This window comes from Astatotilapia calliptera, chromosome 23 (genome assembly GCF_900246225.1).
Source record: "Astatotilapia calliptera chromosome 23, fAstCal1.2, whole genome shotgun sequence".
Taxonomy (NCBI): Eukaryota; Metazoa; Chordata; class Actinopteri; order Cichliformes; family Cichlidae; genus Astatotilapia; species Astatotilapia calliptera.
Window position 1 is genome coordinate 2,525,948 of NC_039323.1, and position 120,619 is coordinate 2,646,566.

General features: G+C 40.6%; 5 protein-coding genes, 1 long non-coding RNA gene and 1 pseudogene across 17 annotated transcripts; 2 read left to right on the forward strand and 5 right to left on the reverse strand.

Moving 5' to 3' along the window:
- Nucleotides 1-2,439: 2,439 nt before the first annotated feature.
- Nucleotides 2,440-12,919, reverse strand: LOC113016804 (vitamin D3 hydroxylase-associated protein-like). 2 transcript variants are annotated; one of them, XM_026159943.1, is made up of 15 exons: nucleotides 12,431-12,919; nucleotides 10,256-10,369; nucleotides 9,947-10,087; nucleotides 9,639-9,772; nucleotides 9,025-9,231; nucleotides 8,900-8,940; nucleotides 6,917-7,041; nucleotides 6,664-6,789; nucleotides 6,461-6,558; nucleotides 6,189-6,288; nucleotides 6,025-6,068; nucleotides 5,890-5,929; nucleotides 5,706-5,814; nucleotides 5,268-5,413; nucleotides 2,440-2,677 (listed from the first exon to the last, which is right to left on the reverse strand). In XM_026159943.1, the coding sequence occupies exons 1-15, from the start codon at nucleotides 12,677-12,679 to the stop codon at nucleotides 2,555-2,557; spliced, it is 1,797 nt and encodes a 598-aa protein (XP_026015728.1). In that variant the 5' UTR covers nucleotides 12,680-12,919; the 3' UTR covers nucleotides 2,440-2,554. The 2 variants fall into 2 exon arrangements, with proteins under 2 accessions (XP_026015728.1, XP_026015727.1); XM_026159942.1 differs by having other exon boundaries at nucleotides 8,900-9,231.
- Nucleotides 12,920-17,513: 4,594 nt separating this feature from the next.
- LOC113016817 (uncharacterized) lies at nucleotides 17,514-22,826 on the forward strand. The gene is made up of 3 exons (XR_003271310.1): nucleotides 17,514-18,035; nucleotides 21,573-21,618; nucleotides 22,699-22,826. It is a non-coding gene; the product is annotated as an uncharacterized LOC113016817 (long non-coding RNA).
- Nucleotides 22,827-28,217: 5,391 nt separating this feature from the next.
- Nucleotides 28,218-30,920, reverse strand: LOC113016813 (cytochrome b-c1 complex subunit 6, mitochondrial-like). The gene is made up of 4 exons (XM_026159954.1): nucleotides 30,657-30,920; nucleotides 30,328-30,354; nucleotides 29,827-29,988; nucleotides 28,218-28,445 (listed from the first exon to the last, which is right to left on the reverse strand). Exons 1-4 carry the CDS (start codon nucleotides 30,696-30,698, stop codon nucleotides 28,413-28,415), a joined length of 264 nt encoding a protein of 87 aa, XP_026015739.1. The 5' UTR covers nucleotides 30,699-30,920; the 3' UTR covers nucleotides 28,218-28,412.
- A 971-nt stretch (nucleotides 30,921-31,891) lies between these two features.
- Nucleotides 31,892-53,345, forward strand: LOC113016814 (cytochrome P450 2J6-like; annotated as a pseudogene).
- Nucleotides 53,346-60,280: 6,935 nt separating this feature from the next.
- On the reverse strand, nucleotides 60,281-76,602 carry LOC113016801 (latent-transforming growth factor beta-binding protein 4). 3 transcript variants are annotated; one of them, XM_026159939.1, is made up of 23 exons: nucleotides 76,185-76,602; nucleotides 75,867-75,976; nucleotides 75,624-75,749; nucleotides 75,465-75,531; nucleotides 75,162-75,338; nucleotides 74,596-74,721; nucleotides 74,314-74,454; nucleotides 74,011-74,136; nucleotides 73,159-73,281; nucleotides 72,861-72,983; nucleotides 72,643-72,765; nucleotides 70,992-71,114; nucleotides 70,556-70,678; nucleotides 70,053-70,178; nucleotides 68,241-68,369; nucleotides 68,042-68,134; nucleotides 67,774-67,869; nucleotides 67,411-67,506; nucleotides 67,134-67,229; nucleotides 65,230-65,331; nucleotides 65,047-65,152; nucleotides 61,946-62,062; nucleotides 60,281-61,607 (listed from the first exon to the last, which is right to left on the reverse strand). In XM_026159939.1, the coding sequence occupies exons 3-23, from the start codon at nucleotides 75,744-75,746 to the stop codon at nucleotides 61,529-61,531; spliced, it is 2,415 nt and encodes an 804-aa protein (XP_026015724.1). In that variant the 5' UTR covers nucleotides 75,747-75,749; nucleotides 75,867-75,976; nucleotides 76,185-76,602; the 3' UTR covers nucleotides 60,281-61,528. The 3 variants fall into 3 exon arrangements, with proteins under 3 accessions (XP_026015724.1, XP_026015725.1, XP_026015723.1); XM_026159940.1 differs by lacking the exon at nucleotides 75,867-75,976 and having other exon boundaries at nucleotides 75,162-75,335; XM_026159938.1 differs by lacking the exon at nucleotides 75,867-75,976.
- A 1,321-nt stretch (nucleotides 76,603-77,923) lies between these two features.
- ghrhrl (growth hormone releasing hormone receptor, like) lies at nucleotides 77,924-100,372 on the reverse strand. 2 transcript variants are annotated; one of them, XM_026159950.1, is made up of 13 exons: nucleotides 100,238-100,372; nucleotides 91,311-91,416; nucleotides 90,653-90,760; nucleotides 89,156-89,247; nucleotides 88,234-88,337; nucleotides 87,219-87,351; nucleotides 86,884-87,037; nucleotides 85,414-85,474; nucleotides 85,049-85,118; nucleotides 84,618-84,709; nucleotides 83,771-83,900; nucleotides 83,430-83,471; nucleotides 77,924-79,330 (listed from the first exon to the last, which is right to left on the reverse strand). In XM_026159950.1, exons 1-13 carry the CDS (start codon nucleotides 100,283-100,285, stop codon nucleotides 79,229-79,231), a joined length of 1,242 nt encoding a protein of 413 aa, XP_026015735.1. In that variant the 5' UTR covers nucleotides 100,286-100,372; the 3' UTR covers nucleotides 77,924-79,228. The 2 variants fall into 2 exon arrangements, with proteins under 2 accessions (XP_026015735.1, XP_026015736.1); XM_026159951.1 differs by lacking the exons at nucleotides 86,884-87,037; nucleotides 89,156-89,247.
- Nucleotides 100,373-102,164: 1,792 nt separating this feature from the next.
- fyco1a (FYVE and coiled-coil domain autophagy adaptor 1a) lies at nucleotides 102,165-119,949 on the reverse strand. Of its 8 annotated transcripts, none has more exons than XM_026159931.1 (19): nucleotides 119,843-119,949; nucleotides 119,077-119,124; nucleotides 118,043-118,154; nucleotides 117,166-117,272; nucleotides 115,046-115,171; nucleotides 113,862-113,968; nucleotides 113,094-113,237; nucleotides 112,860-112,953; nucleotides 110,293-112,746; nucleotides 109,692-109,784; nucleotides 108,952-109,070; nucleotides 108,703-108,870; nucleotides 107,917-108,069; nucleotides 107,506-107,735; nucleotides 106,988-107,135; nucleotides 105,366-105,452; nucleotides 104,935-105,145; nucleotides 104,193-104,302; nucleotides 102,165-104,045 (listed from the first exon to the last, which is right to left on the reverse strand). In XM_026159931.1, the coding sequence occupies exons 3-19, from the start codon at nucleotides 118,101-118,103 to the stop codon at nucleotides 103,970-103,972; spliced, it is 4,488 nt and encodes a 1,495-aa protein (XP_026015716.1). In that variant the 5' UTR covers nucleotides 118,104-118,154; nucleotides 119,077-119,124; nucleotides 119,843-119,949; the 3' UTR covers nucleotides 102,165-103,969. The 8 variants fall into 8 exon arrangements, with proteins under 8 accessions (XP_026015716.1, XP_026015719.1, XP_026015713.1 ...); XM_026159934.1 differs by having other exon boundaries at nucleotides 118,043-118,157; nucleotides 119,843-119,853; XM_026159928.1 differs by lacking the exon at nucleotides 119,843-119,949 and adding an exon at nucleotides 119,240-119,801.
- Between the last annotated feature and the right edge of the window lie 670 nt (nucleotides 119,950-120,619).

A 120,619-nucleotide genomic window follows, 5' to 3' on the forward strand; every position in this document is an offset into this window, starting at 1 on the left:
TCCTGGTTTTGGCATAATAACTAGTTACCGTGCTCGTTACCACAATAATAACGTAGTTACTGTAACGCGTTACTTAATAACGCATTAGTCCCAACACTGCTCACCACATATCCAAACCAACATCATGACCAGCAGCTTTACAGCTGTGGCTCCAGCAAACATCAGCTGATACTAGAAATTAATATTAAATAAATTCTAACAACAGCTGATCAAGCTTAAACGTGCTGCTGTTGTTTAGTGCGACCTCTTTCTGGTGCAAAGTGGGCCAGCCTGGTTCTGCCGGAGGTTTCTTCCTGTTAAAAGGGAGTTTTCCTTCCCACTGTCGCCAAAGTGCTTGCTCACAGGGGGTCATATGATTGTTGGGTTTTTCTCTGTATCTACTGTACAATATAAAGCACCTCGAGGTGACTGTTGTTGTGATTTGGAGCTATATAAATAAAATTGAATTGAAAATTGAATTGAATTGAAAAATGTTTATAGAGGTCATACTTTTATCAAGGGGTATACATTTGTCATGACTGACTTGAGTAGCTGAGTAAGTTAAAGGGTTGCTAGATCAAGACTAGCAACCCTAAAACGGAGAAACCTTTATTATCTAGCGTGCATCAAGACTTAAAACATGGAGCAGTTGAGTCAGTTTTAATTCTCACATGTTTAAACTGCCTTGCTCACTACTGCTCAGGTTACCTGTTGGGAAGTTTTGAACAAAAAGCCTGTCTTCTAAAAGCTATATGGAAGTTCTGGAAGTTTTTTTTTCAATAATATCAATAATACATGAGTTCAAAATACAGTCGTGGAATGTGGAAGCTGCTCTCTTCTGTTGTTTTTTTGGCTACATTATTACATGCTGTAAATTCAATTCCAAAAAATTGAAAAAGTTCTACATTTTGTTTGTACATTTTTTTTTTTACTGAAGCTCACTTGATAATTGTTAGGTATTTTAGTACCATGGGAGCATTTACTGGATATTGTTTTATAGTGACATTATGCAGGAAAACTCTGTCATTCAATAAGGCCCCTTTGTTTCAGTGTTTTTCTCTTTGACCCAAGAATTGATGTGTGAGAATCACAGGCTGGTACAAGGTTGAAATACCACAGAGATCACTCCCTCAGCTACATTAGTTTCTTAATCTTTTAGACGCCTGTTGAAGGCCAAATGGTTTGTTTCAGATTTCACTAATGAAAGAACTCTTCGTTTTGTGCCTTGAAAATATGTCGCTGAGATAATCACAATTGTAGCTGAACTGATACACTACACAAAGGATGCTTCTTCACCCAAGGGCAGGAAGACGCTCCCTTATCTTGGTCTGTACTGGTTTAAACTGATAAATCTGCTGTCTCATGAATTTTACCCTCTATATAAACTGTTGTACTTGTGAATAAAGTTGAGTCACTTTGGGAAGACAATCTAAAGCAGTCTCTGTTTTCTTGTTCTCCCAAGCTGCTCCCGAGCTGCTCGTACTAACACGCTGAATGGCATGCTTGAATATTACTTGAGAATATATTTGACTGTGTTACAGACTAAGGGACATTCTCTGCTGATAGGTGAAGGTACATTCTCTGCTGATAGACGTCCACGCCTCGGAGGAAGCCGATCCACGGAGTAGGCCCTGGAAACAGTTTCCTTCAATAATTACAACAAAGTGACAACAAAGCCCAAAACTCGTGACAACCAATCCTATATAAGGGTTTCAATCATCAACAATGCATGCAAGTGAAACAGTGTGACAACCAACCCCAGTCAACCCTACTGGCAGTGCAGAGGATGCTCAACCCTTTGACACATTTAAATAGCATTTATGGGGAAAACTCAAGTGATAGGTTTGTAGCTTGAACCTATTCGCTGGAACGTTGAGGACAATATAATTACACAGCAAGCAAGACACGAAGTAGGCAAAGTTCTTCATGTTTCTCGTGCATGGGAGAGAACCGGACAAACGCCGTTCCTTCACTTGACCCCAGTTGCTCTCGTCCGTTCTCCCGTAACACTACTCTTTTATTGAGGTTACATGAATATGCATAGGTTCATGAACATATGACGTCTACATACACACAAAGAGTACCTTGCCTTTGTGTGTGTGTGTGTGTGTGTGTGTGTGTGTGTGTGTGTGTGTGTGTGTGTGTGTGTGTGTGTGTGTGTGTGTGTGTGATCTGTGTGAGGTCAAGATGTGACCCTGTGAAGACTCCCCAAAGCTGGTGCCAGGAGTCTAGCGGGTCCATCTGAACAAAAGGCTCTTATACTTAATGAGATATACGTGTGTTTGCCATATATCAACAAGAGAAGATACGACCTCTCCTAGGAGGTGTGTGATCTTATGCCAGAACACTCTGTAGAGGAGTGAACGCACTCCCCTCTTCATGCTACACAGAGTTGTTACAGACCTCCTAGGATGAGACATTCTTTCAATCTACAAATGATTATACACCTCTAAGCATATATGGTTAAATATTTCTAAGCATAATTGGCAATCAACAATACAAAACCTAACATCAAGTTAACGTGTCTCCTCTGAAGTCTGCAGTCTTTCATGTGAGACTCAGAATGAAAGCAGCTTTACTTCTTGCTCTGTTTGACCAGTTGTTCCACTTCCTTCATGAGGCGCAGGCAGAGCTCATCCTGCCACGGCAGAGCAACACACTGGACCGCCACAGGCAGACCCTCGCCTCCAGTCACTGCCTGAACACAAAAAAAACACACCTGTCACTTAACGCTCAGCAGCTGAACATACCACAGTCTTTTGCCTTCACCTACTGACAAACTGTGGAATTTCAGATACAGATTATGTATAAGTGCAAGGCCAGAAGACCTGCAAAAAGACTAAGATGAGACAATAAATGACAGAACCACAAGGAAATGATACAAAACACTGACAAATTTTGGAGTCACAATAGTCTGATCTGGTTCAGTTCTTGGTTCTGTGTAGGATGGATCAAATTGGGCAATGACCTTTCCGAAAGCACTGGAGGGTTGCCCATTATTGGACATTCTTTATGAGATGAGATGAGATGAGATGAGATGAGATGAGATGAGATAGCCTTTATTTGTCAGTTGCAGTTACCCACAACCGAGATTCAGATTCAGAAGACTTTATTTATCCCCAAGGGGAGATTAAGAGACTGACTTTGCCGACCGTACATACAATAGACAAACATCACATTGGGGAGACAGGTCAGGCTGGGTAGCTGGCCGGTCAGCTACACGAGCAGCGACCCGGGACCGAACAATGGAAAAATGCACAACATCAGGAAAGACAAGGAGAAAAAAGAACTCCCCCAAGACTGAGCTCCAACAGGGGGATCAGTTTGAGAACAGAAAAAAAACACCTCAGCGCATAGTACATGAAAAACTCTTAATACACCATAGAAACACATGACAAGCAACAGGGATGGATAAAAGGTGAGAGACAGCCACTGTAGACAGCGCATCCAGGCCTGCAGCATATGCGCTGGTTCCCTGTGATCCACCGTCTGCATTGGGAGGGGATAAGCATTGAAGGCATTTGGAAGGGGAGCGGGGATGAATGTATATCTGTGTATGTCCAGAGTTCAGCTGAGAGAGTATCCTTTGCCCTGCCAGGCTAAGTAAACAGTCTTCCAGCCAACCCAAGTGGCCTTGCGTAGGATAGGGGAGGAAGAGTCTAAACACCGTCCGTTATCCGGGAGAATTTGTTTTGTTCAGCTCCAGCCTTGAGACCACAGCTGTTGCCGAAATGGTAGCTACATGAAATGATGGTGTTTTTTTACTTTAGTGCGAACAACTTACGTGAATTTCAAAGCCGTTCTAGCAGTCCGACACTGGTCTCTCAATCTCCCGTTGGAGAGCCGTGAGCTCAAAGAGCAAATTCTGAGAACTCAAGACCGCCGTGAGCTGTTATTCAATATATATATATATATATATATATATATATATATATATATATATATATATAAAAATTGGCAAAATGGAGAATGGCTGATTTTGAAAAACAAGAACTATTTAGTACTTTATATTCTTTCTTTTATATTTCCAGAGGTCTAAATTGCAGTAACAAACCCTTTTTAATCTTCACAGAGGTGTAATAGGAACATGACTCTGACGGCCGTGTCTACAACAGCACAATTGAAATAATCTGCTAATATTCATTCATTTATCATATTCATATAAATCAGATACAGAGTAAGACTGTCCACTTCAACCTTACTTTCACATTTAAGTTACTTTGCAGCCCTCCTGTAGGCCCCTCACATGCAGGAGGTGGAATGTAATGTATGAAACTTATGGGCAGTGGTTACAGTCTTGCTGCCTGTATGTTAGAGTTCTCACTGACTGGTTGAGACGGTTGGTACCCTCACTTGACTGATGTAGTTAAACAACTCCTGCATGACTCATTTCAATCTCATCTCTGCTTTTGACAGATGATGTGCTCCTGTTGGCTTTATCAGGTTGTGGTATCCAGCTCTAACTGGAGCGGTGGGTATAAGAATTTGCACTTCCAAGTCTGAGACTGTGGTCTTCAGCCAGAAAAGGACGGAGTGCCTACTTTGAGTCAGGGAGGAGTATGGTCATGAGCTTTGGGTTGTGACCGAAAGTTCAAGATCGCAGATCCAAGCCTTCTCCAAAGGATTACTGGACTCTCCCTTAGAAGTAGTGTGAGGTGTTCAGCCATCCGAGAGAAGCCAGAGTAGATCTGTCACTTCTCTACATTGAAAGGAGCCGGTTGAGGTGGTTCGGGCATCTGATTAGGATGCCTTCTGGACACCTTCAGGGTGAGGTATTCCAAGCATGTGCTACATTGGAGACATGATATCTCTCATCTAGCCATAATAAATTATCTATAGTTTAAGCTTTACATCTGTGTCTCCCAGAAGATTATTTCTGCAGGAAAACCTGCTGTCACAGTAGCTTAAACTACACTATGTGTTCAATTAGTCATCCCTCACTGGCATGTGTTACTTTCCTCTTTCTTTTTCTCTTTTTTGAGTAATGACACCAACTTTGATACACCTCAAACAGGCAGAAACATTTGACCTCACACAATGCAATTAATTTGCATGAGTGTAATGTCTTTGATACGCTGCTTAGAAATGGTGGTTCTCAAAGTGGAGCCAATGAGAACCCAATGAGGTCAGAGAACTGATTTGCAATTGGAATCGCTAAATTCTTATCTATTCCCATCCCTACTTGGTAATCTGTATGTTTTTAATCACATCTTTGTGTAGCATTCCAAATAAACTGACGAGTGACTATGTTTTCAATCAGTCTTATCTCACTGGTACATGTTGCCTACCTCTTTGAAGAGTTTGTCCCACATGTCCTGATAACAGCCCTTATAGTGCTTGAGTTCCTCCTCATCCTTTGCGGTCACTGTGGAAACAGTGACTACACCCGCAGGAAAGTTAAGGAGATTGTAGACAACTGTGTAACTAATAGCAGCTGAAATAACAGAAAATATAAATATATTATTATGTAGAATATTTATTAATATTCAATATAATAATTAATATTGAAATTTATTTGTCCAGGCTGTCAGGCTGCTCTTGCCAAAGTAATGTTAAAAAAAGCAGTTACAATCAAAGAGTCAAAGTTGTGCTGTGATTCAATGCAAAATCACAAAAAATAATCCATTCTCTAACAGGGAGTTTATCAGCAAGTGTTTTGTGGCTGAAATTGGACAAACTGTGATAAACAGAACACTATGTTGTCACTTGTACTGAGTGTATCATACTTGGAATTTTGCTACAGTAAAACAAGTTGTAGGCTGGTCCAATCACAGGGCACAGCAGTACATCGATGTTGCAGCTCCTCCAATGTGCTATTGTCTCTTGAATGTAGTCCTAAAGAAAACACAGGAAATCTCAATTTCATCTTCAGATTTTCATACGTGACCATGCATCATCAGCTGACAGTACCTCAACAGCAGCATGTTGCTTCCACAGCTCAGGAACAGATCTAAAAATGAAGCATATCATTCCTAGAACATGTATAATATGAAAATCTAACAAAGGATGAAGTACAAATAAAACATTTCAAGAATACTTTCTCACCGAACTCCACAAAGAGCCCTCATGTTGGCAGAGACACGAGGAGACTGCAGATAGATAGATAGGTATGCATTATTCTGCTAAATCACTCAATCCGGTGATTTAAATAAACAGACCATCTATTTGACTATTTTTGTATGTGTCTGTCACAGAATTGGAGGGCTTACCTTAGATTTGAGCAGAAATGAATGGATTGTCTTATACCACTTAGGAAGACGGTAACGATGAAACTGTCCCTTCAGACAAGGGTCCTCGGGTCCCCCCTTCCTAAAAAGAAAGGGCTCATTAGCACATAAGAAAAAAGCCTATTTTGAGATACTTAACTAATTAATGGAATAGTTTCAAAACCAGTCAACACCATCGTGTGCTCAAGAAGACAATGGCAGCATCTCTAGGTATTAAAAACCTATTAACTAAACTGTTAAAAGAAAAAACTCACAGTTTGGTTAACAGGCTGGTACCTCCATCTGCTAAAAAACCCTTTACCATTAGTTCAGGGAAAATTTCATCCATCTTCAGTGGATGGTAAGGGACCAACTAGAGAAACAAAAGCCAACATTAAAAAACATGACTTGAAAATGATTGTTATATGTTTTTGTTTTTGTGTGTGTGTGTGTGTGTGTGTGTGTGGTGACGTCTTACTGTGTGTCCTGCTTGCTCTAACAGAGCTTTCACCTCTCTAACGCCTCGGGCCATGCTTGGAGATGGATGCATGTAGCCATCGTTTTCCAAACAACCAATCCTTAGAGGTTTGGTGGTTCTGTATCTCTAAGAGGGAATCACTTTTTGTTTTTAATGCTCACATGAAATGAGACCATTTATGCATATATATGCACAGGCAATTACAACAAAGGATTATCAACAAGTGACATGAATCCCACAGTACAAGACACACCTCCATGTTAAAAGGTAATGGTGGAACAGTGGGGTCCAAAGAAAACATGTGGTCACAAAGAAGTGCCTGCATGCACAGAGCCAGGCTGTCCACATCTCTTGCCATGGGTCCAGGTGAAGATAGCACTAGTTTAACATGAAACAAGAAGCAGTAAACAAAATTCCCTGACTGTTTTTTCCCAGGACTGTCTATCAGTATCCCAATTTTGATTCTGTATATATGTAGTAGGGGTGCAACGATATTCGTATCGATATTGAACCGTTCGATACAGTGCTTTCGGTTCGGTACGCATATGTATTGAACAATACAAAATTTGTAATTTATTTTATCAGCTTTCCTTCTGACGATGCTGTCTGTGTTGAGCGCTCAGTGAATCTGCGTTCGACTACTCCGCCTAGGCTGCACTTTTGAGCGCAGATCCACTGAGCGCTCAACACAGACAGCATTGTCAGAAGGAAGAGCGCAGGGCAAGCTAGCGAGACAGAAGTTAAGCTCTCCTTGCAACATGGCAAATTGAACCTCCCCCACCCTCATTCAGATCTGGCCTTTGGAACTATTTTGGTTTTCATGTGACGTATGACCCTGAAGGTAAGCGAGTCATGGACTAAAGTAAAACAGTATGTTGGATGTGCCATGCAATGCTCAATTACATGGCTGGGAACTAGTGCGTTAGCGCAGTTAGCTCGTTAACGTGTTGGCCGTCTAGCCCCATGCACGGGTGATCAGGGGTAGCTCGTTAACGGAGATTTGCAGTGTTGTGGCGTTAAGGTCATTTCAACGAGATTAACCTGACAGCACTAGTGGGAACACAACGAATATGACTGCACATTTACGCCGACATCATCCTAGTACAAAGACAAGTGGAAGCAGACAAAAACAACAAGCGCGTATGCTACAAACTTTAACCGAGTCATTTAGACAGCCGTTAGCACATGATTCTCCTTATGGGGACCTGATATGTTTAATATGCTGCTGAGAATATAGCCCAGAAGAAGCGGATAGTATAGCTTTTACTTTGGAAAGAGCCATTTCTCTGTAATAAACTCTCTTTTCCAAAGATGAGTGATTCCTCAATCAGATACAGGGCTCGCAATATCGCTAGCCCGACGTCCCGGGGCTAGCGATTTTTCCAGTCGGGCTACCAAAATCTATCTCTGCCCTGCCCGTCGGCCTATCGTAGGAAGGAAAAATATATGTCAATGCTTTTGCATTCTTTCAGAAATGTAGCTGGGTAATTATGTCATTGGCATCGGTGAGCCACTGTCAATATGTGACATTGAAATCGCGTTTGAATTTGCACTTGTTTTTTTGCTTTCACTTTGCAATCACGCAAACTGTGTATAGAGAGCGACAGCACTGATTGGTGAGTGACGATAATTTGTGCACCAATTCCTCTGACATCGTCTTATCAATCGTTAGCTTACTACGCAAACATGACAAGTGAAATCTCCCGCAGCAAGCTTAAACATGTGAGTGGTTGATCGCGCAGAGAATCGCTGAGCGTTATGTGAGTGCCTGTGTAAGAGCAGCAGGATATATATTTCAGTTCTGCTGAGCCAAATAAGACAGGTCGGGGTGAAGAAGTGACAGCCAAAGAAAAGCTTACCACAAAACGGAGAAGTTATGACAAATCAGACTATAAGGCAAAAAGAAAGTGCAGCTTTATGGTTTCATGGACAAAAGAATTTCTGTGGCTGTGATATGATGAGCTAAATAACCAGGGCTGCACATAAGTGGTCCGCAGGTGCGCATTCGCTGTCAAAATAAAAAACACGCACAAGGGTTAGGGTTAGGGTTAAATTTAAAAACTGTACTTTTGAGTTAAAATATATATTTATAATTTTAATAAATGACAAATTAAAAAGGCATGAACATTTTTTTTGTATCGAAAAAATATCGAACCGTGACACCAAAGTATCGAACCGAACCGAACCGTGAATTTTGTGTATCGTTGCACCCCTACTAAGTAGATATGTCACTTACCTGACTTTTGCCCTCTATAAGTTGGACAAACTCCCTGTGAACTAATCATTACACAAAAGGTGAGATAAAAGTTTTTCTCAGCAATGTATAATAATTTTCCAGGAAACTGACTGAATGAGACCCACCTGAGCCGACCCGCTGTTGGTTTGAAACCACAGATTCCACAGAAGGATGCAGGAATACGGATACTGCCACCTAGATCAGTGCCTATACCAAGCAGGGAGCCCCCTCCCCCGATGAGAGCCCCCTCCCCACCAGTTGAACCTCCAGAGGTCTTCTGGGGGTTATGAGGGTTCACAGTCTGCCCGTAAATAGGATTACTGCAGTCACAGCTGAATTTGAACAGACAAGAAGGTGAGAAGTCTTTGCATGTTATGCACATGTGGAATAGCAAACACAACTGACTGAGTTTTAACCACATCAGACATAAAAGGCAGATGGGGTATTGTCATCACCCCTCCAGGTGGGCAGAGTGGATACCCAAGTTTGTGAATGTGATAACTCCAGAATTAAGTGAGGTGACATAGGAATTTCGAATTGGTGTATCTTCTAAAAATCTTGGATGACTTTGAATCTCAATGACTTCGCCCTTAAGGTCATAGGTCAGCTTTTCTAAAAATTACCCGGATTTTCAAATTTATGCCATAGGTGCATCTAGGAGGCTGACGGGCAGAAATGGCAGACACCGGTATTTTTAAATTGGCTCTAGATTTATGTCAATCACCGATAAAAGATTTACCTCAAAAGACCTTGAGGCAAGTTGGTTTTCACAAAGGGAATAGCTCCTTGTTTCTTCAGGACTTGAACAAGCACACTGTCCTTTTCAGCGGGCTGGTCCAGGTTAATGATCACACCACAAGAACAGTCATGATTCTTGTGTTGTGAAAAAAAAGAGAAAGAAAGAAGAAAAAAGATGATAATGGTGCTTCAAAGATGTGAATAATAATGCTTGGGAATGCTATAAGTTAGACATAACATAGAAATTAGTTAGAAATACTGACCAGAAGGCCTGCAATTGATATTTGCATTATTTAACCTTTGTAATACCTTAAATGCAAGATTTTCTTTAATGCTAACTGGAACTCCGTACAAGAGACCATCCTTGTTGGAGCCAACAGTTGTCAGCTGGTCCAAACTCTCCAGCAAAATTTCAGTGCAGCAGTTCAGCTTTTGGTTTACAGCCAGAGTCTGTTGGAAAGGAAACAAGCACAGACAGTTTGAGATTAACTTATCTACCTTGAAGGGACCTTGATCTTTGTAATCACTCTGTAAAATATTGAACTCTTGTTGGAAACATTGAACCTTTTGGTGTATTTGAGCTATTATGAAAGATTTGTGTCATGTTGGATACTGAACCTTTTCCATGTAAGAGTAAAGCACATCCTCGGGGGTAAGTGAGCCTTCCTTTAGCTGCTGTGTCAGCTCAGACAGGGAGAGTGTCAGGATGAAAGCAGAGTCGGTTGTCGGATGCTAGAAGACACAGACCCACACAGAATCATTATGTCATTAAAAAAGCTGCAGCAAACAAATAAAAGCATATGAATGTAGAGATTTTCCACTTCTTTACAAACTCTGTCAAACGTGACAATGACAATTCACAGTGCTTAAATGGTGTCAATGGAAAATTGTATTTAGTAGTCAGTATAATCTTTTAGTGATATAAGTTTGCATATGGTAGAATACTGCATGTAGTTATTTGTATTAGGAAATATTTAACCATGTATGCTTAGAGGCATATAATTAATTGTGTAGTGACAGGATGTGTGATCTCTAACAGGCTGCAGGCTTGGTGTGCACTCCAGGAATGCACCCCCACGTCCTGGGAGCATGAGAGTTCGTACCTTGTTTTATTGTTTTACGGTAGGATTAACGTAGCTATGTCTGTTTTAGTTTAAGTGCTTTAACTGCTGGACTTCCTCACCGTGTTATCTAGGGTGAACCATCTAGGGTGGGGGAGACTACCGTCTTTGCGACCAAGGATGTACCTTTTGTGCTTTCATGTTATATGACCCTTTGATCAGCAACACACACACACACACACACACACACACACACACACACACACACACACACACACACACACTGAGACCGGGGCAGTTTCTCAGCGCGAGTCTCAGTTTGGAGGCTGCCCTTGCTAGCAAGAAGTTCTGTGTGTTTCTCTTCTCTGAGTCTTTACTGAAGAAGTGTTTTAGAACATTTTCCCTAACAAATGGTCTCCACAATTACCAGATTTAAATCTGACAGAGCACCCTTAGGATGTGGTGGAACAGGAGATTTACATCACTGATGTGCAATCAACAAATCAACTGCAACTGGTAATGCTATTGTGTCAATATGGACCAAAATCAAACAAACGACCTAGAATAGCTGCATATTATTGGTGTGCTTTTAACTTTTATTTTAATGCTCATGTTTAAAAGCCCTCCTGCCAGCATGGCAGGTAATGGCCCATTGAAGTTGCCCGTATATGACTTACTTTTGTAACGATTTTGAAATGCTCTAAATAGAAAAAATCCTGTTTCCACAGGATAATTTCACCTTAGATCAACAGTATACAACCTCACGATGTTACCATATCAATTTCAATTACTTTGGAAAGTAAAATCAGACTGACTTGATATTGACATGGTATCACTGTGGGGCTTTATACTGTAAATACAGAGTGAAATTATCCTGTGGAAACAAGAATTTTTCTTTTTAGAGCATTTTGAAATCGTTAGAAGAGTAAGTCAAATATGGGCAATTTCAGATTTCTGTGGTTGGATAGTGTTGATATAAAATGCAACTAGTCTTTGTAAATATGACTTTTGCTTTTAACTCATTCACTGCCAGGGTTTTTGAGCATTTTTACTCATTTTTGAAGAGCCACAGAAAACTGTGTGTTATGATCATATAAACACTGAACCTACCAAAATGAAGAACAGACTCTCTTCTTCCATCCAAAAAAAAAAGCTTGTTTCTACCATTTTCCATTCTTTAGTAATCAGCTGTAGAAGAGAGGTGGGTTCCACCAAAAATTCCTGTTTTGACCACAAAAAGGGAGAAAACGAGCTTTTTGTGAAAAATACATTTCAAGCAGTCTGATGTTCACTGACAAGCTGCCCGAAGTTGTATTCTAGCCCCTCCCATTGAAAAACGTAATTGACATCTATAGACGTCAATGGCAGTCAACGTAAGTTTTTCAATTGACATCTATAGACGTCAATGGCAGTGAATGAGTAAAGAGCATTCTGAAGTCATTGAAAGAGAAGTTCAAAAATGAAAATTCACAGGGCTTTTACTTTGAAATCCAAAAGGAGATGGCTTTAATATTGACATGTTATTTTGAAATCAGGTTTCAACATCTTTTGCCATAATACTTTGAATACACAGGGAATGTAAAACAAAGTGGAGGCTGGCTTGACTGCAATGCTTGAATTGGAGGCTGGCTTGACACCAGTGCCAGGTCTGAACTAAAAGCACATAATTTGTTTTGATTTCTATCTAAAGAAAAAGTTAAACATTTCAGTGTTTAAAGCTCTGAACTCTCACCGACTGTTTGTACCGGAGCACCGCCTGCTCTGCCCGCTGCAAGCTCTCATCTCTCCTGTTTCTGGCTCTCTGTATCTTTTCCTCTGCCTGTCGGAGGCTGTTGATCTTTTTCACCCGCACAACCAGGTATCCCACAATGCAGGCAACACCAGTGAGCAGAGCCGCTGTCCAGTTGTCCATCTTCACTCTCTTAATAAATGGTTCAGTGTTCTGCGTGGTTTTCGTCTTTGTCCTGGGGCTGTAAATCATCGGCGGAGCGGGTAGGGAGGCTTACTGGGCTTAAGCCCGGGTTGTTTCAGAAGCCCAGGGTTTTTTGGAATCTAGTTTATTTCACAGTTAGATGCCTGACTGACAACTGTATAAAAAACGACACAATATTTGAGGCACATAGCGCGCAAATTCCCCCTAAATTTGGTATGATCCGAGCTCAGCCGACTGAGCACAGCACTTACGCACGTGAGCGAGGGGGGAGAAGCTGCTGCCTGCGAGTTTTCTGTAGAAGTGCAGACAGAGGAGAGCTTAAGTTTGACCAGGTACCAAAGCAAATCATTCCTACTGTACAAATAATGTAAATATGACGGTGTATCACAAAAGATTGATATCAAACTGATCACTTGACCCATATTACGTTACTTGCTCTTCGAGTGAATCAACAAATGGCGAAATGAAAAGCCGAACAACAACAATGCTGTTTTTTTCAGTCTTAGCTTACATGTATGTTTATTTCATATTTTCAGTTGTTACCCTCCACGGCTAAATAAAGCACTCTAAATCGGTTTCAGTTATGTACTGATGACCACAACAATGGACATAAGGGGCTTCTTTCAAAGAAATAACTCAGGTAGATGTTATTTTATATATTATGCTTTGTATGTTGTTCAGTATATTTCTATGCAAAACAAGAGGAATTTCAATACACAGCAGTATATTCACTGTTTAAACCAGATATTTACACTTTAGGGGGAAAAAAAACATAAAACATTTTTTTTACTGTTGAACATCAATTTAGTAATTTTTTTTGTTTTAGATAAATAAATATTGAAATATTTTTTGAATTAGTTAAATGTCAGAGTAAAGAGAGAGAGAGAGAGATGTCTATTTTTTAGCACTTTCATCAACCTTCCTTTCATATCAAACATCCTTGAAAGAGTAGTTGTCAAACAGCTAACAGATCATCTGCAGAGGAATGGTTTATTTGAAGAGTTTCAGTCAGGTTTCAGAGCTCATCACAGCACAGAAACAGCTTTAGTGAAGGTTACAAATGATCTTCTTATGGCCTCTGACAGTGGACTCATCTCTGTGCTTGTCCTGCTAGACCTCAGTGCAGCGTTTGATACTGTCGACCATAATATCCTATTAGAGCGATTAGAACATGCTGTAGGTATTACAGGTACTGCACTGCAGTGGTTTGTATCATATCTATCTAATAGACTCCAGTTTGTGCATGTAAATGGAGAGTCCTCGTCACACACTGAGGTTAATTATGGAGTTCCACAGGGTTCAGTGCTAGGACCAATTCTGTTTACATTATACATGCTTCCCTTAGGCAGCATCATTAGAAGACATAGCATACATTTACACTGCTATGCAGATGACACCCAGCTCTATCTGTCCATGAAGCCAGATGACACACACCAATTAGTTAAACTGCAGGAATGTCTTAAAGACATAAAGACCTGGATGGCCGCTAACTTTCTGCTTCTTAATTCAGATCAAACTCAGGTTATTGTACTCGGCCATGAAAATCTTAGAAATATGGTATCTAAGCAGATTCTTACTCTGGATGGCATTACCTTGGCCTCCAGTAACACTGTGAGGAACCTTGGAGTCATTTTTGACCAGGATATGTCCTTCAATGCACATATTAAACAAATATGTAAGACTGCTTTCTTCCATTTGCACAACATCTCTAAAGTTAGAAATATCCTGTCTCAGAGTGACGCTGAAAAACTAGTTCATGCATTTATTACTTCCAGGCTGGACGACTGTAATTCATTATTATCAGGATGTCCAAAAAACTCACTGAAAAGCCTTCAGCTAATCCAAAATGCTGCAGCAAGAGTCCTGACAGGGACTAGAAAGAGAGAGCATATTTCTCCTGTTTTGGCTTCCCTTCATTGGCTTCCTGTTAAATCCAGAATTGAAATCAAAATCCTGCTCCTCACATACAAGGTCTTAAATAATCAGGCCCCATCTTATCTTAATGACCTTGTAGTACCATATCACTCTATTAGAGCACTTCGCTCTCACACTGCAGGCCTACTTGTTGTTCCTAGAGTATTTAAAAGTAGAATGGGAGGCAGAGCCTTCAGTTTTCAGGCCCCTCTTCTGTGGAACCAGCTTCCAGTTTGGATTCAGGAGACAGACACTATCTCTACTTTCAAGATTAGGCTTCAAACTTTTCTTTTTGCTAAAGCATATAGTTAGGGCTGGACCAGCTGACCCTGAATCCTCCCTTAGTTATGCTGCAATAGATGTAGGCTGCCGGGGGATTCCCATGATGCATTGAGTTTTTCCTTTCCAGTCACCTTTCTCACTCACTATGTATTAACAGACCTCTCTGCACTGAATCATATCTGTTATTAACCTCTGTCTCTCTTCCACAGCATGTCTTTATCCTGTCTTCCTTCTCTCACCCCAACCGGTCGCAGCAGATGGCCCCGCCCCTCCCTGAGCGTGGTTCTGCCGGAGGTTTCTTCCTGTTAAAAGGGAGCTTTTCCTTCCCACTGTCGCCAAAGTGCTGCTCATAGGGGGTCATATGATTGTTGGGTTTTTTCTCTTTATCTATGAAGCGCCTTGAGGCGACTTTTGTTGTGATTTGGCGCTATATAAATAAAATTGAATTGAGTTGAATTGAATCAAATTTAGGAGTATATATGCACGAAGTTTATTGTGTCTTTAATTAATAAGAAAACTCCAGACGATTCCATTCTGAGCTTAAGAAACTTCTAATAGGTTAGTAGAGTCCACGTGGATGCATATAAGACACCCCAAAACACAGAGCCCGTTTCTTTGACATGGGAAAATCAAGAGATATCAAGCAAGACACCAGGAAAAGAATTGTGGAGCTCCATAAGTGTGGCTCAATTTCTCACCCCAACCAGTCGCAGCAGATGGCCCCGCCCCTCCCTGAGCCTGGTTCTGCTGGAGGTTTCTTCCTGTTAAAAGGGAGTTTTTCCCTCCCACTGTCGCCAAAGTGCTTGCTCATAGGGGGTCATATGATTGTTGGGTTTTTCTCCGTTTCTATGAAGCGCCTTGAGGCAACTTTTGTTGTGATTTGGCGCTATATAAATAAAATTGAATTGAATTGAATACAATTTGGGTTCCATTTGCAATTAAAAAATACAGACAATTTCTCTCTTTACTTTGAAATTTAACAAATATGTTTTTTATATTTATCAATCTAAAATAAATAAACATTTAGTCTGATTTGATGTTTTACAATTAAAAAGTGTTTGTGTTTTTACCTGAAGAGTATGTAAACTGTATATTTGATGATGTTGGTGTTTGGCTTGATTGTCAGCACAAAGAGGGAGAGAGAGGAACAGAGAGGGAACAAGAGCAGGTGAGACAGACATGTTAGTCAAATGGTTGTTTGCCAAAACTCATCAGAACATGTATCCAGTCCCTAGTGTATCTTTTTAGGTTTGTTATTTTTCAAATTCTATATTTATTAAGTTATGCAGGCTTGTTTGCACAACAAGGCTAAATAGTTATGTAAACTTTTCTGAATCTAAATAGTGTACTTTGGTAGAATTAAAAAATAATATGGTACAAATTATGTATTGAAAAGCAATACTTGAATAATATTGACCCTGAAAATGTCATCAATAGGTTCGCAAAACTCAGGCCTCAATGATACAGTCTCATGTTACCACAATAAAGAGGTGTTGTCAGTGTCGTGCAGGTCTATGATGATTTTCAGTGCTACTATCATCTAGTTTTGATTCTGGTTCTGTCTTGGTTAAGCTCTAAAGTAGTCCAGATTTTGAACTGTTGTAGTCCTGTTTTAATTCCGGGTCAGGTCAAAATGCAATTGACTGCCTTCTGTTGTGTGATCGGAAGAGGTCTCTTGAAACGTCATTGGGAGTGTGAGGTGAGATAAGCTCTCTTCTGTGGGAATTTGTAACATGTGTTTTTGTACATTTTAACTTGTGTGACCACAGGTTTTTATGCTGTGTTCAGCCCTCTGGTTCTCCAAATGATACTGTCCCTCAACGATTGTTAAAGGAGATTGCCTAGGACAGGCTGTTCTTACTATTATAAACAGCAGTTTGATATCTGGTGTAATCCCTGCTCATTTTAAGCATGCAGTAGTACAACCCTAGTACAACCCAAGAAACCTGTCTTGCAGGCATTCATGGTACTGCTTTGAATTGGTTTAGGTCTTATCTTTCTGTCAGAACTGTGTTAACTTTTTAGTGTATGAATCCTTTTCTGCTGCTCTTCAGTTTGAGGTTCGCAATTCTAAGGCCTCTGCCCTTTTCATTACATTTACAGCCCTTGGGAACCATTCTTAAAAGGCATGGATTATCCCTCCACTGCCAAAAACTGCCAGATTTATCTGCCTCTGAAGCAGAAAGATGCTTTCTCCATTAAACCGCTTCTGGCATGTCTAGAAGATATTAAAACATGTATGGCCCTAAACTTTTTAAAATGTAATTCAAGCAAAACAGAGGTGATTGTGTTTGGTCCTAGCAGAGCCCTGGCAGGGCTGGCATGGGAAGAAGCAGTTATTTAGTCTATTGGTTTTGAACCTGATGGATCTGAACTTTTTCCAGAGGGCAGGATGTTCAGGGTGTATGATCTCTGGTTGCCAATCTCGACTGATTGTGAACGGTCTGTGAGAAAGTTTTTGGAAGTCCAAGTTGGCTTGGCTATAAGGATGTCTGGGATGATGGTATTGAAGGCCAAGCTGAAGTTAAGGAAGAGCATCCTTACTGATGTCCCAGAAAACATAGGCAAACAGGATCAAACTGCTTTAATTTAATCTAATGTGCTGATTTTATTGTTTTAATTGAATTTTGATTATCATTATTATTATTATTTATTTTAAATTAATTTATAGGGTTTTTTATGTCAAGTGTACAGCACCTTGTTTTCAGCTGGGAGTTGTCTGAAAGTGCTATATGAATAAATTGATTGCTTCCTAAATAAAGCTTGAGCCAAAAAGCGAGTGCTGTCAGGGCACACAGTGACATATCATAAGGTCATAAGGGAGCGACTGTCAGAGTTTTACCCCTGATACTGCTGGATAAACAGAAGCTCACCCAGGAACGAGGTCACACAGAGCTCAAATTTTCACTCGCGAGACGGAAGCAGTTGTCTCCAGCCCACTTCAACTTGCTTTCCCTCTGCAGGCTGTTTTTATTGGTTACACACATGAATATTCATAAAGCTTGTTGCTGTATTACCTATGAGAAATTGCTATAACTGGTTACAAAGTGTGATTGTGCTGTGCCAGGAAAAAAATCTAAGGAGTGAAAGGGTCAGACCCATACGAGCATAGTGGAGCATAGTGGAGTAAGGACGTTAGCGTGCTGCCCAACTTGATGACCAAGATGAAGGAAAAGAAAAACAGAAGGGAATTATTGCACATTGCTGGGTAGAACTTTTATCTTTGTTAACACCTTTTGTGTAATGATTAGTTCATGAGTAGTTCATCCAATTTATAGAGGGTAAAAGTCAGGTAAGTGACATATCTACTTACTGGACCCATGGCAAGAGAATGTTCTACGTGAACAAAGGCGTAAAAAGAACACAGTGTTAGTTGTTTCCTTATTTCTTATTAATGTTCACAGTTTGAGCTGCTCTAAAATGCCTTTTTTTTTTAAAATTTACTCATTAACCAGCAGCCACCAACATCAGAAAATGAATACAATACAGAGTGAGTACACCACTAACAAAAATCACTGCTATGTGATTAACAGCCCAAAACTCTGTTATGAACATATACATTCTATGTTATAAACAACTGAGAAACCTAGTTAAAGAAAAAATAATATGAAATAACTTATTTTCAGTGACTAGCTTTTGTGTGCTAAAGGAAAAAGTTAAAAATTTACCAATTGTACTTTGGTCTACCCAATTCTTGCCACATAGTAAAATCCCAAATGTTGCACGTGGAACAGAAAACTCCAAAATAACCTCCGTTTTAGCTTTGACCACTCAGTTTGGTTTACTGACTTTCATTATTGAAATATACTTTTGTGGCGTTTGAATTTTAACCAGATTAACTGATTGTGAACTCACATATTCGTTAATGTCACTATTTTACTTGTTAGGACAAAAAAGGGGGGATGGAGCAGAGGAAGCAGAGGTCTCACAGATTACACCTATGCTCCTAATTTTCTAAAACAATGAGATGTGCAGGAAAGATAGTGCCGGTCCTAAATCAACTCAATCATTTGATCACTTATTTATGATCAAATAAAAAAAAGATTTCTCTCAAAGAATTTATATGATGAATGGGAAACTAAACAAAGGCAAGTTTATTAATATAGCACAATTCAACAGCAAGGTGACTAAAGCAAATGCACTATGTACTAATTCATATATGCATACAACGTTAATCATTGAGACTTACTACCACATGCAGTAATTGCTCATGAGGAACAAAGTGAACATCATTATCAATGAAAATACATTTTTTTATTATTATTAAAAAATGTATTTATTTTCAAAGTAATTCAGTGAGTGCTGTTAGGACACATGTTACCTATCAGAAGGGAGCTGTCAGCAGGCAATTAGTGTACTTTAAAGTCCAAAAAGAGAAATTTATTGTTTTCGAACACAATTTCATCCAAAATTCTTTGTTGAAACATATACTGTCGGGTAAATATCACAGTATGTTAATGGGCAGCACGGTGGCACGGTGGTTAGCACTGTTGCCGCACAGCAAGAAGGTCCTGAGTTCAATTCCAACATCAGGCCGGGGTCTTTCTGTGTGGAGTTTGCATGTTCTCCCCGTGTTTGCGTGGGTTCCCTCCGGGTACTCCGGCTTCCTCCCACCGTCCAAAGACATGCAGCTTGTGGGGATAGGTTAATTGGATAATCCACATTGTGAATGTGCGAATGAATGTGAGTGCGAATGGTTGTCTGTCCCTGTGTGTTGGCCCTGCGACAGACTGGCGACCTGTCCAGGGTGTACCCCGCCTCTCGCCCTATGACAGCTGGGATAGGCTCCAGCGCCCCCCGTGACCCTGAAAGCGGGAGCGAATGGATGGATGGATGTTAATGATATTTAAAAAATTAAAATAGGTGGCACCAGCTTCCTCAAAACCTTTTTTCAGAAGATTAATATCTGTCTGCAAACGGAGATATTGAAACACAGACGGCTCACTGCCACTGATTAACTAAAATATACACACAAACACTCACGTAGTTTATGTCTGTTTTGATATGTTAGTGACCTTATTTTTTAAATATTGCTTAACTTTCATTTAACCTTTAGCAAATAGACAAAAAACGTGTTTAAATTGAGCTTGTAGTGCTTGTAGTGTACTCCACCATTTATCAGCTGGTTAGCTCATTATTACAGGATATACTCAAGTTAACATGTTTCCTTTGAAGTCTGCAGAAAAGTTTATTTACAATCACCAGGTGAAATATAAACAAAGTGCCGGGTCGAGATTTCCAGGGATCAACGGGAAGGAGGGGGGGAGGTCCGTACACACAGTCACGATCACACGCCACACTCCTCTTCTGCCCAAACACACTCTCGCTCCGCTGGCACCACACCACACTGCCAAACTCAGGAATCCAGGGAAGGTAAACAGGAACAGGCCCAGGGTGTGTACAGGCTGTACAAACCCTGGAGTCTTTGGCGGATCTAGAGGGGTGGTATGGGGGTGCATGTGCCACTCTAAAATGATCTCTTACCTCCTTAGTGCCACCCTCTTTGTGCATATGACAGTGTTGTTCATTAAAATAAGATGGCATTAACACTTTGAGCCTAGCAGCAATTAAAACTGAATATAAATTGTAACACTGAATATAAATTCTAAAACTTTTTGGTAGCAACTGATGCCTGTGACTGTGCCAGAGCACATTTGAATCAGCACCATGGGCATCATAACACAGCCATCATGGGGTGTATCTGGGATGATCAGGAAGAGGAGTACAGGAGCCTGGTGAGGAACTTTGTCGCATGGAGTCACACAAACCACCTGCAACTCAACACCTCAAAGACTAAGGAACTGGTTGTGGACTTCGGGAGGTCTAGAGCAGGTCCACTGCCGGTTCAGATAGAGGGGGAGGAGGTGGAGGTGGTCAACAAGTACAAGTACCTCGGGCTGTGGGTGGACAATAAACTGGACTGGTCATGCAACACAGAGCACCTGTATAAAAAAGCCCAAAGCCGACTGTACTTCCTCAGGAGGCTGAGGTCTTTTAACATCTGCAGGAAGCTCCTGAGGATGTTTTACCAGTCGGTGGTTGCTGGAGTACTTTTCTATGCTGTGGTGTGCTGGGGGAGCAGCACAGCAAAGAAGGACTCATGCAGGCTGGAGAAACTGATCAGGAGGGCTAGCTCTGTGGTCGGCATGAAGCTGGACACTCTGGTGACAGTGGCAGAGAAAAGGACACTAAAAAAGCTGCTGGACATTATGGACAATGCTGGGCATCCTCTGCACACGGCCAACCAGAAGAGTCTGTTCAGTGACAGGTTGCTTCTCCCAAAGACAAGAACTAACAGACTTAAAAATTCCTTTGTCCCACACGCCATCAGACTGTTTAACTCCTCTCTGGAGGGGAGAGGGAGGGGAAACAGGAGGACAAAGGAGGGGGGAACAACTAAGCTGTAGTGCCTCTGCACCTCACTGTACAATACCTTGTGCAATACTTTTTGTAAATAGTCAACAGTGCAATAGACTCAATACTTGAAATGTGCAATTCACTTGTATTTTTATTTTTTATTCCTATTTATTCTATTTATCCCCTTCGTATATTTTATTTATATTTGTCTCTGTATTTATATATGTGTGTGTATGTGTGTGTGTGTATATATATATATAATATTCTGTAACTCTGTAACTTCTGTCGGTGCTGTGCTTTTTGGAAATCGAATTTCCCAGAGGAACCCACCCGAGGGATTAATAAAGTTCTATCTAATCTTATCTTATCTTATCTTATCTTATTTCAGATTTGGCACAGGTGGTTGGTTGTTACACCGTGGAAATGGAATGAAGGTGAGTGTCATTAATCGTCTGGGGTCACAGGATACGCCGCACCTCCAAATCACATGACTGATTTAAGCTGACATAACAACAAGCTGCAGTCACGCTGAGTCTCTATTTCAGCTCGTGTTGAAAGTTCGGATTTCAAAGTATACATCAGTTTCTAAATTTTAATGACAGGCCACAAAATCCAGAGTTATAATAAAAAATAAAATAAAAAAAATTAAAGAAAGGTAAAAAGCCACCTCTTTCCTATTGGTGGAAACGTACTATGTCGACCAATAAAAAAAATTGCAACACATGATTTGGTTGTTTAGGGGAAGTTTTGGGAGTGACAGCAACGAGAGAGAGAGAGAGATTGATAGCGAGTTTTGAGATGTGAGAGATTTGTGACATTTAGCGTGGAGTGTATAGTTAGTGTGTTGTGTTGAACTTAGTGTGTAGTGTATTCCTTGCTCTGTTTTGTGTGTCAGTGAGGGTACTAATGAATGTCACACAGGCAGATTGGTAAACACTGTCTCCAGGTGGAAAATCAGAGGAGTGTTACACCTCCTGGTGTCAGGCCTGCAGGTTTATGCCTGTGGTGTTCGTGGCAGACAAGTAATTTTCTTTTTTACTTGTGGGGCATCTTATTGTGACACTTGATTCTTCTCTCATTTTAGTTATAGTAGTATTTTTAAATGGTTGTACAAATAAATAAAACAATTTGAAGGTGAGATACAAATGTAAAATCAAAAGTAGTCAAAAATGGCCCAATAAATCATGAAAAATTAGGTTTCAATGTTTGTTCATGACAGTGCAGATCTCTGACATTTTGTGTAAATTTAAGCACGTAACAATTTGATCTTTTTCTAACAAAAAACTTTGTTAAAGTTAAGTTAGACTTTTGTTGTGTTTGTAAATGAATGGTTATTAACATTCCAGAGAAAATGGCATTTTATTAAAAATATTTAACAATAATTGTGGCGTGGGTGTGGTCCTTGGCCAGCTGCAGAGGAGGCGTGACGCAGTGAGCTCCCGGGGCGGCGCAGGGGCGGGGTGAACAGGTGTGCTGGGATCTGACAGTGATTGTGTCTCTTTATGTGTTGGCAGTGACAGACGGAGACGGAACGTGACAGCAGAGAAAGAGAGCGCGGAGTATATGTGTCCACTACAACCCGAGCTTAATAAAAAGTTCTGCACTGTCAAAAGTCGCTCCGGCTGGTATTTCTTGGGTCCACCGTTACAATAATACTCATTAACTCAGATTATTTTTGATACACCCTAGTGATTTCTTAAGGGAAAATCAAATATAAGCAGTTGAACGTGACAGGGAATGTGGGGGATGACATGAAGTAAACATGCAGCTGGCTGAGAAAGAAAACTTCTCTGACACCATTGGTGGGTCACCGGCTATTGGACATTCTTTAAATTTTTTTATATTATTGAAACTGAAATGCAGCAGACGAACAGCTATACTGTAGGTTCCCTGGTATCACATGACTATCACATTTCTTAAGAAAATTCAGAAATGACTCCACTTTTTAAGGAAACATAAGAAGGCTGACTTCAACAATATGCACAGAGTAATAGGAAACATCCAACCATGAGATCTACAAAGCCTAGGACAGATGTGCTACTGCAGTGGCTGAAACCACATTAAAGTACACGGATACTTTAATTCTGAAGTAGAATCACCGTGGTGATCACTTACAACAAAGATAGCATGTGCCTTGCCTTGGTCTGCGCCTGCTGGTGTAGTCTTTTGGGTTCCTGCCCTTTAGCCTTCACACCTAATTCTCATCATACCATCAAAGACAGGTTTTTATGGTCCATGTTCTTTGGAAAGGAATTACTAAATATTTACCAGTCATAATCACCTGCCTGTCAAGCCCCCGCTATCTCTGCCTACTTAAGGAACTCTAAACAGTCACACCCGTTGCTGCCTTCCTTCTGGAAAAAATCAAGTAAGAATCTAATCCAATCAGCACATTAAGGCTTCCTCTCTTCAAACCAATCAGATTATTCAAAATATACTTTTGGGTTCAGGTCTTACATTAGTCTTCCACCATAACTGCCTTGGTGGATATGACATTGCTATGGTGTGAGTGGATCAAAGTGACATAAATTTTGTCATCAGCTGGTGAGCATGGGGGTTCATGCAGATGTCCACATGAGTACATGTTTCTTATCTGCTGGATACCAAAAGTTGCTCGGCATCTGCTGGCCCAAGATATGTTTTGCTGCCATTTCAAGCAGCAATGCGCATCTACATTTTTATAAGGTAATATAGAAGCTGAAGACACGAGTGTACAATCATTATTCAATTCAATTTTATTTATATAGCAAGCACTTGGCGACAGTGGGAAAGAAAAACTCCCTTTTAACAGGAAGAAACCTCCGGCAGAACCAGGCTCAGGGAGGGGCGGGGCCAACTGCTGCAACCGGTTGGGGTGAGAGAAGGAAGACAGGATAAAGACATGCTGTGGAAGAGAGACAGAGGTTAATAACAGATATGATTCAATGCAGAGAGGTCTGTTAACACATAGTGAGTGAGAAAGGTGACTGGAAAGGAAAAACTCAATGCATCATGGGAATCCCCGGCAGCCTACGTCTATTGCAGCATAACTAAGGGAGGATTCAGGGTCACCTGGTCCAGCCCTAACTATATGCTTTAGCAAAAAGGAAAGTTTTAAGCCTAATCTTAAAAGTAGAGATAGTGTCTGTCTCCTGAATCCAAACTGGAAGCTGGTTCCACAGAAGAGGGGCCTGAAAACTGAAGGCTCTGCCTCCCATTCTACTTTTAAATACTCTAGGAACAACAAGTAGGCCTGCAGCGTGAGAGCAAAGTGCTCTAATAGGGTGATATGTCACTACAAGGTCATTACACATACATATAGGATCTTGGGGGTGGGCACGATACACGGAGTCCAAAGTACCATCAGGGTGTACACCCCACCCCTGGCATCGTTGCCCACCTCTCAATGTTAAATACACGTAGACATTGAGGGCTAGCAGGAGGGACCATGCGCTTACCTGCTGCTCTCTGGCAGGTAGCTCCAAGCCCTCCTGGGTTTTAAATGCACCTTAGAACACACATGCATCAACATTACAATGAACGGGTGGAGGGAGGTTCGGAGTCTTCTCTCACCCCCGTTCTCTGCGACCTGCTGGAGCAGGGGGGCTAGGACTAGGAGGAGGAGTTGGCCGTCCGACTGCGGTCTGGAGTGTGGAGCCTTCCTGCTGCTGCGGAGTCGGGGCGGTCTGCCTCCCCCCACCGCAGGGAAAAGGGAAACACCACCTGGGTCTGGGTGCAGTTCCCCCCTCCAGGGGCGGGGGCACCTAGACCCGGTTTGTAGAGTACGCTTGGGGAGTGTGATCGTGTGTACAACGTCTCTTTATGTCTGTCTCCACGTTGGTTGAGTGTGGAGTAAGTGCATATGAGAGCATGAGGGTGGGAATGGATGTTTGTATCTGTGTGTGCCTGTATGTCTGTGTCTATATGTCAGGTTGGGTGTCAGGCGCCACCTCTCTGGGGACATCTCAGGCCCTCCAAGGTTTGGAGGCCTATCTCCCCCTACCACCACTTCCCCTGCCAGTGGCGGACCCCCTCAGACATCGGTGCGTTGGTGGTTCTTTGTGTCCAGGGATGGGCGTCCAGGTACACACCGGCTCACTCCTTGGCGGCCGCTTATCGGGGCCTGGAGCCTGGGGCTCGCTCGGGCCACTTCGGAGGTGGGGTGCCCCCGGCCTCTCGGCCTGGGGCTCGGTCACTCAGGCGCAGCTGGCTGCCGGCGGAGCTCACGGGCGCGTCACTGCAACTCCCCCTGGCTTCTGCTCCGCGGCTGCTGAGTGAGCCCTCATCTGGGACTCTCCTCAGCTCTTTCCGGGACAGTGGCGCAGCTGCCCCTCTGTTGGTCTTCCTTGGTCTCTTGTGTTCTGGGGGCCTCTGGATGTCTGGAGTTTTGATCTCCTCCACACCTGCTTCACGCCCTGGAGGACGGGGCTGTGGCCCCCCCACACCCTCTAGCAGATTATTACATGAAGGAACCTTTTAAAAAAACAAAAAACAAGCGCGTCCATGCTCACAGGTGTACACACGGGTGATCACACCCACAAACTACACCCTTTTTGGCTCCTACCTCAAAGCACACTGTGTTCTGTTGATCTTATGTGCTGCACAATAATGTTTAATATTTAGTATTTACTGTCATATTCCCATATATCATTGTGATGTTGTTTATTCTATTACTCTTGTTCTCTTCTGCTTGCTTTCTTTTTTCTTTCTCAGCAGGTGATCCAGGTGATTGATAGATGCATTTTTTTTCTCTGCCCGTTCTGTTGGTTTTTGTCTTTTGCCCTTCTCCCCCGTCCCTCTTCTCAGCTGTTTCTCTTTCCCTCTTTTTTTCTCCCCTTCTTTCCCCCAGTCAAGTCTGTCCCGTATTCAGTAAGTGAAAATAAAATAAACAATAAAAGGTGAATCAAATGGACCATTACGGCAAGGCTGGGATGGTCAGTTTGGTAAAGTAAATCCGTTGGGCATCTTTCTTTGCCTTTAGACAACAATTCTAATGGCAAAAGAGCCAAACGGGACAGGCAAAAAAAAAAAAAAAAAAAAAAGATAAGATAGGGCCTGATTATTTAAGACCTTGTATGTGAGGAGCAGGATTTTGAATTCTGGATTTAACAGGAAGCCAAAACAGGAGAAATCTGCTCTCTTTCTAGTCCCTGTCAGGACTCTTGCTGCAGCATTTTGGATTAGCTGAAGGCTTTCAGGGAGTTTTTTGGACATCCTGATAATAATGAATTACAGTCGTCCAGCCTGGAAGTAATAAATGCATGAACTAGTTTTTCAGCGTCACTCTGAGACAGGATATTTCTAACTTTAGAGATGTTGCGCAAATGGAAGAACGCAGTCTTACATATTTGTTTAATATGTGCGTTGAAGGACATATCCTGGTCAAAAATGACTCCAAGGTTCCTCACAGCGTTACTGGAGGCCAAGGTAATGCCATCCAGAGTAAGAATCTGCTTAGATACCATATTTCTAAGATTTTCATGGCCGAGTACAATAACCTCAGTTTGATCTGAATTAAGAAGCAGAAAGTTAGCGGCCATCCAGGTCTTTATGTCTTTAAGACATTCCTGCAGTTTAACTAATTGGTGTGTGTTATCTGGCTTCATGGACAGATAGAGCTGGGTGTCATCTGCATAGCAGTGTAAATGTATGCTATGTCTTCTAATGATGCTGCCTAAGGGAAGCATGTATAATGTAAACAGAATTGGTCCTAGCACTGAACCCTGTGGAACTCCATAATTAACCTCAGTGTGTGAAGAGGACTCTCCATTTACATGCACAAACTGGAGTCTATTAGATAGATATGATACAAACCACTGCAGTGCAGTACCTGTAATACCTACAGCATGTTCTAATCGCTCTAATCGATTATAGTCAACAGTATCAAACGCTGCACTGAGGTCTAGCAGGACAAGCACAGAGATGAGTCCACTGTCAGAGGCCATAAGAAGATCATTTGTAACCTTCACTAAAGCTGTTTCTGTGCTGTGATGAGCTCTGAAACCTGACTGAAACTCTTCAAATAAACCATTCCTCTGCAGATGATCTGTTAGCTGTTTGACAACTACTCTTTCAAGGATGTTTGATATGAAAGGAAGGTTGGAGATTGGCCTGTAATTAGCTAAGACTGCTGGGTCTAGGGATGCTTTTTAAGTGAAGGTTTAATCATTAACCTTTACTGTACTGTAGATTCATTACATTTTTTACCAGGATTTTGATGATATAACAATACAGAAGCTCAGACATTCAAAGGCAATGCAGATAAAGTTACTGCAATAGTTTGAAAAAAAAAAAAAAAAAAAAAGAGACCTGGAAAGAAAAAAAAAAAAAAAAAAAAAAAGTGATTTCTTTGCTTCTGGGGTTGACTTCTCCTTGATTTTGTCTAACTGGTGGAGAATACAGCAGCAAGTACTTGTGCTCTCAAAAGTGGTATGAATGGCATGGAGCTGCGGCGGTGTTCTGGGAATCCATCCTACCTGACAAACAATCCTACCCGTTGTTTCTACGCATGCGCACAACACGAAATTCAGTGGCGAACCGTCATACCTATGCAAATATAAGCTACTAACGTAAAATTAAGTGCCAAACTGTCCTACCTTTTCAAATGTGACGTACAAGCATACTTTAACAGCTAAAATTAAGTGGCAAACCATCCTACCTTTGTGAATGTGACCTACAAGCATACTTTAACGGCTAAAATTTAGTGGCAACCCGTCCTGGCTTTATAATTATAAGCTACAAGCATACTCTGATGGGCAAAGTTCAGTGGCAAACCGTCATACCTACTGACAGCAGAAATGTGCATAAACTACTTACAGCAGGACGTTTTGCCAAAGTAGGACGTTTTGTCAGAACAGCGGCACCACTGTTTGTGTAAAACAGAACTGATGTGGCCATCATAGTTGGGATATCAGTAGTTGACTTGTTGGCGGAGCTGGCTTGCTGAAAGAACATTTCAGCAAGTATTTACCAGTGACTGTAGAAAAGCAGAGATTTTATCATATTGTAAAAATATATATATTTAAAAAAAAAAAAATCACCATGGGGCAGATGGTAAGATGTTTAAGTCATCATCTTTAATGAAATGTTGACTCAGACATGTTAAATACTTTTTTACATGAGCAGATAATGTATACACTTCAAGTTACAACATACAGTAGATCCACAAATGGATGTATTTTACTCCAAGTTCTTCTTACGATACAATATGTGAAGAAAGCCATTAGCCAGTGGTCAGTTACTGAGAGCTTCATTTGACAGAATGGAACAATTTATGTGCCACCTGTAGAGAAGACATACAACAAATAATTCATCAGTGCAAACAAACAACACAGACATTTCATATCACTTAAGTTACTGCTCTTACATGTAGGCCATACAAATGGATAGTTTCTTGTATATGTTGCTCTTATGTTGGCAACTGCCAGATAAAGGTGTGTCATATTGCCATGGTAAGCTAAAGTTAACTTCATGTATGAGGGACTGCAGCTTTGCTTGCAAATGTTGAGTAAAAATGTAATGATGATTATCTCTATGATTTCTGATAAAAATCTCCCTTCAGTCACATTTATCTAAGCCTTCAGGAGATCAAAAATGTCTTCAAGAGTAAAAGCAGTCCTACTTTACACATCATAATACCACTCACTTTCAGGTTTGCACTCATACAGAGCAAAACATGGAGCTCAGTCATAAAACCGAAGGCCAGGTCTATTTATTAGTTTAGTTTATTATCACAATCCAGATTGCTCAATCAACTACAATTGGTTATAGATCAACTTGAAACTGGAGAACAGCAGTTCTTGAGACAGACAGTGGAGGTGGAAACACTGTCTAAAGATTTAAAAATTCCTCCAAGAGCATTCTTAAAGTAACAACAACTTTGGGGGTTGTTATTTATTTTCTATTAAATAATAAGACAGCCTAAGCAGCTATTAGCATTTATTATGATAAAAGAACAGTTTTTACAATTCTAACAAACTTCAAAGTCAAACTTAGGTATGCCCACCTTTATTATTCAACACAGCCTGAACTCTGTTAGGCAAGGTTTTCTATAATTTCTTTAAGTAACTTTTAATAACTCCCAATACTTACTGAAAGGGCTTTGAGAACTACTGCTCAAAATCACTTGAAAGATTCTGACACCCTCACTTTGATTTTTCAGACTCCTGAACACTCAGTGACTGGACTGACACACACACACACACACACACACACACACACACACACACACACACACACACACACACACACACACACACTCTATATCAAGCACTTATCTGCAAAATCTCATACACACATGCCTTTTTTAAGTTACTGTTTGTAAAATGCTCAGTCTTTTAGCACAACCCACTGTCATTGTTGCACTTTTCTATTGCACCGTTTTTGTTTTCTTTATTTTGCAATTTTTGTACACTTGCACTTTATGTAGTCCTCTGTTGATTGTCTGTTATATGTTATACATAGCACCATGGTCTTGGAGGAATGCTGTCTCACTTCACTGTGTACTGTACCACAGCACATGGTTGACGTGACAATAAAGCCACTTGACATCGACTCTTTGAAAACAAAACATAAAGAAACGAGGGACTGAGAACACCTGCTCTTTTGTCAGTGTTTTTCTTTTAGTCTTTCTGTCTGGTACAGCTGCCTAACGGCACACTTACACAGTGGTCTCGAGCATGTAGGAAGTCAAACAGCTCCTCGGTACAGTCCTCCTCCGTTGAAGACCGGGAGCCAACTCTGGTCTCACATTGCTCCAGACGTTCCCAGGTGTGAATGCAGTGTTCTGTCTCCGCACACTTCTGCCGCAGTGATTCAATAGGATCCTGAAGGAGAAAGTTTAACACTCAAAGCAACTGGCTTTCAATAAGAGACACATATGCCAGTGTCAGTGTCCAAATGAGTGCAATGCCATATAGCTGAGGAAAAAAGGAAAGTCCATTTGGAAAGAAAAAAAAATCCATGAAGTGGGTGGTTTGTTTTTGTTTTCTTTTTATATACGGAAAACTGCCACACATTTTTTTCAAATATCAAATGACAAAGTAAATTATCACTTTTTGTTTTTTTAAATTGGTTTTGTTCAGTAAAGACCAAAATAAAACCATCAGTCATAATGGGATATATTAACATACTTTGATTCTGTTAAGGTTATTTAATTAACATACCACCATCTCTTCCTCTTCTTCCTCCTCCTGAAATACACAAGACCAAATTAATAACACCAATAAACCACCACCCTCGAGAAATTGTTATCAATTGCTTTTGTATCGATTCATCTTCACCAGTTAGTCCGTCATTATTATCACTGACTGCGATTTGATTCTACTGCGTTAATTAACCTTTAATCTTATTCTGAACAGAGATGTATAGAGAGGTTGGCTAATGCTAATGTCAACTAAGGATGCATCGTAGTTAGCCTCGGTGTATTAGCCTATAAGCTGAACGTCAAACGTCACTAGCTTACGAAATCGTATCTGTAACAAATACTAAGAACCTCTGGTTCTCCGTTCGTGATCCTTTTCTCCTCGAAAACCATGATCTGGTCTTATCCTTGAATCAGCTAGCTGTCAAATCTCAGATATTGGAGGACACACCAGGTCATACGAGCTAATAAGCTAACGAAGGCAAACACTTCCGGTTGCTTAACTTTCAAAATCAAACTGCTCTTCGATCATTGCCTGAACTTGGAACAGAACTTGGAATCCTTTTTTTTGCTCGATACGCAAACATGCCAAAGTTTCGCCTCGACTCACAGACGTTTTACATTGAAAGTTCCAAGTATTTATTTAAATGACATATGTTTTATTTTGAAGTTAATCATCTACTTCCCCCGAGGGTAGGATATCCGAGTTTTATCAGTTTTAAGATGTGAACGCAAGGTGCACATTACAAAGCCACTTATTTGTTTTTAAACCCATATAACAGATAATGCAATTCATTCATTTGAAACATGAGCCAAATTTTTAATGCACGACGACTTAAAAATTGTTACACTCTATACTACCATCGTGTGTTAGGAAGTGGTACTACATTATGAATTTGGCCACGTTCTTAAAGCCCTTTTTTGAGTACTTTGTTCTTCCTTTGTTCCCTTTAGAGTTTTTTGCTTCAAATGGGTCATCTGAGTTGCTTTCCTGTTTCAACAATATGAAATAGAGTTAGTTTGTTAAATAAGGTGAGAAGAACACCACTGGCTTTCCCAGAACTCTTCTGAAATGAAAGCTTAATGGCAAATACAAACCAAGCAAAGTTCTCATGGAATGGAAACAGGATTTTAGTTTTGGTACATTTAAAAGTCAGCCTTGAAGAAACGCAGATTTGACCATGGTTGGTTGTGAAAACATGTCGTTTTATGATCATGCAAGGCTTTAAAAATCTCACATCTTCCACTCTGTCAAATGGCAAAACTACAAACTCATTTTCAAGATTCCAATGAGCATTTTTTTTTCTGTGTATGTTAGTGTTGCCCCAAAGATAGCAGTTTTAAAGTGGTAAAAATAAGAACTGAAGTATTAAAGTTTGGCTATTTCTTAAATCTAATCAAGCCACCCTCAAGCCAAAAAGATTCTCTACTGTTGAGCAACAATACTTGATTTTAGCAACCTAGATTAAAAATGTTTTTCACATCCTTTTTTCTCCATGAAATAAGGCCAGAGTTCAGAGTAAACTTTATTTGCTTTACCAAGTGATAGTAATACTGAGCTTCGCCCTCACTGCAGTGATAGCACTTGTTGCCTACTCTCAGACTGAGTCATCTGTCTTACAGGAGAAATCGTACCCACGTACAGTGACTGTATTTACAGAATGGATTCAATCATTTCTGTAATTGGAACCTATGTTTCCTGGGATCTCAAGAGTCTGCTGCTCTTCGCTGCAGTTTTCATCATCACTGCAGACTATATTAAGAATCGTCGGCCAGCAGGCTATCCTCCAGGACCCCGGGGTCTTCCAATTATGGGCAACCTATTCACTATAGATCAGAACAGGGCCCATGAGAGTATGACACAGGTACCTGTGAATCTTAAAATTTTACTTATTAACTCATATTTTCATCTCAAGCCTTGTGTGTATCTTCTTTGATAAATCCTTTGCCAGTTAGCAGAGAGATATGGAAATGTGTACAGTCTACGGATGGGACAGGAACGGATGGTGGTTTTAAACGGGTTTGATATTCTGAAAGAAGCTCTAGTGACGCAGGGAGACAGCCTGGCGGACCGCCCGGACCTTCCTTTACAGATTGATAGAGCACACAGACTAGGTAAGGGTACTAAAGATCAACACAGATACAAAGTTTGATAGTTTAAACTTTTAAGGTTTTTGGCCTTACCCAGAACCAGTTGTATTATTCTGGTTTGCCCAAAGACTCTCGGTTTGGTTGCTTCAAATTTAACTTTAAGAAAGGAGTTAGGGATAAGAATAGAGAAGTGGTTATATAGTCCTAAAACACAACCTTCTTTTTTATAGTTGAGAAGTTTGCTGTCCCTGCTCTTTTTCTGATCAGGTGTCATTGCCAGTAGTGGAAACCTCTGGAAGCAGCAGAGACGCTTTGCACTTTCGACCCTTAGACAGTTTGGATTTGGCAAGAAGTCACTTGAATCTGTGGTCCTGGATGAATTTACATATTGTGCAAAAAACATCAGAAGCTATAAAGGTACGTGCTTATTTCACGGTAAGACTTTTAGAATGAACAGATTCACATAAATTTACATAAAAGTTTCTCTTCTATTCTGGAGGTAAGCCATTCGATCCACACCTCATCCTTAACAATGCTGTCTCCAACATCATCTGCTCCCTGGTGTTTGGCCATCGCTTTGAGTACAGTGAAGAGAAGTTCATTAAAATGATGCAACTGTTTGATAAAGGATTCCAGATTGAAGGCTCCATTTGGGGACAGGTACAGCATTTAAATATACTGATCACATCCTAAATTCACGGGCCACAGCTCTGCCATTTATTCCTTACAGGAATGTTTTTTTTAAATGTCAGTGAATGATCTTTTTCAACACAGGTATGTAAAGTTTATTAATATTAAGTCTCCTCACTACTAGAAGCATACGTACTGAAGTGTCTGACGCAGTAAAAGAAAAATAGTCACCTTTTAGGCGAGAAAAGAGGTGATAACAAACAGGAAATTAACACTGAGCAGTGACATGCAGAGTAGGAGAGAATATCCAAACTGTATAGATGAAGCTATAGAGGTTTTATATTGATGGACACATTTTTACACTAGCAATAAAGAAAAACACTTTAAAAAAAACACACACACACACAAAGACAAACGATTCCCCCAATCAGAACTTTATCTTTTAGGTTTTGTACTCAGCAAAATCACTGACAGCAATGCTCAAATCCAAAGTCATGATGCTATATTCATCCTGGAGTCTTGTCTCTTCCTCTTTCTTTTGACCACCACTGTTTTATTTTGCTTGGTAAGCATGATTAGAAATCCCGCAACACTGTTGCCAAAAACCAAATTGTTACTTAGTTAACAGCTTAGCACACATTTTCCACAAAAGGTTAGAAAGAACAAGTAATCTTTTTCCCAGCATGTCTCTCCACCATCAGAACTTTAAGAAAAAACATGTATTTTATTCAGAAACCTATAAAATGATTGAGTTTGAGTTTGCAGTTAATATTCAATTCATAAGAAAAATGTATAGCATACAAAATTTTGGGACCTTTGGATCACAAAGTGGAAATATGACTTAATAAAACTCTTATAATATGTCCACTTTTTTGGCTGCCCCTCCCTGAGTCTGGTTCTGTATTATTAACCAAACTTTTGACTGGTGCTGTACGTTCCAGTAGTTTATTTAGACTGAGGCATGGCATTTGCACTAACGTGAATGTATTGTTCCAATCTGTTTCCGTTTGTAGATCTACAATGCATTTCCTGTCCTGATGAGACGTTTACCAGGTCCACATCAGAGTGTCGGGCAGATGTGGAATGAAGTGAAGGATTTCATACGAGTAGAGCTAAATGAGCACAAGAAGACCTGGGATCCCTCAGAAACACGTGACTACATTGATTGTTACCTCAGTGAGATTCAAATGGTAGGAGATTAGGCTTAATTTGCCATTATAAATTGCCATGTAATTCAGGTAACACTGCCAATAAAGGCACTTTTTAAAATCATTTCCAATGTTTTAAAATGTGTGTTTGCATGTATTTTCAGAATAAGGGGCAGGACGACAACACTTTTGATGAGGAAAATCTGGTTATTTGTGTTTTGGATCTTTTTGTGGCTGGATCTGAAACCACATCCACCACCCTGCGCTGGGCTTTCCTCTACATGACCAAAATATCCTGAGATTCAGGGTAAGAGTATTGACCAGGCCTGGAAAGCTCTCTGTTTTTATTAAATAATCTGGACATGTGTGGCACTAAAGGAACATTCGGGTCATAATTTAAGTGTAAACTTTACTATTTCCAGGTTATACTCAGCTTTTTAGATGTATAATGTATTGTGCAATGGTGCACAAATCTCTTTAATAATCAGCGCTGTTGCACTACGCTGTAAATTTCATTGCTACACAGTCCCAAAGGTCATTGCTCAAACCAATTTTCAGTAAAAGACAAACATGGTTTATGTCATATTTCATTTTGTGTGTTTTATTTACCATTATTCCAATTGCCAGGGAGTTATAGTAATTCCCAATTTGACATCTGTGCTGTTTGACAAGAAAGAGTGGGAGACGCCTCACACCTTCAATCCAAATCACTTTCTGAATGAGGAGTGCAAGTTTGTGAAACGAGCAGCTTTTCTGCCTTTCTCTCTTGGTAAGGAACGACTCTGTAGATATTTTATTAATGTCTGTGCAAGATTTTTCAGCAGCCTCTTTAAGTATACACTGTGCTGTTGAAGAGATGATTAGTGAAGGACAAAAAGGGATCGTAGGTCCTTCTATAAAATCGGCAACTAATCTGTGCACAGTCATCCAAAGGAAATCTAGGACTAATGTCAGTGTCTTGTCTCAGGTAAGCGGGTGTGTCTTGGAGAGAACCTGGCCAAGATGGAGCTTTTCCTCTTCTTCACCTCCTTCATGCAGCACTTCACATTCTCCATGCCTGCCGGGGTGAAGCCTGATATGGACTACCGCTTTGGGCTCACTCTGACACCGAAGAATTATGAAATCTGCGTAACCCCACGTCATTAGAAACTGCCAGCACTTGTGATCTTATTACCAGTTCAAGGTTTAAGGAAAAAAATGACAAGATTAATAGTATCACAGGCTGGGTCTCCGACCCAGCGCTCTGAGTTCTTTTTGTATTTTTCTCATTTTTGATATGTGATTAGGTTTTGTGTTATTTCCTATTTGCCTTTAGTTTGGGCAGTTATTGGTTATTGTTCCTGGGTTTTCTATGTTTTGGGGTTTTGTATTATTCATCACGTATTAGGTCTGTTAAGTTTGTGTTGTCATGTTTAGTTTTAGTTTTTCCTGTTTTATTCTGACAGTGTCATGTGTTCTTTGTTCATTGTATTTAGCTTTCCTCTCCTGGTCCTGTCATTAGGTTTATGTCAGTCAGCTGTTCCCCCATGTGTCTCCACTTCCCCTGATCACCTCTTGTATGTATTTAAGCCCTTTGTTTTCTGCATGCCATTGTCGGGTCGTCTGTTTATCTCACCACAGTTACAGTCTTAGCCTTAGCCTGTTAGTTTCCACCACAGTTATAGTTTTTGGTCTTAGTACCTCTTAGTGTTTTGTTTCTTAGTGTTTTGACAGTTTGCTTTGGTTTCCTGGTTTTTCCTTGCCGTTATCATTAAAGGATCACTTTTCCGTTAAAACCTTACTACTACTCCTCGTCATCTGCTTTTGGGTCCTGTTTCCACACACATCGGCGCACCCCGCCGTGACAGTACGACCCGACCAGTATGGACCCAGCAGACTCAGCTCTCACCGAGTGTCTGGAGGAGACGGCTCGGATCCAAGCGATCCTCAACCGCATCTTCACAGCACCCGATTTGAAGAGCAAGCTTGTGATGGTAAACATTGCTGAAGCTATTATGAAGAGGGATCCCCGCCTCCTCCAGCTCCCGGACTCACCTGCCATAGTTGATGCCTTTACGAGGATAAAGGAGATGCTGCAGGCCCAGGTACTGTCGAGTCATGTAATGGCTTCCAGCACCTACCAGTCACAACAACCCCACAACCAGTCGTCTCCACTGCTGCCTCTAGAACCTGAGTGTGTCCGTGTCGGTTCGCTGAGATTCGCCGCAGCGTCACCACCTCTCAGCTCACCAGTTTCCACGCCCTCATCACAGTCTCGCCATACTCCTGCCACGGTCCAGCGCGAGGAAGCGCTGGACACCATTGATTTGGATCACGACGAGCGTCAGTCGATATTCTGCGCTCTATTGGAGGAGGAGCTCCGGTGGAAGCCATGGCTCATTCCGGAGCACGAGCCCTCTTTCCGGGGTACTCGACTGGCTCTCGGGGGACCTCGGAGTTACCAGGGACTTCCACCCATTGCTCCGCCGTCTTCCACTCACAAGAAAAAGCGGCGTGCGCGCCACCGACGCTCCGCACCACGAACGCAAGTGAGTGACTATATTTTGGCTCCTCATGTTTTTTCTCAGGAGATTATCGAAACTGACACTGCCTTTCCAGTTCATGAGCCCGGCTATGATGAGACTGTTTGCACGGAGGTGCAGCTTGTACAGCCTTTTTCAGTGTCAGCTGGAGGGCCCGAGGAGCCTGTCCGGCCTCACGTTTCGTCTGCTGGAGGTTCGGGAGAACCCTGCCAGCTTCATGCTTCGTCTGCTGGAGGTTCGGGAGAACCCAGCCAGCTTCATGTTTCGTCTGCTGGAGGTTCAGGAGAACCCAGCCAGCTTCATGTTTCGTCTGCTTTAGGTTCGGGAGAACCCAGCCAGCTTCATGTTTCGTCTGCTGGAGGTTCGGGAGAACCCAGCCAGCTTCATGTTTCGTCTGCTGGAGGTTCGGGAGAACCCAGCCAGCTTCATGTTTCGTCTGCTGGAGGTTCGGGAGAACCCAGCCAGCTTCATGCTTCGTCTGCTGGAGGTTCGGGAGAACCCAGCCAGCTTCATGTTTCGTCTGCTGGAGGTTCGGGAGAACCCAGCCAGCTTCATGTTTCGTCTGCTGGAGGTTCGGGAGAACCCAGCCAGCTTCATGTTTCGTCTGCTGGAGGTTCAGGAGAACCGCACCAGCCTCATGCCTCGTCAGTTGGAGGGCCCGAGGAGCCCGTCCAGCCTCACGCCACGTCAGCTGGAGGGCCCGAGGAGCCCGTCCAGCCTCACGCCACGTCAGCTGGAGGGGCCGAGGAGCCCGTCCAGCCTCACGCCTCGTCAGCTGGAGGGCCCGAGGAGCCAGTCCAGCCTCACGCCTCGTCAGCTGGAGGGCCCGAGGAGCCCGTCTGGCCACCTTCTGCTTCACCACCTGTGGCTGCAGCGCCACCTCCTGCGGCTCCCGTGCCGCCGCCTGCAGGACCACCACCTGCTGCGCTACTGCTTGCTGCTTCTGCGCCTCAGCCTGAGGACGACGCCTCGCCTGGTTCTGCCACACCTCAGTCTGAGAACTCATACAAATTCATTTCACCCACTATAGACTGTGTGTTGCTGCAACTTACACAGCCTCCTGCCACGTCAGCTGGGGGGCCCGAGGAGCCCGTCCAGCCACCACCTGCGGCTGCCTCACTGTCACCTGGTTCTGCTTCTGCTACGCCTGGTCCAGCCTCTGCTTCTGCTACGCCTGGCCCAGCCTCATCCGAGTCTTCATCAGACTCTGCTTCTGCTACACCTGGTCCAGCCTCTGCTTCTGCTACGCCTGGTCCGGCTTCAGCCTGTGCTTCGCCTGGTCCAGCCTCAGCTTCTGCTACGCCTGGTCCAGCTTCAGCCTGTGCTTCTGCTTCGCCTGGTCCAGCTTCAGCCTATGCTTCGCCTGGTCCAGCTTCAGCCTATGCTTCGCCTGGTCCAGCTTCGGCTTCGGCTTCTGCTTCGCCTGGTCCAGCTTCAGCCTGTGCTTCGCCTGGTCCAGCCTCAGCTTCTGCTACGCCTGGTCCAGCTTCTGCCTCTGCTCCTGCTTCGCCTGGTCCAGCTTCTGCCTCTGCTTCGCCATCGTCAGGTCCAGCATCGGCCTCTGTTCCTGCTTCGCCCTCGCCTGGTCCGGATTCGGCTTCGGCTTCTGCTTCGCCCTCGCCTGGTCCAGCTTTGGCCTCGGCTTCTGCTTCGCCCTCGCCTGGTCCAGCTTCGGCCTCTGCTTCTGCTTCGCCCTCGCCTGGTCCAGCTTCGGCCTCTGTTTCTGTGTCGGCCTCGCTTGGTCCCGCGGCTGTGTTGCCGCCGCCCAAGCCACGTTTTGCCCCTCGGAATCGCCGGCCGTTTTCCGGGCCGTCAGCTGGACTTCGATGCCGTCGGGGTCGGCCCCCTGAACTGATGAACTGTGACCTGCTGTGCTCTCGACCTCCGTGTCGGCCCCCGAAACTTTGACCTGTGACCTGCTGTGCTCTTGGCCTCCGGGTCGGCCCCCTGAGCTTTTGATCTCTGGCCTGCTGTGCTCTGCTGTGCTCCCGAACTTTTGGACTCTATTTTGTTTTGCTGTCGACCCCCTGGAATGTCCTCCTGAAGCTGGGTCTCGGACTCTTGTGCCCTTGTTGTTTTTGACCTGTGTGCTTCTGGTGCTTTGTTTTTGGTTTTGTTTCTGGCCCTCCTTCCTGGTCCCCCTCCGCCCGCCCTGGGTGGGTTGTTGTGGTTTTGTTTTTGTTTTCTGATTGTTTTCGGGCGTCTGGAATCCGCCCTTAAGGGGGGGGCTCTGTCACAGGCTGGGTCTCTGACCCAGCGCTCTGAGTTCTTTTTGTATTTTTCTCATTTTTGATATGTTAGTAGTTTTGGTGTTATTTCTTATTTGCCTTTAGTTTGGGCAGTTATTGGTTATTGTTCCTGGGTTTTCTATGTTTTGGGGTTTTGTATTATTCATCACGTATTAGGTCTGTTAAGTTTGTGTTGTCATGTTTAGTTTTAGTTTTTCCTGTTTTATTCTGACAGTGTCATGTGTTCTTTGTTCATTGTATTTAGCTTTCCTCTCCTGGTCCTGTCATTAGGTTTATGTCAGTCAGCTGTTCCCCCATGTGTCTCCACTTCCCCTGATCACCTCTTGTATGTATTTAAGCCCTTTGTTTTCTGCATGCCATTGTCGGGTCGTCTGTTTATCTCACCAGAGTTACAGTTATAGTCTTAGCCTGTTAGTTTCCACCACAGTTATAGTTATAGTTTTTGGTCTTAGTACCTCTTAGTGTTTTGTTTCTTAGTGTTTTGACAGTTTGCTTTGGTTTCCTGGTTTTTCCTTGCCGTTATCATTAAAGGATCACTTTTCCGTTAAAACCTTACTACTCCTCGTCGTCATCTGCTTTTGGGTCCTGTTTCCACACACATCGGCGCACCCCGCCGTGACAAATAGTTGATCACATGTTTTGATTTGAATTTCACTACACACCAGTGAAATTTCTCTTGCCTCTTTAACAATAAGTGCATTATTACCTTTAGTTATTACTGTTAGTTACATCTGAAGGACAAATCTATCAATCAAATTAACCACTCGAACAGTCAGAGACAGTAAAATTCCTATTGCAAAATAAACACCTAGACTTCAGCTCAAACACTATTTTAAGTGCGACATGAATGGAGAGTTTTTGTCTTTCATGAATGGTCTAAGGAGCTTGGAAAGAAAAGCGTCTGGACTTCGTTAAGTTGCTTGAAGATGTTTCACCTCTCATCTGAGAAGCTTCTTCAACTCTAGGATCAAATGGTGGAGAGTCCCAGATTTAACCCCTGTAGGAGTGGCCCCCCAGGCAGGACTGGACTGGGACAAAAAAATCAGCCTGGGCATTTTGACGATAGACCAGCCCACCAGGTATTATAGGAAAAGCCATAAAGCCTATGAAAACAAATGCTGGTGTGACAGTGTTGTACACTATCTTGTTGGTGTATATGTATCTAAAAAACTTAAACCTACACCATCCTCCCAATTCTGGTATTTTAAACAGTACCTACCGGAAATATCAAACAACCTGATCAATAATTACATATACCTAACTAGCAGGGTTGCCAACTCCCAGCAAAAAAATAGGGAACCACCCCCCATCCTCCGCCTCATGATGCTTAATCGACGTAATCAACTTTCATCTTTTGCCAGGGTAAAACAAATGCACAGAAACCAATTATTTTTCTACAGTAATTAAATAGATTCAACATCTTTCTTCAACAGAATTGCAGACTGCACACATGGTACCTCCTCAAAGGAAAAAGTACTATAGCTTACTAGGGTATATTAGACTTAATGTTGACTAAATACAATAATGGATTTCTATACATTTTACATCAGATGATCACTTTGGTTGTAAGATTCAGATAATTATTTAATAAAAGCGAGAGATTTTAAATAATAATAAGAAAGAAAAGTATTTCCTTGTGCCCCCCTCTCCCTGTTAATGCCCTACCTGCACCCCTGGCAAAACTTTGCTAGACCCGCCCCTGTACAGTTACCAGCTGTCAGCTACGTAGAAAAGGATCCTGGTGTTATTTGTCTCTCAGAAACAGTTCATAACTTCCCTTCAACTCATTCATGTCACCTAAAAGGTAAACCTGTTTCTCCATCACCTATTCAGCTCTGATGATTCAGTAAGGACATCTCCTGGTTTCATCTTCATGTTTCCCTCTCACCAAACCGATATCATGACCAGCCCCTTTACGGCTGTGGATCCAGCAAACATCAGCTGATACTAGAAAGTAATGTTAAATAAATTCTAACAACAGCTGATCAAGCTTAAACGTGCTGCTGTTGTTTAGCACGACGTCCGCTGGTTTCTTCTTTCTGGTGCAAAGTGGGCGATAAACAAACAAGAGAGACGGGACTTACTACAGAAAAGCCAATCAGCTGATCATTGATCAGTTTCATGATTGAAGTAGCAACAGGAGAGGGAGGGGGAGAAAATGAGAGAAGAACAGGCAGCAGTGCAGTGTAAAGATGCAGAATAACTCCAGCTTTGTGTCTTTTTTTTCATTCTAGCTGAAGTTTGGGGCAAATTGCGTTCCTTTACACCTAAATACGGAACTTTAAAGTTCAACATTATCGGCTGTAATTGTTCCAGCCCAGAGTCAATCATGACCAATTGACCAATCCACCTTTCATTGTTTATAACGTTACAAAAAAACAAACAAACAAAAAAACGTCGGCCCATAAAAACGAAAAATCACCATCAGGCATACCGGTATGCCTGATGGTGATTTTGCCGGTATGCCTGATGGCCAGTCCAGCTATGCCCCCAGGGATCTCAAAACTGGATTATAGATGTCAGACAGTTGGTGTCGTAAGTCACCGCCTCTGTTCAAAGGTGGTCGCTCACAGTGGACATAGATGGGGGCAGGGACATCTCAGTAGGTAGGGTGGTGACCCCATGATCGGAAGGTTTAGGGTTCAAATCCATTCAACGGCAACCCTGAGGTACCTCTGAGCAAGGTACCGACCTTATATACTGCTCCCCGGGCGCCCAGTGGCTGCCCACTGCTTCACTGAGTGAATGGGTTAAATGCAGAGAGGAATTTCCCCAGGGGGGACCAATAAAGTATACATCATCATCATTAGATGGCTTCTTTCACTCCTCTTTCAAACCATCTTCTCTGTCCAAAATGTGAACAGTGGCATCCTTGAAAGAGTGACCTTTGTCCTTTAGATGCAGATGGACAGCCGAGTCTTGTCCTGTGGAGGTGGCTCTTCTATGTTGTGCCATGCGTTTATGAAGTGGCTGTTTGGTTTCTCCAATGTAGAGGTCTGAGCATTCCTCGCTAAACTCTACAGCATACACTACATTGTTAAGTTAAGAATGGCCATCTTTGAACAGAGGTGGTATTGTGCAAGTCTGGTGAGGAACTTTGTCGCATGGAGTCACACAAACCACCTGCAACTCAACACCTCAAAGACTAAGGAACTGGTTGTGGACTTCGGGAGGTCTAGAGCAGGTCCACTGCCGGTTCAGATAGAGGGGGAGGAGGTGGAGGTGGTCAACAAGTACAAGTACCTCGGGCTGTGGATGGACAATAAACTGGACTGGTCATGCAACACAGAGCACCTGTATAAAAAAGCCCAAAGCCGACTGTACTTCCTCAGGAGGCTGAGGTCTTTTAACATCTGCAGGAAGCTCCTGAGGATGTTTTACCAGTCGGTGGTTGCTGGAGTACTTTTCTATGCTGTGGTGTGCTGGGGGAGCAGCACAGCAAAGAAGGACTCATCCAGGCTGGAGAAACTGATCAGGAGGGCTAGCTCTGTGGTCGGCATGAAGCTGGACACTCTGGTGACAGTGGCAGAGAAAAGGACATTAAAGAAGCTGATGGACATTATGGACAATGCTAGGCATCCTCTGCACATGGCCATTAACAACCAGAAGAGTCTGTTCAGTGACAGGTTGCTTCTCCCCAAGACAAGAACTAACAGACTTAAAAACTCCTTTGTCCCACACGCCATCAGACTGTTTAACTCCTCTCTGGAGGGGAGAGGGAGGGGAGACAGGAGGACAAAGGAGGGGGGAACAACTAAGCTGTAGTGCCTCTTCACCTCACTGTGCAATACCTTTTGTGCAATACTTTTGTAAATAGTCAACAGTGCAATAGACCTCAATACTTTAAATGTGCAATTCACTTGTATTTTTATTTTTTATTCCTATTTATTCTATTTATCCCCTTCGTATATTTTATTTATATTGTCTCTGTATTATATGTGTGTGTGTGTGTGTGTGTGTGTGTGTGTGTGTGTGTGTGTGTGTGTGTGTGTGTGTGTGTGTGTGTGTGTGTGTGTGTATATATATATAATATTCTGTAACTCTGTAACTTCTGTCGGTGCTGTGCTTTTTTGGAAATCGAATTTCCCAGAGGAACCCACCCGAGGGATTAATAAAGTTCTATCTAATCTAATCTAATCTAGGTTAGTGCAAGTCTGCCGTTAGGTTTTGTACTCACGGTTGCCTTTTGTATGCGTGTTTCCTCAGGAGGAATTGTGGCGACCAGGAGGCAGCACACGGACAGTACACAGGGAACGGAGACAGAGCATGGGATAAGGGAGAAGACACGGAACGGGAGTCGGGATCGCACGGGGGATTTATTGTTGTTTGGATTTTCACCCCTGTAAATAAACGCACTGCCTTTAGCGTCAAGTCCTGCATTTTGGGTCCTCATTTCTCACATCCCCACGGTCTGCCAGCCAGACCGTGACAGAACGATCCAGCCAACCACCATGGACCCAGCAAACTCAGGAGTTGCCACGGAGGAGAGATCGCTCGCGCAGCTATGGGATTATTGCCGGAGCGTAGTCCAGGCCGTAGATCCACACAGGAGACACATACAGGTAGTGTTCCTTGACCATCACCTCACATCCACTACCTTCACCACGAACATTCTGGACATTAACAAACTTAGGCACCTGGTCACTAGGTTAAGGGAGAGCTCGAGTTTTGAACTATTTGGCTTGGGTGGTCCGAGCAGGGACAGTTTGGCCGCTCTCCTAGAGACTCTAGCCGCTTGGTTTTTCCACGCGTCGGCGGAGGGCTTTCCCGTCGATGCTCGCGGCACAATCGTTTGATCCACCGTTACGGAAGGCATGCCGCACTCTCTACCATCATCCCATTACGCCTCAACCCACTCCTGCGGTTTCAGCCCGGTCAGCTGGCAACGGACCAACAGCGCTCATCACCACAGTGAGTAAACCCGACTCATTTGTGTCTATTAATCATGTCATTGAAAATCAAAACCCAGATGAACAGCAGAAGACAGTTTCCATACACCCGGCCCCGCCTTCACGGAGGAGAAGGCGTCCTCGCAAGCAGCGTTCAACTACATCCACACTCACTCCTGTACTGGTCGAAGACTCAGGACCAGCGGCTCTGGACGCCACAGTGAGTAAAATGGACTCTGCCGGTGCTATAAATTCCCTTCCTGTAAACATGAAAATAGAAACTGTTTGCTGTACCTCCAAAGACTCAGAAAATATTCCCTCTGAGACTGTAAGCTGGGAGCTAGGGAGTTCCGAGCATACAGACCCGAATGACTTTTTGGCTCAGTCTGGCCGCATGGAGACTGAGGTTCTCCCCAGGGCTTCCCCAGAGACCGAACTGGAGGTCTCAGTTGCCTCTGGACCCCTGGAATTTGTTGAGCCGGCTGTAACATTTTCATCCTCTCCACCCTTCATAACAGCCATCTCACCCTCACTTCAGCCTGCTGCCCAGCTGGTAGCTCAGTCTCACAGCTGTATTTGTTTCCTGGGATTTCAATAGTCTGCTGCACTTGACGTTGGAGTCTTGGATTTCTGTTCTTAGCTGAGTGGAATGGCACATGGTGTGGTCTTCTACTACTGTAGCCGATCCACTTCAAGGTTCACCATGCTGTGTGTTCACAGATGCTCTTCTGCATACCTTGCTTGTCATTAGTTGCCTTCTGCCTACAATTCAAAACCTGTACAATGCCAGGACCATGTGGTGGGTAAGAAATACTGGAGATGAACCTTTCACCATGGACATAAACTCCCCTGTACCAGGAGCTGTAGCCCATCAGGACCAGTACCCCTGGAAATAAGAACTGAATATGTGAGTGTGTGTGATATAACCATAACACACACTTAAACGTATTTACTCCAGATTTAAAAAGTTTGCTCACTGGATTCATTGCACTGAGCTGTGTACTTTGCACATTATGTTCACAGATTTTGCACATCTGTCCTTCCTAGTTTATAATGTTTATGTACCCTACTCTTCTAAATATTTCGGTTTGTATATATACAGTTGTGTGAAAAAGAACATTTTCACAGAATTTGCTGCAGACCTGTGAAAAACTAAGCGTAACCTATCATTCAGGAACTTGTAGAACCATCTTTAGCAGTAGTAACTAATTAACATCTGAGAAATCATTTACAGTGTTTAGTTCACTGAGGTTGGCAGGCATTTGTTTATACACAGAATTCTTAAGTCCTGTGCATAAACACAGCATTTCACGCATTTACTTTTTCAACCATTCTGTTGTAGATTTGCTGCTGTGGTTGGGATCACTGTCCTGTTTCATAGGTCTTACTTACAGAATGCCTTACTTTGGTATGTTTGAGGAGTTCTTGGTAGACCCAGGGACTGTGACGTGCCCAGGTCCAGTGGCTAAATCATGTCCTCTCTACTACTGTGTTTGAAGGTTGATATTTTCTCTTTTTGGAACATTGTCTAAAAATAGACTTAAATAACCTTTACTATCCATTGTGATACACAGTTTGAACTTCAGTAGGTCATCTTGACAGTGTCAGTGCCCCTGAATGCACTGATATTTGCATCAACAAGGACTTGAAGAAAAGGTGTACGTAGTGGTTAGAGAAAGAAACTATTTGCCAGAAAATGTCAGGTTGGAATACCCAAAAAAGACTCAGTGGATTAAAGGTGGCACTATCTATGTAGGTTTCTATTGAAAACACACAATTTGTCTCAAATGCCCCAAATAACTCATTTGCCTGTTGGTCCCCTGGAGATCTAACAGGACCTAACTAAGCCTTCTTCTCAGATTTTGGAGACGTTATGCAATCAAAAGGCACTGGGCAATAGGCTAGCGAAGGCACACACTAGACTTCCAGTTGCTTTACTTTCAAAATTAAACTTCAGTTCGTTACCTTTGTCGACTCATTGCCTGGGGAAAGGTGAACATACGTATTGCAAATTTTAAACAGAGTGCACGTTTAACATATTATTTAGAGGCCACCTCGAATCCAAGCGGATTATTTGGTGGCAACACAATTTGGGATCCTTTTTATACTTCAGAGGCAGGACACAAAATGCTCGATAAGCAAAACATTTCACTTCGACTCACAGATCAAAGCTCCAACTGTTTTATTTAAACGACCTGTATTTTATTTTGAAGTCAATCCTCTACTCCCCCCGAGGGTCGGATTTCCGAGTTGGGACGGCGTCTCGTTATCCAGACGGTGTTTATGAGTTTCAAGTTAGATTAACGTGAAAGCAACGTCGACGTTACAAAGACACTGTATTTTAATACCCATCGTTTAAACTCTGTGTTGATGTTTAAAATTGCTTTATCTCACTTTTAATCAGTCCGGGTCGCTCTTTATGGACAACAACGAATTTTGCATATTATCCTAACATAACAGATCGTGCAATCGATTCATTTGCAACATTAATCAAAATGTTAATGCATTGCTATTTGGAACTTTACTTTTAATACTCTATGCTACCACCTTGTGCTGAAAAGTGTTGCAACATTAAGGAAAATGAATTTGGCCATGTTCTTAAAGCCACTGTTTTTGTACTTGTCCTACTTTTGTTCGCTTTTGTTCCCACCACTAACACATGACCCTACGCTGTGTTCACTGCATCATTCCATGTTTGGCACTGATCACCAACTGCACTCATGTATATATCTAACAAATTTCCCACGTGTGGGACTAATAAAGGTTATCTTATCTTATCTATCTACTTAGCACTTTTAATTCTTATTTTTATTTTAATGTCTATTTTAGCGTAATTTATGACAGTATGTTTGCACTGAAGCACCGCCGCAATTTCCTAATGTTGTAAACCTGCTCAACATTTGGCAATAAAACCCTTTCTGATTCTGATTTAGAGCAAAAATCTCACATCTTCCACTCTGTCAAATGGCAAAACTACAAACTCATCTTCAAGATTCTAATGAGCAGTTTTTTTTTCTGTGTATGTTAGTGTTGCCCCAAAGATAGTGGTTTAAAAGTGTTTTTTTTTTTATTCATTTTCATCTCTATTTCTTAAATCTAATCAAGCCACCCTCAAGCCAAAAAGATTCTCTACTGTTGAGCAACAATACTTGATTTTAGCATCCTAGATTAAAAATGTTTTTCACATTTTTTTTTCCCATGAAATGAGGCCAGAGTTCAGAGTAAACTTTATTTGCTTTGCCAAGTGATAGTAATACTGAGCTTTGCCCTCACTGCAGTGATAGCACTTGTTGCCTACTCTCAGACTGAGTCATCTGTCTTACAGGAGAAATCGTACCCACGTACAGTGACTGTATTTACAGAATGGATTCAATCATTTCTGTAATTGGAACCTATGTTTCCTGGGATCTCAAGAGTCTGCTGCTCTTCGCTGCAGTTTTCATCATCACTGCAGACTATATTAAGAATCGTCGGCCAGCAGGCTATCCTCCAGGACCCCGGGGTCTTCCAATTATGGGCAACCTATTCACTATAGATCAGAACAGAGCCCATGAGAGTATGACACAGGTACCTGTGAATCTTAAAATTTTACTTATTAACTCATATTTTCATCTCAAGCCTTGTGTGCAGTGTTGGGGAGTAACGGAATACATGTACCGCCGTTACGTATTTAAAATACAAAATATGAGTAACTGTATTCCGTTACAGGTACCGTTTAAAAAGGTGGTATTCAGAATACAGTTACTTTGTTGAAATAAATGGATTACACTGCGGTACTTTCCTGTTTCATTTTGTCGCGGGTCAGGACTGTTTGGGTTTTGTTTGACAGCTACGTTCTGTTGTTCCAGGCGGCAGCGTTACAGTTGTTACAGGGCGACGCTCTCTCTCTCTGCGACTGTGTGTTTCCTGGGTGAGAGAGCGCCTTTTCGTTGTTGTTGTTGTTGTTGTGCTAAGCTAACAGGCAGAATGCTACAAGCATAGCTCTAAAGAATGTAGCATCATGGGCAGTGTAGTCCGTGCTGCAGGGAGAATGGACTGCCATACACGTTATGGGTCTGTGAGCGCGAGGAGGGAGAAAAAGGGGAGTGGAAAGGTACGAGTTGTCATCGAGCAAAACCGGGAGCTGGAAGCATGTAAATATAATAATAACCACTTCAGCCAAGAAGAGAGCCTGACGAGCCCAGTTGTAAGTAAGCTATTAAGACTCGACTGTACACCGTGTTCGTGTTTTCCTCCGAAAACAATAAGTTCCGTTGGAGCAGTCTTTCAACGCCTCTCTCTGTCTTTCGCAAGAAAAGTTGACCCACACAACAAAGTAAAGCTATTTTTCGGCTACGAGCCGACAGGGACCCCGCCGTATTAGTCAGAGGTCCCTTTACTACAGTTCGGAGTCGCGGACCTTCAGTAATAGTAATAAATCACACGGCAATAGTAGGGGAGACCGGGGATAGTTGTAACATTTTTGACATTTCTGTCTGTAAATTGGAGCTCGTTTAAGGTAGTGGATTCAAAATGTAATGCAAAGTATTTACATGTCTCTGCTATTAAATAGTGCAGCTATTTTCTCTGCAGCACAATTACCCATTGCATGGTATGGCCTCAAACACAAAGAGTGAAATGTTACAATTAACCCCATAGTCTGGGTTAGTTGTAACATATCCTGGGGTGAAATGTAACACAATGAAATAAGGGTACTGACAAAATATTAACATGTAATCTTTGTTTATTCAACACATGAATGCACTTAGAGCCATTTATGTAGCTGTGTGTGTGTGACAGAATGCAGACATCTAGCTTTTGAACATATTCCAACCCCCCAAAAAAGACAAATTATGGAATTTTCTGCAACTGAATATTTCATTAATTTTGGTTGGTCTTCCTTGAGTTTGGCCTCATTGGCTCAGTGGGCATTATAACCTACAACTCTTGCACCAATTTTAAACATAACAATGAAGCTGAAAAAATGTAGTTGTTCACCAGCATCGCAATTCCATTACTTTTTATCCTGGCTTACCTTGGTGTGGTTTGCAAAGTGCTTCAGAAAGATGAGGAAATCTGTTTCTTGCACCCATCCTGACTTATTTCCACTACCAGTACTTCCTACTGGTCCATCTCTGACACAGTGGTCTGCATAATGTATGTGTGGGGAACACAAACAGTGAAGTAATTGTGTTGCCAATGGCATTAACCGCATATACAAAAGCGGTCAGTGAACCTCTCTCTGCTGATGTCGTTGCCCCAACTTGTTTAATATAAGTTAAAGTAATAGTGTGGTAAGTTGCAACATCTGCATTATTGTTACAACTAACCCAGACTGTTGCTGTTACAACTGACCCAGACTCCTATAGCCATGAACTAGCTAACATTACAGCCAACGGCTAAAGCATTAGCACTAAAGACCTGCGCAGAATATATCCCCATAGACATACAAATAACATAATTTAAATTTGATGAGTTTAACTGCAAAGCAGATAATGCTATTAAACATTGAAATAAAGTAGAAAAACTTACTTTTTGGCATACAAATTACTTTTTTTCATGTTAAATTGTCTGTGTTTGACAAAATGTGCTGATTTTTCACATGTGATAGCAGAACTGAATTGGGCATCATTTGAAACTTAGCCCTGATTGGAGAAATTGGAAGTGTTACAACTGACCCACGTTACAACTATCCCCGGTCTCCCCTACATTCACGTTGTTGTAAAAAGCATGATAATATATTAAGTAATCCAAAGTATTCAGAATACGTTACTGTCATTGAGTAACGTAACGGAATACGTTACAGAATACATTTTGGGGCATGTATTCTGTATTCTGTAATGGAATACATTTTAAAAGTAACCTTCCCAACACTGCTTGTGTGTATCTTCTTTGATAAATCCTTTACCAGTTAGCAGAGAGATATGGAAATGTGTACAGTCTACGGATGGGACAGGAACGGATGGTGGTTTTAAACGGGTTTGATATTCTGAAAGAAGCTCTAGTGACGCAGGGAGACAGCCTGGCGGACCGCCCGGACCTTCCTTTACAGACTGATATAGCACATGGACTAGGTAAGACTACTATAGATCAAAACAGACCCAAAGCTTGAAAGCTCAAAGTTTTAAGGTTCTTTTTTGTTTGCTTTCCCCTCTCTATTTCTGGTCAGGTGTCATTACCAGTAGTGGAAACCTCTGGAAGCAGCAGAGACGCTTTGTACTTTCGACCCTTAGACAGTTTGGATTTGGCAAGAAGTCACTTGAATCTGTGGTCCTGGATGAATTTACATATTGTGCAAAAAACATCAGAAGCTATAAAGGTACGTGCTTATTACACAGTGAGATTTTATAATGAACAAATTCACAGTTTACATAAAAGTTTCTTGTCTATTCTGGAGGTAAGCCATTCGATCCACACCTTATTCTCAACAATGCTGTCTCCAACATCATCTGCTCCCTGGTGTTCGGCCATCGCTTTGAGTACGGTGAAGAGAAGTTCATTAAAATGATGCAACTGTTTGACAAAGCGCTCCAGATTGAAGGCTCCATTTGGGGACAGGTACAGCATTTAAATATACTGATCACATCCTAAATTCATGTGCCGCAACTGTGAAATGTATTCGTTACTGTGATACAATTTATAGTAAGGTCAGTGAATGATGTTTTTTTGACACAGGTATGTAAAGTTTATTAATAATGAACTCTCACTACTTGAAGATTATGTAAGTGTCTGTCATAATTAAGACCAGTCACCATAGAGAGGTGTGGAGGTAACTGTAGATGGTTTATGTTAATGGACAATTGGACAAACAAAACAAAACATGCGATGAAGTCACAATGCTTTCCAAGAGCGTATGGGATCAAAATAAAGGCAGAGTCTGGAGATATTCTGATCATCTTCTAGACATATTACACACACATATTACAGTACGAGTGAATGTTTTTGACATATAAGTTGTAACAGTGTTTCAGTCATTTACAAAAACACAAAGACAAACGATTTTCCCAATCAGAACTTCACCTTATGGGCTTTATATTCAGCAAAATCATTGACAGCAATGATCAAAGTCATAATCCTGCAGACTTCTCTCCTGTTTCCCTTGAGCACTGTTTTACTTTGCTTGGTAAATATCATTTAAAATGCCACTGCGCCAACAAACCAATATATATCGTACTTGCCAAAAACCAAATTGCTTCATAGTTAACAGCTTAGGGCACATTTTCCACTTGGTACCCTGTCAGAATCTACACAGAATCTACAGAATCTACAGATATCAGGCTCTTGTAGAGCAAAATTGAATATTTTGGTCTAAATAACCCAAAATGTGATGTCCACATAGGTGGACACCAGGTCCTAGGAGGTTAAAGGTGAAATGTAGACGTCAAATCAAAAGTAGTTTAATGGCCAGTTATACCCTGGACCCCAGAGGGTTAAACCTTTTTTTTTTTTTAAGTAACGCAATAGTTGCTTTTCAAGTAATTAATTACTTTTAGAATCTTGTAACTCAGTTACTTTTTTGAAGTAGTAACTAGTAACTATAATCAATTACTTTTTCAAAGTAACTTGCCCAACACTGGACATAAACAGGTTGCTTTAGTTTAGACCCCCAACCGGTTACGGTAGATGGCTGCCCCTCCCTGAGCCTCCTTCTGTAGTATTAACCAAACTTTTGACTGGTTCTGTCTGTCTGGTTTTCAGACAGTTTATTTAGACTGAGGCATGGCATTTGCACTAACGTGAATGTATTGTTCCAATCTGTTTCTGTTTGTAGCTCTACAATGCATTTCCTGTCCTGATGAGACGTTTACCAGGTCCACATCAGAGTGTCAAGCAGATGTGGAATGAAGTGAAGGATTTCATACGAGTAGAGCTAAATGAGCACAAGAAGACCTGGGATCCCTCAGAAACACGTGACTACATTGATTGTTACCTCAGTGAGATTCAAATGGTAGGAGATTAGACTTAATTTGCCATCATAACTTGCCATATATTTCCGGTAACACTGCCAATAAAGGCACTTTTTTAAATCATTTCCAATGTTTTAAAATGTGTGTTTGCATGTATTTTCAGAATAAGGGGCAGGACGACAACACTTTTGATGAGGAAAATCTGGTTATTTGTGTTTTGGATCTTTTTGTGGCTGGATCTGAAACCACATCCACCACCCTGCGCTGGGCTTTCCTCTACATGGCAAAATATCCTGAGATTCAGGGTAAGAGTATTGACCAGGCCTGGAAAGCTCTCTGTTTTTATTAAATAATCTGGACATGTGTGGCACTAAAGGAACATTCGGGTCATAATTTAAGTGTAAACTTTACTATTTCCAGGTTATACTCAGCTTTTTAGATGTATAATGTATTGTGCAATGGTGCACAAATCTTTTTAATAATCAGCGCTGTTGCACTACGCTGTAAATTTCATTGCTGAAATACTGTTTTCTTTTGTCTTTTGCACAGAAAAGGTACAGGCTGAGATAGACAGAGAGATTGGAGAGTCCAGACAGCCTTCAATGGAGGACCGTGCAAACCTGCCTTACACTGATGCTGTTATCCATGAGATCCAGAGGATTGGAAACATAGCTCCTCTTGGCGTGCCGCATGTCACCAACAGAGATGTCGAGCTGGGGGGCTACACAGTCCCAAAGGTCATTGCTCAAACCAATTTTCAGTAAAAGACAAACATGGTTTATGTCATATTTCATTTTGTGTGTTTTATTTACCATTATTCCAATTGCCAGGGAGTTATAGTAATTCCCAATTTGACATCTGTGCTGTTTGACAAGAAAGAGTGGGAGACGCCTCACACCTTCAATCCAAATCACTTTCTGAATGAGGAGTGCAAGTTTGTGAAACGAGCAGCTTTTCTGCCTTTCTCTCTTGGTAAGGAACGACTCTGTAGATATTTTATTAATGTCTGTGCAAGATTTTTCAGCAGCCTCTCCAAACATGCACTGTAAAATGTGCTGTTTAAGAGATGGCTGGTGAAGGACAAAAAGAGATCCTAAGTAATTCTATTGAATCAGTAACTAATCTGTGCACAGTCATCCAAAGGAAATCTAGGACTACTGTCAGTGTCTTGTCTCAGGTAAGCGGGTGTGTCTTGGAGAGAACCTGGCCAAGATGGAGCTTTTCCTCTTCTTCACCTCCTTCATGCAGCACTTCACATTCTCCATGCCTGCCGGGGTGAAGCCTGATATGGACTACCGCTTTGGGCTCACTCTGACACCGAAGAATTATGAAATCTGCGTAACCCCACGTCATTAGAAACTCTGATATAGTTCAGAGTTTAGAGAATATGACAAGTTTAATAGTTGATTGCATATTTTGATCTGAATTTCACTACGCACCAGTGAAATTTCTCTGCTTTCTTTAATAATAAGTGCATTATTTCCTTTAGTTGTTTTTGTTAGTTACATCAACGTCATTGTCTCCATACAGTCCTTGGTTTTGGTCCATTTTTTCATGTCAGTCCTTTTTTAGGGATGAGTACCGGTTCTGACATAAACGGTAGTAACCAGACCGAAAAGCAGCGCACATTTCGGCGCTTTATTCCGGTGCTTTTTTTTTACTGAGATGTCATACACTTTGGATTCTAGCCAATCATTTTACCTTTGCAATCGTAGTAGGCGGGCCCAGGTACGTACGTTCTTTTAGAGCAGAGCTACAGATTAAAAATGCCCAAGGCGAAGCAGTCAAAGTCTGGCTGTACTTCACAGCAAAAGATGCAAACTCAGCAGCAACAAGTGCTTTAAGCTGATATTGTGATACTGTCAAAGGAGGTAACACCTCGAATCTGATGAAACACCTGGCGACGCATAGCGGGGGTTTTTTAAAGCCAAGAAATGCACCGTATTTGATAGCTTGCTGCAAGCCCTCACACCGAGCACATCTACTGCGGGTGTGGTGCCTGTTATCAGACCTGGAGTTAGCAACATCCCCCAAGAACCCGAAGAGGAGAGTCCTGGCCCCTAGCCCTGCCAGTGTAGCAGAAATGATGAGGATGATGATGCAGCAGCAGCCGTTCTTCTCTGCGTGAGTAGCTTAATGTTGTTCGTGTGTAATTTACATTGAGTGGGCTAACCACGTTATTACATTAATGCATGTAAGGTGAACTAGCAAACACCGTCGTAGTTACATGCGGCTGTCTTCTTGTTTGATGGCAGATACTCCCTTCACCCTGGCCAAAAAGGCTAAAATGACCAAAGAAAAAGAGGGAAACAGCTGAACATGAGAGGGTTTTGGACAAAGTTTGTGTTTTTCATTCTTTAAGCACTGGTTCGAGCACTGTTTAAGCACCGGCACCGTTTCAAAAGTACCGGTTTGGTACTGGTATCGGATAAAACCTAAATGATACCCATCCCTATCCTTTTTTCTTTACCTTTTTCTTTTTGATGGACTTTTATTATGCAGCTAAAGAGAGGACAAACAGGTAGATTGGGTGTCCTTTAATGGCCTAAAAGCAAAACCAGAAAACAAAAAGTATAAAAATTAAATAGGAACCAAATTGGTAGCTAAATACGGCAGCATGCACAGTGGTTAGCTGCATGTTCTCAGAGTCTTTGTGTGGGTTCTGTCCAGGAGCTCCTGCTTCCTCTCACAGTCCAAAAACATGCAATTAGTGGGGTTAGGTGAACTGGTGATTCTAAATTGTCCATAGGTTTTCAAGACTCTGTCAAACAGTCTGTGTGCATCACTACTGTCGTACATACTGTAGTTCCTAAGTTATATTAAAATGGAAATTTTACTCACTGCGTGATAGGAGTGTTGTTTATTCCTCCAATAAAATTCTGCTTACTTGACCTAGATGAGATGTAGTATTTACTTTGACTTGCTGTATTTGTTGTATAGATTCAGTATTTTCTGTAATCAGATCCTGTCTTTCCTGGGATTTCAGTAGTCTGCTGCTCTTTAATACAGTTGTCCTTGTCATAGCAGACTACATCTAACACATAAAACTACATACAGCACACACTTGCATTTAATTTTGGTGAGCCCATGGAAGTTGGAGTCTTGGTTTTCTGTTCTTAACTACTACTGTAGCCGATCCACTTCAAGGTTCACCATGCTGTGTGTTCACAGATGCTCTTCTGCATACCTTGCTTGTCATTAGTTGCCTTCTGCCTACAATTCAAAACCTGTACAACGCCAGGACCATGTGGTGGGTAAGAAGTACTAGAGATGAACCTTTCACCATGGACATAAACTCCTCTGTACCAGGAGCTGTAGCCCATCAGGACCAGTACCCCTGGAAATGAGAACAGAATGTTTGAAAGTGTGATATTACTATAACACTGAGCTGTGTACTTTGCACATTATGTTCACAGACTTTGCACAACTGTTCTTCCTAGTTTATAATGTTTATGTATTTTTGTACCCTACTCTTCTAAATATTTCGGTTTGTATATATACAGTTGTGTGAAAAAGAACATTTTCAGTGAATTTGCTGCAGACCTGTGAAAAACTAAGCGTAACCTATCATTCAGGAACTTGTAGAACCATCTTTAGCAGCAGTAACATAGTCATTTTATCTGAGGAATCATTTCTTATATATAATTTACAGTGTTTAAAGTTGGAAGGCCTTTGTTTATGCACAGGTTTCTTAAGTCCTGTGCATAAACACAGCGTTTCATGCATTTACTTTTTCAAACATTCTGTCGTAGATTTGCTGCTGTGGTCAGGATCACTGTCCTGTTTTCAAACCCAGCTTCAGCCAAGCTTTACCTGTTGAGCAGAATTCCTTACTTTGGTATACAGAGGAGTTTATGGTATGGTCCTTTCTTTAAAGACAGTTTGCCTTGATATCTGGTCATCTGTGCAGTCATCATTATACCTCTTCAGATCTCTGGTTCTCCTGCTCTCTGGTAATATTTGCTATGCCCCTAAAGCGTCATATCTTTTAGAGCTCATTAACTGGTCAGAGACCAATAAAGTTAAATTATTGTGAAGTTAAGCAATAATTGTGGTTTGATAGAACTGTAGGCTGGATGCAGTTATTGTTTCCAGGATCATCTTGGAGAAGGACTTTGTAGGAGAATATATTTTGCATTGTGAAGATTGAACTTCTTCCATCAGGGGCAGGTGTGTTGTATTCATTAGTACACTTTTTTATTTGCCTGTCTAAGACTGGGGGTAGATTTTCATCTATATTACACAGTAACAAGAAATCCAGGTCATTAAAGATATAACTGCAATTAATAATAGTTTTTTATAGCACCTGGAGCTGGACTGAACTGATACACACTACTCCTCATGGTACACCCATCTTTGGATGAGAGTAGATAAGAGTCCCATCAAAAATATCAAACAAAAATGATCAAAAGAAAAAAAAGATTTAAAAAAAGATAAAATATTTGCATCTAAAATGCAAAAATGTAATCTTGTACAAGTGATATACAAGAAAAACAGTGAAGGAGTACATAAATATTATGCGTAAGCCAATGTTATTTTTACTTTCCGCTATTGAGCATCGTGAAAATCAACAACAACAACAAAACGTCTGCTGTACCTCCAACTTCAGCTTGTTTTTTTCTTAGCTTGTACTAATTTAACTGGATTTTATAACACAATGTAAATTAAAATACTAACTCTCTAAAACACACTGTCCTCAGTACATCGGACAAAACTAAGTCATCATTCTGGTACCTTCTTTGTTATCTGCACTTTAGTGCAAATTCTCAAAGCTCTCTTAGTTAAATCAAAAACTAAACTGTAATTCATGGAGCGCGAGGCTTTTGTGTCCTCAGCTGTCTGCTGCTAATAGTATGCTAGCAGACAGCACAGAGTAAAAGGCACAGTATGAATGTGAGTATCAATGGAGGAATTTTGCTTTTAGTGGAAGAGCGGTCAATAAGAAAAAGCTCTAGAAAGACACAAGCTGATGAATGCCATTCAATTTAACACTCACCAGTTAACTGAACTCACCTGAGTTAGTAGTAGTATTATAGTAGTAGTACAAATACGCTAGTATTTGTTCTGGTAAACAGAACATAATTATAAACATACAAAGTAAGTACTAATTTATTATGAATGAATGAATTAGGAACATGCTCAAGGTTATTTGTCTCCAATTGACTCCAATTCACTTCTTAAAAACTGTATTAGATTTATTGAGAACACAGGAAAAAGAGTCCATGTGTAGTATAGCTTTGATGTTTGACATCGGTGGTGTTTATTTTCATCTTTAAGTAAATCTACCTGCTCCAACTGAAGCTAAGTATGTTTGTTGCGTGCAACGTGTAGCCATCTTGTTACTGGTTAATCTTGAAGGCTGAAGCTGAGCCTTTTTGATGTATACATGTTGTATACACACAAGCCCCCAGGCTCAATGCAAACTCAAGACTTTTCCCAGCTTGCTGCAATGAAAAAGCATGTGCATCAAAATAAACTATTTCCAACAGTGTGATTTGAGTTCTAAGCATCCCAGAAACGATACAGAAAAGCATGAAGTCAAACATAACTTTTAAAAACACCAGCATAGGCTTATAAGGCCCTGAAGGTAAAAAAATTACATTTTCCGCGCAAATGACGTCACTTCCGGTTTCGGGCAGATAATGGCGGACATGCGATAGTTCGCGCTGACCTATATTCCAACGTAGGAAGTGTTATGAACAGCTGATCGGATCAGCAAAGCGTGTTTCTGGAATATTATGTTTTTGTTGCTGCAAGCATTTTTTTATGCAATTTTTGCAAAGCTATATGTGCAAGTAACCCGTGACCTAGGACAAGCTAATGGCATAAGACGTAAGTACAACTCCTCCGGTTTAATATGCAAAAAAAATTATTGCGCTAGCTTACGTGGTTCCAGTTCTACAGGGATTTAAAAATAGTTAGGCAAAACGGAGCGTGCCTGCTCCGACCAGTTTTAAAGGGTTAATGATATATTTTATGTCATAATTTATAAAATTAGGTTAGAAACGATAGAAGACAAATGGCACGATAGACACTTTTCTATCGTCCACAAGATATATATCGTCATATCACCCAGCACTACTGTGGTGATGTGCAGAGGACATTGTAGTGTCAATATCCAAAAACTTACTGACCTAAGTGTACTTGTCAGGGGACTGAGTGAGCCATATGTCGATCACCAGCAAACCCAAGCAAACAAACACTATCAGTCAGATAGCTGGTAATTTAAACTCTTGCCAAAACCAGTGGAGAGAGGAAAGAAAGCCTTCAAGTAACATTAATCGATCCATTTTCTGTAAGGATATTATGGTCCACTTATGAAATAACAGATGCTGTAGCAGCATGACAGCATCTAGCCTCTTTACATGATCATCACACCAAAATCATGACTGTGGATCCTAATGTACAATAGGATCTCATATAGAAAGAAAACCCTGACAAAGATGGGTTATGCCAGATCTTTTAAGTTGAAGTAATAAGATGGTGTTTGAAACTATACACGATATGTCTGATGATTATATTTTGCAACTTTACACTTCATCCTACTTTAGTCACACCGTACAACCAATTATAATTCCTGCTGTAAATGGGAATAAATATTTTTAGGATCCATTTTTCAAATATTATAGGTCATTTTATTTAGGAATTATGGAACTTCCAAGAAGTGATCCCACAAAGACTGAAATTGCCTCCTGCATACACAATTTGTTTTCTCTGCTTTACTGTAGAACCTCAGTATTCGTGTCTTGATGCATCCTCAGTCATCCAGGTAATCCCAAAAGTTGATTCTGTTTATCTGGAAGAAGCATTTTCAGTTTTGTCACTTATCCAAGTGACTGAAGAAGTCACTTGGACGAGCAACAAAACGTTTCTCCCAACTCAGTATTCATTTAGCGTAACTGTATTTGCACGATGGTTTCAGTCTTTTTTCTGTGATTGGATCTGATATTTCCCAGGATTTCACAAGTCTGTTGCTCATGACTGCATATTATATTAAGAACTTGCTATTTTAACTTCCAAACAGAGAGAATGGGTATTCCAGATATCAGTGTAGCAGATTGGAAAGAGGTAGTCTGTCCTGAACTAAGCCAAATGATCAAACTCACCAAAATGAGTCTACATGGCACAGTGGTGATGACTGGCCTGATCTAAAAAGAACATCAGGTATTAAAGTTCCAATTAAAGTGCTAAAAAAGAGAAAATGCACCATTCTTTTTTGTTTTTTTGTAATGTTAAATTCCAGTTTCACATCATGAATTGTGTTTATTGACTTGGTAAAGATAATTTATTCTACTTAGAATGGAAATACTAACCCATAATTTACATGCATCAAGAAATTGCTTATTATAAAGCAAATTATAAAGTTAATGAAACTGTCTGTAAAAATCTGTAAAAATCGCATCTGCATGAAATAAAACCACACTCTTCATGAAAATGGTGAAAATCACTTAAGAAAATAGCAGGAGTCTTCTGAGTGCAGGGATTTACAGGCAGTTGATTAAGTTTGTGATGGCAGGAAAAACAACAAGTAAATTAACAAGCAATTTCATTTGATTATTATTATAATAAGATTTTTTTTGGGGGGGGGGGTAACAACAATAACAATAATAATATTTATATTTATAATAATTAATGTAAAATAATAACAGTGTAACTTAACATCAATGGTACTAAGAGTAGCTGTAGATAATATTACATCTGTGGGATCATTATTGGTAATTCTTTCTCTAATGATTAAAATTTTATTTGTGAAGTTCATGAAGTCATTACTAGCTAACGTTAAAGGGATGGTTGGCTCAACAGAGCTCTGACTTTTTTCAGCCTGGCTACAGTGCTGAAGAGAAACACTGACAGACTCAAGTACAGTTTCTTTCCTAAAGCAATAACCGCCCTCAACTCACACATGCACTGACAAAACAGTTTCACCCCCCAAGGACTTCCCTCTATACACAGACTATGCAAACTACCATCATTACTGTGCAATATTTAATTCACATGCAATACCCCACACTGTAAATACATAACCCTATTTATTTCTTTAATATTTGTATATAGCGCCACAGAAACGGTTGATGTCTATATAGTGCTGCAGAACTGTGCACCTTCCCCCCTCTTTTTTTTCCCTACATGTCTGTACTGGGTAGGAGTTGCTCTGAATCTCATTGCACATGTGTATGTATAGTGACAATAAAAGGCATTCTATTCTATTCTTTTCTGTTGCATAGAAAGAGTCCTTGATAAATTCATAAATGCTCTCACAAATGCCGATCCAGTTAAAGTTCTTGTGGATAATGTCAAATGTTAACTACTTTTAATGGAATATTTCAATAATCATCACTTGCATCTGTATGTAAACTTTCAAAACAAATCTTTTTTTGTTTGTTTGTTTTTTTGCAAGATTTTTGTAAGATTTGATCAAATATAAAAATATAATAAAAATATATTTAAAAAAAAAACCCACACAAACATTGACCATATTTAGTGCCATATTTAGTGCCATATTTAGTGCCATACCATATTTAAAGCAGCTTCAGCTTGCTTTTGTTAGCAAACTGAATCTGAATCTACATGGAACAGAATAGAGCACAGACTTCTTGGATGAGCTGTTCCTTGCAGAAGGCCTTATTACTTGCCCTAATAGACACTAAAAGGCACCAAGACCACAGTCGATAGGTCCAGTTCAATATTCGCAGGGTCGAGCTTAGCAGGTGGCAATCAACCATGAGGGTCTGTGATGACCCAGCTGTCAGTCAAAGCACTCAGAGGCCAGCCGTGTTGCTTCAGTTCAGTTTGCAGGGATTCATTTACGCATAGATCTGTCCTGCCCCCGCAATTCAGTCAAGTTCAGGTCTTAACATCGACCAGGCCATTGCAACACCTTGATTCTTTCCTTTTATAGCCATTCTGTTATAGATTAGTGTCCTGTTGCATGACCCAGTTTCTGCCAAGCTTTATCTGTCAGACAGATAGCCTCACATTTGACTCTAAAATACTTTGGTACACACAGAGGTTAATGGTGAACTCCTCGTCTGGGTTTATGCCGTCTCCCCACTTTCCACTCTCCTCTGCTACACTTCACAAATATCCCAATAAAATCATTAATTTAATTATTTTTTTAGGAGTTTTGATCAGTTAGGAGTATAAAACACATGCTTTCCTTTGTCAAAAGAAGGAGCAGTAATATAGGCAATAGTTTATTTTGAATTTGTCACTTTAGGCATTTTTTATGTTGCTATCATTGTTAATCTAGATATAAAAAAAACATGAGTAGAGCTCAAAACAAAAAAAACTGGCTGGATGTTAGCTATCTGAGTAGTGACCGATCCATGGAGGTGACTGGGTTCGTTTGAATATACGTTCAAGCTGATTAATGTTTTACAGGAATTTCAAACACTGAACTTGTGCTTATTTCATAAAAGGTTGATTATCAGTACTACAGTGATAACATGGCTTACAATAAAACTGCTGCTGTCATGAGATCTACTCTGAGATGACTACAGAAAAACTGTCCCGTTCGAACATCTACGTGCTTGAAATCTTCAAATATTTGTTGATGTGAACTCATTTTTATTCAATCGCTGACATGATTTCACAGACATTATAAACCTTCTTTATGACAGAAGTGTAATTTAATTTCAACACAGAGGCTGATAATCAGGTAAAACTTCTCCCAGAGAAGCTGCAACACCCTCAGCACTTTACATATGATGTTACATCAGTCCGTTTCTATCTTCCTGTGTTGACCAAAAGATTGTCTGGAGGATGACATTTTCTTATGACAAACCACTTTCACTGTATCCAGCGCTGCTTATCTGCTCTTCCCCTGTGGACACTGGATTTTGTAGCCCACCCTGTAGGCCTGCAGGTATACACGTGCCTGGTTTATCCTGAAAACACAACCACAATCACACAACTGTGTGATATTGTATTCTAATCAAACTGGATTAACACAACCTTTAACATATGTTCAATCATTTGCACATGTTAAACTCAGTCAAGCCTCGCTTTTCATTGCGTTAATGGAAACGCTTTAAAAATACTTTCACAGCATATTTAATCCAGTTAAGTGCAAAAGTAATTACATAAAGAATAGCTGACAGTAAAGTCCTTGAAAGTTCATTTCTTTGACAGGAAATTAAACCACGTTGTGATTAGGAAAAACTGCAACTGCTGCCAGATACTTCATGAATTAGTGTTGGAGAATCCAGGAGGAAAAACAGCTTACCTGTATTTAGTACAAAGCTGAACTCCGAAAGGTCCACAGCGGTCAACGTAGCTTTCCCTAAATGCTTTCCTCACCCCTCGAGCCATACTCACTACTGTAGTGACCACTGGGCATGTCCTAGGACACAAATAAGCACAAGACATGTATTGCAGTAAAGTGCTGTACCTGAAAAACTTGAGAACAACAGATGACCTCACATTTGACCCAAGAACACTTTGGTACACAGAGAAGTTTATGGTGAAATCGTCACCTCTCCACCACTGTGCTTGACAGTATCACGTGTTTGTTCTGATACACTGTGATTGTTATGTCAAAAGTGGTGCATTATCACCAAATATTTCCATTTTGAAATCGTCTGTCAAAAGGACACTGTTCCAAAGGTTTTCTGGTTTGTTCAGATGCAACTTTGCAAACCTAAGCCGTGCTGCCATGTACTTTTTGAAGAAACAGACATAAAGAGGGTTACATTTCTCTCCATGTGAGAAATCCTTCTCATAAATTTTAAGGGCTTGAATAATCAGGCCCCATCTTATTTAAAGACCTTATAGTACCGTATCAACCCATTAAAGCTCTGAGAAATGCACAGACTGACCTCAGTATGAATTTCTATAACTCCTGGGAAGATTGTGGCAATGTGTTAACACATGCCTGAATGCTCCAGACAATAATGCTGGTAACGCTGATTAACAGTTAATCAAAAGGCCTTTGATTAACAGGGCCAGGCTACTACTTTTTTTATTTTATTTCTGTGTTCACAGAGTCCTGTGAAAACTTTCTTTTGCATATGATTTTAGTTTTGTCCTGTTGGTTTTTTGTGTTTATTATTGTTTAATTACTTCAAGGCACTGATTGATGTTTTGGGGCTAATTTGCAAGCTAGTAAAACTCAAATTTGGGGATTTCAAATCCTCGATGAGATTTCGATTTTTTTTGTAATGCTGAGTTTTATATGGGGAGGTTTGTTTTTCCAAAAAGAATATTGATAATGTCGAATTATGAAATTTGCACCAGGTTATGTTTGGACAAATTAGGTCCACTGAAAATAATTAATTTTAGGAAAGATTAATATTTTGTTTGTAAAGGAAAATAGGAAAGTTTGACCAACAATGTAAATGATCTTGTACCACTTTGAATGACAGACTTTAACTGAAGCTAAACAGCGCTTACAGTTTGGGGGAAATGTTAATCCGAGACATTTAATATTGCTTGTGTGAAGGTGATTTGGTGGCATCACGTTATAGCACAGACAAGCTGGAAGAGGACCCCATAACACTGGAGGATCTGCGTGACAGCAAACAAACCCAAACACCAGGAAGGACACTAGCCAGCACAACCAGGCCGCCAGGGCGCATGCCCAGCAGCACAGGATGACCCAGCCCCACAGCCCCCCCCCCCGTTTTGTGCTGGGTAGATTAAGTGAGGAATCATGTTTATTGGGGTCAATTAAATAACCAATTGTGAGGTGAATGTTTTCAATATAAATGCTGATGAGTACACATCTTCTTTCTGGGTCTTTCTGTGATTGTAGTTTTGTGAGAGAAATTAATTCTGTTGTTAATCAAAATAGCAGCTTCTCTATCCAGTGTTACAATTAGCTGTGAATATGTGGGGAAACTGCAGTGACTTCAATGCTGTACTTTTGTGTCTGTGTTTCTTGCAGTAGACTTGCATCTGACCATGGATTTATTAACTCTCTGAAAAGCCTTCAGTTGATACAATATTCTGTAGCAAGAGTACTGACAGGGACTAGGAAGAGGAACCAAATTTCTCTCATATGGTTTCTCTTTGTTGGCTCCCTGTTAAATCCAGAATTCAATTTAAAATCCTTCTCATAAAATACAAGGTCTTGAATAATCAGACCTTATCTTACCTAAAGACCTAATAGTACCATATCACCCCATTAAAGGCAAGGCAAGTTTATTTGTACAGCACAACTCAACAACAAGGTGATTCAAAGTGCTTTACAGAGACATTAGAAACAAAAACAAATAAAAGCATGATTTAAAATTGATTAAAACAAACAAGCAAACTGATTAACAAACAAACAAACAAACAAAACAGGATATAAAATCAAAACAGATAAAATCAGAACAGTAGATAAAATCAGTAGTTAAATGTAAGTTTTGAAATTTAAGCTTAAAAGTGTGGATTTGGTGCTTTATTCAAATGCAGCTGAGAACAGGTGAGTCTTCAACCTGGATTTAAATAAACTGAGTGTTTCAGCTGATCTGAGGCTTTCTGGGAGTTTGTTCCAGATATAAGGAGCATAAAAGCTGAATGCAGCTTCTCCGTGTCTGGTTCTGACTCTGGGAACTGATAAAAGACCGGATCCAGATGACCTGAGGGATCTGGAAGGTTCATACTGGGTCAGGAGGTCACTGATGTATTTTGGTCCTAAACCATTCAGAGCTTTATAGGCCAGCATCAGAACTTTAAAGTCTATCCTCTGACGGACAGGCAGCCAGTGTAAAGACCTCAGAGCTGGACTGATGTGGTCCACTTTTTTGGTCTTAGTGAGGACTCGAGCAGCAGAGTTCTGAATGAGCTGTAGTTGTCTGACTGATTTTTTAGGTAGACCTGTAAAGATGCTGTTACAGTAATCAAGCCTACTAAAGATGAATGCATGGACTAGTTTTTCCAGGTCCTGTTGAGACATCAGATCTTTTATCCTTGATATATTCTTGAGGTGATAGTAAGCTGACTTTGTTATTGTCTTAATGTGTTTTTCTAAGTTTAGGTCTGCATCCATCACTACACCCAAATTTCTCACCTGGTTTGTGGTTTTTAGATGTATAGATTGAAGTTCTCTGGTGACCTGTAATCGTTTTTCTTTGCCGCCAAAGACTATTACCTCAGTTTTGTTTAGCTGGAGAAAATTTTGGCACAACCAGTCATTAATTTTCTCAATGCATTTACCAAGAGCCTGTACAGGGCCTCGGTCTCCTGGTGACATTGTGATATATATTTGTGTGTCATCTGCATAGCTGTGGTAGTTTATTTTGTTGTTCTTTATAATCTGTGCCAGTGGGAGCATGTAAATTAAAGCACTTCACTCTGTGAGATATGTTATGTATGGATGCTGTAGAAGTTACTGATACTCACAGTCTCTCACAGCGCAGGCCTGCAGTGCCCTCGGGACAGGTACAAGTGTTGTGAGGGCTGCATGTGCCTCCATGTTGACAGGGTGGCACACAGGGTGTAGTCACCGCTGCAGACACAGCACACAGCATGATCCTTTGTACACATACTGTATATGTACACATTCTTCCACACTCATGGACTAACCTTGTTCACAGAGCTCTCCAGTGAAAGCTTTGGTACAGCGGCACCGGTTGAGGCCCACACACACGCCACCATTTATGCAAGGTTTCTGGCACACAATAGGCTCTGATCAAGACAGAAAAAAGAATGCATAAATCCAAACACATTGAGTCTTCTTATTAAACATGGAGCATAGATTATTTAGAGGATTTGGGCAGTTATAAATTACACAATGAGCAGAACATACATTTATCAACAACAGTGTAAGAACAAAAGGCTGGACGGTGTTTCCACAGAAGTGGTCTGCGCTTTTTGTTTACGTCCTTTTTGTGCTGATTCTGAAGCTGCAGGTTTTTATTTCTCTTGAAACAATATTGACTGAACCAGCAGCAAAAGAAGATCCAAACTACGCTTCACATAAACATCGTCATGAATTCACTCTGACTTTTGCTGTTTTGCTTCCACCACGATAAAAATCACACTTCATGCAAATCTTTTTCCTGCATTATTCGCACAAGTCTACCGTTGTTTACAGGCTGTCGGCCGCTGTTTTTTTCCTTTTACCAACTTCCGAAAACAAAGCCTCATTTCTGCTGTTCAATACTGAACAAATTTAAACTTATGCAAAATTGCGAAACGCTCAGCTGTGTCTCTAAAACCTCTGTAACTTTGCTCTGCTTCACTTCAGCAGCATCAGGTAATGTTCATATGTTGATTAATGGTTTTCTTTCGTTTTTGATCTACTGCAGAATATTTTTATATTTATTTTTATGTGTTTTATCCTCAGCTACTTTGACACAAAGGCATCTGCTGTGATGCTCACACCTTTGATAAAGTCTCACAAATGTCAGCTTTCTTTTTATAGATATAAAAATCTGGAAATGTACTGATGCATGATCTGAATTATTATATTTCTGACTGTCTGAGGCAAAATTTCCCCGAATCAAATCAAATTGAATCGAATTGTGGATCGAATCGATTCGAGACCTTGTGAATCGGAATCGAATCAATTCTAGAAATCAGTGACGATACCCAGCCCTAATGGTGAATCACCGGTGCATGATTAGAAGCAGGTGCGCGGGCCAAAAGCAGAAGCTCTCAGTGAGCTCCGCCCAGGCAGAGCGATGAGAGAGAGCAAAACCAAAACACATGTAGCCTTGCAGGGCTGGCCGGGTAGACACAGAGACCATGACAGTAATGACATTTTCCCACTTAAAAACACTGTTACTGATTGGAGAAATAAAAGCTCCAGATGAAAGTCTGGACATTAGAAACGTGTTGATTATGAAGCTATGCACTGGCAGACACCACCGCATGTTATGATTGAAGGGCTTAGCTCTACACCACTGACACAGAAGAAAAATGTGAAGATTTTCAATAATTACTGAATATGCTCTGAAATGCCAGGTGACAAAACAGGATGGAACAATAAACGCTGCATATTTGTCGGTGTCTGGTTTCAAATATAAGAGAAAGAGTCCAGAAATACGTCACATGATTGCTTCTCTCCACCCATAAGCACATCGAATGAAAAACATCTCATCTTATTTGGTCAACGACAACAACAACAGCAGAGTAGTGCAACAATGGAAACAAACAGCAAGCAACAGGGAGAAGAAGAAACCACGGGAAACCATGCTGCATCCACTGGTGTCAACATCTAATTTCACATCCAATATCACACTAAAGCCTCCAGCTGCACAGAAGCAAATCCCACTCACTGCATAGAGGAAAGTAATCCGAAGACATGAGAAGCTTTATATTACTGTTTTTTTTTTAAATAAACACAAGTGGTTGTTAAAATTACATCCATGATCATTTGTAACTTACTGTGTAAACATGGTTTGATCATATTTTAGTCTGAATATATTTTAATTATGCAGGAAAAGCTACACAGAGATACAGTAACAGAGAATGACTGATCTCACCTATCTGGCATCGAGCTCCTTGCCATCCACCAACACATGTGCATTTGTTGACGTCCACACATCTTCCCCCATTTTGACAGGCAGGAGTGCAAAGGGCTACAAAATGCAAAATAATATAGTAACACGCAGTCTGTGCAGAAAAATGTCTTCATGCTTTTTTTGTTTTTCTGCCATCCTATAGCCCATATTTTACCAGAAACTGTTTGGAGGCAGGTGGATGGGTAGATCTCGGTGGTGCCTACACACCTGGGATAATTTATTGTATTACATTACTCACGCAAGAGGCACTGGGGGCCAGTGTAGTCGGAGGGACACTGGCAGGTGTCAGGTCCCACACAGCGACCACCGTTGGCACAAGGAAACTCACACACAGCTGAGAAGAGACACGAAGAAAAGTCAAAGCTAACAATCAGATGTCGAATCCAGAAGAAAATGGCATTGTGACACACACGTCACCTGTGCACATGCATTTATACATGCATGGATATATGTACCAGTGCCTCTTTGTCTTAGGTGAGTGCAGAACATCTTATAAAAGCATTTTCTGGGCAACACATTGATGTAAACAGTGCTTCTAAACACTGTCCACTCTATTTATTTGATGTAACACCTGTCCCTCTGATCCCCAAAGGCAGTGTACCTGTGTGGCAGCCTGCTCCTGTCCAGCCGCGAAGACACAAACACTCGTTCCAGCGCATACAGGTACCTCCATGAGCGCAGGGAGGGGAGCACATGGCTGAAACATGCAACGAAAAGGGCTATAATACTCCTCTTTGCATTAAAACCTTATACTAACCTCAAAGGACACCGAAAAGTGCACAAAAAAAGAGACACAAATTAACTTTAATATTCCTGTGAAAAAACATTTTAATTATATATATTTATATTATGTGCAACGTTTATTGTACCTGAGCAGCCCACTCCAGGATAGCCTGGAGGACAGTCGCAAATGTTCGGGGCAACACACACTCCATAGTTCTGACAAGGGGGGTCGCACACAGCTGGAAAGGCAGAGATGCTAATAAAGATAAGTGAAGGAATTGAAATAAATCTATTTTTAGATTTTTAAAAAGTCCTTAACACTACATAAGATTATGTTTGACTCACGCTGGCACTTGGTGGGGTCATCTTTTCTAACTATATAGCCCTCCTTGCAGGTGCAGTTAAACCCACCAGGATGATTCACACACAGCTGCTCGCAGCCTCCATTAGTGAAGTCCTCACACTCGTTCACATCTCATGACAGAAGACAGAAGGAGGGCAATTAAACATTAAACCTACGTGACAGTTGCTTAATTTATGGTTGGCTAAGTGACAAGGCATGCCCGCCTCTGTATTCATTCAAGGGAGTCGTTAGTCCATAACAGACTATCAAACTATCAAATTTCCTTTTTTATGAATAGCTTCATGAAAAGAAATCACATGGCGAATGCAACGCAAATGAGAAGCCGATCTAATCTCTGAAAGCCTCTCTGGCTCTTTAGCCTTTACAAAATTGCTGTGTGGATAATCTACAGTCATCAGCCACTTTTGCTAGTACTGGGTTTTGCCTTAATTCTTCAAAGCACAGATTCAACAAGGTGCTGAAAACGTTCCTCAGAGATTTTGGGTCTCAACTGGCATGACTGCATTGCACAGTTGCTGAAGAATTGTCCGCTGCACATCCTTGATGTGAAGGGCCTATTCCACGACATCCCAAAGGTGCTCTATTCATTATGATTATGTATCATGACATAATCTGAGCTTTCTCACATAGCCCATCATCCTATGAGAAGCAGCCATCGGAACATGGTAAGCCTGTAGTCAGAACGGGATGGACATGAAAAAATACTCAGGTATACAAAACAATGCTCAGCTAATACTAAGGGGTTCAAAATGTGCCAAGGAAACATCTTCTACACCACTGCACCGTCACCAGCCTCAATTACTGATACAAGGATGGATCCATGCTTTCCTCTTGTTTATGCTAAATTACTCACAGCAGAAATCAAGATTTATCAGACGGGTGGTCTGTGGGAATTCTAGCTTCAGTTTCCTGTTGTCAGCTGACAGGAGTGGCAGAGTGATGCCCTGCTGTCGTAGCCCATCTGCTTCAAGGTTACACGTTGTTTGTTCAAAGATGCTCGTCTGCATACTTTGTTTGTAACAAGTGGTTATTTCAGTTACTGGTGTCTTTCAATTAGTTTAAAGCCGTCTGGCCATTCTCCTCTGACCTTTGTTATCAACGTGGCATTTTTACTGCCAAGAGAACTGTCACCCTCTTTCTCTTTTTCAGACCTTTCTCTGCAAACCCCAGCGATGGATGTGCTTAAGAAACCCTCAGACAAGTCTGTCTGGCACCAACAACCATGCCATGTTCAAAGTAATTTAAATCACCTTTCATCCTCATTCTGATGCTCAGTTTGAACTTTAGCAGGTTGTCTTGACCACATCTGCATCCGTGAATGTAAAAAATGTCTTATACAGTCTTTGGTCTACATGCCTAGAAGCACTTAGATATTTGCATTAATGGGCAGTTAAAGAGGTGTACCCAATAAAGTGGCTGGTGAGTGTATTTCTGCTGGATTCAAGAGATGGTAAAGTCATTTTAATTATTATTTTGATATTAGGCGTTATATGAAAAAGGATATCAGGGCTTGTTGCACTGATACGATCTCATAACTATGGAAGCCTGTTTCCATAACTCAAAATCTTTCTCAAAATTTTGACTTATAAACTCGAGATTTTGAGAAAAGTAACTTGAAATTGTAATCTATGTGAATGACATCATTTTCTTATTACCCAGAAGGATATGGCGCAGAGGAATGTACACATAAACCAGATCGCAACAAATTGGTGCTTTCGAGAGTGCGTTTGCTGATAGTAACGCCATGTGATTCAGCTAATAATAAAGTGCTGGCAGTGAACATGAACTCTCACCCACACAGCTCCTCGCGTCTTCGTCCAATTGCCAGCCAGCTTGACAGCTGCACTGAACGTGGCCCTCAGCCCTTACAGTGCACATATGGTCACAACCACCATTTCTCAGCTTACAGGATGTAGCATCTTTTTGGGTAAAAAAAATAAAATAATAATAATTTTTAGCTTGGTACACAGAAATACTGAACAATAAAGAAGACTGCGTGAACTTGCTATTTCAGCTTTTAAAATGGGAAATTTGGTGCTATGCTTCTTCTTTTTGATAGAAGAAGCAATGTTTTGACTGCTGATCAGAAGGAAAAAACATATTTAGCTGTGTCATGTCACATTAAAAGATTTGATCTTGATGAAAAATCTGTGTTAAAACACCAGGACAAGAGTTCTTAATAATATTTTTTTATTCAGATTTGAAAGAAGTGCCTACCTTCTGTTTTGTTTTTTTTAAATAATTATATATTTTTGTACACAAAAGACTGTAATGTCAACTCTGTAATCAAACTTACTCCTGCAGTTTAGGTTGTCTATGTCTAACAGCAGAGGAGGGGGGCAATGGCAAGTATGTCCCCCTGGAGAATTAGTGCAGGTGTGGGAACAGCAGCCATTCTGGAGTTTACATTCATCGATGTCTATGTACACAAACCCACACACAGAAACACACAGATCATAAACATCATGTTTGGACAGCTCTCTCTTATGCATGCAACAGATTCCTCACAGTCTGGCTTTCTCATCTCACTAATTTTCCAAAATGTGCCCTCAGGACAACTACTTCCAGAGTGTCTGCACAGAAAATATGCACAAGAAAAACCAGAATCACATGCACCAAAATAATTAGCAAGAGATAAGACATATTCATGGCAGATTACTACTGATGCTTGGCATGTTTAAATGACCGAAAATGATTGGGTAAACAGCAGTGAGTGTTTAAGAGGGACTGACCCACGCAGGTGTGGCCATCAATATGCAGCTGGTAGCCGGGTCTGCAGGAGCAGTGGAAAGAGCCCTGAGTATTGATGCAAATGTGCTCGCAAGTCCCATTTAGTCCCACACACTCATCCACATCTGGAGAGATCAGCAACATTTAGATTACTCTTGCGCCATGGCAAAACATGAAATAGATTCAGCACAAGGACTCATTTAGACTTGAAATAAACATCTGAAATTCTATTAGCACAAAATTGCACAAACCTGGAATACCAGCTAAGTGCAGAGTGACTGAATGGAGAGAGCAACAATGGCTATGTCTTTTGAGAATGATGCAGAAGCCCACAGAGATGATCTCTGCTGCCCTCTGTTGACTAGCCGCACTATGACTTGACCTTAGAACCTCGTCTCTAGGAAATACAGCAACTGTGTTTAGGTTTCAATTTAATGGTTACTGTGTGTAACTAATTAAAATGAAGAGGACGGTTACATTTTAACTACTGTACTGCCCATCTGATTGGCTGTTATGGTGGGTGGTGCAGCACATTTTAGACTGCAGTTTGTTTTACGTCACTCATCAATAATAAAGGCAGTTTAAAGGTCTCACAGCCATGCACTGTGACACTTTAGCAATTTCATACATTTACTGCAAGCAAAAATATGATGCAAGGATCTAATAAAAATGTGTATGACATCAGATTTGACATATACAGACTGTACAATAATAACAATAATAGTAATAACAGAGGTCTTGATCCATAGCTGTAGTTCCCGATCTATTTTTTTGCATGCTTCTGCTGCCATTCCCGTTTGTTCACTTAATCTGTTTGGTTTGGACGGTGTTATATCATCATCATCATCATCAGAGGTCATCCTAAATTTCTGAATTTTGTCCTGGACTACATTTGGTCACAATAACAAATAAACTCCTCTGACAGTAGCAAAGCCCACATTTTAGAGTTAATGCAAACAATATACCCAATACTTGGATTATATGGAGCTTTAGAGAATAAGCAGAGGGGAACAGGTAGACACAATCATGTGACAAATAAAATTTTCACAAGACTATGCAGTCAAATGAAAAAGTAAGCAAACCCCATTATTCAGCAGCTTGTAGAACCGCTGTTAGCAGCAATAACTTCATTTCAGCACCTCGATTCTCTCCTTTTCTCTCCATTGTTGTAGGTTTGCTGTTCTGCTTGGAATCATTGCCCTGTTTCATGACCTAATTTGAGCCAAGCTTTAGCTGTGAGGTCGACTCAGGTCCTGCGGCTGCAAAACAAGCCTAAATCATCAACTCACGTATACCAACTGTCAAGCACCATCCACCATGGTGCTTGACAGTTTGTATTAGCCATTTGCACACATGGTGTGTTTGATCTTTACCAAATGTGGCACTGTGCATTACGGAGTAACATCTCAGGAATTGGCCAGTATTTACATTAAGGGTGTGCTTACTTTTTCAGTAGATCCACAAACGAGTTGATTCTGATTATTTATAGAACACATTTCACAATAATAAAAGTTGTACAACTGTTAACCCACAGCAAGAATTAAGAAGCCTATTTTCTAAAAAGTCAAACTTTTTTTTTTTAAAGTAACATAAGAAAAAGTCATGCTTACTCATGCCTACTTTAATAACATCCTACTACAGCCTGCCTTTTACCTGTGCAGCTGTGTCTGTCCGGGTCCAGCTGGTAACCCGAGGCACACTGGCAGCTGTAGCTTCCTGGCTCATTGGTGCAGTTGTGTTCACAGCGACCATTGTTCACAACACACTCATCAATGTCTGTAAACAAGCACATGTAATGCTCATACAGAGAAAGTAATGCTTACATGATACAAGTGGGTAACAACAAACACACACACCCACCCCTTACCCACCAAAACAAGAGTGTCCATCGCCGTTGAAGCCCTGGTAACACTGACAGAAATACGACCCGATGATGTTACCGCACCGAGCGTTGGCGTCACACGTGTGACCACCAGATACACACTCATTCTCATCTGAAGACAGACAGAGAGCCGGTTCATTTCTATTCAGTGAAGCTTGTACTACCACTTGGGATAATTTTAATGGAAGGGATAACAGCAAGCATTAAAACACGCGCACACAAGGAAGCTGACCCCGTCCACAGGAAACAGAGTTTTCCACGGAGGGACGTCAGCACTAATTGCTTACCTTCACAGTGTGTGCCGTTTCCCCGGTAACCCGGTCGACAAACACACTCGTAGCTCCCAAGCGTGTTCTCACATACGCTCCGTCCATCACACGCCACGGGACTCTCTATACATTCATCCACATCTGGGACAGAGACAAAAGGACAGAATAGTTTAGTGACATGGATACAACATATGACTTCTTCTTCTATGCATTGTTGACGCAATTTGCAATTAAAAATTATTTCATCTAGAGAAAAGGAAATTTAATTCCTGCAAAGCACTCCCTTAATTTACTGGCAAGCAATAAAGGTACGAAGTCATTTTCATGTCAACAACCTTGTTTTAAATAACTGTCACTGAACCACTTTGGGAAGCTGTGGTAATAGATTTTTTTTCTTTTTCTTCTTTTAATTCCCCTTTAGTCCATTTAACATTGCTACTTTCTGACAGTAGTGGTAAAATCATAGTACATAATCAAGCACAGCGCAGATGTTACTATGAAAATTTAAGCCATGAAAAGCAGGCACAGAAAGCACATCATGCCTTGGCACACAGAGTAACCTGGGTACACAGGATGTGCTGGAGGACCAGGGGCGCAAAGAAGTCGAAAAGAAAGTGAACAGACTTCTTTTTTTTTCTTTACAGAACAAAAGAGGAAATCAGCCTTTAACGTGAGGGTGAAAGAGGGACAGGAGCATATATAAGCAGGCAAAGCAGCAGATTGAAGCTGTATCTTGCTGCAAAGCATTTCTCTCTGTCAGACAAAGTTCTTACTTTGCAGAAACTCAAATGAAGTATGTTAAAAATTCAAAACACCAGATCAAATCTGGACATCGGCCTTTTTCAGTCGTGGTGATGTTTAATGATTTACCGACACAGGCAGCAGTCTCTGCTCTGAAGCCCAGCTGGCACTGGCATGAAAAGCTGCCAGGAGTGTTAACGCACACATTTCCCAGCTCGCGGCGACACAGCTCCTCAAAGCTGCACTCATCCACATCTACAGAAGAGTAACACCAATAAATTATAAGATAAATGGCCAAGTTTAACAGATGCAAACATTTAAGTCATCCCGGGTTATGATGTAGCGTGTCAGCCTGTATTTTATGCTGATATACATTTGGATGTACATGCATATTTTATCAAAACGCACACCAGACTTCAACATTAACCTCACCTACACAGCCTCGCCCATTTGTAGCCATTACATATCCCTCATGGCACGAACAGGTGAAGGAGCCAGGTGTGTTTTTGCACTCAGCCTCGCCTTGACAGGCCTGCAGGCCTGTCACAGCGGCCAAAGCACACTCATCAACATCTGCAAGACCCATAAGAAACACGTAAATTATGATCATACTAAAGAGGCGCTGTGAAAAATTTCTGAAAACCTGCATCGGACATTTCTTTTCCCCCACAAACACACACACAAATAGAAAAACACACACAGAGGTTGACGAACCCTGGCACCCGTCAGAACCCATCAGGTAACCACGGAGACAGCTACACGAGTAAGAGCCGGGGTTATTAATGCAGCTGGCATGGAGGTCACATGGTCCTGGTCTCTCTCCTTCGCACTCATCAACATCTGTCCAACAGAGATAATACGCTTAATCTAACTCAGACACCTGCAGTTTTACATGGTGATGTCAAGCTGACAAAAATATATGAATAATATATAACACAGCTCTGAAATATTAAATGCTAAAGTTTTGTAAATAAATTATAATGCAGTTAGATCAGCTGGTAGCTTGTTTCTCATCACTCATGCTTGCTTCTGAAAATTTGCGCAGTACAGTTAAAAGTTTAAACACAACCGTGATACTAATACACATTAATATTTTCCAAGAGAGGTTTAATGAGCCTGCGTGCAATTTTGTTCACTGGGCTCATGTAACGTAGCGTACCTTTATGTTGTGTTGCATTGCTGTAAATGTTAAAAACTCAAAGATGTCAAAAGCATTTTTATTTTTTTTGTGATTTTACAATTCTACAAAAAGCACTTTCCCAGTTTTGATCACTTCTTACCTTTACACTCAGCTGCTCCTTCCAAGGTGAAGCCCTTGGGGCAAGTACAGTTGTCACCATCCTTTACCATGATGGATGGACAGATGCAGACATTGCTGCTCTCATGCATCAGCTGGTTTCCTGGACACTGTGGAGCAAGGCTAGAGTTTGGGGAAGTTGTGGTGGTCAAAGGAGCTGCTAATGCAAAGAAAAAGAGGGAGCTGCTGAAAGGAAATGCTGAAATGTAAGACACAGCACAACAAAAGAGAGAAAAAATAAACACAACAAAAGACAAAATGACCAAAAAAAACCCAAAAAACTCACAGGTTGTAGGTGTGTGGCTTGGTGTTGGTTCACTGACATTTCTGAGTGCACTCTCGTTCACCTGGGTCTGCAGCAGGAAAAGGCAACAAACTGAGATTTATTTATAGTCTGATGCTGTCAGACTAACATACATGTAAGAAGCCTTCCTAAACCACTTGCCTGGCTCTTAGTGAACACTGTGTGTTTCACTAACTTGTTGTCATTTTCCTGAGGGCTGCTCAGAGGTTCAGCCACGGACATCAGCAGCAGGCCTGCTGACAGGAGAGTCCAGAGGTGAGCCATCACCTGAATGTGTGTGGAGAGGAAGAGGAGAAGATGAGGTTACTCAGCCATCAATAAACCAGAGTTTAAAAATAGATAAAATGACACAGAGCATTTCATAGTTACTGTAAAGGTGCTCACCTATTGAAAACACAGAGGCACACAGACACACAGTGCATGTCCGGGCAGGCAAAACAACAGCACGAGGGGGGGAAAGAGCACTCTGTTATTAAGTTAACCCCCGAGGCTGTCTGCACCGAACAAAAGAGACTTACATCACAGATCACACTGAAATGTGTCTAATTTAACTGAGAAGATCAGTTTTGGCAGCATCTGTATTATCCCGAAACTCTTTGCGAGAACAGCTAAAAGAAGGCGATAAAAACAAATGCGGGACTAACTGTTTCTGTGAGTTGGTGCGAAGCAAAAGATGCGTAGAAGTCGCGTAAATCGACGTACCTGGGTTTAGATTTACTCTTAAGTAGAGGGCTCGGGAACACAGGTTTCCAGAGGCCACAAAGCGATCCGGTTCTACAGTGTATCTTCTGCAGAGACGAGGTGCTCATGCAGACGCACGCCAGCTCTGTCAAGAATAGGGGGGCTGTACGATCCTGCAGTGACTCCACATCCTGTCCCGGAGCTCTGCACTTCCCATTCCACAAATCCCAAATCACCGCAAACAGGCAGCAAAAGGCTGGCCTGGAGGCTGCTTTAAACCCTGGCGTGGATGTCATAAACGAGCCCCGGAACAAGGGAGGCCAAATCCTTGCAGCTCAGCTTCCCTGGGCGGTTCATACAAACACGCCAAAGTAGAATCAGACTGATCAGAGCGAAAGATGAAAGCTCAACCGCTTCAGCTCACCTTATGCAAATATCAGAAGGTTTAGAAATAGTTCTGTCATAACTTGGGACTGTGATAAGTGGGGTTCTCAAGGGGTCTAATCATTTGGCTTAACTGTAAAAAAAAAAAAAACCCCTACAGGGCATTCCACATAGGCCACTGCACCCTGCACCTCACAGGAGAGTGAAGCACAGACCCCCCCTTATTAAAAAAGCCTTTTCCTTCAGGATATTGAGTGGAAAAAAACCCTCACAAATCACAGTTCTCTGAATTTCACTGACTCATTGTTATTTTTCCCATAAAGCTTTTTTCTTATTTTTCTGTGCACATTTCAGTCACAGCTTTAAAAAAAACGTATTTTTACAGAGCTCATCTTGTAGCTCACATCAGACCTACTACTTTAATGTCTCTCCTGTGAGTGACAGACAGACATGATAAAGAAAACCTTTATGTTCCTGCTTCAGTAGTCACTTTAATAAAGGGTGAATCTAACGAATCACAGAAACTGTCTCCTAGTTTCTTACTTTGTTCACGCTTGGTGTTACTTTAAAATAATATTTTAACTTAAAAAAAATAGAAAACTGTTGTGTTTTCTATTAAAAGAAATCTCTATATATCGATAATTGGAGACAACTTATCTGGACCACCCCTCATACACCCCCCTTCTGGTTCTCTGTCTACGACCCTCCTGCTCTACAATGTTTGTTCTCTTTTTTTGTGTCCCTCCCCTTTTCCGTTCATTCACCTTTCATTAGCCCACAGGCTTCTGCCCCGTCAAGTCTTCTCTGAAGCCATTACTACACTGCAGCCTTAATTCACAATATATTATCTACAGGAAATGCTGCCAAGTGAGGATGTAGTCCCAGCTAGTGAAATTAAATTAATTAAATTGCTCAAGGATGCCGTAACTGTGTTTGGATCAAAGTCCATTATTTGGGATCCTCCTCACCCATTCCCACTGCGTAGAAAGGACTGCATCTTTTGTATGTAGTTGAAATAATGGAAACCATCAAAGCAAACACAATACAGCCTGTGATAATGTGAAACCTCTAATGGGTCATGATTATTTGAATTGTTTCTCCCAACTGGAAACCATCAGAATTTTTCTAATGGTTTCTGTTGATTCACTTCTCCACCCGCATGTGAACTGAACACATACTTCTACACATTTTAATGGCTATATTATAACAAAGGTGAGGACATAACATACAAGCTGCACTGCAAACCAGATCTAATTATTTAAGTATTTAAGCAAGTGGATACCCCATCATCTTTGCAGTGGCGTAAAAGTGTTAAAACATTTTGTAGCTGGCAGCAGATGTTTTCTGTCATTATGAAAGAAACTGCAGAGTCATAATTACACAGAGTAAAAGTGTTTATGCTGTAACCTACAGAAGTCAGACATGGTACAAGGTTTTAAAAGATCACAGAAAGAGGCTCAGTTGAAACAGTAAGTAAGAGGTGGTGATAAAGGAACAGTCTCACAGTTTATACATTCACGTCAAGGATAAGAGCTAATTTACATAAAATAAAATGTACACATTGCAGGCATGAAAAGTAGCGGTAATTATTATGTTTTCATCTTACATTTGATTTTTTTTTCACTAAACAAGATGCAAAAAGCATATTTATTTGTGCAGTATTAATATTATTCTTTTAGCATGTAGGTGAAAGCACTCGACAATACATTAGCATGTAAAGTTAAACATTATATTAAAAAAAAGGCTTTTTTCACATTTTTGTGCTGATCGCAGATGGCAGTGGAGATCCAGATCATTTGTTCACTTTGGCTGACTGAACAACTTGGCAGAACACAACATGCTGCATTAACTTTAACCTTCAAAGTCTGCAGAGTAGTGCATTTCAACGACGTGCCATTTAAGGTTGAGTGTGCAGGTTTTCATTCTTAAATAAAAACAGGCCGAGTGAATACATAAAAGAAAGAGGCAAAAAACCAAAGAAATAATCATAACTTGTACAATACCTCTCCCCCATGTGCCGAATAATATTTAAATACCAATGAACAATAAGAAAGCCATTAAGAATAAGACATTTTAATTGTCATTTGAGTGATTAAAGAGGTGAGTCATGTGTGCGTCAGCTGGCAGTAGGCTACAGCTTCATATGTAGTGTCCTGCAGGCTATCAGATTTCAATATACTTGGTCTTATTTAAGCATCTAAAATGCAAATGCTAATCATAATATGTAGTTTCCTGGTTAATAAAAACAACAACAACACCTAATGACTTGCTAACTGATGGTTACGTAATTGATGGGCTATGCAAAATTATTATTCTTTAATTTGACCTTTGATGCCTCCAGGGATGTTTCAAATTCTAATTCAGTTGTCATAGTGCCCTTTGGGAAATGCAGATGGAAACTGACAGGCTCGCTTGTAGGATGTGTAAAATGTCAAGGGATTTCAGAATTATTCTCCTTTTGATAGTTCACCCCAGTTCATTCAATCTGACTGAAGGAGAACAGTCAGTGAATCAGCTTGAAATGACTTCCAGGCCCCGGCTTCACTGATGCATGTTCGACAACCTCTTTTTATTGTGTGTGCTACGTACAGCTCGTTAGAAATTATGATGTGCACAGAAGCAATTCTCTGCAAATACTCAGCAAAGGTTCTGCAGGAAGGAGCAAAAAGCATCTCGGGCTTCTAGAAAGGCGTGTCCATCTGACTGCCTTTCGGAGCGGGAGACACTACCCCGTAACTCCTTTCCTGCCACCTCAACCACTGCATGTGGACCTCTTTCTGGACCTATCAAGCAAACACACAGGCATAAATATCTGTTTAAATCAGTGTTTAGATTGTATCATTATGGTAAGAGCAATAGCTTAACATTTTGGGAAATTCATTTATTTGTTTTCAAAGCCTTTTGATACATGTGCAGTGTTTAGACCACCACTCAATGTAAGGTTTATGCCAAAGCCGCCCTAAACTAATAGTAATGGTCATAACCAAAATCATCTTTTATGTTTCTGTAAAGGTTAATCACAAGTATCTGTAAGCTCTTTGAAATTCTTAATGGTTTTCATTGTAGTTTCATTTTAGTTAACCGTGAATTTTCAAATTTACAGCTTTACAACAACAACAACAAAAAAAAAATAGTTGAAAAAAAGTAAAGCACACTCTTTTTTATTGACATGCCAAATTAAAGTTAATTACTTGCATTCCTGATTGGGAAAATAAGTTTTAGTGTTTGACTGCTGTGCTCGGTCTCTCATAGAAGTCCATATTTGGGTATAAAAATGTGCATTCAATTTGTTATACACAACATAATGTCTTGTTTTACGCAAGTTTTTCACATATTTATAAAATATTTTCCTTTATTTTTTATGACAGTTGGTTCTGTGTGTTAGCCCTGCGACAGACTGGCGACCTGTCCAGGGTGTACCCTGCCTCTCGCCCTATGACAGCTGGGATAGGCTCCAGCGCCCCCCGCGACCCTGAAAAGGATAAGCGGAAGCGAATGGATGGATGGATGGTATAATAAATTTGTTAAGCACTATATGGCAAACTGGGAACCCATAATCTGGTATTTTGACTTAGCCTCTTATTACAACAACCATTTTTGTGGTTGGCAGTGCTCATGAATATCCGAGCCAAGACAAAAGCTTAACTGACATCAGACAATGCCGATGGCTTGAGTGCATTTTGGCAAAAGCAATCCCTCATTTAGTCTCCATCAAGCCTTTTACCTGCAAGCTTTGATGGCATGTGCACTACAAATGGAAATCATGTTCAGTGCCTACAGGTTCTGCATATTCATATAAAGATATCTGTTTATTCTGGTTAAATATACAGGGAGCGCAGAATTATTAGGCAAGTTGTATTTTTGAGGAATAATTTTATTATTGAACAACAACCATGTTCTCAATGAACCCAGAAAACTCGTTAATATCAAAGCTGAATGTTTTTGGAAGTAGTTTTTAGTTTGTTTTTAGTTTTAGCTATTTTAGGGGGATATCTGTGTGTGCAGGTGACTATTACTGTGCATAATTATTAGGCAACTTAACAAAAAACAAATATATACCCATTTCAATTATTTTTTTTTACCAGTGAAGCCAATATAACATCTCCACATTCACAAATATACATTTCTGACATTCAAAAACAAAACAAAAACAAATCAGCCACCAATATAGCCACCTTTCTTTGCAAGGACACTCAAAAGCCTGCCATCCATGGATTCTGTCAGTGTTTTGATCTGTTCACCATCAACATTGCGTGCAGCAGCAACCACAGCCTCCCAGACACTGTTCAGAGAGGTGTACTGTTTTCCCTCCTTGTAAATCTCACATTTGATGAAGGACCACAGGTTCTCAATGGGGTTCAGCTCAGGTGAACAAGGTGGCCATGTCATTAGTTTTTCTTCTTTTATACCCTTTCTTGCCAGCCACGCTGTGGAGTACTTGGACGCGTGTGATGGAGCATTGTCCTGCATGGAAATCATGTTTTTCTTGAAGGATGCAGACTTCTTCCTGTACCACTGCTTGAAGAAGGTGTCTTCCAGAAACTGGCAGTAGGACTGGGAGTTGAGCTTGACTCCATCCTCAACCCGAAAAGGCCCCACAAGCTCACCTTTGATGATACCAGCCCAAACCAGTACTCCACCTCCACCTTGCTGGCGTCTGAGTCAGACTGGAGCTCTCTGCCCTTTACCAATCCAGCCACGGGCCCATCCATCTGGCCCATCAAGACTCACTCTCATTTCATCAGTCCATAAAACCTTAGAAAAACCAGTCTTGAGATGTTTCTTGGCCCAGTCTTGACGTTTCAGCTTGTGTGTCTTGTTCAGTGGTGGTCGTCTTTCAGCCTTTCTTACCTTGGCCATGTCTCTGAGTATTGCACACCTTGTGCTTTTGGGCACTCCAGTGATGTTGCAGCTCTGAAATATGGCCAAACTGGTGGCAAGTGGCATCTTGGCAGCTGTACGCTTGACTTTTCTCAGTTCATGGGCAGTTATTTTGCGCCTTGGTTTTTCCACACGCTTCTTGCGACCCTGTTGACTATTTTGAATGAAACGCTTGATTGTTCGATGATCACGCTTCAGAAGCTTTGCAATTTTGAGACTGCTGCATCCCTCTGCAAGATATCTCATTATTTTTGACTTTTCTGAGCCTGTCAAGTCCTTCTTTTGACCCATTTTGCCAAAGGAAAGGAAGTTGCCTAATAATTATGCACACCTGATATAGGGTGTTGATGTCATTAGACCACACCCCTTCTCATTACAGAGATGCACATCACCTAATATGCTTAATTGGTAGTAGGCTTTCGAGCCTATACAGCTTGGAGTAAGACAACATGCATGAAGAGGATGATGTGGACAAAATACTCATTTGCCTAATAATTCTGCACTCCCTGTATGTCTACAACCAGCAATCGCTGAGCCACAGTGACTAGGTACCAGCTAGCTTGGCAAACCCTGCCTACAGCATTTTTTTTTATCCAATGTGTTTAATGATTAACAAAAAAGACCAAAAAAACCCCCACAAGTCTGATTGCAGTTTGCATCATTATGGAGCATTATATGCCAACCTACTGCTGGCAAGGAGAGGCAGGTAACCAAACTGCTTGGATTAAAAATAATTCTGGATTTTTCGCTTCTACGCTTACATTTTTGCAGTTAAATGAACTAGAATATTAAATTACGTTTTTAAATTAGTGCAAGGATAAGATAGGGTTGCAGTAGTTTTATATAACAGAGGTGCAACTTGTATCAATTTTCTTAGTAACCAATGAAGAAAAAAGTTGTAGAAGACAAACATCTATATTTAGCAAAATGTCAGACTATTTCTTTTATACTTTAAAAGTGAAACAAGAATCACCTCACTGTTGACAGATGAAAGCTAAACACAGTGTTTTATATATGTATATATTTATATATTTCTTGCTGAGAATCAATGCATTCATTCTGTGTATCAGTGAAACAATTAAATAGGTTACATAGGTAATCATACAAATAGTACATTAAATGAAATAATTCTCATGACCATTCGGTGACTCTAACGTGTTTCTTGTGTCTCTAAAGCATGTGAGTCATATAGTGTACACTGTCTGCTTCTGCCCCCAGTTTTTTGGAGGCTGGCCTTACATTAATCTTGCCAGTTACATAAGCATGCTGGGTCCTTTCCTTATGCAATGCTGGGAAGAGAAGTGGAAAATATTTTTTGCATTTTTAGCACTGACAACTCTAAACCAGTTACCTCCTGCTGGAATACAGATTAGCCACAATATTAAAATGCTCACTGAAGCGCCTGGGGAGCAAAGCCTTGCCACACAGCAGCTACTTTAGCACAAACTGCTCAAAATCTTAATGATGGGTATGATAGGGGTCTAGTGGATACATAGCGCATAACAGCTTGCTGACTATATGAGCCATGGCCTGCCAGATACATTGTGAGAAACAGACAAGCAATGTTCCTCTGGGAAACTCCCCATGTTCCTTTGTCATGCATGACATACCTAAATATTGTGGCAGACCATCTGTCACACTTCTCCACGGCAGCACTATTCCCTGATGGCATTGGGCTCTTTCAGCCAGTGAAAATGCTCCGTCGCAGTGCAAAAAGCTGTTCAGGAATCGTTTCAGGAACACGAGAGAGTTCAAGGTGCTGACTTGGCCTCCAAACATTCCTCATCTCAATATAACTGAGCCTCTTTGAGGTTGCGCTAAGTGTGACCCATGCTTCTAGAATAACAATAATACTATGCTTCTGAGACACCATGGGACAGTTTTGCGCATTGTGGCTGATGTGTATGAGTCTCACGTGAAGGCTAATTATGCACCACAGTGTGTGTAAATTATGTGTGCAATTTTCTGAACACTTTAGAGTAGTGTGGTTTGTGTACTGACCTCTTGATTTAGAAAGCAATACAGAATGGCCACAAGAAGCCCCTGTGAAAGAGATGGGTTTAATCATTAATATTTATGATAATAATAAGTGACACTTTCATTAATAAATGGAACATGCTGCCTAAAAGGACAGAAAGTGAAGCAGATCTAATAACCAAACTGACTTTCAATTCTAGGCCTGCAACACAAAGATCTAATGTCGTCGAGATGCTGTCTCACACCCATAATGCTCAAACAGTGGAAGCCAAGTTAACATGAAGGATTATCACAGGATGCTGAAGAGACTATGGTACAGCATGTACAGTATGTGCCATTAGTGTTGATGCAATCCATGTGTGTACCTGGAAGGACCCCATACAGAGCTCGATACAAAGGCGCAGGTTAATATTGAAGTAGTCGGGCAGAAAATTGAAGAACATGTAGTGAGTTCCAAACAAAGGGATGAGGAGGAGGGTGGATTTAGTCAGGCGCCTGTTGCACAAAAGCAAAGGAAAAAGAGTCTGCTTATACGTACCTCATTTGAATGCTGCACCTGATATCATCATGCATGCAGACACAGTAATGATCAGATGCCAATCAAGATGATCTTTGTCTTTGTGTGTGTCATTCTGTATGCAGCCTCTCTTTACAAGAGGAAAGGTAAGCAGCGGGGGCATGATTTCAAATAGGGCTATTAAAATGTAGCTGCAGAGATAATGTCTTTATGTGTCAGGGAACATGTGAACTTAACTGGTGCAATTAAGTCAAGCATCATTTAACTTACTGTACCTATGGTATTTCTTTTATGAGATCCGGATTTACGTGATGTGCCTGAACATTTTCAGTCAATTAGTGAGTCTATTTCAATTAGAAATTCTAATGAGCCTCTTGGTAAGCGGAACTGCAGACGTGGCCAGACTGAATTACTGAATTATTCATGGCCTACAATAGTTTTTAATTTTTGGCACAACTTGCAATGTTCTCAGCATCAAACGGTAACTATCAGAGTAAAAAAGTACCAGTGAGTGAAGAAAAGTATTTCAAAATGTCTGAAAACGTTTGCCAATTGAAGATAAACACGTCTTGTATCAGAAACGAGATGAATTTGATCGTTTCTGTGTTCAAAATGCAATAATGACTAAAATATGAGATTCTGTATCACGGCCGAGTTCCCATTGTCTACAACTGTGTCTGCACCTAAAGGATTACCTGTACTGAGAGGAGTTATTGAACTGGATCAGACGTGGATTGAGCTTTTGTATTAGAATTCTGATGATATTCATGAAGAGCATAAAATTGACCTGTTGAAAGAAAAAGCAAGAATGCAAAAATCAAAACTAATACTAATAATAAAAATTTTAAAAACTGTAACAAGTATTACATCAAATGCTGCTTTCAGCAACATGATTATTGAATGTCATGGCAACAATATGAGCAGCCAAGCGTATAATTAACTTAGGCTGGTGTGGTGCCAATTTTTGCACTCTACTCTAATGGCACAAAAGAAGTTCATCCCAGTCCTTTCTCAGAGGCTGTCTCTAAAAAGAAGGTAAACAAATCATCTACGTAATAATCTCTAATCAGTGCATAATTAAAAAATTCATCATAATTTTTTGTTTCAGAAGAATGGGGGCATTTACCGCTATAGAGACAACAATCGGCCCCTTGATGATCCACCAATAGGGTGAGTCCTCATTGATGTCCCAACATCTGTGCAAGAAATGTGCACTTTAGAAGATTTCTTCAAGCATTGCATGCAGTAAATTTAATCGACGTCCTAAAAATAACACCCAACAATTACTGCTGAGTACAAAGTGAGTGCAAATTATCCATGTAAATGCACTTACAATATTATGTACAGTAGACTCACGTTCACATTCCCCTCTAATGCGTTTATATGCATCATTTTCATTAATTTAGCACAATTTAGCATTTCACCTATTGCTGCTTATGAGAAATAATGATGATTGTGGCTATAGAAGCTGTAATTCAAGTTTATACAAACTCTGTGTCCTCAAAATACACCCTGGATCCAATCCACAGGACTATGAAGAGCACCGGCACACCTGTTACAGAAATCAAAACTAGTGTCAGTGAGATGCAATCATTACACACGAAAATGGCTGAATCAGAGTTAGGAAGCTACCAGTGTGTGAACTGATTGGACGAGTATCAATTTTCCTAATATCTGCACCATGCAGAAGGAATAAAATGTAAATGAATTATTTTAAAGGTTGTGTGCACTACAGTGTACATCTTACAGTAAGTACAATGAACCCACATAATTCTATCCAAGATCTCATAGTGTGAGAGGCAGGTACATTCAATCTATAGCAGATCTAATAAATTATCAATATAAACGTTAACCTCCTAAGACCCGAACAGCATGCATTTTTAATTTCTCTTTGATATTTGGGCTGATTGTATTTACATTCATCAGGTCCCAAAGAATTACCAGGATTTTTTTTTTACCTAATTTTTGTTTCTAAGAAAAATGAGAGACACTTATGAGGATATTCATTTAAAATTTCGATAGAACAGTAGCAGTACAATGTCCTCGTAAGTGGATATCAGGCCCTTGTAGAGCAAAATTGAGTATTTTGGTCTAAATAACCCAAAATGTGATGTCCACATATGTGGACGCCAGGTATTAGGAGGTTAATATAGATCAATGCTGCACATGCCACTGAACCAGGAAACTTTTTAGCTGTTATAATAATATGCACATGTTGGCTGATGTTACCGTTTCTGGTTCTTTTTGACCTTGAAGGCTGCTGTGAAACTTTGCTAATCAGCACTTTAGGTGTGATCCAAATAAAATCCCAATGGGAAAGTAAAAGGTAAAAATGTTATTTTGGTATTTGCTATGCTTTATTTACAGACACTTGAATATTAACTGGGAAAAAATGACAGCACGAGGCAGAAGTTTTCCAAAATGAAATAAATGCTCCAAACTACCTGCAAGTTTGATGGAGTTAAAAATTGAAAATCCCCACTGCCAGTATTTGTTCAATCCAAAAAGAGCAACAAAAAACAGGGATTTTTTTCAGATTCCTGTTTGTATTCATGTATTTTCTTCGTTTAAAAACACACATACAACAGTACAAACAGGTGGAGTAATTTACTGAAACATGCAAACACAAATGGAACAAAAGGTAATTCAGGCCAAATCTGAGTTCTAACAAGCTCGAAAGGTAATATTTGGTATCTTCAAGCCTTTTGAAGACTTATTGCTCAAGACTTTTCACAGTATTGTAAAACTTTTTTTAACCTGATTCTTTCTCTAAAGTGTTTTACAGTATCTCTAAAAAAAGATGAGTTATAAAACTGTAATTTTTGGAAAATTCTAATGTTATCATACATGTCTTCTCACTATTGTTAAATCTGAGATATTGCAAAGTAGGGCCATGTTCTTTAATTTGGTAGGCGGCTCAACATAGCAAATGTTGGGGAAATTGTATGTCAAGGTCCTCACCCCATCCCAGCAAGCTGAAGCCCCACAGGCATCGGCGGCTATGATAGAAAGAGGAGAGCAGCAGGGAACTGAGGTAAAGAGCCTCCACCAGGAGCCAAAAAAAGTTTGCCATTACACAGTAGTGACAGAAGACCACAGAGGCTTTACAGGCAAACTGACCAGAAAGAACAAGAAGAGGGGAAAGGACAGAGAGCAAAGTGTAAGGAGGAATTAGTGTGGTAAGGCGTGCATAAGCAATATGTGATTATGCATAAATACATGAGATCAGGGAAATGCACCCAGAGGAATTTCTTAATACAAACAAGAAGCACTTGTCCCGAGCATCATTATCTTACTGTGGAAAGGGTGCAGTGGTTGGTGTCGTCGCTTGAGAACAGAGTAGCATCCTTTATAAACACCGCCACAGCTTTCAGGATGAACGTAAGAAAGAGCTGGATGTGAATAAAGTTCCTGGCACAACGCAGTTTCCTGTAAAAGAGCAGGAATACATTTATAACCAATACGAGATTTTGCATTGTACTGTATCATGAACAGCAAATGCAAAAACATCACATTTCTACAACTGTGCAAACTGGCGCAGTCTGTGGTTTTAGTTCATAGTTTTGATCAGTGAACAAAGAAAAATGTGAGTGGCAGAGAACAAAAATAAAAAAGAGACAGAGATGTAACTGATGCCAGTGATCTTGTTCGTGAAGCAATTTACTGGCAATCAGATTAGATTCATAAACAATCAGCTGGAAAGAGGAACAAACAAACTGTAACCCACAGAGCTGGTGCATAAGTTTTCAAAACGCTGTCTTGGCATTTGGTTACAGACTTGGTGAGGAGACTAAGGCACGTGTCAGGCCTACAAAACAGATAGGTGTTGGTCGGTGGGCTTATTTAAATGTGGAAAGAGCCAGGAAGGTTATTTCATCTGTTTCCAGTTTTCATGCAACACGAGCCTTTTATGGCACCACATGCACTGTACAGACATCACAGTGTTATCAGCTGTGTAATCTAAATCCTACAAAGAGTGTAAATTTCCCAACTCCCTTATCTCTTACACATTCCATCAGATCTAATTCCAAATGGGGACACAAAGACGTGGCAGAGTTGCAAAACTGCCATGTGCTGTGTGAGTGTCGATGAGTATCAGGCACTGGTAAAAGTTTTTCATAAACCCAGACTTGAAGAGAGTGCCTTGAACCCATCAGCAATCCCACTTTATTGTTCTGTGAACAATAAAGTTGCATCCTTTGTAAAGCAGTTCATCTGAATTTCGAGCTGTTATTTCCATTGCTTATGTCACCCAAAATGTGCTTTTTACTGACAAAAAGCTAAATAAAAATCAGTATTTTCGGTTTATACCTGAAGAGTAGCAGGATCAACACAGCAACAGCCAACACCACTAGAGAGATGCTGTAGCCAATGGTGTATATGAGCTTCACTGAGGCAAAGTAAGACTCCTCCATCTGGAAGCAGGATGAAAATGAAGATTTTGAATGAAAGGAAATTATACTCAAATATCAAAGCTTTTCAAAATGATGTCAGACATCAAAATGAATGTAATGTCTTAAAATGAGTCTAAATTACAGGCAAGATTGAGATTAAACTGCACTGAGGAGATGACTGTGGAATAACTGCAAGAAAGCTTTCCATATTTTGTGTCTTAGCCTAATGGCAGAAAGAGAGTTGGCTAAGCACATAGCTAAATCTACTATGAAAAAGCTACTTAATTACAATACACTGTCACATTTAATTACTAATGTTCTACTTCAGCTATTTGGAACATTTAAGACGTCTTTTTAAAATAACAATAATAATAATAATACAAAAATATGCTCTTTTTAGCATCAAATATGGAATCTTTCCAAAAGAAAAGACTTCATGCTCTCTTTGTGAGCTATTATGCAACGGGTCAAATTAGATCCACTCATTCTGCAAAAGTGTTTATATTTGTATGATTTTTCATACAGCCAACTATCATGTGTTAGCTGTACCTGAATCTCCAAAGAAGCAAAAGTAGGAACATGCACAGTGGTTCAACTACAGTCCCAAATGTGTCCTGAAACATGGAATATGTTAATAATTTTGCTAGCTTTTTTTTGTTTATTTCCACAGGTGCATTTCTGTCCTTCTGTTTTGTTTCCCCTTTATTGCTGTTGGTTGCCTCTTTGTTCCTGGTGCTTCTCCTCCTGTTTCTAATTTTCTGCCTGACCTCTGTGCTCCCAATCTAGTCTCACATTCCTCAGTCTGACATCCCTAGCTGCCTCGCTTCAGCAACTCTCACCTCGGGGATGTCATCATCCACATTGCAGGCAACATGGTATGGTGGGAACGGCCTCGACCAACCTCCACTTGTACAGTTTCGGCTCACTGACCCTAAAGACGAAAGATGTGAGCTCAAGAGTCAGTTGTGCAATGCTGAGACTGACTTTAGTAATAATCAGGGTTACATATTTATGTGTGATATTTTGATGCAGACTGAAATGTCAGAAAAAGTTCTCGTGGATTGTCATAAAATTTCTTACTTTAGTGCTGACCCCCCTGACTCATCATCTAGACTTCATCTGCAAAACTGACATTCTCAACTGTAGCTTGTGTGCAGTGGTAATCAGGAGCATGACAATTCTGAAAACACCAAAACTGCAATACAAACATCTGCATTATTGTATCGCAGTTTCATTTGACCATATCCTGATACGTGCGTAATTCTGTTGAAGCCTAGTTAAAGCAAGCTAATCTGGTGAAATCAGTCAAATTTAAAAATCATTCAAGAAATTGGTGAGCTGAAAATAAGTTTAATAGAGGTAAAAAAAATTCCCCATCTTTTGCTATTAATCCCCTTTAAAGAAAACCAGTGCACTAACGACATAGTGGCTCCTCCAGCTAATGATGATCACAGTTCACATGTTATTGTACAGTGTGAAGAACAGAACGAAACTGATATGTTTATATCATATCATATATATTGATTACATTTTCAAAATAAAGCAACATCAATTCCTTAAGTATTTGCTAGTGTTAAACATGACTATTATTAAAAAATGTCAGTTTCTGGGGGGGACGTATCAAATGTGTTCAAATTCATTCACCATGACTGGCGCCACAGACGCCTCCTTTAATGGAAACAAAATGGTTTCACAGTTTAGCACCAGCAGTGTCTGTAGCTGGGACTGACCAAATACGTGGTTGATCCTACTGAATCCGTAGGAGGAGTTTGCTTGTTGGGGTTAGAGCAGGGCTTTCACACTGTGAGTGCTCGGGCCCTAATAAATCAAATTTCAGATATTGCTACTGTATGTCTGAAAATGCTGATGTTTTCAATCCTTTTAAACCTCATGTCTGTCATTGTATTAACCTTTTTCAGTTGTTAGATTTCGCTCGCAAGTTAAAGTCCTGCTCACCGACTTGACATAAAGTTAATATGGCGCTTGAATTTTGCCCAGGGCATCAATGTACTTAAGTATGGCTTCACTGAGCTGCTGCCTCTTAGTGGTGGTCAGAGTCTGTTGAGTATGTACATCTTGTTTGCTCATTTTGGGTTTGACTATCTGTGCACACTTTCAAACTTGCTTATTTATCTGTTAGTGAAAATTTAATTGGATTGCAGTCTCCTGTGACAACACAAATTCATAGCCTGCCCAAAAGATCAATTTAATCACCGAATGAAAAAAAACACGCACTTTATGAAGACATCAGTATTACAAAAAACACCCTTTGACGTCAGAGGATTAATAATTTAGCTTAATAATGGCCCGTTTCCAGCATGTGATCTGGCACTCACCTGTGCTATTTCTGAAGAGGGAGAAGACTGCAGGACAAGCTCTGTGCACAGTCTCCCCAACAACTGCATGAGGCCAGCAGGTGACCGCATCCCAGAAGGGCCAACAACCTTTTCGACAAAGGTTTAGGAGGAGAAAGAAGGTTAGAAAAGGTGAGTATCAGAGTGCTGAATCGGAAGGAAAGACAGTGAGATTCCATAAATCATATCTGAAATACACAGTTAAAAATATATAGATAGAGTGTAAAAGCAAGTGGTGTAAATCATGAGCTTGCTTCCAACTGCAATCTTCAACGGCCTAGCGCCCACCTCCTTGTACATTTCATAAGGACAAAAAAAGTACTGTAGGTCCCCAAGCAAAAGCCTTATCTTGTGATAGATTACATACATAAACCCTTATGTTGCTATCCTTATTGGTCTCATTTACTGATGCATCAAAGTGATATATCACCTAGTTTGTTTTCATTCTGCAGTTAGAACGCCAACAAGAATATTTCCCGATAATGGATGGTTTTCTGTGAAGCTTCTATTCCAGCTCAGACCCCTGCACTTAATGTGAGCATTACTATATTTCATAACACAACTGCAACCACCCATGAATTCATATGAGCAGTTGCAATGATGAGAACAGGATGGTTAGATTTCAAAAAGGAAAACACACCTTCTGTGCTTCTGTTCTCCTGTTCTGCAATGTACTGAAGGCAGTGACGCTCTTCTTTCTCCAGCTGAAAAATGTATTCACATTCAGGATGCAGACTTGAGAACGCCTAGAGGTACAAAACAAGGCAAGGGGAGAGATGTTTAGTACACTGAGAGGTATAAGCTGTGCTAAGTTAGTGTCTCATTACATGAAAGAGACTCCGTGTATGTGAAAAAAAATTGCGCCTTCTTTTAAAAGAGCAGTGACTCATTTTACTTTCTAGCTAAAACACAACAAAACAAAACAAAACACATACTTATTTCCATTGATGGCATTTACCAAAAATATCTTTTAATACATCACACAGAAGACGTTTGAAAATGAGCAACTATCCATCCATGCTCCGACTCAGACATTCTTCTTTTTATCGGTGTCCTAATTTTTCACTGTGATGTTTTTTGGGAGCCCAACAAATAAGGGGGTAAAGGGTCGATGTAAGGCAAGTGTTGGATGGTAGAGAGTGCAGGGAAGAAAGCAGCAGAGTGGCATGAAACTGTAAACTTAAAGTGCATGAATTTGTGTGTATTGCTGCAATCTGTTGCACTAAAATATATTTTTGTAAAAATACATTGTTGTTGTTGTTGGGTTGTTTTTTTTTGTTTTTTTTTAAAAGGTCAATGCGCTCTCATGCCAGCACATCAAATAATATCCTTTTGTCAGATGCTGTCTGGGTCCAGCTGAGTCCTGCAAAGGTCAGCTTGAGAGGTAAGTCACTGTTTATCCATCGGGGGATTGTGGTTCCCATGCTGCTTGGAGCTTTGGAGCTTTGCGTTTTGCACCTTACTTTGCTGTTATCCCGCCTCTCGCCCTATGACAGCCGGTTTAGGCTCCAGCTTCCCAGAACCTTGAATTGGCAGTTAGGAAAATAGATCGATGAATGGACCGTGACCCTGAACTGGATAATCGGACGTAAATGGACGGATGGATGGTTTAGGCACTAAATGCTGATTGGTTAGGTTTAACCAATCAGAGTTTTGGCTACATTTTGCTTTATAGCAGTACTCTTTAATATCAGTAACCCTGCACATTGTAAAATGAAAAATGGGAGCCATAAACCTGTAAGTCAGGGCAAAGACTCCAAAGAACAAATGCAACATGCAACCCCCTTGGACTGAGAACGCACTACATATACAATAAACCATTCTCTGTGATATGGGTAACATACCATAGATAGGCAATTATTTTATAGCCTAACATCCGACCCTCCAGTTAGGGTCAACATTAATGTTTTTTATGTAATCTATCTTACAAAACAAGCACACATAAATTTAACTGAACATTTTTTTAAATATACTGCACAACAATTTCTCTCTCTGCAGGAATGCAAATGGTCGGCAGTGACTGAGGTAGATTTGGGGGGGCTACAGTGACAGCTATGGGTTAAATCAAAAAATCTATATATCTCATTATTTTATCCTGCCAGCAAACTTATGTGGTCTCAATCTAAAGGTCAGAGCAGCAGAGGGGGTCTTGTTGAGCTGTTACAAGATACTGCAACAGTGTGCTTCATATTATTGCTACCCACCTGTACATAGATAGCTCAATATGGTGCCTCACCATATGAAGGCAACAGAATCTCTTACTGTAAAAGCTTCCTTGACGTCAGTTACTACATTCCTCAGTTTAATAATCTCTCTACTAATTCCAAAGCAATATGGTTATTTCCATTTAGAAATGGAAATTATCTGGAGCATCTGCCATAAAAGAAGAAAAACATTAAAGCAGAAATATCACAGATGGAAGAGATAATGAGTCAGTCCACCTGACCGTGTGGCGCTTGCAGACACTGTACGTGTCCACAGGAATAACACTGGTAAGTCACACGACTTACACGTGTGTGGTCAAGGTACAGCTCTTGTTTTGCTGACCTTAATCTTAACTTTATGAGGATGTGTTTTCCTTATGGGGATAAAAGCAAGTCAAAACATAATGTTCTCTGAATTAATGGATATACAACTCGTGTGTGTGTGCGGATTATAGTAGTAGAACTATCTTTATGAGGGCTGGTTTGAGTCTTAAATCATCAGAGTGAGGGTATTTTGGCCTATCCTCACTTTCTCACACCCGCTTTAAAGCACTGGTTGAAGATGAAGACTTGTTTTTAGTTTATTCTAGAATTAGTTTTATATTAGAGTTAGGATAGAGGATGGGAGCAGCACTTATTTGTGATAGTTAACTTCAAGATAAGGCACTAGGAAATGTATTGTGTCAATGAATGCCCTCATAAAGATAATCAAACAAACGTGTGTATGTTTAAAACATGGCACAAGGACAAAACAAGAAAACGGAGGCAAATATATCATAACGCCCCTCTAATTTTAACATTTTGAGCCTATCTTGCAATTTGTAACTACCCAATGCCGAGTAGTTACAGGGCAGCTCTTTGAGCTGTTTCTTTACTTTGAATCCATTTAACCTCCACAGATTAAGACAGCAGGTCACACAGCCCTAAAACACAAAACATCTGTTACAGATACACACATATTGCTAAGACTTTTGTCCTTGTTTCAGCTCATTTCCATCTCAGTTTAAAAATCCTTGAGGGGAAAACAAGTGTCTTTCTGACAAGATGCTACCAAGCTCTTAATGAAACAAACCCTCAGAGGCTAAATTCCTGTGGGACGACAAAGACTTCCTGTGGAGAACCCTGATTAGTCACCACCTTTCTGAGTGCCATCCAATAGGATGAACTGTTTGTGCGCCACAAGCATTTGCCTTTAAAAAGACGGGTTTTTCTGTAGGTGAAACAGCCTCATTTGAAAGGCCACCAGGAGTGATTTCATGAAATTACATGTGCATACTCGTGCACAAATACAGTGTTTTTAATATCATAAACCTGTGCTTTGATTTGAATTCAGTGAAGTGTAAAATTATCGGGGGGAAAAACACCGCAGTTTCATTTTACTGAAAAATATTGGTTGACTTTCAGGGTTGTTGCACCAATTCTGCTGAAAGACATGAAAATTGGTTTGGAAATGGAAAATAAAATGATGAATGAGTAGCAAAAGACCTGATTTTAAAAAAAAAATCTAATATATACGTGTTATTCTAAAGTTGTCATTTAAAGAAATGGTGAAATGGTGCAGTTATGAATCTCCTCACTATCAAACACTAAATAAGTGTCAGTTTTACATGTTAGATAAGATATTTATGATCAGGTCTGCCTTTGAGATTCTTATCAAAGGCAAACAGAAGGTTGTTTATCCAAACAAGAAGAAACCTGTACCTTAGAATTCATGATTTATTTAAAAACAGATATCTAAACTTGGGGAATGAAACTGTTCATTTCTATTACTCATCTCAGCCATTTTCATCTCACTGTGAACAAGTTCATCATCTCTCTCTCACACACACACACACACACACACACACACACAGATAATGATAGTCTTACAAATAACAGACCGCTTTAGTATGTATGCCAAAACCACCTACAGAATAAACACATACAGGAAACTCGCTGGAAATTAACACAATCTCACTGACAACTGTTGGACACAAAAAGTGTTTCCTCTTCATTTTCTTTAAGTAAGTGGAAACAAACATGCAAGCACTCAGTACTATCCCCCCTCCATCAATGATACGTGGAAATGTTAGAAACAACCAGAGCATACATATCCCTGCCAGTCCTCTTTGTTCCTAATGCAATGCTAATAATATAATGAGAGGTGTTATGGTGAATTTTACCCAACAATTACTACTCTTCTCGTTCAAAGGCTGGCAGGGGATTTTTTTTTAAAGGCTTCCCTTGTCTTCTGCAGATATAATGAATGCAAACAGAAAGACTGTGCAGTGTGTTGTGCTTCAGTTTGTATAGCGCTAAATTGTTTCCTTCTAAACCAGGGGTAATTCATTGTAAAATTAGTTCTAGGGCATTTATATTCATTGTTGAAAAATCATAAATATGACTAAATAGCTGTTTCTCATGCAAAAGGGTGCTGTGAGGACATTTATTCTATAGGAGTAGCGTGCAGGTTAGGGGAAGTAAGACCCGTTTTGAATGCAGGGGGTGAAGAATACAGCAAGTCAAGACTGGATGGTTACAGGCACCAAGGGTGCATGTCGTGCTCATGCATTTCAAGAGCATGATGGAGACAGTATGCTGCAGTTAAAAGACAGAAACAGTGGGAGATTTAAAGATGGGTGGGTGGCTGCACAAGGTAAGTCTGAACAATATGAGCCTTGAAACTAAATGCAAAGCCAGTGGTCCATTTGCGTTGCCAGGTTAGCATGCTGCCTGCCATAAAATATGTTCCCTGAGAGGTGAAGCCTATTATCCACTAACTACCCAAAAAGGGGCCATAGGAATGGGCTCACTTTGCAGATGCTGCCATCTATTTTCAAAAGCAAATGGGGTGCACTTTTATGCTGCTTTACGCAGTACTCAGGCACAGTGCAAAAACATAACATCGTCATTCAATCAGAAAGATAGAACAAACAAGGTCAGCCTCTAAAGTTCAGATTATGTCAACAGAAAGGAACAGTTTGACTTTTTTTCCCTTTTTGTTTTCTTGCAGGTAAGATAGATATGAACGAAAGAGCTGGTGTAGTTTAGCATAATTGGATCAAACAAAGTCCGTTCTAGATTTTCTCTTCTCTTTTATAGAATGTAAATCTACACGTAAGCAATCAATCTAATAGCAGAATGAACATGGTTTACCTCAGAAGGGGTGCCATACATTTTTTATGTGTGTATGTAACTATGCAGCCAAAACTAGAGTTCCTTTCCACCCTTTTGTCTTTCTATTTGTTTTTCACTCACGTCCTGATTAAAATGCAAATTTTCAATCATATCTGAGCTTTCAGCAGAATACAGACCTCCCATACAGTACTGTAGCACTGGTCTTGTTTGTCGTGATTGTGTGCGTCTATGTGTGTGTGTGTAGTTCATTATGATTCTCAGCAGTCCTGAGTAGCGAAAGAGAATGAAGAGGTACACGGGGATGAGTGTTTGCCCTGTTCCCATTCTCTCTTTGCCACACTGAGCATCACACCACCCGTTTGTCTGCTTTTCATATTTCTAGTCCGTTATGGAAATTAGCGAGGTGGCCCTATAATAATATCCCCATAAAATCTGTTGATTAGGAAAGAAGAAGTGTTGGCATATGAATGTGCGCAGATGTGTGTATGGTTTATTGCCTGTATTGCTCCTTCACAGTTGACCAGACAAAACAAATTGAGCACTAAACACAGAGTAAATAATTTATAATAATACTGGCAAACAAAAGTCACTCAGTTATTTTGATCTCACTAGATAATTTTAGTGGTGACTATGATAAATCAGATAATATATAATAATATATTATCTGATAATATAATAGACTGAGGGTCGCAGATGCCAACAGACTTAATAAACTGATCCGTAAGGCCAGCAATGTTGTGGGGATGGAGCTGGACTCCCTCAAGGTGGTGTCGGAGAGGCGGATGCTGTCCAAGATAAGGACAATGTTGGATAACACCTCCCACCCACTCCATGACATGCTGGTCAGTAACAGGAGCTCGTTCAGTGAGAGACTGAGATTACCAAAAAGCACCACTGAACGACACAGGAAATCTTTCCTGCCTGTGGCCATCTCCCTGTACAACGCATCCACTTAACACACTGTTTACTGCTACAACTACACATGTTTCTTTTCCAACTATTTATTTATGAGTGACTTATGTATGTATGTATATATATGTATATATTGTACTATTCTTAGTTAGCGTATTGTCTGTCTTGTCTTAATGTTGGTTTATAATGGAGCACTGTAACAAAAAATAATTTCCCCCAGGGATCAATAAAGTATTCTGATTCTGATTCTGAATATACTGTACTTAGTCCCTTAAATACACCAGCAACACAATATATACATGTTTCCATCAATTACTACCTGACTGTTTGTTATACTTACTATAGCACCAAAAACGACAAGTGTTCAGTGCAATGGTACACTGTTATTTTCATTATCATCATCAATCTATTTTTTTCTTTAATCAAATTAAGACTGAATTGTTTTATGCAGAATATACAGAATGTAAAGAAAGCTATATTGTTCAAACTACAGGGTGGGTCATTTATATGGATACACCGTAATAACATGGGAATGGTTGGTGATATTAAAGTCCTGTTTGTGGCACATTAGTATATGTGAGGGGGCAAACTCCTCAAGATGGGCGGTGACCATGGTGGCCATTTAGAAGTCGGCCATCTTGGATACAACTTTTGTTTTTTCAATAGGAAGAGGGCCATGTGACACATCAAACTTATTGGTAATGTCACAAGAAAAACAATGGTGTGCTTGGTTTCAACGTAACTTTATTCTTTCATGAGTTATTTACAAGTTTCTCTTTGTTCACAGCCATTGACATGTCGAAGAGGTTAACACGTGAGGAGCGGATCGAAATTGTGTTGATATCTGGTGAACGCAGTAACCGGGTCATTGCAGCAGATTTCAATGCAAGACACCCTACGAGACCACCCATCTCCCATGCTACAGTCAGCAAACTGCTTGCTAAGTTTCGTGAAACTGGTTCAGTGTTGGATTTGCCAAAATGTGGACGCAAGAAAACTGTCACTAATGAAGAAACATCAGTGGCTGTCCTAGCTTCATTCAGCAAGAGCCCACAGCGACTCGCCGCATGTCACTGGAGAGTGGCACTAGTCGAACATCCCTTCGGCGGATATTAGCTACTCACAAATGGCACCCTTACAAACTCCAGCTACTGCAGCATCTCAACGAGGATGACCCAGATCGGCGCACAGAATTTGCAGAATGGGCAAAACAAAAATTGGAACAGGACCCTCAGTTCACGCAGAAGATTTTGTTCAGTGATGAGGCAAACTTTTATGTGAATGGTGAAGTTAACAAACAAAACCACCGCTATTGGTCTGACACTAACCCACATTGGATGGATCCAGAAGGCAATTGTCTATGGTGTGAAGATACGAGATGTGCAGCACCTGAAACTACGGATGCTGGACGCCTGTGCTGGCATTTCTCCTGCGGTGTTGCTATCAGTGTGTGAAGAGTGGGAGAATAGGGTTGCATTGACAATCCAACACAATGGGCTGCACATTGAACACATTTTATAAGTGGTCAGAAACTTGTAAATAACTCATGAAAGAATAAAGTTACGTTGAAACCAAGCACACCATTATTTTTCTTGTGACATTACCAATAAGTTTGATGTGTCACATGGCCCTCTTCCTATTGAAAAAAACAAAAGTTGTATCCAAGATGGCCGACTTCTAAATGGCCACCATGGTCACCACCCGTCTTGAGGAGTTTGCCCCCTCACATATACTAATGTGCCACAAACAGGACTTTAATATCACCAACCATTCCCATGTTATTACGGTGTATCCATATAAATGGCCCACCCTGTAGTTTGGAAATGCTGAGCAAGTCTAGAATGTGGCATTTTGTGGCAGACCAAAGACAGAGAAAACTAAGAAAACTGGCAAATATTCACATTTGGAAAAAGAAAAGGTTTGACTTTCTCGCCCATAAATACATGTACAACATCCACTCATATACAGAGATACACAGAAATCCTCCATCTTATCCATATTAAACCCATAATCGCACATAAGCACATATAAACTCACTGGCCACTTCAGTAGTTACACCTTGCTAGTTCTGTGTTGAGGCAAAAATGTGTGATGTCATGATAGCATCGCACATATGCTGCAGATTTGTTAGCTGCACATCTACAATGACAATCTCCCATTCCACCATATCCCAAAGGTTCTCTACTGCATTGAGATCTGGTGACTGTGGAGACCATTTGAGTGCAATGAACTCACTGTCATGTTCAGGAGAACATTCTGAGTTGAGCTTTGTGACACAGTGCTTTATCCTGCTGGAAGCAACAAGAACGGGATGGACATGGTCAGCAACAATACTCAGGTAGGCTATGTAGGGGCCCCAAGTGTTTGATACAAGGCTGGATGCTCTCATGTCGTTTATGCCAAATGCTGCCGCAGAAATCGAGAATCATCAGACCAGCCAATGTTTTTCCAATCTTCCGTTGTCCAATTTTAAAGAGGCTGTCGAATTGTAGCCTCAGTTTCCTCTTCTTCAACTGACCATTCTCCTCTGACCTTTGGTATTGACAAAAATCTTTCACCCAGGGAGCTGCTGCTCACTGGATATTTTCTCATTTTTGGACCATTTTCTGTAAACCCTAGAGACTGATATGTGAGAAAATACCAGCAGATCAGCAGCTTCTGACATACCCAGCCATCAGGCACCAACAACCCTGCTTCCTCAGACACTTAAATTACCTTTGCTCCTCATTCTAAAGCTGGGCTTTAACTTCAGCAGGTCATCCTGACCATGTCTACATGCCTAAATACAATGAATTGCTATGATATTTGCATCAGGCACCTAAAACTGTACCTGACTGTAATCCGTGATGCTCTCTGTAATCTATAGTCTTAAAGCAACAGCAGTACATTAACATTGTGACAATATTTCAACTCCTTCAGTGTGCAGCTGAAACGCAGTATATCAGTGTGTACATTCACGTCAGAAAAATAAATACTTTAAACCTCTGTGAAGAACAATTGTCTGGAAACAGACACAGAAGCTCAAAAAGGCGGATTGATTTGTTACCGATGTGCTTTTCTTTTAAGTAATGCAGTCCAAATCATGCAATCTGCACAGTCAGAGAAAATGTTTAAAAACATGACCTGGAGCTGATGCGCTTCAGCCGTGTAATTACACTGTTTTCTTGCTGCTTTGCTTCAGACACATTTATTTAATAATAGAATTATCTCTGGAAATTCGGCGACTTATAAGCTTTTCAGCTGATTATTACTAAATAAAAATAGTTCATCATGACTTTTCTTTAAAAAAAAAAAAACAACCCAACAAACATGCAGTCAAAGTAAAGACACTCACAGCTGGAGCCAAACACAGAGTGAGGAAAATCCCTCGGACACTGTACATGTCGTCCGCTCAGTAGGTTTCTCTCCGCTGAGTCCAAACTGCTTTCCTGAGACACTCTCCAGCAAGAGGACGGGATGCTGCGCTCTTTCCAGGTGTAAATACTTTTATCAATACGGCAACAATATAAATGTAGGGATTCCGGGATGCATTTTCACAATAAAAGCCTCGCCCCTGGGCTTCTCGTATGTAATGCTTGTGGATAAACAACTTTTCACACATCTCCATGAAAACAACAACAACGCCAATAACGCAGGAATAGGGGAGACTGACCTGTATCAGGTACGTGTGGCGAATTTGGACCATATCGTTCTTGTCTTTTATTTTGAAAAGCAGCATCAGTTCCCAGCTTCAGCTGCAAGCTTCACAGCTCAGATGCAGTTAGAGCTGTGCTCCTCTGCCTTCCAGAGCCAGGCTGGGTCGCCAAATACGCATAAATGTGTGCTTTGATAATATCACTTGCGTACTGTAGTTGGACAGCGTGTCTCATATCAAGCTGTCTTAAGGTTTTTTGTTTTGAGAGAGAAAAAACTTAGTACATTGCAATTGTACATTGCTAAAAAATAAAATAAATTTTAAAACAAATCAAGGGAAGCTCTAATATTTACAGTATAAACACAAAGTCAGTTAAACTTCAAGGTTATTCTATTCAAGTTTTCTTGATAATTTGTATCACGTTTTCTTGCAAAAAAGAAAAGAAAAGAAACGAGAAGACAATCTCTCCTCATCCCTCCTGATCTTTTCTCTAGATTTAGCATGAGATACTTGCAGCCCATTTACATTGCACAGGAAATCCAACTTCTCCAGTATAGCACATCCATACGTGCCATTGCAAGGCTTTCTCTGACTACTAGCACAGGAGTTTGCCAGTGGGACACTTGTACATGTTTCTGGCTAAACTGTCAGACGCAGAATCTCTGAGGGAGGTATGAGGGCCCAAGGTCCTCTACAGGGAGTCTTGAGATGCCATCGTTTCACAAGACTATTTCATGCCTGTCACATATGCTCAGTGTGAACTCGCTGTCATCTGTAATACAGGTCCCAGTAAAGGATGGGAAGTCATACCGCGGAGTCCATTTCTGACAGTTTGGTCAGAAATATGGACATGTGTAGTCTGCTGGAAATAACTTTGCAGGGCTCTGGCATTGCCCTTCATGTTCCTTCTCTAACAAAGGAGTCGATATTGGTTGTACTCCTTAGCTGATGTCCTTCTACTATCCTGCCCAGCTTTCCTAGTGTAACAGCCTGTCTCCTCATATCTCCTCCACACTCTTGAGGCTCTGCTAGAAGACTCAGCAAAGCTTCTTGTGATGGCAGATATTGACGGGCCATCCTGTGGGATCTGAAACACCTGTGCAATCTGAATGGGCTGCCTGTACCATTTCACGCAGCCAGTAATTACACTGTGACATTATCAAAGACAAAAATAGAGGAAAAAAACAGTCAACAGAGATAAGGATTAGGCTGCATAGGTCTCTGCTTCCTAACATCTATTATTGTACGATCTACTGTACAATATAAAGCGCCTTGAGGCGACTGCTGTTGTGATTTGGCGCTGTATAAATAAAATTGAATTGAATTAAAACTGTGGTGACTCAGAGTTCCTTTAATTTTTTTGAGCTATGTATTTCATCTTTAACAGAGAAAAACACTCTGTGGTTTCTTTGTTTTGCAAAGCCATATCAGAATAGAGGATATAGGATTTACAACAGAGGAACCAACTAGCAGCTTTTGAACTCAGTTACTCATCAAACACAGAAAAAAAACTTTCTTGTTTTTGGAGGTCATACAACAGAAAGCAAATGTACATGGATGTAATGTTAAGAAACACGTTAAAGAGCTCATCTTGTTCCCTTGAAATACTAAATCAGACACAGATTAGTGCAGAGACATCATTTCTCTCATTTTATTCATGTTTGTAGGCTGTCTGACAGGTCTCTTAGTTACACTCAAGTCTCTGTAGCATTGGTTACCACACAATTTATTCCCCCAGAGTAATCATTCAAAACCAGCTAGTAGAAAAATCTGTCCCTGTGTGCACTGTTGAAAAAGATAATAAAAACAGATTTTCATTTAATTTGTAACAAATTAAATATATTTTTCACAAAGTGCAGCTTTGTAAAGAAAACACCTTTGCATAGTTTTTGCATCAATTACACCCATCAAAGCTGATAAAAAGAGACCTGACTATAGTGGAAACAGGCCTCTACAAAAAGCAGCATACTTGCTTGACCCAGACTGTAGGGCTGTGTTCAAAAGTGACCAAAGTTGCTTTTTCTTATTGCCTTGCTCAGAAACAAACAAACAAACAAACAAAAACCAGAAATGAACATCCTACTTCATCACAAGAAAAAATGTATCATCCAGAGCAAAGATGAAAGGATTCCAGAGATTCATAAGGGGGAAAAAAGCAAAAAGACATTTACACCGATAAAATAAAAAATATAGTATAATGTGCAGAACATGACTTAGATGCCATTTCACACAGAAAGTTAGTTAAGTATCAGTTAACAGAGTGATATCAATTCATACCAGATGATGTGTTCTAAGTTGACAACACAACTAAAAATGTGTAATTTGAACATCAAACATCCCTGACAGTTAGAATTACAAGGCACTTAGAAAGTACAGTAGCCTGTTACTACTCAGCAACATATTTAAAGTTAGAGTCATGCAAAGACTCAGTCTGGATACTGATACAAAGAAGAAACAGCATAAATTTAGTTCAATCTTTTTTTTTCTTTTGTACCTCATAAGACTTACCCGTCCCCATGCTGCAGTTCACTCATAAAAGCAACACAATTAAAATAAAAATTTGCAAGTAATTTATAAAACAAACTAATTGGGAAGATATACTTCATCTTATTCCATAACCTGGATACAAAGAGAGCAAAATGGCAGTCTTCTATTTTTTAAAAATACATTTTTCAAAAACATAAAATGGGGCACGCATCCCCTAAAGGACAATTGCATTTCTAACTCCTGAGATTTGCACAAAGTGCTTATGGCATGTTGTGGAGCAGTAACTGCTTTTTCCAGGCCCCCTAAACACATTTCTGCTTCGCTTCTTTCTTGCCACAGTGTTCAAAAAAGTGACAAAGTGAACCAATGGTTTGCACCATAAAGATTGCACGAAACATTTAAAAATAACCACAAATTGTATTTAAAAAAAAAGAAAAGAAAATCATTCTGTCTTCATAGACAACTTTTATAGTAAAGTATTTGTTGCTTCTGAACAATCTTATCAAATGTCATATTAGTGTTACTTGCGGTGACCTTCGTTCCTTAACACAACAACATTTTTGCTAAAACAGAAGCAAAACTAAAACTACCAAACTTGGCAAACCCCCCCAAAAAAATCCAGCTTAATTAACTAAATATACTTGAACTAAAGCCATGAATATTACTTAGTGCATGTATTTTTTTTAAATACCCTAAAAGTTGCATAGATATTTTTCCTTCTAAAACCTTTCTTGACAATATTGCATAGGCCACAGTTTACCAATAAACATACCTCAAAACACCAACACCGCACTGTTAAAGTGGTAAAGAGCATTTTTTGGAATAATATACTTGGTTTTGGAAACAAAAGTGGAAGTGGTCAGTGATAAGCCATAATGTCAGTTCTCCTTTAGGTTTGACAGTGGCATCAGGATGACGTCTCTGGGGGCAGAGTGAGAGAGAGTTTCATGGGCAGTCGCTGCCATCGTAGATTATGGACTTCTCCATGGTCAGATGGTAGAAAACCTTCTTGGAGATAAACCTGTTGAAGAATAGTTTTGGTTGAAAAGAAATTTAAAAATTTACATAAAAGCCAAACACAAATGCTGGCAAACATAATGGCATTTCTGTAATTTACACACTTCTGCAAAAAAAGAGGAACAAACTGTTCTAAACTATCGTGACCTACCGAGAGAAAGAGTTGTCAAAGATAAGGGTGTAGAGACCAGGATGCCGAACTTTCAGCTGTCCTTGAATGGTTTCTTTATGGGAAACGCAGCGAGTGAGAGGAATCAGGACCTGAGAACAGAACAGAAACAGGCCTTTAAAAATAATCTCAGTGCACAGGTGAAAGGTTTGCCGCAGGTTTTCATAACAAATATAAATAAAGAATACGACGGTCATCAAAACTGAACCAAATCAAATTAAAAAAACAAACAAACAAACATCAGGATATACCGACAAGGGAGGGAGTTGATAGAACGCCAGATGAAAGGTCACAACTCATTTAAAACCTCTGACATTTTAAGTAAAGAATGTGCAGCTCACCCTGCTGAGCAACAATGGCTTCCTGCAGTGGTTTTCTTCAGTCAATAATGTTTGAAAAATAAAGCAAAAAGACCGTGCAGTCTGTAGGGGTGACCATGAAAGCACACACTGGGTCTGGTGATAACTTCTGCTTTGAAATCATCACCTGTGAGTGTGGGGTATTTGAGTTTGGCAACAACCGGAAAGCCTTTCATGCAGGTTTGCGATTTCCTTCCATTTAAAATGATGTAATCTGCAACAGTTGCTTTTATGGACGCTGCCAGTGGCAGACTTACAAGATGTGCACATCAACACATGCTCACAATGTTTAGGCCTCTACACAAGAGGCTATATAAAAAAAAGGTAGACAGAGATTTCCTGAGCTCACAGTAAGTTAACTGTACCTTTGACTGTTGCACCGGAGTGTCAGTGGACTCCCGGTAAACCACGCTGAAGAAGATGCTCTTGGGCTCGGAGGAAAACATCCAGCTTATAGTTGGCCCAGAATCAATCACAGCAACAGTAATAACACTGTAGCTACTGGACTTAATGAAGAGCTCCCGGGAACTCTCACCAAACTTAGCGATATCATCAATACTGAGAGGGACAGCCACCCTGTAATGATAATGAAGGTTTATGATTAGGGATGAGACCAGAACCAGAACCCATAGATATTTAAAGGATACCTTTTAATAGCAAACTTCTGACTTCAGGTTTTCCAGCCATATAAGATTTATTGCCAAGAAGGATTGTTACAGCAAAGAAATAATCAAATTTCCTTATGTTTTGTGCTAAGTTTAAGCATGATATATATTTAGACCACATGAAAACTCACGTGACTTCTCCTGATTTGAGAAGGTTGATCTCTGAATCCTGAACAGTGGGAACTTGCTCGTCATCAGGGGTCACTTCTCCTGTGCTTCTACAAAATCCGAAACGAGACGCAGAGAACAATCGTTATGAAAACTGTTGTGCAACACTTCAGTGGCAAAGACCTATTAAACAAAATAACTCACATCAACATAAAACTCCACAGCATCTACACAGAGTGCAGCTAATTTTAATCTGTATTTTAAATTTTGCTGGGACATGCTCAAACATCATATGCATTTGAAGTGGACTCAGATTTGTACCCACGGGTCAGTACTTTTTCATTTTAATGGATCATTTCTGCATGTTTTACCTCATTTCACCCAAACACAAATGCTTAATGTTAAAAACGCCAATTACATTGATTTTCAGCAACCTCACATCTTTGCTGCATAAATGTTATGATGATGCTGGTTAAGTAACCTGTTTCACACTAATAAAGCACTTTTTTGTTATAAAAGTTTCTTTATTTTAAGAACTATTAAGAGCAGTACACAAACATGTGTTCTCCAGAAAATGAAAGTAATCTGGTGGTACCGCTTCCTTTATTTCTTTTCTCTTATCTGTAAACACAACCCAGCAAACACGATCGAAACCCCAACATAACATCCCTGGTCACAACCGGTCGCGGTAGGCCTGCAAACACCGAACCACAGACATGTTGTCGCTGTTTCCATGTAGAACAGAGTGTTTTTAACAAAGTGATACATCTATTCAGATTATTGCAACGAAGGAATTAAATGCAACTGTCTTTCTTTGTTTTTTAGAAACTGACAGCTAATTTGTTTATTGCAGGATTGTGAACAGATGGCCACATGTCTCTGTGCACAAAAACAAGCATTACCAGAGTCTCCTCTTTAAAAAAAACAAAACAGTTTTAGGTCATTCATGTTTGCAGCCATCTGCTGTTTCATTTGTTGCTGTTGGATTTAACTTTTCTATCTGTGATGTCAGCATAATAAATCCAGGGAACATAACCTAGTTGAGCAACAACTCAATTAGCTCAGTAGTATAAGAACTGGGCTTGTTCATCACCACTGAGGTAAATGTTTGTTCTTTTTATTCTTGCTGTGGACAATGTTTTATTTTGTTTTATTCTAATCAACTAAGATTACTAGAAGATAATTATTGAATGCCTCTTTCTCACGAGGCCTCTCAAAGTGATGTCAGTGGGTTTTTTTAAACCAGGACTGGACCTTGACAAAAACGCCATCCGATGGTTATTCAACACTGAAATGTTTGCTTTGAAGTCTGTGAAGAGTTTTGTATCAACTCGACATTAACAAGCCGGCTGGTGCCACGTTTATGGTCTTTTCTAAGAGCAAAGCGAGACACTCACAACAGTTACGTGTTTTAAACAGATAACGATAATGTTACTGTTAATAATATAAGTTAAGAGCTGCTTAATTACTGGTGCTCAGCACTGTGGTATCTTGTGTTTTTTCTGATTGATCTCTCCAGCTGAGTTTCACCTGAGGACCCTGAGCAGTTAATGACAGAGTGACACGCTGACTCTGAAAACAACACGCGGAGCAATGACTCATCGGCATCCGCTCCGCTTTGTCTGCCCATAGACGCTGCACTCACAAATCCAGCGCTCCTGGATGCCTGCGGTCTTGTTCTCCCTCCAGGGACCCTGCAGTGGTCTGAGAGGTGGTATCACTGTCGTACACACCATTTACCTCCTCTTCTGTGATGATGTCAAAAGCTTCAGATGTGTTACTAGGATCTGACACTGAGAGCGAACAGGTAAATAAAGCAGATTAAATGCAACAAAGAACAATGTGCAGTCTGGAGTAAATAAAAAATCATGCAAGCATTAAAAAGGAAAAATGTAACAGGACTGAATTGAGACGAATGACGCAGTTTGGTTTTTTTTTTTCTGAATTTGAGCCAAACTGCGTTTTTCTCTGAATGAAAATGTCACCATCTTCCCCATTTGTCTATTGCACAGGAATTCACAGTAAAGGTTTCTGTCCTCCTTCCTCAACTAAACTTTCACTTCTGCTTACATGAAGAGTGAGGGTCAGATACGTACACCAATAAACTATCGGTGCATGTGGACATTTGTGAAATTAGTGAGTAAACATGTTTCTTCTTCTCACCTGTGACCCTGGGAGTTGGTATGTATGAAGCTGGTTCAGGAGGTGGTTGAGGTCCAGCTCCAGGTGGAGGAGGCTGCACATCCGAGGGGCTTAACTCTGCTGCCGTGAACCTCTCCACCACTGCACTATGTTGGGTGTAGCAGTGCCTGCAGCAGCGCTCCTTTTTCCCACTTTGCTTGGTCACAACATAGTTGTTGCTGCAGTAGTAGCAGAAGATGCGGCCACAGAGCCTACAACATTACAAATAAATAACTAAACATACATGCATAGAAATATTTTACCCATAATCCACATTTTTATCATCACTCGAGTGTGAAAGTGGATTTGATTCTACGTTACATGCAGTGTGAAAATCAAATCAGGGTATGCACAAACATGAAAAGGAGAGTAGGCCTTGGTGCAGAACCAAACCTGCAATGATGTCTGCGCAGCCACCAGGTGAACTGGCCTTTGCAATCGAGACAGTTGGTGGCCTCCTGATCCACCAGCCACCAACGCTCCTCTGCTCGCAGTTTCTGCTCAAATTCCAGAGCATCAGACTTCTGCCACAGAGCATCTTTGTCCCTGATTCAAGCACAAAAATGACAATGAAACGTCAGATTTCAGTCTTGTCTTCAGTCTAGCCTTTAAATTTTTTTGCGTGGGATGGATTTGGCTCAATTCTCAATATCAACTCAATATTCAAAGCAGTTGAAGTATCGTGAACAATTACTCGCTGAACAAAATTTGTCATTTAGTTGGACTTCATAAACTGCTTTAATGCAAAAGAACGCATACAAACTGAAACATGGAATATCTCTCCATTTCTGAAACGATGCAACTAAGACAAATAATGAAGACGTGCATAATAAAAGAGCACAAATGGAAGAACTAACGTGGGCACATCCCACTGGAGTTGCATGAATCACTGTTTTTGTGTTTCATTCTATGCAGAGTATGAAAGCGTTTGAGGTTTCTGAATACAGTGAATAATGGTACACAAAAAGCTGTTGTTTATGTCAGTAGAGTCTCTCACCAACATTTTCTGCTCTTGTCTCCATCAAAGTCTTTCTGTCAAATCCAATCTCAGTAATTTAGCTCAGCATTTAGAGAAGCCTCCCCTCACCTGCTCCTCAGACCTAATGACACCTTTCCTCACTAAAATTTTCTCTCCTTGTTGACAGTCTTGCAAAGAACTACAAGAGACAATGGCCATACTTTAAGAGTTCGATGAGCCGCTCTTCAAGGTTCGTCTTGGTTCTGTTGAGGTCATCGATCTCTGCGGTCATCTTCAGATGACTGCTTTGTTTGTCAGCTTCCGCCGTCTTCAATTTCTCCTTTAATTCCTCGCAGGTCTTTTGTGCGGCCAGGAGTGCTTCTTCAGCCCTTTAGACACGAGAAAATTAGTAGAGATCCCTTTTTCCATTAAAAGTTGGAATTCACAAGTATTACTGATTATGAATGTACCTGGTTGCTGCGTCTTTGAGTTGCTCAATCTCGCTTTCATTTTCACGAATGGTTGCTTCTGTCTTGGTGATGTGAGCATCTTTCTCTCTCGTTAGGTGCAAGCATTCCTCATTCTCAGCCTTCGTAAAACAAATGCATGCAGTGTATCCATTAGCAATTTTTGTGTTATTTATAGAAGGTTTTTCCATATAAAAAAAAAAACAACCCTATTTATAATTGTTTGTTTTTCAAAGCCCTCTTGCTCTATAGGAGGGTATAGAAAAATAAATGGGAGCAACAACAGAAACCTGTGTTAAACCAGTATTTGATGATATAAGGCCACAACTGCATTAAAACACCTAACCTCATGCACAAACATATGACCTCAAGCACACTTAGGTAAGCCATGTATCTGATGACGATCACAGAGCTTGTGTATCTACTCCACTTTTACAACTAAAGACAAATTGGTCTTACAATAAACATGTCATTACCTGTGAAAAGAATAAAAGTAAAAGAGACTTAAAGGAAATCTGCTGAGGAACAAAACAAATAATAGAATTTGTCATATTTTATGTAATGTTTAGCTTCCTTTGCTCCAATCATTATGCAAATAATTAAAATGTTGATGTCTGCTCCAGGCTATATATTAAATATTAGAATTCTTGGTGATCTAACTAGTATTTTTCCAACATGACTTTGTATCTACTTGTGTTGTTGCCATAAATGGCTGGATTAGACTGCATTTGAAAAATACAAACCTGTAGTTCAGAAACTTTAGCCTGCAAGCTGGACTTGTTCCTCTGCTCCTCCTGCAGCTCGGCCGTCACCTTGTCCAACTGTTCGTTCAAACTCTGAAATGTGAGCGTAAGAGAAGGGTTTCACAGCCATGCTCGTGTCTTTGAACTAAACGATAATGAGCTAACAGATTATAATAACAATGTCAACATGCTGTTACTGATCGTCATTTTATTCTAGGGTGTTACCTAAAAAAAGTTTAATGTGCTCATTAGTGCTAAACGCAAAGTACAGCTGGAGCTGAATGTTTTTGATCATAAATCAAAAGCTCTGAGACCAACTGAAATTTTATCTAGTCATGGCTCTAGATGAAAAAGCCAGAGGACGCCAGAAGGAAACATGTACACCAAATATTCTGAAGTTGTTTCATCTGAATTAACAATGACAACAGGTGCTGCTGAAGACAAAGTCCGGGGTTCAATCCACTGGTGCACGTGAACGGTTTTCTGAGATATTCTGGTGAAAGCAATGAACTGACTGAGATGTCTATCCCCGAGTTCAGTTATTAAAATTAATTACTGCTGGTTTAAGACAAGTCGTGATTAACACATTTATTCCTCTCACCTTTATCTGCACTTGATAGTTCATGCTCTCTGAGCTCATCTGGAACTTGATGGCCTCCATCTCCTCTTTGTTTGAGTCCTTAATGGTTTGCACTTGGTTTTTAGTCTTTTCCAGTTCTTCTTGGAGCTCCACGATAGTCTGCGGAAGTGCCTCTTTCTGTGTAAGCTCCTTTCTTAAACTGTTATTCTCCAGTTGTAGTTCTTCCATACACTTCTCTAGTCGCTCAACCCCTTTCTCCAGCTCTATAATCTTCCCAGAATCGCCTTCCCAGTGCCCTCTGACCTCCTCTTTTTCTGCACTCAGTTTACAGATGGTCATCCCCAGCTCTGCCATCTCGGTGTTTGCCCTGTGCAAACCCTCGCGGATCTCGTTGTTCTCTAAAGCTAGCTTTCTATTGTCTGCCTTCAGGGTAGACAACTCTTCTCGCATGGCGGCTGCAGCTATGGCTAGCTCGGCATGAGCAGCGACTTCGTGATCATGCTTTTCAATGAGCGCCTCTTCCTTCTTTTTGCACTCCACGAGCTCTGCAACATGCTTCTGATTCAGTGCCTCTGTCTGGGATTTAAGTTGCTCAGTCAGGGTCCTGAGCTCATTTCTTTGGGCTTCTGTCACCTCCAGCTGTGCTTTTAACTTTAACTTTTCTTCCTCAGATCTCTGCACCTGCACCCTAAGGTCCAGCACTTCTGCCTGGAGTCTGGACACTTCTTTCATCCTGACTTCCAACTGGACTTCAACCACAGCTAGTTTTCCGATTATTTCCTGATTTTCCTTGGCTTCGACAGCACTCCTCTCCAACTGCGCCATCTCCATCACCTGCTTCTCAGAGGTCACACTTTTAAGCATTTCACTCTGTTTAGCACAGGTGGCTTCAGCATCAGCTTTGGCAATCTCAAGTTCCTTCTCCTTGGTCTCCAAATCTTTTAGCCTGGACTGCAACTTAACAAGGTCAGTCTCTTTACTCTCGAGCTGGGCCTCTTTGACTTGGAGCTGTTCCTGAAGACTGGCTTCATTATTGCGTGAAGCTCCTAAGTTTTTTTCCAATTCTCCAATTTGTCCATGAGCATTCTTCAAATCTGCCTGGATGAGGTTAAGAGCTGCTTTCCCAGTGTTCTGCTCCTCCCTCAGACTCTGATTCTCCTGCTCCAGACGCTTCAATGTGGTCTCTGAGAGCTTTGCAGCCATGGTGGCTCGCTGCAGACTTTCATCCAGCTTACAGTTCTCTTCACGCAGTCGCTTTTCTTTTTCATCTACTGTCACCTTGGTGTCATCCAGCTGGCTTCTAAGTTGTTTCTCAGAAGCTCTTAAAGCTGCTAATTCAGCCTCAAGCACCGATCTGTTTTCTGCCATCTCCTTTTCTAGCTCGGAGTACTCTGTCTTGCCGTTTTCTATCTTCGTAGCTTGTTCTTTGACATTCTCCTCCAGCTCAGCAATCCTAGTATTCAGTTTGTCTCTCTCTGTGATCAGACCCTGGTTCTTGCTTTGCAGCTGTTGTAGTGTCTCAACGCTGCAGGCTAGCTCCACCTCTTTTCTTTTAAGCTGTTCTATAAGGGAAGCAACTTCTGCTTCTAAAGACTCTTTCAAGTCACCAATATTTTTCTGCATCTCATCTTTATCTTCTTGTGCCCTCTTCTTCACCTCTACTACCTCTTTCTCTTTCTCCTCTAGAGATCGTTGGAGGTCTTGCAGTTGCCTCTGTAGGTTGCTAGCCTCCTTCTCTTTCACTACCAAGGCCCCCTGCAACTTGTCAACTGTAAAGCACTGCTCCTCCACTTTTTCCTCCAACTTGACCTTCTCCTCAGACACAGACGAAAGTAATGCTCCGAGTTTTGTTTCAGCATCCTTTGCAGATGTCTCTTTGACTCTAAGCTCTTCCTCTAGCCTTTCTGTTTGCCTCCTCTTCTTCTCAACCTCAGCTACTGCTTCTAACTTCCCTTTCTCTGCTTCTTTCAACCTGTCCAGCAACTCGTGTATCTTTTGTGCAGAATCAAAGGACTTGGCCGTCTGCTGGTCCTTCTCATTCAGAAACCCGCCCATCTTGGCCATGAGCTCCATGTTCTTCCCCTCAGCAACAGCCAGCTTTTCCTGAAGCAGCAGCTGCTCAGCCTGCTTGGCTTGTTCCCCAGTTCTGAGTGCTTCTACCTCTCTGGATAAAGCCGTCTCTCTCTGCTGCAGAGCATAAAAGTTTTCTTGCAAGCCTTTTTGTTGCTCATTAAGTGTAAGCGATGCATCCAGCTGTCTCTGCAGATCTACAACAACTCCTCTCAGCTCTTCACTCTCCTCGCCAAGCTGCTGCATCTTATCTTGGAGTTCTCGGTGCTTCAATTCTGAACGGTCAAGCTCAAGTCGAAGTTCTTCAACTTCACTGACATCTTCTCTGCAGGCAGGCAGCGACTCATTCAGGTCATTCAGCAGACCCTGACCATAGTCAGGGCTGGAAAGGAACTCAGATGCTTGCTTTATGATTTCAAGGGAAACAAAGGAAGAAGAAAAGGAATAATGAAAATCTTGCAATCATTTGAAAGTTAATAAAAAATTAAATGATGTTATTAGAGACAGACATCAGTTACCTGGGAGTAAGAGCTGGCCAGACTGTTAATACTGGAACTGCGACTGGGTGGTTTCCACATATGGCCAGGTGAGTTTGCACTTCCCAGTGTCCTCCTGTTAATTATAAAACAATTCAGATAATGAGAAATATGGATTAATGTCAGACAACCTGACTAAGTGGGTTCAAAGGCAGAGATATATCACCTTTTAATGTTCTTTTAATTTTACATTATTTTCATTAGTTATTTTGTTACCTTGCAAAAGTCGGCCAGGAGGCATCAAGGTCATAACCTCTTGATGCTACGTCAAACTGGACTTCGTTGAGCTCGTACAGGTGACTGATGATGTCCACACTAAGGTGAGGCTTCAAGAAGGGACTTCTTGCATAGTACCAGTCACTGTGAGGACAGAGGTGAGAAAGACAACGTGACAGCACACAGCAAAACCACAAAAAACAAATTAAGTTTAAAATTTGAACTTTAATAATATACTTTTGAAAGTAAACACTAAAGAAAGGAAATGTCACCTAGAAAAATTACACACACACACACACACACACACACACACACATTAAGCTTCTTAGGCTGTAGTAAATAGTCTGTAGCATCAAAAATCAACCATATTTCTCTTTAAAATTAAGATTGAGAATTTTGCATTTTTCTATTCATTAAAATAAGTCTACCGCACTAAACACACTCATTTCACTCAAGTAAGTGACTGAACTGAAAGCGACTTCATAATAACTAGACTGTTATACATACTCTACTATTATTTCGTAGGAGAGCTACTTCTAGGACGTTCATTAAGAGAACAGAAAACAATGACGTCAAACGCTACATCAAACAGAAAAATCAACATCTGATTCAGTTTCCATGATTGTCAGCCATAAACAGCTGGCTCACTTCTGCCAGTGTTTCATGGGCTTTATTCAAATTTAACAATCTTGTCGATTTAAATCAAATATGTGTGTTCTTTTATTTTTTAATGTCAGCATAGAAATAATCGGGCTGTGACAGGCTTACCTGGTGACTCTCTGGTTCATTAGGCACTGCTGCAGCGTGTCAGCCAGTCGCTGATGTACGAGGGAGTAGCGAATAAATGCTCTTCCTTTCCCCAGAGATGTTTTTAGCTATTAAAGCAAATCAGAGATTATTACACATGGTCCTTAAAAAAACATGTACTGACATTGCCGGGAGTCAAAGACTACAAAGAAAAATATCTTTCTGTTTAGCCTTTCCGAAAACAAAATGAACAACTCTAGTCTCTAAATAACCATACAAAATCTAACTGAAAGACAGGCACAAATAATATAAAACTGACAACAAGAAACACATTAAAAAGCAAACAAAAAAATTCACAATATGTTGTTAATTAAAGCCACTTAAACTACTAAAATGCGTCCTGAGTTTTATATATTTATATATATACAGAGTACACACAGCAAAAGACTGATCGCCGTTAAATGCAGAACTGACCCCCACAGGAAATCCGTCTTACCTGTTGCAATAAGACTGTACAACTCTTTCTCGCTCTGTAGACGACTTTTTTAGGATTGATATTAATGTAATTTATGTCTTTTTACTCAGATTGTGCATTATTATTATTATCGTTATTCATCTGTATGTTATTGAATGTTTTTCCCACTCCCCCATTATATGCTGGTACTCTATTTTTATTCATTGCACCGACATTATGTCACTTGCATTCATAGTTATTTTATTTTATTCTATTCTTGTATAATCATTTTTTCCTCTCTTGCCGCAGTGAACATGTCTATGACAAAATAATTTCCCTCGGGATAAACACAGTTTTTAGATTTTTCAGATTCTAAGTAACAAGGCAAAAATTGAAGTATGTAACTAGCATGAATGTTTAAAGGTCTGTCTGATATTGTCACCATGCAACCAGAACTATGTTACTCTGTTTCCACATATCTCATTACTGTTTCTCACACCTGGCACAAAATCGTAAATAGTCAGCTTCAGATGGTTGAGATTAATGTGCCGCCTGAGGACACATGACGCCCACTCATTTTCATGACTATTACCTGCTCTATTCTCACTCAGGTGCACTGTAAGGGTTATAGGGGTTTAAGGTCTGACCCGACAGTGCTGGACACCTCAATCTGGTGATGTCTAGGAAAGTTCAGAGCTGCAGTGCATTTGTGGAAAGTGGCTTTAGTGGTGTCATTATTAACAAATCTCACCTCAGTGATGGATTTGACAAAGCGGATACCGTCATTGGCTCCTTTGATCTTAGCCAGGCATTCACTGAAGTAATCCCAGTAGTCTTTCTTTGTGCCAAGAAATGTGGTCTTCTCCTTCTGGTCAAACTGAAAGAAGGTATCAGAAACTGTAAGAAAGCGACATGGCACCCAAACTATCCTGAATTGAAGTCTATATGAGATTTCCACAGCAGCAAAAATGGTGAAAGAAGTATAAAGTTAGGTCCACAGGCTGTAAGACATCTTTTGTGGTTTTGACTGTAAAATCCTGGAATTTTAAATCAAACAATCAAGATATGATTAAAGTGCAGACTTTCAGCTTTAATTTAAAAGCATTTTATTAACTATTAACAAATTAAAGCCACTTTTATGTATTGTGTGTATAGTTTCCAAGGCTCAAAAGTAATTGAGCGCCTGACTGATAAATAGTTTTACAGCCAGATGAAGCCTGTATTAGACATAAAAGTTCTGGAGTTGATTCAAATTGTTCAACTTTGAAGTCCAAACAGTTGCCAATACATGCGAATGCATTTACCAGCTCAATAACACCAAAAGGCCTGAACGGCCACAGAAGACGACTAAAGCGGATGATGAATGAATTACAAATAAGATAAACACCTTCATAGCATCTAAGTAAGTCAAGAGCAATCTCGAACAGGTAGGTGTATCCCTGTCAAAGTCTGCAATCAGAAGATGCCTTTATAAATGTTAATAATACAGACCGTTCACAACAAGGAGCAAACCACTAGTTGCACTCAAGAACAGAACAGCTAGATTGGACTTTAACAGAAAACATCTGAAACGGTCTGTCCAGTTCTAGGGAACAGGAAAAAAGTCTTTGGTCAGATGAAACATTTAACTTATACCAGAATAATGGCAAGATGGAGAATGGAGAAAGAAACGAATAGCTCACCATCCAGAGCATACAACATCACATGTCAAACATGGAGGAGGCAGAGTTATGGCATGGCTTTGTATGGTTGCCAGTGGAACCAGGACACTGATGTTTGTTGATGTGAAGGCTGACAGAAGGAGCAGAATGAAGGAAAGTGTACAAGGCCATGCTCTATGCTCAGATTCAGCCAAATGCTCCAAAACTGATCAGAGCTTCACAGTACAAATGGATAATAACCAAAAGGACACTGCAAAAGAAACCCAAGGGTTTCCTCAAGGTTGGGAAATACTCTTCAAAGGTCAAGTCAAGTCATCTGATCTCAACCCAATAGATCAGGGGTGGGGGAACCCAAGGGCCGGTGTCCTGCAGGTTTTAGATGTGTTCTTGATCCAACACAGCTAATTTAAATGGCTAAATGACCTCCTCGGCATGTCATGAAGTTCTCCAGAGGCCTGGCAATGAACTAATCATTTGATTCAGGTGTGTTGACCCAGGGTGAGATCTAAAACCTGCAGGACACCGGCCTTTGAGGCCTGGAGTTCCCAACCCCTGAAATAGAGCATGCAATATCCAACTGAAGACAAAACTGAAGGCAGAGAAATCCACAAACGTCAACAACTGTAATAAAAGCTTAGAAGAGCTTCTGAAGGGAGGAATCACAGCTTTTAGTGATGTCCATGAGTTCTAGACTTTAGGCAGGGAAAGCATTTCATCAGAATACAAACAATCCTTATATTTAAAATTATGTTAGTCTGTCCAGTTAATTTTAAGCTTCTGAAAATGGGGTCTATGATTTATGATAAACAGTTAATGCAAATTTTATGTTAAATCCCATAAATTAAAGGTGAAAGGTTGCACTTCAAGAAATAAAGAGATGGAAAATTACAAAACGTTGTCACTGTCAAAAAACCCTTTGGACCTAAACTTCCTGTTGAAGAAGACTTTTTTTTTAATATATAGATATATTTTATATCAAGGCAGCAGAATTTTTTTAAGCGTTTTTGACTCTTGATTCAATTTAGTGCCTGGAGAAGTCAAACAGGAAGGTAAGTATTTACAGACACTAGTTAAGGACAAATAAGATCATTGAGTAATGTGTCATGTAAAATGCTGTGTTTCTCCAGTTAATTAGCTTCCTGTCCATTTTCTTAATTTTGTTTCATCTAAGAAACTACGTGTTGTTCCTTAGCTAGCTGTGTAACCTCACCTGCAGCAGGTACTCCAGTTTGTTGGCAAATTTCTGGAGATTGGTGCTGTCATCTGTGATTGGCTCCCCAGTTTCTCTGTATTCCTTTGCAAGCTCTGCAACAGACTCTGAAATAGACACAAAAATAATTCCAAACCGATCACTGGCAAAGCAGGTAGATTATGTTGGAAAACTGGGAACTGTTCATACATTTTATATAAAGTAAACTTAAAAACAGAAAGAAGCAGCATGTCTTCATTCAGCTAATTTATTAAGACAGGAAACTGAGTGAATGCAAAGTGTACATTTCGGTAACACACAAACTCAAATAGTCCTGGTACCTATAACTCTAACCACTTCCACTGTCACGCTCTTCCAGTAAAGCTGATTTTTACATAAAAACTTGCCTCTTATCCATCGTAAAAACTGGAAAGACACCCGTGATGGATGCACTCTGAGCACGCATTCTCTGTCTCGCTGCATGCTGACAGAGGCTGCCACCACACCCTTACAACACAAACATGAGGTCAGATGCCTGTGCTTCCAAATGGTTTGTTGGCAAGGGTCAGTCAGTCTCCCTCTGCTAAACTGTACTCAGACTTGACTCTATGGCAGACATCCTGAAATCACAGCTTGCTAACTCTCTTTCTCTTCTTCTCAGTGAGGCCATGTCAGTTAACAACTGACGTCTGCCAGTGTAATTGCACACACACACACACACATTCAAACACACACACACGCACACACACACACACACACACGCACACACACACACACACACATTCAAACACACACACACGCACACACACACACACACACGCACACACATTCAAACACACACACACACGCACACACACACACACATTCAAACACACACACACACACAAAGCTGACAAACCATGCAAATCTCGGATAATCCTCTGGAGCTGGTTCTCCTCGACCCTAGTCCCCGCAGCCATGGCCCCACCTCTCGCTCCCTGGCAACCAGGGGTCACAGGGTCGTATAAAGTCTGCTGAATCAGAAAATCAGAACCAGTTAGGAACAAAAGGAGGATCACAGCTCCCTCTTTATTCTCTTATGGCCACATATGATCCACACAAACGTGTGTGAGGATGAGAACACTTCTCAACATCTTTGCGGCAAATGCAGTTTAGGCCAGAAATTCAATCTAACAGAGGTACAATAGTTTGTGACAGAGCACAGTATTTACTGTGGATATCAGATTTCAACAAAAGGCTAAACATAAATACATCCTCATAGGTCTCTACTACAAAGCAAGTTTAATGCGCGGACGGTATCTTTCTGTTATCTGGATTCACTTCTCCTAACATTATCAATCAGGATAAGCAGGTTATTAATTCACTAAGTTAGCTCATCTAATCAGTTACAACTGCTGATAAGTATACTGGCAACAGAGCTGCTGATTATTAAAAGTAAGATGAAACTGTACTATGAGAAAATACATTGTGGTTAACACACAGCACAGACTGAAAGAATAAAAGAAAAGAGGTGCTATATTAATAACATTTAACCTAGTTGAAGTCAGGAAAGATTGTTGACTGTGTAAGTTAACAGTCTTATCAAAATCAGGTTTCTGTCATTACAGACAGGAGAATCTGATGGATCATAACTGAGTATTTTATTAAATTAATTTTCAAAGTACAGTTTTAGTTCTTATTCTTTAACCTACAGCCTCGGTGGTGTTTAACAGTCTGAGAGTAAAAAATAAATATATTTTAAAAAATTCAAGCATATGTTCAGGCTATCTGCAAATTTGGTCAGCAAGTTCAAACAGCTGCTCTGTTTTAGGATCATACATTAAGGCTTACAGAAAAATAAAATTGTTTTTTTCAAATTGTTTGAAGCCATCAGGTTAAAAAAATCAAACACAAAAACTTTATAAGCTATAAACAAACTTCAGAGCCTCTTACAATCGGAGGACAGAGGTCAGAGGAACCGTCCAGCAGTAGTGAAGTTACCTGAATAAAAAAATAATAATCCTATTTTATACTGCAGGCCTCAGATAATTGAAACAGTAAAAAGGCACAAACATTTGAAGGATCAACTGTAAAGGCAAGATTGTTGCTCACACACAGAGTAAACCTCGTTGGGGTGGTATGCTGGAAAACGACGCATATCGGCTTATAGTATTTATTAAAATTGTTGAGCTGTACATAAATACATGAAAACCACAACCAAAGGAAGTTAATACATAACGTGATAATCCTGTCGGGGGTATTAGTTACAGCAGGCATTTCTTAATTGGTTTGTAATTAGTATTGTATGTGTCTAAAACTTGGGAATGTAAGATAACACCCATTATGATAGCACGACGAGCATTTGTGGTGGCGTCAACGTACGTTTTGGTTTAACGTTACATTTGTATGCTACCTGACCAGGTAATGTGAGTCTCCTGGTAACAACGTTCAAAACGCTGGTAACAGCTGTAACTAACTCTTCACTATCGCTTCTCCAAACCCCTTATAACCATACCGTAGGACACACAGCTGATATATGAAACTCTTAATCACGTTCCTTTGTGTTTTTGTCACGGTGACGTTACTTTCGCTTCGACACATTTAACGGGTATTTTAAAAATAACCCTGACATCAGCGGGAAAAGCTAACTTAAATAATCTGACATGTTTCTACATAGCTGCTTAATAAAAATAACAAAAGAACAACAACTTTAACATACTTTTAGTGGTTCAACTCAACCCATAACAACCAACACAGAGCGTTTAATGCGTCCACACAAACTTGTTAGGAGTGTCCTGATTGACAGGAAGTCACCCCATTGAGAAAGCGACATTCGGTCTCCCCACCAATCACTGCGGGGCTTGTAGGCGGGCTCTAGATAAGCGCTGGATAGTTTGTTTGCCTAGCAAACAGTGTGGTCATGTGACCTAGTGTCCCTATTTCCACGAGTGTCCCACTTTACTTGTCCTTTACTTGTCAGCAGAGCAGCTTTGTGATTAGAAAAGGTTTGGTAGATTATTATACTCTACAAATCTGCCCAGAAAAATAATAATCTTTGCAATCAGCACTGCAACATCTCTCGATCAATGTTTGATTCATTTTTATTTGTTTTTAAATATGTACCATTGTTTTTATATTTTATATTTATATATTTATTACTTCTATTTAAACCTTGCACTGAGTTTTTTTCTATATGTTTTAGTCTGAGCTTGTGCATCGTAATTTCATCCTGCATTGCGTCCTTGAGGTTGTGCTGAATGACAATGAAATGACTCTTGAATCTAATAGCATGAATCAATATGAATGTCCTTCAGAAAGCTTGTAATTTTTTAATATACATTTCATTCTAATTCATGAGTGATTTCTGAAATAAATTTTCAAAAATTGGAAAGCCATTATTTGTTAATAATTTGGTGTGCCACAGAACAGATATTGTGACATCTAATGTGGATTTCTGTTTCTAGCATTTACAACCTATTTTTTTTAAACCTTTACA

Coding starts and splice junctions, on each gene's coding strand:
- ghrhrl (XM_026159950.1), bottom strand. CDS start 100,285: ATGTACAGTGTCCGAGGGATTTTCCTCACTCTGTGTTTGGCTCCAGCT. Junction 91,417..100,237: donor CTCTGTGTTTGGCTCCAGCT/GTGAGTGTCTTT, acceptor TTGTACCTCTAG/GCGTTCTCAAGTCTGCATCC. Junction 89,248..90,652: donor CCTCTTCAGAAATAGCACAG/GTGAGTGCCAGA, acceptor TTTCGTCTTTAG/GGTCAGTGAGCCGAAACTGT.
- fyco1a (XM_026159927.1), bottom strand. CDS start 119,281: ATGCGTCGTTTTCCAGCATACCACCCCAACGAGGTTTACTCT. Junction 115,172..117,165: donor AACTGGAGTACCTGCTGCAG/GTGAGGTTACAC, acceptor ACCTTCTTTCAG/TTTGACCAGAAGGAGAAGAC. Junction 109,785..110,292: donor ACTATCAAGTGCAGATAAAG/GTGAGAGGAATA, acceptor CTCACATTTCAG/AGTTTGAACGAACAGTTGGA.
- LOC113016804 (XM_026159942.1), bottom strand. CDS start 12,679: ATGATTTACAGCCCCAGGACAAAGACGAAAACCACGCAGAACACTGAA. Junction 9,232..9,638: donor TTGCCTCAAGGTCTTTTGAG/GTAAATCTTTTA, acceptor GTTCAAATTCAG/CTGTGACTGCAGTAATCCTA. Junction 7,042..8,899: donor TTATAGAGGGCAAAAGTCAG/GTAAGTGACATA, acceptor ATGTTAAACTAG/TGCTATCTTCACCTGGACCC.
- LOC113016813 (XM_026159954.1), bottom strand. CDS start 30,698: ATGGTTTTCGAGGAGAAAAGGATCACGAACGGAGAACCAGAG. Junction 30,355..30,656: donor TCACGAACGGAGAACCAGAG/GTTCTTAGTATT, acceptor TGTGTATTTCAG/GAGGAGGAAGAAGAGGAAGA. Junction 28,446..29,826: donor TACATGCTCGAGACCACTGT/GTAAGTGTGCCG, acceptor TCTTCTCTACAG/GTGGCACATAAATTGTTCCA.
- LOC113016801 (XM_026159938.1), bottom strand. CDS start 75,746: ATGGCTCACCTCTGGACTCTCCTGTCAGCAGGCCTGCTGCTGATGTCC. Junction 71,115..72,642: donor GGACAGACACAGCTGCACAG/GTAAAAGGCAGG, acceptor TGATCTCTCCAG/ATGTGGATGAGTGTGTGGGA. Junction 67,230..67,410: donor TGGCCCCCAGTGCCTCTTGC/GTGAGTAATGTA, acceptor TGCATTTTGTAG/CCCTTTGCACTCCTGCCTGT.